General features: G+C 36.2%; 7 protein-coding genes across 16 annotated transcripts; 2 read left to right on the top strand and 5 right to left on the bottom strand.

The window, feature by feature from the left end:
* The first annotated feature begins 32711 nt into the window (after positions 1-32711).
* Positions 32712-36863, top strand: Mtp (microsomal triacylglycerol transfer protein). Its single transcript, XM_064695308.1, has 6 exons — positions 32712-32958; positions 33303-34114; positions 34172-35108; positions 35848-36388; positions 36449-36616; positions 36683-36863. The coding sequence occupies exons 1-6, from the start codon at positions 32871-32873 to the stop codon at positions 36834-36836; spliced, it is 2700 nt and encodes an 899-aa protein (XP_064551378.1). The 5' UTR covers positions 32712-32870; the 3' UTR covers positions 36837-36863.
* Positions 36864-37463: 600 nt separating this feature from the next.
* sky (GTPase-activating protein skywalker) lies at positions 37464-107798 on the top strand. 9 transcript variants are annotated; one of them, XM_064695266.1, is made up of 12 exons: positions 37464-37608; positions 38810-39069; positions 64787-65303; positions 91734-91936; positions 92006-92210; positions 100089-100213; positions 100277-100605; positions 101449-101620; positions 103036-103122; positions 104675-104833; positions 104894-105114; positions 105669-107798. In XM_064695266.1, exons 3-12 carry the CDS (start codon positions 65156-65158, stop codon positions 105808-105810), a joined length of 1791 nt encoding a protein of 596 aa, XP_064551336.1. In that variant the 5' UTR covers positions 37464-37608; positions 38810-39069; positions 64787-65155; the 3' UTR covers positions 105811-107798. The 9 variants fall into 9 exon arrangements, with proteins under 9 accessions (XP_064551336.1, XP_064551343.1, XP_064551340.1 ...); XM_064695273.1 differs by lacking the exon at positions 37464-37608 and adding an exon at positions 102022-102051 and having other exon boundaries at positions 38638-39069; XM_064695270.1 differs by lacking the exons at positions 37464-37608; positions 103036-103122 and adding an exon at positions 102022-102051 and having other exon boundaries at positions 38643-39069.
* A 582-nt stretch (positions 107799-108380) lies between these two features.
* LOC135437374 (UPAR/Ly6 domain-containing protein bero) lies at positions 108381-109493 on the bottom strand. Of its 2 annotated transcripts, none has more exons than XM_064695276.1 (3): positions 109254-109493; positions 108962-109144; positions 108381-108729 (listed from the first exon to the last, which is right to left on the bottom strand). In XM_064695276.1, the coding sequence occupies exons 1-3, from the start codon at positions 109303-109305 to the stop codon at positions 108518-108520; spliced, it is 447 nt and encodes a 148-aa protein (XP_064551346.1). In that variant the 5' UTR covers positions 109306-109493; the 3' UTR covers positions 108381-108517. The 2 variants fall into 2 exon arrangements, with proteins under 2 accessions (XP_064551346.1, XP_064551345.1); XM_064695275.1 differs by having other exon boundaries at positions 108384-108729; positions 108962-109138; positions 109248-109491.
* Positions 109494-109869: 376 nt separating this feature from the next.
* Positions 109870-112350, bottom strand: LOC135437373 (UPAR/Ly6 domain-containing protein CG9338). Its single transcript, XM_064695274.1, has 3 exons — positions 111721-112350; positions 111458-111631; positions 109870-110238 (listed from the first exon to the last, which is right to left on the bottom strand). The coding sequence occupies exons 1-3, from the start codon at positions 111767-111769 to the stop codon at positions 110000-110002; spliced, it is 462 nt and encodes a 153-aa protein (XP_064551344.1). The 5' UTR covers positions 111770-112350; the 3' UTR covers positions 109870-109999.
* Positions 112351-114303: 1953 nt separating this feature from the next.
* LOC135437410 (UPAR/Ly6 domain-containing protein bero-like) lies at positions 114304-116786 on the bottom strand. Its single transcript, XM_064695333.1, has 3 exons — positions 116621-116786; positions 116382-116558; positions 114304-114672 (listed from the first exon to the last, which is right to left on the bottom strand). The coding sequence occupies exons 1-3, from the start codon at positions 116679-116681 to the stop codon at positions 114464-114466; spliced, it is 447 nt and encodes a 148-aa protein (XP_064551403.1). The 5' UTR covers positions 116682-116786; the 3' UTR covers positions 114304-114463.
* A 4491-nt stretch (positions 116787-121277) lies between these two features.
* Positions 121278-123297, bottom strand: LOC135437409 (UPAR/Ly6 domain-containing protein bero). The gene is made up of 3 exons (XM_064695332.1): positions 123136-123297; positions 122863-123039; positions 121278-121654 (listed from the first exon to the last, which is right to left on the bottom strand). Exons 1-3 carry the CDS (start codon positions 123194-123196, stop codon positions 121446-121448), a joined length of 447 nt encoding a protein of 148 aa, XP_064551402.1. The 5' UTR covers positions 123197-123297; the 3' UTR covers positions 121278-121445.
* Positions 123298-126176: 2879 nt separating this feature from the next.
* On the bottom strand, positions 126177-132743 carry twit (target of wit). Its single transcript, XM_064695306.1, has 3 exons — positions 132450-132743; positions 126893-127093; positions 126177-126838 (listed from the first exon to the last, which is right to left on the bottom strand). The coding sequence occupies exons 1-3, from the start codon at positions 132514-132516 to the stop codon at positions 126624-126626; spliced, it is 483 nt and encodes a 160-aa protein (XP_064551376.1). The 5' UTR covers positions 132517-132743; the 3' UTR covers positions 126177-126623.
* Positions 132744-144179: the final 11436 nt, after the last annotated feature.

Genomic DNA, 144179 nt, shown 5'->3' with positions numbered 1-144179 from the left:
TTGCAATTTGCGACACACTTTGCTATATCAAATATTTATTAATCGTGTGACTAATGCCTTTTTATTGATTTGCCATTGGCTGTCGGCTGGCGGTCAATATATGAACTAATTTTGATATTCAAATGCGGTTAAGAAGAAGTTACCTATAACATTTTGAGCTTTAGTTAGTATGGCGCCCGACTTCGTTAGGTTCATACTATTGAGCATAGCCTAATTAGATCGATATTTTCCGAACTAAAATCTGATAAATGAGAGCAAACTTTTAAACCTTTTCATGCTAATGGTTTCTAAGTTATTTGCTGACATAAGCTTTTTCAGTCTTAAAGGTATATGTGCTTATAGAGGCGGGCATGACTTGATTGGATCATGTATAGCCGAATTTGTTTATAAAAAAGTTAAGCATTAAATTCTAAATCAATTTTGGCATGCATTTGGTAGCTGAGAGCCCATATACCGAATATTCTAGTTCGAGCTCTATAAATATATGCATGGACATATTAGATATAAATAGATAAATAGATAGATAAATAGATATATAAATAGATATAAATATATGTTACTTATACATTCACATCATTAACGTAGGCTCACATACATTTGATATGTGCAATCCCCAAGACTTAATATTCAGATCCTGGCTGATATAATCCTTGATATAAATGGGTTTAGTTAGACAGCGATATGTTTTTCAATCTGTTAAAAAGAGAAAAACGAACTCTTTTATAAAACACGTGTATATTTATCTGGTTTTATCTGCTATTATTAAGCTCTATGGATTCTTTCTATTATGGCCTTACCAAATTACACAGCTATTATTATACGAGGTTATTCGCATAGTTAGAAAGTGTAAACACCCTATGAGAATTTAGGTAGCATATAGGGTATACAAATTTTCGTTGTAATGAAACTGGCTCGCTGCGCTCATCGTCCATCGTACGTCGTCGCATGTATCTTTTAGATAATCTTCATTTCTCGTTTGCGGCTAATGGCCTGGCACTGGCTATGGCTATGGCCAGGGCACTGGAACTGGCCAGGGCACTCAAGGATATCGCCTGGCATTGCTGTTGCTGTTGCTGTTGCTTTATGACCATTGGGGTACGCAGCACTTCACTATCTTTTTACTTTTGGCTCTCTTAAATGGGACACGTTGCGGTTTCCCTCTGCGTTGATGACTAAGTGAGCCGTGAGGCCAGAGTCGAGTTTTGAAGCCAGTTTCAATGCATTCGCTACTTGCCTTTTTTGCGGTTTCACATGCTCACACTGGCGCACACACTCATGCATCTCTCACTCGTCCAAACACACACGTGCATATTTAGAGATACTCAAAATGAGATACAAAGATACATTTGGACTTCCTACCATTTTAGCTGTTTGGGCTTGATGGGCGGCACACACGACGAGCCAACGTTGCGCGCAACAGGACGGACAACCCTTCACACTGAGAACCTTCTCATACTCTCAGTCGCAAAACGCAGTCATGGCTCCAGTTCCAGACCGGGCAGCTTCCTGGGGCTGGGCTCAGCTCGACGACTATGCTGAAATGTGTGCCAGCAGGCCGGCCGAGATTTATTTTTTTTCTCCGCTTTTTTCTTTGCCTCGTTTTCATCTTCGCAAAATGTGCATTGAAATTTGAGATATTTGCCTTGGATATTACTACAAAAGGCCGGGCCTAAGGAGCGGCCGCATAACCCGACCCGACCATCATCTTACAGTTAAACGCATCTTTTCTCAACTCTTCTCGTCTTCGTCTGGGCCTTTCGTTTCGGGCCTTTGTCGCGTGGGCGTCAGTTAAGATTGGCTTTTATTTTGACTTGCCTGCAGATCTTTGGCGACGACAACGACAACGATAGCAACATTGGAATGTGGCTGAGATGCGGCTTTCATAATTCTCATAAATTTGCTTTTGTCTTTCAAGTGTGTGGCGACATTGCCCAACCGAGCCGCATGTAACACTAGAAGCTCCAACTTTTATGTGGGCTCAATGTGATATTATTGTGTTAATAAACCACGATTTTTTTCTTACATGGAAAAAACTGACAATACTCCATGCTGCAGCTGTCATTTACTGGGAAATCGGTCTATTTTCAGTAAGCATTGCACGGAAAACAGACTTGCTTTTCTTTCTTTCCACAAAAAACATCCGACATGACCAGAAAATAATAGCAAATATTTACTGACAATAAATTTAAATGATCTTACATAAACATTGCAATAGGTAATAATATAAATTAAATATTTTGTTATATATTTTAAATACATAACATCTTAGTATATTTAATATTAATGAAATTTTATATAAATATATAAAACTATATTTTTCGCGTTAGTTTATATTAATATTACATTTTATATACAACATACTTAATTTAATATATATTTTATTGCTTTTATTGTATGTTTAAATAAAAAGTGAAAGAAAAGTATTGCTTATTTTGAGGGCTGATATAAGGTCAATAATTTAATTGTACCAAATTAAAATCATGATTTTTTTTTCTTTTTATACCCTGAACCCGTTGAAAATGCGTAAAAGGGGTATGATGTTTTTGTGAAAATGTATGCAACAGGTAGAAGGAAGCATCTTCCACCCCATAAAGTATATATATTCTTGATCAGCATCAATAGCCGAGTCGATCTAGACATGCCCGTCTGTCCTTCAGGCCATCTGTCTGATTGCCCGTCCGTCTGTTCGTATCTATGAACGGGTCGATCTCAGATCCTCCTACTGCCCGCGCAGTATGAATTTGTTTCCGGGATTAATATACTTAGCGCACTTAGTCTGAGAACGAAGACACATATTGGGTTTTATACAGCAGTGCCTTGCTGCTCAGAGAGAGCTTATTGTTTTCATTTAGTTGTCCAGCCATCATGTAGGGCATACTGTGGTGCCGTGTTCGTTTCATGTGAGCCTGCGATCAAAATGGACTCCAAGGTAGCGATGTACGTCTTTATGCTTGAGGAGTTAGACTTGGCCTCTGCGGATGGCAAATGTTCAACATGTCGACTTTCGCCTGTCGATGGCAATTAGCCACTTGGATGTCCACGTCTCAAAATATTAAGGAAACGTAAGAGGCGTATTATTTCAACGATAAAAAAATTTAATTTAAAGCAGTATTGCATATGATATAAAAGAATTTTAATTTACTTAAATCACAGATACATTTTATTGACATTTTGCTCTTTGAGGCAGATGCAAAAAAAAAGAAAATTTAATTTTCATCTTCTAGATTAAAATTGCTCAATTAATTGAAATTCTTAAAATATATTTTATTTTTAAAAAAATTGTTCGAGGATTTGCTTTTAAAATTTGCTGGCTGGTTTATTGACTATTCTCAGCTTCACAGATATTGAAAACAGCTTAACTAAATAACTTTTGCAAAACATTTCTTTAAATATAAATAGAATTTCACTTCCATTTATATTCAGAAAATGTAAGTAAATAAACCGACTTTCTCAAACATCAATGAACAGCAAAATTCAAATAGAATTATTATTATTGAGGTCGTCCTGTGATTTTGATTTGGAAGCTGTGTTTAAAGTGAAGCCCCATCATTTGGTTTACTGCGCTATTAAAAACTCTCGAGAACTAAGTTGCCATTTCATAAAAAGCATATATAACCGTAAAGCAAACACGGCTATTCAATATAAAATTCCCTCTGCGATTGAGACATGTATTATTCAGGAAATCCACTTTGTAAATTCAATTGTATTCCATTTCATTGTCCGTTGCTCAGGCAGCGCATTAAAAAAATATATATATTTAATTAAAATTAAAAAGCACAACAGCCACGAATTAAATAAACAACTTTTAATTGAGCTCGACAAAAAGTTTAAGCAAACATCGCAAAAATGCAAACGTCATGTGTATTATATACAACATAAGTGCAATACATGGATGCAAATATATATCCACATATTAAAAATTGTTCAACTTTCATTGTGTGCCAATAAACCAATTACAACAACAGCAAGAAGTACACAAACAAAAATAAAAATTAAAAATAAAATAAAAGGAAACAACAATAATAACTGAGTGTGACACATGGCAAGGAAATGCAATTAAAAAATATGCCTTTTAATTGGCCAACTCCGTGTGGCCCCGGCTCCACCTTTCGCCCACCTGCCGTGACATTAATTTGAGTTAGCTTCACACAGACAATTGCAATGCCCACATGCTGAAATCCGAGAAGTGTTACGGCATTTCGTATACTCTTACAAGATATTATGAATTGGTGTTCAAATGTGTACAGGCCAGGATAAGGCCGAATGTGCCTTTGGCTTGGCAACAGAAAGTTCTTTCATGAACATGTTGCTAAATGAATACGTAATGAAATACTTTAATTCATTTAACACCAATCATCTTAACAACAAATTTGTTTACTATTCGTCAGTTTAATAAGTTTAATTGGATGGCATAATTATTTTAAATATATATTTATATAAATATCTTATATTTTAATTTTATTTTTATTTAAAAAATGTTTGTGCCCATTTGCTAAGTTCCGTAAGCCAAAATGATTAAAATACTTTGTTTTATTGACAAACATTTTACATTTATATTTAAATAAAATTGAATGTCCGTTCGCTTAGTTTCGACTTAATTTTTAAGGGTATTCAGCCTTCGAAAGACAACTTGTGTTGTTCAGTCATGAGCTTTAATTTTTTGTGGAGCGAAAGTTTTGCCAAAAGTAATTTGAGACACTTATTTATCATAAAATAATGGTAAGAGGGGGAGGGGGTTCAGCATCGAGAGATCTGTGTTATTGTCACATATTCCGCGTGTGTGTGGGGCGCCTCTTAAATCGAAAATCCGAAAGCTGCATGCGGCTCAGTAAATAAAATTGATGGTCTCTGCATTTGGCCGATTGGCTGAGTTTTGTTTTACCAAAGGGTTCGCCAATAATTTGTAACCATATGCAGCAGGAAATTACAAGTCGTTGAACTAGAGTTTCATCGGGCCAGAATTTCACCAGCAGGGGATAAATGCCTGAAATGGGGGAGCAAAGGAAATGAGTTCGTAATATTAAAATAGGAATTGTAGATTATAATCTATAATTTTGCTGCAAGTAGGCAATAGAAGAACGCCTCGACAAAATTTGGCTTCGGGTACGATCAGCAATACAAATTAAAATGAGTATATACAAATCCTTTAATTATTATCTCTTTAACATTGATGAACTAAAATAAACTTTATCGTTTATCTAGATATCTTGATCAAACTTGGCATTATTACTATTCTTCCAAATCGATTTTGTCCCCCAAAAAAATAATCCCCCCCAGCTGCAATACACTTATGCCAAAGTTCGAATAGTAGGATCTTATATGGCTAAATATTCTGTTCTCAAGGATATTTTCATCAATCTCTGCATTTTCGAGCTTCACTATCCTCAAATATCTGCAAAAGAAAAATGTCTACAAGTGTATTAAATCCTCGGAGAAGAAAATCTAATTTTTTTGTAAAGTATTTGGTATACTTCCATCTTTTAGAAAACTCTGCATATAGAACCAACCTCTTTCTATGATTATATAAAATAAAAATAAAATAAAATATTAAAATAAAAGAATATTTTTAATAATTAATTTGTAGTACAAAATCCACCACATCTTAATCATGAACTCTATCAAAAGCTCATTCAACAAATTAGAAATGATGTAACTGAAGCTCACAGAGCAGAGCATTTAGGCGTGCATATCTCCAGATTTTAGCCAGAGCAAAGTTCTGCTCTGCGTGCCACATGTGAGGAGAAATAAGAGCCCAAGCCAAGCCTATGAATATTGCCTTTGCTTCACTATCCACGCCGCACGCCCCGCTCCCCGGTTGGCCATCACATTTTTAGCATTTGACCCTTTTGGCCTCTTTCCCACATCCTCTGACCATATGCACAACCACTTTGAGCTGTGGCCAGGCTCCCATCATGGCCAGCAAAAGAAAAAATAGAAAAAAAAAAAGGAAAAAAGCATTTCCCAAACATTACATAGCCTACCCCCGATGCTGCGTACCCCCCCATTTAGGCTGTCCTTCATTTGGCATGCAAATGCGCAGATCGAACTGATAACATCAGGCCAAAATGTAAGAGGAGCGGGAGCGGGAGCGGGTGCGGACGACGGCGGGCGGGCTGCATAGTTTTTGTTTTTGGTGTGCAAATAACAATGCCGCCAACAAGCGAGAAAGCCTAGCCAGCGTATCAGACAACAGCGACGGCGACGGCAACGGCAATTGCAACAGCAACAAAGTGGCAGACAAACTTTGCAGAACGCAGATAGTTGCGCAAATTAAATTGCGCAGATGGGGCAGACGGAATTGGGTCATCATCATCATGAGGAGGAGGAGGAGGAGGACAGCAACGGCAAAAACCATACATATGTATAAAAGCCAATAGGCCAAAAAAGTGCCAACGCGAAGCCGTCAAAAACGGCAGCGGCAACAACAACATCAACAACTGCCATCAAGCCGTGATGTGGCAATTGCAACACTTTCGCTAACAAGCCGCCACAAACAGCCAAGTTGTTGCCACGTGGCGCTGTCTGTCCTGACAGCCACTAAATGTGGCCCGAGGTCGCCAACAGCGTTGCGGCTCTAACTGCAACTTTGACTTTAGCCCATGTGCAAGTTGCCACGTGCAACGTGCGCGGCCAGCAATGTGCAATGTTGTGCGTGCATAAAACATCAGCGGCGCGACCCACAAGCCCAGCCCAAAAAAAGAAGTCCTCGCAACCACATGGCGCAACGCATAAAGTTTGGTTATAAAAATGTTAACAACGCTGTCAACGACATGTCGACGAGAGCGACGTGCAGCAGCAACAACAACAACAGCAACAACAACAACGACGACACTGATCAGTGGGCTAAGTAATAAAGTCTCAAGTTAGTTGCTGCTGATGGCAACTCTGGCAGCGCTGCGCGAGAGTTGCCTGCATCAGCTATGCAGAGAAAAATACACACATGTGTGTGCATACACACACACACACACATACACAGTCACTGGCGCACACACATAAAACTCGCATTTTTATGGCAAGTTTTCGAAAATGAATTTTTGATCAACTGCAGCAAAGTTCAAACGCACACACACACCCATCCAGCTGCTCACAGTTATGTGTGTGTGTGTGTGTGTGTGGGTGTGTACGAGCATTTCTTTGAAACGTGCAGCTCAAAACGCGCCACATGCCACTTAAACTTGGACGCCGCCTCCTCTTAAATAGCCAAAGAGAAAAGTTCGCAATGAAAACTTAAGAGACTCCATTAAATTTCATGTGTTTGGGTTTCAATATAAAAGAAATGTTGCTTTGGCAACCATCAACCGACAACATACTAATCCAAACTAATAGAATGTTTTTTTTTAACTGAAAGGTTTGAAGAGAATAATACTATATAAATATTTAGATCGGAGCTGCCAGACAAAAAGAATTATCGGTTCAAACCGAGTCCCTGGACTTCTTCTTTTATTTTTCTTAGAGGCTAGGCTTCGGTTCAAAACTTGCTTTTTTATTTATTTGATTAACTTTTATTAAACAATTCAATTAAAATTTTTTAATTGCACGTTGTTTTTTAAATATTACAAATCGTACATATATATATATATATATACATATACATATATATTTTTATAGAAGAGGCGGACTGAACTTGATCTTAATCCAGAATTGGCATCGGTTAGGTAAATGCAATGATTGGGGACAATGTTCTTTATACTTTAAAGCTATGTCTCTTTCAAAAAGTTGTGTCTTAAGCCAAACCACTTTTTAGTAAGTTTGGCTAAATTTGTATAATTTTTAAGCCATAAATTTGAATCCGGGCCTGAACTTTTTTTCTTAAATCTGATTCGCAGTCTTAATTAAAAGTTTTAAATTATATTAACCATAATCCAATTTATTATTAGCTTAAATAAAACATTTTCATAAATTGTTATAAAAAATTAATCAAGTATATTTGACTTTAATCATTAAACTTGACGATGAATAAATGAGAAATAAATATTAATAAATTAATAACTAAATAAAATATAAAGTAAAAGTTTTTTAAAATGAATCATTCTCCAATTTGTACATAAAAGTTTAAAAAAAATAAATTGTATATCATTGAGTTTATTTATGTTTTATAATTATCTCTTTAAAAGCTTTAAATCGATTTTATTTATTTATTATTTTATTTAATTCTTGGTATTCTTTTACATTATATTTATGCTTTGCTGATATTTCTGATATAATATTGCATTAAATAGAATATTCAACATATGTAGACTTCTTTTTTTTCTCTTTCCTAATTTACCTTAACATTTTTCTATTTCTTGACTTTTTTACATCTCCATTAATTAATTTGCTGCACGCTGCTCAGTTTTCATTAAATTTATAAAACATTTACACTCCATAAGCTACACATTGCCACACAATACCAGTACAAACTCCATTGTCACGTTAATTTGCACATTTGGTTGTCAAAAGAAAGAAAGAAAGAAAAAGTGACTGACTAGCTCATATTTTTGATTTCATATCAATCAATTTGCAAATATTCGATATATGATTGCCACGAATATTTTGCTCATTGGCTTGCTGGCTCAATTTGAGCACACACCCAAGCACTTATACACACACTGGCACATACGCACACACACACACGCACACACACATTTACTGAAAAGCCACTGACAGCTAGACCCCAAACCAATGGCCCATTATCAAAGCAAAAGGCGTTTGCCCAAGCTACTCTCACACCTCGAAACTCATTTGGTTGGTCGGTGGTTACTTTTACCATTTGCCTTACGGCTGCTGCTGCTGCCTGCCTGCTGTGGTTTTGTAGCAGCTTCCTTTGTGCCCCACCAGACGAGAGCGAAGGCTGCAGTCGGGCAGAGTGAGTGGCAAACCATCAGCTTTGCTTTCTATTACACTTACATGACACATACGCACACACACACAGGCAGACAATTGTCGCCCCGCATTGACCCCGAAAAAAAAAAAAAAAATGTATTACATAGCTAAAAGGAGGGATGCGGGGGATTTTGGGGTGGCAAAAACCGAAACGTTGTAAATTCATAAAATTTGCTGTTTGATGCGTTTTCAAGTAAATTGAGTTCCAACCCTCAACGAAGTGAAATGAAATAAAAACCACACCATACAGCGACCCCAAAGGCGCATCCCCTCAAGCAAAAGGAGCAAAACCGGGCACAGCAGAGAGAAGCGTGCAGAGAGAGAGAGAGAAGCGAGACATTTGGAGAGATGAGTCGAGACGCGTTGGCGACGCACGCCGCATGTTAAATGTCATTTTTATAGCGCTTTGATTATATTTTCTATTATCGAAGATATTTCGGCAACACACACACACACACGCACACACACACAACCCTCAAAATGTTTGGTGTGGCAAATAACACCCCCCCAACCACCACTTGGTGGAGCCACTTCGCAGAGCTTAGCACGTAAGCCACTGCGATATATATATAGAATATAAAAAAAAAACAGACGAGCGAGAGAGAGGGTGCGGGCATTGAAATGTGAAATCAAATTAAATTAAATAACATAAGCATAATAATATGTAATAATAAATGATAAATTATGTGAGTGGGTCCAACGCGGCGTATGCATAATTTTACCAATATATAAACCAAATGTAATCGCATTGAGTGAGGCGCCGCACACACACACACACACAAACACACATCACATTTTTGCATAACAAATCAATGCTGAAATATTAAAATGCATTTGCCGCAAACGAGACAAGCAGCCACAACAACAACAACAGCCACAACAACAACAACAACAGCAACCAAACAATAAATAACTAAAATTCATGTTTAAATTTCATAGAACTGGCAGAGAACGGAAAATATTTGCATTTCCTAACAGATATTGAGACATTGAGCACTTGCAGCAAATGCAAATTGTTGCTGGGCATAATCAAGCCAGCCATGCCACATGCATGCTATATAGTATCCATATCTATATACACACACACACACACAGACACACACACATGTGCACTATCTATAGGCAGAGCGCTGTTTTAATTATGAGTGAAAGAGATGGCGATTGTGTGTGTGTGCGTGTGCGTGTGTGTGTGACAGAAACAAAGGCTTATCAATTTTGCAGCTTCATTTGGTAAATTCTTAAAGCCGAGCTCTGTGTCTGTGATTTTTGTGTCACCTCCCCCGGGGCCATCTTTGACGGACAGTGGCCCTGGCTCGGGCTCAACTTAATCTGGATTCATAATATAATGTCCAAGTGCTTGGCAAAGTTCATGCTCTATATAAAAGAGAAAAGCATGAATTGCAAAATTAATCTAAAATTCGTTTGAATCACACTTGGCAACTTCAATGGCAAACTTTAAATTTAAGGCTCATAATAGATATATACTCTTTTTGCATACGATTATTTATGCCTATTTTGTTGTCAATTCTGGGAAAATGAATTTGTGTATTACATTCAGTTCATTCAGTTTAACATTGTTCATATTATTATATTCATAGTTGGTATTATCCATAATTTTGACGTATTTTGCCTAGTCTCTGGAGCCTCACTGTTCTCTGTTTGGATTCTGATCAAATCTTGTCGTAAACAAAACTATTGATATAGGGAATCTATTGGAATATTAATTGGGCCTTGTTCTAGATTTCAATTTCTGTCAAACTTCTCGGAATTGCAATGGATTGCTGTTCTTTACTTCGATTCCAATCAAATCCTACGAGCGATTTTCTTTTGAGTTGGCAAGATATTTTCATTTATCATTAACTTGGAAAGTATTGCTTTTTCAACAGATATAATTTCTACATAATTTTAATGAATAATAACCTTTTGAAAACTATCGGATCAGTTCCATATGTCGATTTCGATCAAACGGTTCGGATTTGGATGTTCCTTATTTCGATTGTCGTTCTCAAAAGTTATGCCTTCGACTTCTATTTTACTTAATAAATAAAATAAATATATATTTAATATATTTTATATTTTCTTCGTAATATTCGCCAACCCTCCATGTCACATTTCGCATGACAAATTCCATTTCTACTCAAACAAAAGTGTATTTATAAGTGAAAAATCATAAGGCCACCATGCGAATTCGATAGTGATTTTCTGAACACTTGAACCTTTCGGAACACTTGAACCATAAATATCAAATAAACACAAAAACTAAGAGTTTGATATTCTCTTGTATTTTCTTTTTGTATTTTATGCCTGACTGAGAGGCCGGCCACAATGCGTCCTAATGCAGATTTAAGGGGTGACTGGCTTTCAATATATGCCATACTTTTAATTTATACATCAATTACTCTAGTCTATTTTCCGTTTGCTGAACAACAACAATTTCTTGCAGCCGCAAAGAAATGTGTTTTGCTTATGTCTCCGTGTTTGTGTGTGTGTTTTTCTGGGGTTTTTTTGGGTTTCATATTGAGCAGAGCTCAACATAATCCGCTTGGCGCTTGCCGCTTAAATGCAAACAAGTGTAGTTTTATGTAAATACTAATAGATGATTATGTAGTTGAGCAAACACCAACAACAACAGCAACAGTAACAACAATAACAATCGGTCACACATAGTTACATGTAGACAAAGTGCACTCAACCAAGAGGCAAAGCTCGTTTGTAGCCGAGCATTTGCATTGTATTTGTTGTTGCCTCGAGGTCATTATATATCGAGAACAGCAGTTGCCAAAATGTTCCCAAAAGCTTTTGTGTGACAAGTTCAGAGGGATCGGCGTGAAGGAGGGGCTGCATACAAGCTAGTAGGGACTAGGTGCAGGTCAAGGGGACGGGCCCGCTTGCATTACATGCTTCAATTACAACAGCTAGAACAACAACAGAAACAAAAGTAACGACAATGGACAGCAGCATTGGGTATTGTCGCATTGTGGAAACAAAACATGGAAAAACGAGAAAAATAACCAACATATATCATGCATAGTTAAGCAGGCAAATGCCGGACTATGGATACCCCGTAGAAAAGTATGCCATAAAAATGTTTAAAAAATGCTTAATAATTATAAAATTAGCAAACGAAGAAGAAACGCGATACTTTAATATTACAAAATTTATTTAATTAGATAAAAAACATTTGCACATAATATAAAAATATTGCATATAAGAATCGTATTTGTATTTGAAAGCGCCAACACAATAAATTTAAGTTTTGGTTTACATTGCAATTCAACTTAATTTATTCAAATTCGAATTAAACGAGTTATATAAATATTAAATTAAATATTATATATATGGTTTATATAGCTCAACTTTTACATCAGTTCCAGGGAACGTTGTGTCTGTCGCTAGAATTTGATAGATAATTTTATATGAAGATGCCATTCTAATGCCCCAGAGTAGAGGTTGGTCGTTATTGAATGAAGTAGCTGTTAAATTTAAATTTATAAATATAAATTTGAATTCAATTTTCAAACAATAATATAAATATGAAATATACAAAGTTATAAAGATTTTTGCTCTGCTATCTGACGCTATTCGAATAATTACAAATATTTATGTATATCTATTTTAGACATGTAAATAACGAAACTCCTGTATTTATTCAACACACAGGGTATTTAAAAAAAGAAGTAATAAAAAACCTAGCAAGAGGGACATGAAAATAAATGTCATTGACTAAATGACAAATATCTTGACAATTTTTTTGTTATTGTTGTTGGCTGCATAAAGTACAAACACATATAAATACAATTTATAGATATGCATATCTATAACTGTGTGCAAGTGTGTGTGTGTGTGTGTGTGCATGTGTGTGGGAGAGAACAAACAAGCATGTAAAACAATCCATAAAGCCAAATAAAAAAGCGTCAGGGACAAAGGCAAAAATGTTTCAATATTTTGCAAATGTTTGCAAGCGTGTTTGCTCATCAGTGTGTGTGTGCTTAGATGGCGTGTGTGTCTGTGTGTGTGTGTCTAAGCTCTAGTGTAGTTGTCAAATTAGTGAGAAACACAAAAAGTTGGGTGCTTGTGCGCGGGGTCAGGGCTCGAGTTGAATGCAGTACCAAAATATACACACAAAAGCTTTTTCAGCTGTCAAAGACAAAATTACAAATGCGGCCAAAAACCAAAGTCGAAACACACTGAAAACCAGACGAAAGGCTGTTGACTAAATGGCAACAGCAATGACAACAACAACAGCAACAACAACAAACGACAACAATGGCCAAAAAGGGTTCCTGTCTGGTGATTGACCTGTTCACTGAAAAACGACTAAACCAAAAAAAAGAGAACCTTTGTGCGACGCTCAAAAGTAGGCAACGTTTTTTGCATGCGAGCATATAAATTCATTTTACGTAGATAATTGAAATTGATACTGAAATCCTTAAGGAATATTGTGGCTTTAATATGCAAATCGCCTGGTTTCTTAAGTAGACCGTAATTGGGTCGGATCTGTTAAGCAGCAATTGCTTTGCGAGCACTTCGTCGATTTAGTTAAATTTCAGATTTACAAAATCTCAGCTAGAGATAGCATATTTGGTGGGAAGGCTCTTCAATATTTAACTGCTAAGCACAGCTGAGTTCTAGCTGCACAGCAGCTGACATCTCGCTTTATATATTTGGAAATTTATACAATAAATTAATGTCAAACATTTTATAAGCTACAAAACACACTGACAGATGTCGATGCTTTAAATATATATGTTTATAAGCTAGTGAGAAACTCAATTGAAACTATTTCCCGTCCCTTTTTAAATCACACAGTTAAATGTAAATCATGGATTTAGATTCTATACAAAATGATTGTCAATATATATCACAAAACAAGAAGATTACAAATGTTAACGAGTTGTATTGGGAATCAAAATAAACCTTGGCATTGGTAAATTTGTATATGTGTGTGTCAGTATATCTGTATGCTTTTATATCAGTTTACTTCCACCTCCGCCTCATAAAAAATACAAAGTATTTCTTAATACAGCCTTTCTATGAGATTCTCATAAAATCAATTAAGGCCTTCAGCTTTTCATGCTTTGATTTTAAAGTTGGATATTAAAAAGCTGTGTTCGGAATCCAATAAATTTTATTTTTGGTTGTATGCATGTATTTGTTTCTGTGTGCCGATTGATGAATGTTTGAGTGTGTGTGTATATGTTTGTATGTATGCATATATGAATATATATGCTTATCTATGTATGCATAAAGTAAATGTATATTTATGTGGGTTTGTTTTCTTATACCAAACGCAGACCAAGCTTAACACCCACGGAGCTGTGCATTTAAAAGTAAAAGTATAACTAAATATGGCCCTTCTATGCGATTCGCATGAATTCAAGCCGACTTACAGAGTTTCATGCTTTTTTTATAAGTGATGTGCTGGCAACCTAATATTATTGCTGCTTATATTCACACTCTTATTGACCTTTTCTCTCGCTCTTTATGTCTCTCGCTGTCACTTAGCCTTCTTTTCCTGCTAATTTTGTAATCCACCCCCTACTTCTTATTTCTTTTAGTGATGAGTATCTCCTGCTAACACATGCCCATAAAGGAATCGTTCGTGTGTATATGAATACTTGGGTAAGTAAACGTTTATATATATACATACTTATACATAAATAGTGAGAATATATGCTAATGCAATTCTGACCTGGGCAAGGACTAAAAATACAATATCCTTGACCTCATGTGCTTGATCAGAACTAATGCCAAAATTAATTTATTGAGTAAGAAGCTATTTAAATACAATTATTTATATGAAATCAAAAGAAAATTACAGACAGCTCTCTCTATTTACTATACAATCCTATTTGTAGACACTGTGCGGTTTTTATAAGTTATGCGAATAATTAATGCATACTTACGTGCACGCAGCCAGGCCAATAACATTAACCAAAATTACACGAAATGGTTCTGGCCTTCAAGCCGATTATACAGACCAGGTTCGCTTAACTATATGGTGGATTAGCATGTAAAATATCATTTACTCAACCAAAGGGGCGTTATAAGTTATTGTTAGAATATGGCGGGCGAACTGAGCGGCTGTGGGGCTGGGTGCTGGAGTTGGCGTTGGCGTTGGGTTCAGAGTTCAGCAGCAGCAGTAAAATGCTTCACGCCCCTCAGTCGAATCAGTGATAAACACAAAGGCAAACAAATGCGACTACTTAATGCGATAAGGATGGGTAAAAATATATATTTATTTTTTTACGAGACGCAACGAACAGCAGCTAAAGGTCAAAGTGCAGCTACGTTTACGATTACCAGGCGCATTTATTATTCATTAGATGTATACGAAAACATGCAAACTACACTTCACACTCATCACACACACACACACACACACTCATCACACACACACTCACTTACAGACTGAACAATAATAAATATTGTAATGGCTCGTCGAACAAATATAAATTGACACATAGATAAAGTTTCTGGGCGTCGGCTGTTGCCGCCCAGGCAGACATTGTTCATCATGATGATGATGATGATGTGGCCGATGATGTTGATGCTATTGTTATCAGCCAAAGAAATGATATTTCAATATCATATGTGTATTCGTGTGCTCGTGTGTGCTGTGGCTATTGCCGTGCATTCGAGCTGAGGTCAGTTGCCTGCCCTTGTTGCGGCTCAATTTAATTTCTTCATTTTGACCTCTTTATGGCCTTTAAATGTCTATTTCGAAAATTTTGTTGTCAACTTTGTCATGCCGCTCATTATTTTTGACAGTTTTACATCCCGTTTTCTATTTAAAGCACTCTTGTTTCTCTTTAAGCTTTTAAATTAATCTAGACTTGAAAATAATTAAGCTGTGCAAGCATAACCTTTATTTTACTTTTTTTATACATTTCTTGTTCCCAACTTTCTATGTATGTAAGATGTAAATATAAAGAACGCTTCTATACACGTTCCAAGGATAATAACACAAAATGTGGGCTTTAGTTTTGCTCGCTTAACTTTTTTACATTGGCTATATAATTCTCAAAGAGCTTATAATTCTCAAAGAGTTATTGGGGCGAAAAACTGACAAGGAATTGATAGATAGTTGATAGTTGTAGTATAATTTAGATTTAAGGCAATTTTTCGCTTTATTTCTTGCAATCGATTTTGGTATTAATGCTATTTGCGATCTGAAAATACCCTTAAAAAATTAGAAGAAGTTAATAAAGCCGAGAGCTACGCTTTAGCTTCTCTTCTTACTTTGCAATAATTCCCAGTCGTCTATCAAACCCCTTGTTATTGATGACTTTAATAATTGTGAAAAATATCTTTGCAATCAAATTTCAAAAAATGCATAATCTTTAGCCCAGTTGAATATTTATTCAACCTCGACTACTCATTATTCTCGCCCTGATTGAGTGCTCCAAGTTTGTCAGCTTAACTTAACTGAGTTAACTTTAAGCACTTTTATGCTCTGCAACCATTGAAAATAGCTCAGAAGGGTATATTGCTTTTGAGGAAGTGTATGTAACAGGCAGAAAGAGACTAACTTGATCAGGGTGACGAGCTGAGTCGATTCTTCTAGCTCCGCCTGTCTGTCCGTCTGTTTAAAGACTTTACATTTTAAATATGTTTATAATATAAATATAAATATAAATATAATATAAATATAAATATAATATAATAAATATAATATTATATATAACCTGTCTGCCGTGACTTTCAAAATGTCGATAAATATCGATTTGGAGACATTATTTTTCAAGCACAGCTCGATAACTACAAAAACCAGATACCCCAAGCTAGGTGTGATATACACAGAATAAAAGTAATTCCCTTTTTGAATATCTCTCCACCTTCTCCCAAAATTGAGAAAACACACTCATTCTTAAAGGTAGACCCTTGCGCTTTGGTATATACAGACTTTTGTGTGTCATATTGAAGCGCTAAAAATTTCATAAAGATTGAACTATCAACAACAAAGTTAATCAAGACTACAATTGTCATATATAGTGTACGGCAAAGGAAAGAAGAAGCACAGCTTGCTGCTTTTGTTCGTCTGTATATATGTATAGAAGGAGGCTATTATGTTTTCTGGGCTCTAGTTTGAGGGTATCTCTAAGTCGAGCACTTCCGACTAAAGCACTCTTGATTTTGTTCTCTATTTCTTGTTACTTTTACTGCTGCCATTTGAAGGCATAGAAAATGACCCAAAATGGTCTTCAATTGCCGGCTAGATTTCACTCCATCAGCTTCTAGCGGGCAACCTCCGATTCATTTCATACCTGACCACGACCTCAAGCACAAACAATGCCACGTTTCTGACACCCGTCTCCTAGTCCAAGTCCAATTCCGATTACCAACTTTGCCATTGCAGTTGGCCAATGCCAGCGGCAACAGGAACAGCAGCAGCAACTGCAGCAGCAATAGCTCCATAGACAATATTAATGATGCACAATTGTCAAGAACTTTCACTTGGGCCTAGGCCACTTGAAATGTGGCCGGGGCAGGTCTGTTGCTGCAGCCCCCCTCTCGGTGGCAGCTGCATTGACCCACTGTGCGCCGTAACCGCAATGACACGCGTCGTTTGTGTTTTTGTTGCTGTGGAAACTCTCTTTCAGCTCAATTGAGACGCACTCTAATGGCAATAATTATGCGGCTGACGACGACCCCCAACAAAATGGCTGAAAGAGCGAGCGAGACAGCGCTATCCCCATTAAAAAGACAAAAACGATGATTGAGTGTGCGTATTTTGGGTCTCAATGCGGCCACTAAGAGGGCGCGGGCACAATGCCACTGCTGAGAGAGGGTGGGGGAAGGGGGGCAGGTAGCGGGGAGTTGGGGCGAAGGCGGCTTTCACCACAAAAGATGCTGCCCGAGAACGTCAAGAACGACGATAATGCACTTCAAGAGGCTGCGGCAACGGCTCATTGTGTCTGCCACAAAACTCCCCCAACCAAACCAACCCACCCCACCCCACTTTGCTGCCGCTGCCCTGATTGCTTGCCCCCTTTAACTAGACTAAGTTCCAATTATTTGTGCGGTCGATGCTCAGTGGGCGGACAGGAAGTGGGCGGCGGGCGGCGGGTAGGTGAGCGGGCGTTAGCTTTAAAGCGCTGTTAAAAAGCTGCTGGCACGGGTTGGGCGGCACCGTTGATGGGCGTGGCTGTCGACGGCAGTTGTTTGCAGGAAATGGCTTTTTTGCTACTATGTGCGACTAGCATTTGCCACCGCCCCGGTCCCTCATTATACCCTGTACTCATTAAATGACCAACAAGCTGGGCAACTGGCAGCGATTTTTTTATGTATTGCATTATTGGATCTATATATGCAGAAAGGCTGAAATGCCCGAAATTATTTACTTAACGTGAATTGAAACTTAAGCTAGATTAGATGACCAAAAAGTAGCCGAGCCTAAACGTGAATCGAAGAATACGATTTTTTAACTGATTCCAATATATAAATACATATATAAAAATATGTGTACATTTAACTAATATAAACTATAAAAACTTCAATTGCTCTATTGAAAGTTGTAAAAAGTTGTGTAAACCAAGGTTCGAACCCCAACCTGGGTTCAAAAATAGAACTCTGGTGCAAACATTTATGTTGGGCTTGCAGCTTTGTTTAGTACCCCAATCCTGGGTACTATAGGAGCTGGAACTTGAGCATTTGGTACAAAGTTTTTCAAAGTCATTTCAGGCCTTGACTTCTATAAATAATAATTTCAATCCTGCTGAATAACAGATTCTCTAGTCAGATTCTAGTCTCTTATCGTCGGAAAGATGGCTGAGCGATAACTTGGAAAAAAGTATAAATAAAATACACTGATATCGCTTTTATATCTCTCTGCGTTAACTTGGCGATAGCAAGGCATTCATTCAACCAGCACAAGCAACAGAACCCGTTGCAAAATATTGTTGCGTTTTATATGCTAAGTATCGTAGACGTATCTTCCAGCCGATACTTATGCTTATCTCGCTTTTATCATCCTCCATTTGCTATTCACTTTAATTTGGTTGTCAAGCGACGCTCTCTTTTAACTGTGAGACGAAACGCTATTCTATCTATTGGCCTCTGTAAGAAAAAACAAAGAGAGAGACAAAGAGAATAAGAGAATAAGAAGAAGAAACTACAGTTAATCATACAAAGGATTATATTGAAGCTTTATGTTTTAAAAAATGTTCAAATTAAAGGTTCGTGCTTTTTACAGAGTATCTCCATGTCAAGCTGGCCTTACAATTTTTTTTTCTTAATTCTTTTCCACTTTGTGTGTGCTCCATTTTGTTGTGCGCATTGTTGTAATTGTTGTTGTTGCGGTTTTGACTTATGTGCGCGCTTAATTGTTGCTAAGAAGTGAAAATCAACGGCAGCAGCAGCAGCAGCAGCAACAACAACAACAGCAGCAGCAGCAACAAAAGGGAAAATAAATCCAGCAAAAGCCGCTGCTCTCAAGTGGTGGGCGGCATTCAGAGGAAATGGGAGAGCGGGAAATGGCTAGAGTGCACGGAGGAAGGGGGGCAAGGCGAGCTGGGGAGGGCACTGGCACGGCTGTGCGGTCGATTAATGTGACTACCGTCTTGACTTAATTTCATTTTCGTTGCATGCATGCCCGGATTCAGGACTGTGGAACCAGAGCCGAACTGACGACCTACACATAAAGAGAGAAAAGCTATGGTTATGGGCCAGGGGTGGAGTGGAAGATAGAGGGGGGATAGGCGCGGGGAAGTTTGCTTTGGGAACGGCTTATGCAGCGCGCGCAACTGAGCCGCAATCATTTGGCCGTTTTGCATATTTTCGTGCAGTTTTGCAGTTTGATGGTTTCTTGCTGGCAGCGACAACGTCTGCAGTGCGCACAGTGGGCTAAACTTGATTTGTATTGGTGACAATTTTATAAGGGCCAAGATTAAAACCTTATTCCTTAATAATGATATAATCAACAATTCATTTATGTTGTAAATATTATGGGATCATATTGTCTTCGCTGGGTTTATTCTTAAGACATAGGTAAAAACTTAATAAGGTCGAAGAAAGTAATTAAGTTAATTGCAGATAATAAGGTAAGTCCCCGGAGAAGTAAAGACCCAAATTACCAATTGATTTTAAAATATTTTGTAGCTTTTGTAATTTTGCAGCTTACAAAGTCATTCTTACTTTTACAATATATGCAAATTGTGTAGCTTTAAATTTAGCTTATGTTTCAGCGCTGTTGTCCCACTGTGCATACTTTGCCTGCGCCTTGCTGCATGTTGTTGTTGTTGGTATCATCAACGCCTACGAACATGCCAAAAAAAGAGTGAAAAATGCATAGTCGAAAAAAAAAAACAAAAACAAAATGCTAGCACCGCGTGGCGAAAGCGAAGAGAAGGCAATGCGCGTATATATGGGGCTATGATGAAAGAAAGAGAGAGAGAGAGAGAGAAAACAAGTGGAAGCAGCAGCTTACCCGTAGTTCACAGTTGGTAGTTATGCGCCGCTTAGTCACAGCTGTGGCGCTGACAAGCAAAGCGCCCGCAGTTGCGCTGCTCTCTGCTCCTCTCGCTCTCACACTTTGCATATGCATGCTCATGCACATGGATCCAGCGAACAGCAGCTACAACAACAACAATGCGGCGCCCCATAGAAAACTGACGCGCATATTTCTTAATCTTTTTTCTTGCGCCGTCTTGCTTGCTTCTCCGCATTCGCTTGTGTGCATATCCATCATGCCTGGCAAGCGACCTATGCTCTCACCCCCGCACTCTGCTCTCTGCACTCGGCCTCTGCTACTGCATTCATGTGCATGCCACGCGCCGCTGCGTCGACGTCGTCGTCGTCGTCGTCAACATCGTCGTTTCTACCCGCAGCACAACTCTATTTGGAATCTTTGTTGTTTCTGCTGCTGCTGCTACTGCTGCTGCTGCTTCAGCTGCTGCTGCTGCTGCCGTCGACGCTGAGCTCCACTTGATCTTTGACCCAATTTGTATTGCATTGTTTGAATGGGAATGCAAAATCTCCTACTCCGCGCTGCTTGCAGTTTAATTTTCTGCTTTGTCGTCGCCATTCGCCCGTTCGTCGTTTCAATTTGATTTGATTTAATCCCGCGCACAAAAAAAAACACATGCGAACATAAAAAAAATCAACGCTTGCAATTTTTTTCGCCTGCCATTTTGTTTATGTGATGGCCGCAAGGGAGCCGAGCGGAGTGTCACCTCTTCACTGTGGGGCCATGCAAATTGCGTATGTGCCTCCCGCTCTCTGTTGCTGTTATTGGCGCAGTCGCTGTAGTTTTTGTTGTTGTTGACATTCGCGCGCTGCTTTAATTAAGCGCATTAATGTCAGAAACTTATGAGTAAAAGAAGCTCTGCCAGTCGACTGGAGGGGGCGAGCCAAGGGAATACCATAAAGCGCAGACGAAGCAAACAGTGGGAACATCGGGAACAGACCATAACTTTAAACGCTTTGTTGATCTTTAGTTTTAAGCGCATGCTGCTGATTTTTATCTGTACACTCTTCACGCGGGTCACATGAGTTTCAAAACAATTTTGGCATTTGTCGATAAATGCCTTAAAATTAAAAAAAATCAATTTATTTGCAAGACATTTTTGACATAAATAGACATGGAGCAAATAGACTATTGCAATACAGTTATTCGTTCTTGTTATTTACAGTTCTTTAGAAGTTACAGCCACACATTTACATTTCAGTGTATTCGCTCTTCGGTTCGCTTTGATTCTCACACTGCGCTTTTGATTGCCAATGCAAATTTACGCCAATTGGACGCTGCCGTTGACAACTCTCTGCAGATCAGCCGCTCTCGCGCTGCCATTGCCCCCTTTGTATTTGTATTGACAGTGTTGTCAGCTCTCGTAAGCTGCCTTTATTATTATTGTTGGGCCTGGCTGGAAAGCACACAAAAACAAGCTGTTGTAAGAAGATGAAATCAAAAGCGGTTGCTTATATGAAGTTATTCCCGCTTTAAATACACAAAAGTACGCACTCACACACGCACAAACACGAATGCAGATAAATGCACAAGCACGCAGGCATATTTGTCAATACATGTGTGCGTGCGTGTGCATGTACGTTTGTATGTGTGCACAAATGCAGCCGTTAACATTTCTATGCGACGCTGGTTTCAAACACCTTCATTGTCGTCGTTTTGGCGTCGGCTTCGCGTTCTACCTCTCTCCCTCTCCCTCTCTCTCTCTCTGTCTGACTCTTGCTCGCCAGCTCGTCAGGTGCGTTGCGGGCCGCCGAGCTTGTGAAATTTATGTTATTTGCGGTGGCCGTTTGCATAATTTGCGTGTTTGTATAAATGCATGCTATAGTGTATATACATATATATATATACATGTGTGCGTGTGTGTGGGAGCCCACCTCTCTGGCTGCGAGCTGTTGGTATTTCATTTTCATTTGCACCAAAATTTAAAACTTTGTTTGCACTACATGAGAAAAACGATACGAAACAACCCGAAACACAAAACAAATTCGTTGCGGCCGGGTAGGGGGTCAAGAGGTCATTTGATAGAAACATTTTCAGCAGGCTATTGTCGAAGCAGGCACTGAGCTGCACTCAAGCTGCCTAACTTATAGCGAGAATTACTTTTTGAAGGTGTAAAGGGGTTCAACTGTTAATAGAACCGCAGAAAAGGGAGAAAAATACATTCTCTACTATTGCAGAGATACCCTCGCGATGTACAAAATAAATTTACTTTAAGTTGGAAATCGCGAAACTTTCAGATATATTTGAAAGATCTTTTCTATATTAAGATTCATACGATATGTTTTCGACTTAAGCGAAAGATACATTCAATATTATTATAAATGACACAAAACTATCATATTATATATTGTGGCTACTGAAGATCTTTTCCCGACTAAGATTCAGAATATATTTTGCCGACTTTAGCGAAAAATACATTCAATATTGTTGCAAATAATTCTTTCGCGATAGTATGTGTAGTATAGACCTGGCGAGAATTGCAGATTGTAGACGATATATAGAAATATCGTTGGCCAATGCGGAATATATTTTCGCGACAAACTTAGAAGATACTTTTGCCGTGCTTTTAAAGACGTATATTGTATAGAAGAACATATTATACAAAAGCTACTCTCTCGACTTTCAAAAAATTATTTCCCGACCACACAGAAGATACTTACAATATTATACTTACAAAGCTAAGGCAAAACTGTTCAATACAGATTCGTTATGTAATGATTATCATTGCGGAAAATCAGTGAAAATACTTTCACGACGTTTGGCGAAAATGTGATAATTTATAGTTAAGTATCGGAAAATTGTCACATAACAGTCGCATATGAAACTTTGTCGTGAATAGATAAAGATACTTAACATATAAAATACTTAACCTCGTGCAGGTGACTGAAAGAGTCGCAAAATCCGAAAAATTATACAAAACGTACTGTTTAATAAATCATCTTGACTCCAAAAATAGTAAATAAAGCCGAATAAACTTTTTAGCATATTATTTTTAATATTATTAAAAATTGTTGGGCATTAATATGCAAAATCAGCTTGTTGAAAACTTAATGCAGACTAAATAAAATAAAGTTGAAAAACGCTTGGCGCATAATTTAAGCACCGCCGGGATTAAAGTTGCCGAAATGTTGAACAAAAACCAAAAATTGTTTTCATTTCGGGGAGTTGACCAAACTTTTGTTGACCTGTAAACGTTTTATCTATGCATAATTTGACCTGTGCCCGAATTTAAACAAATGCTGCAAAAGGCAAAAAACTGAAATGTGTTTCGGGTGAGGTATAAAATATACTTATTTTTCTAATTGGGCCAACAGTTGCATTGTTGCCGGTATATGTTGCACGATTGGTCCATTTTGTTGCTCATGTTGTTGGTATTGGCGCTTTGTCATATTGGTTAATTAAATTATTTACGTTGATATTTTTGTTTTGGCCTTTTAGTTATTCGAGCTGGGCGGCGAAAAAAGCGACTAATAGTATGTTGCATATATTTTAATTAGCATTTTCTGCGGCTGCCATTTGCATAATGCAACAATTCCAATTAGTGTTTGTGCGCCTAAAATTTCAATTACATTTTCCACAGCAAATCGAGCTAGACGGCAAAAAAACAAAAATAATACACACACGCGTGTTATCCAACACTGGCTGATGGGAAATTCTCTGAAATTATTAAAATATATAAAATGTAGCACACTTTTCAGCGCCGCGCTTGGCTGTGTGCGTGCGCGTGTGCGTTTGTGTGTGTGTGTGTGTGTGTGTGCAAAGCTTCGAATTTCTATCATATCATTTGTTGCTCATTTAAATACCGTAATTAAGTGATAGCATGGTATCTATTTATATGCTGATTGTTGTTGTTGCTGTTGCTGGCTGTTGTTCTTGTTGTTGTTGTTGTTGTTGTTGGGCCTAAAAGCCCTCGCGTGCACACACGCCTCGCTTGGTGCGGCCCGGGCTGCCGGATTTAAGCGCAAACAGTTGCTTATTTTGAAATTTTATTTAGAGCTAATTGTTTCCTGCTGCGCCAGCTACCCGGCTACCCCGCACCCTCCTCCCTCCCGCAGTATACCTCCTGCTGCCAGAGAGGTCAACAGCAACAACAACAAACCACAGTTTGCACACACACACACGCACGCAACAAGCAACCCTCGCACACGTTCGTTCTCTTTCTATCTTTAGCACACACACACACACTCATACACACACACATATGGCAACCTTTTGAAAAAGCTTGACCGAAAGCTGCACACACACACACTGGCAACGGTGAGCCCGACGCGTCGTCCGCACTTCGATTGTTTGTTTATTTGCTTGTTTGCCTTTGCCTGTTCACACTTCGCGTCGCAGCGACGTCGACGTTCGCTGCTGGGAAGCTGAGCGGCGCAAAGGGGTAAGGGGTAAGGGGTGTGAGGGGCAAAAGCAGCTTGCCGTAAAGATGTTGCAAATCGATGGCAAAATATAAAACTGTATTTTTTAAATGCCGCATATTTCAGTTATGTATCTGACACAGTTATTCAGCAATGTATTTGGATTGGCACATTGGGACAATTTCCGCAGTACGTCTGCTAATTAAAGAAAATCGACAAGGTTTTTCATTTCTGGTTTCTTAGTTTGATTTCCGATAGCCCAATTTTCAGCGTAATAATTGAAACTATTTTGGATAACTCCCTACCATGCGCTGCAAATAAATAAAAGTGAAGAATATTTAAATAAAGCCCTACTATGCGATTCTCATGAATTCAAATGAGACACAAAGAATTTCTTTCCTTGACTTTTGTATGTGTGTGTATGTATGTCAATGTGTATGTATTAATTCATGTTTGGATGACTCCCTTCATTGCGCTGCAAATTAAGAAAAGAGAAGCATATTTAAAGAGCCCTACTATGCGATTCTCATGAATTAAAGAATTCAAGAATTCAAATTTAATACTTATATACAGGTTTTCGTTCCTTGACTTTTGTATGTGTGTATTTATGTAACTGTGTGCGTATTTATTCATTCTCGGATAACTCCCTTGCAAATTAAAAATGTTAAGTATATTTAAATAAATCCCTACTATGCGATGCTCATGAATTCAAGGGACATATAGGTTTTCATTCCTTTGCTTGTGTTTGTGTAATTGTGTATAATTTTATTCATGATTGCGTTTGTGCTAATTATAAAGAAAAGTTCCTAAGTTCTCAGTTTAATACTGATTGGCTCACAGATATTTATTTTGTCCCAATTTATTTTATGATAACAATATTGGATTACGAAAAATATGTTTAGCTTCAATCATATTTAAATTTACAATGGGTTAACTAATGCAAATTCACATAATTACTTAATTATATAATTTTGATTTGAATTATATATATTTGCTTATTCCAATTTTTTTAAAAGTTACTGTTATTCTTTATGATTGTAGAAAAAGTTGGCTGTGAATTGATTTTATTATCTTTTAGTCCATCTTGTGCAGTTTCTTATTTCTAATGAATACTTTTCTATAACTTATAAATTGTGTAAGTAATTGATGAGTATTCATTTTATTTTCGTGTTCATTCCTTTATATTGCTACTTTTATTTCGAAATAAGGCATTTCAGTTAAAGGGTTTATTATTCATGTTTAATTGAATATTGGATACTGACAAGTCTAATAATTCTGTACATTTTTTGGACTTTGTTTTTGTTTTCCTCACTATTCTGATTAAAATTTCTGGTTTTTACGTTCTCATTGATTATTCAAGGCATTTAATATAATTTATAATCTAATAATTCTGAAAACTTTAATGTTAACTTGTGCCTGTGATTATTGTTATCAATGAACGATAATTTCTCGAATGAATGAACTATATCCTGAGTTTACGGCCATCCCTTCTCATATTTTATGTTTGATTGACCAGTGCTGATAAGTAGAATTTTTTCCAGCGGAACCAAGAATTTGAAATGGATTTAAAAAAACACGAGGTCAAGGATCTGACCAAAACCAAATCAAGTAATATCATCTACAAAACGTGAACCGAAAATAAAGCCTTAAATTTCAATTTTGTGCATCTGGTTTCAAAAATCGAATAAATACATACTTGAATGTGAATGCGTTGGAAAGTTTATTGATTCCTGTGAAGCAGGAGGCTCGTTGCATCGACTTATGGAAAATATATTGGAGATACACACCTCATACAAGGTTAATTTTGAGCTATTCAAAGAGTATAACACCTTGATCAAATAGTTCCCGAAATAACCACGGTGTGCCGCTCCCAATATTTATGATCAAAAAATATATACAAACATTATTAGTTAAAACTAAAAAATAATTTTGAAAAAGATTTTTTCAATTTGTTAAAAAATGATGTGTATGGTAAAACTAAGGAGAATGTTGAAAAAAGAAAGAATATTCGATTGGTAACTATATGGGAGACAACACATCGCAAGGAATTGCCATAAATAAATAAATTAAATAAAGTTTATATTTTAAAAGAGTTTTAAACAAATAATATAAATGTATATTCGATTTGCGAAAATAAATAAAAAATTATCAACATCGTCTTGGATATGATATCCTTAGAGCCTGGCGAGCTACAACCAAATATGGTAATACAATTGCCTTAACGCTACATGACCAAAAGGACAAAGGACACCACTCAAAGAAGGATTCTCTTCTCGGGATTAAATAAAAGAAGAGAAATGAGAAGAGAATAAATGAAAATGAAGTTGTATACAATTATATATACATATCTTCGATATTCAAATAATAAATGAGAAAAATCATTTAAATCAAAGTTCGAATAATTAATAAGAAAAATTCATTTCAACGTATAACGTTGAGAAATAGTGAGAATTAAAAATATACCTAAATAATACTATAATCATTGAAGCGTTCTCTTCAAAAGCAGAGTATTTTCTTTTGGTTTGGAAGGATTACGACTTTTTAATTGACATCTTGGATGAATTTATGAAAATAAGTGTTGATACAAACATAAAAATATTTCCAATATATATTTCATCCACTATTAAAGAAGAATCAAGAACATGTGGGAATCAATAAGGAACACTTAAATAAAGTCTGACAAGATATCAATCTTGTAGATTTACTTTAATCCTAGAGCTTCAGGTCCGCCAAGAACTTTCAAAAATAAGTGTTTCCTTTTTTTATTATTTCTTTTTAAATGTTCATTTAAAGCAATTATTTTTAATCATTCTAGAGGAAAATCTCCTCAGCCAGAACAGAAAACTTGGGCGAAGATGAGTCTGAACTCTTGTTATACAACTTCTCGGCATGAACATTCCCCATCTACAGCTATTAAAGGGAAGCCTATTGAAGGGTATGTCTATATTCATTGCAGTTTTTAGACCGTTTTTTCGATAAATTCTCGTATCGTAATATATAATATTAAATATCGATATGAGTTTCTTTTCTGCACTATGGCTTTTTGATTTCTGACAAATTTAAACACGCTTTAATTAGTTTTAAGCTAGACCCTGGTATTATAAATTAATTAACTAACATATATTACCCTGGAACTTGTTTAATATAGTATAAGAATGTATTATTAATAGCTTGGCATACATTTTTATATTGATATAAATATTTCTTTTTGACTTTTCAATTGAGTAAAGCTAGTTTTTGTGGATATAAAATATCACATCTTTCTTGAATAATTTTCTAGAAATCTTTGCTTAATCTAATTCTTCAATTTTTTTTATCTTCAAACTTAGCTTACTTAAGTAAGTTAGTTCTACACAGAACTTACTTTGGTACTTGAACCAAGTTATAAAGTTCATGGTTTCGAGTCCATCCGAAGTCCATTGTTGAATTCTTCAAATCATAAAAAATAGCCGAATTCATATATAAATTTGTTGCATAGTGTAATTACTTACGTATTCTTGCAATAAAAAGCAATATTTTGCAGTCATAGCTCTTCTTCAGATGTTTTGATCTCGTACTCGTTGTTAAAGATTTCCTCCTTTTCTCCTTGGATGAATGCCTCAATGGATCCATTCCTGATGCTAATTCAGTTCCTCATCAATAAGATAGTTGGTCCTTAAAATTGTAGGCTTGTTTTATTTGAAGGCGCAGTTGTTCCCAAAAATGAATCAGCTAAGCTTTAAAATTCTCGTTGCTGTGCTTTTTTTAGCTTTGTTTGATGATTTTAAATTAAACATTTAAGCCGCACAAATCTGAATTATTGATTATTCAGAATTTTGTATTTTGTTTTTTTATTTTGTTTAAAGAAAATAATTTTTTTTTAACACACAGTTTGTATTTTACTTTGATAAACTAGCTGAGTCTTTTTTCATTTAATCAAACAACGGCGTATTTATTTGATTTCTTTGAGCTTCGAGCTCTCAAGCAACGAGTTTTCGAAGCGGCAGTCGATTTGGAACTAAACTAAGTAATGCTTGTGACTTTTCTTTCAAGGAGGGGATCTCTACAACTTGGCATTTCTGATTTTTACCAAGAAACAAAAGATTATGTTATATTTGAATGTGGGATCGTTTTATTGGTGCCTTAGAATTTTTGTGCTGATATCAATATACCCTTCCGGTCGGGCATAACATGAGGTATATCCGTATGTATTTTTGTGTGAGTATAGTTACGCCTATTTGTGTGTGGGTACGTATGTATGTTCTTTGCTCTTATACCAAACGCAGGACCAGTTTACTTTCCGCTAAATGCATATAAAAAAGTACTTTTACTATTGCCCTTCTATGCGCTTCTCACGTAATCGAGGAAGACTTACGGATGTTCATGCTCTGATAAAAAGTGATGTATTAACAATTTGTGTTGCGATCACATTTTTCTATCTTTATAAGACTTTGTCTCTCTCTCTCTCTCTCTTACTCTATCTCACTCTCTTTCCCTCTTGCTCTCATTTTAGTCCCTTTTTTTCCTGCTCTTACACTTATTCGCTCTCTGTTTTCTCAGTTCACTTAGTGCTGTATTTGCGTCACTCCTACCAATTACAGGAAAAAAAATGTCGATAAGATCTGTAACATTCAATTTCCGAGTTCTCCGTGCAAGCCGTTCGCAAATAATAGGAATTTAGAGAGAAGGATTGAAATAGATATTAAACTAGAAAAATATTATGTATTCGAAACAGAGTCCCAAATACATAACTATTCTTTTAGGCGAAAAACTTAAAACTTCTATATTCTCGATCGAGTAAGTATATTTAACTCAATTTGAACCCAGTTTCAGTTTATCTCTCCGTGTATATTTGTATTAAATGTAAATTTATATTGCGTAAATATATATCTATGAGCAGGCCTTTTGAGTGCATCGCTTTATTACATAACATTTGCATGTACTCTCGTTCCACTGTGCAAGCTGCGCATTCTTTAAGAATAGAAATAATCCGCAGTGCACAGGTCAGCGTTTGCTTTGGTCCGAGCTGCCCATCATCTGGTCACACTCTGCTGCCCCCCCCCTCTCTTCTAGTGCACCCTATGCCAATTGCAGCTTGCGTTACCCGTCCCCAGCATACGCACCGTTAACCTTGCCAAACGACCCCAGTCAGCAGCTCTGCAGCTGCAGCTAATGAAACGCGCGCTCTTCCATTCTCTCTCTCTCTCTCGCTCTCTCTGTCTCTCTTGCTGCCACTCTGCTTAACGCTATCTCGTTCGCAACCGCAGCAAGACGTGTTTAAATTTAGTTTTTGTTAATTTTCGTTTGTTGTCCGTTTGCCTGCCTGCAAGTTTGCATTGTTGTAGCTGCTCTTGTTGTTGTAGTTGTTGTTGTTGTTGCTATCTGCTGCAGCCACTGATAAGCAAAATTTAAAGTTGTTGCGGTCGCTCGTTCAATTTGAGACGAAACATATGTTTGCCCTAAGTGGCAGAGGCACTCACGCTGCGTTGTCGCCGTTGTCGTTATTTCCTTCTGCTGATAAACGCTGCCGTTCGGCATTGACTCAGCCGCTGCTCGGCCTCTGCTCATCCGCTGCTCGGCCGCTGCTCGGCCGCTGCTCAGCCGCGACATTTGCAACGGGCCATGTCCGTTCGAACTGCCCCACTTATCGCCTTACAGCTAGCTATGCTTATAAGTACAAATACACTCAGAAACGAGAAAGTAAGGATATTTTCGGCACTCCGAATATTTAATAGCCTTGCAGATATTTGGATTACGACTTCGCAGATAAAGTTTGTAGCTGAATTCGATGAAAATACCTTGGAATTTTTTGTCTGCGTTATACAACTTTTCGATCGATTTCCTATAGACCTATATGATATGGTAGTGTGATATGATATAGTAGTCCGATCCGGCCGGTTCTAAAGCATAAACTTACTATTTTAAGGATTTCCCTGCTCATAACAACCATCAGTACAGAAAAGTACAGTACAGGGTATAGTATTTGAGTACAGTATTTAAGCTATTTTGGGGCTTAAAATAAGTTCTTCTCTATATATAAAACTGTTTGTCCTGACTGACTGACTGACTGACTGACTGACTGACTGACTGACTGACTGACTAAGAGCTAGGAAGCTGAAATTTTCACTGTAGCTACCTTATGTGATGTAGGTGCACGTTAAGACGGGGTTTCGGGAAATTCCACCCGCAAGTGTGGAAAAATCGCGAAAAACGTTTGTATGTAACTTTTTTGTTTACCATCGGATTGGCCTCAAACTTATTTTCAAAGATCTTTGTTCAAATTCATTTGAGGGGTGTTTCACACTTTTAGGAAAATCCATTCCTCCTTGGTGGAAATGGAGGTCAAAGATTAGGTGGGTGACGTTTCGCGCTCAAATTCATTTCCAGTGATCTATATGAATTCAAACTTCTTCGGGGGGAATGCGATTTAAAGATTTTTTGGGCGGCGTTTTAAGTTGTGTCCGATTTGCTTCAAACTTATTTCTAAAGCTCTTTATAAGAACTTAATAAGTACGTATTTCAGCGATTTTGAAAATTCCACCCGCAACAGTGGTAAATTGGCGGAAAACGGTTGTATGAAAGTTTTTTGTTTACCATCCGATCGGCCCCAAATTCATATTTAAAGATCTATTTTGAAATTCATTAAAGGGGTGTTTCACACTTTTTGAAAAATGCATTCCTCCTTGGTGGAAATAGAGGTCAAAGATTTGGTGGGTGACGTTTCGCACTCAAATTCATTTCCAGAGATCTATATGAAAAATCATTTGATACGTGTTTCACACTTTTCGCAGATTTCAAACTTCTTCGGGGGGAATGCGATTTAAAGATTTTTTGGGCGAAGTTTTAAGTTGTGTCCGATTTGCTTCAAACTTATTTTCAAAGCTCTACATAAGAACTTAATAAATACGTATTTCAGCGATTTGGGAAATTCCACCCGCAACAGTGGTAAATTGGCGGAAAACGGTTGTATGAAAGTTTTTTGTTTACCATCCGATCGGCCCCAAACTTATTTTCAAAGATCTTTGTTCAAATTCATTTAAGGGGTGTTTCACACTTTTCGAAAAATCCGGTCCTCTTTGGTGCAAATGGGGGTCGAAGATTTGGTGGATGACGTTTTGTGTTCAAATTTATTTCCAAAGATCTATACGAAAAATCATTTGAGACGTGTTTCACACTTTTTGCAAAATCTAAACTCCTTCGGTGGAAAATGCATTTCAAAGATTTTTTTGGTGAGTTTTAAGAGTTTTCCGATTTGCATAAAAGTTATTTGATTCCCGTCCGATCAGTTTTAAAATCATTTTCAAAGCTTTTTTGATTTTATAACATACGTGCCACGGGCAAGGCCGGGTTATACCCGCTAGTGATATATAAATCTCGTTCCTCGGCTGAGAAAGTTTCAACTTGTAAATATTTGACATTTGTCGTTGATTTGACCTTAAAATACTTGATGACATTCTCTAAGTGTACGCATGCATTGGTATATGCATGTGTGTGCGTGTGTGTTTGCACATATTTCCCTTAGGATACATATTTAATTTTTTTCTGATATTTACCAATTGCATTAACCCATTTTCACATTGTTTAACGCAACAGTTTTTGTGGTTAATTAAACATTGCGGTCGCTTATATTTGTGTAAACAAAAGATAAAAACAAAACAAATTTTGTGACAAAATGCAAATGTGCTTGTCTGAGGTCCCGTTAATCAATAAATTTATGTTTCATGCATTTATTTGGATATTGATAAAAAACGAACTCAGGCGCGTTTTATCTTTGCGCAACAGTACAAATGTGTAAATATTTGTTGCTCAGCTTATTTAAAGTGCACTTTTATTGGTTTTACTTAGGATATTCTGTATTTGAACAAGAAGCAATTGATAAGAATTTAAAAATACTTCTCAACAGTTTTATTTCGAATTTAACAACTTTTTTTACAGATGTGGCAGCACTCTCACATTAGTTTAGGCTTTAACATCCGCGTTGCTGTTAAGGGAAAGCAAGCTGTTAGTTAACATGCGCCAAAAATACGCCGCTGTTAGTTCACAGGCAGCAATCAAACGCGTCGCAAGACTAATGCGAGATTAAAGTACAATTCGAGCTGTTGCGAGCAACAAGTGCAGCCAAAACGATCAATCAATGTATTAACATTATCAGTACTCTATATACTCTATCATTTGTGTGGAAAAGCCGCAGAACAAAAGCTAAAATGCAGCAACGCCGGCAAACGAACAGCAGCAAAATGATTTCTCGGCTGCCGCTGTTGTTGCCGCTGCTGATGCTAGTCACCTGCTGTGGTGAGTAATTTGCAAAGAATTTGTTGTTTAATTTCTTCTCAGGCGAAGCACGTAGCAAGCTGGAGTTGAATGAACTTGTTGCTATAATGCACGCACACGCACGCACGCACGCATGGAATAACAGCAACAATAACATTCACACACACACACACACACACACACGTGCATAGCAGTAGAGCGGGAGCGGGAGCTGACAGCTGATTCGGCAGCAACAGCGACTTGTTGATAACCTCTTGAGCCCAGCTCACACACATTGCAAGCTATGTGAAATTTCTGCCAAGTTGCTAATGACGTGTTCTTACTCTCTCTCTCTCTCTTCCTCTCTCCCTCTTTCTCTTGAGCAGCCGCTGCGGGCGCCTCTTTAATACCCGCCGGCTCGCAGCAGCTTTTCGAGCTGTCGAGTAAGGTGAGCCTGGAACCGCTCGCAGGCAGCCAATCAGAGGATGTCAGCTACAGCTTTGAGACGCAGCTCAAGATAAGCTCAGTGTGGAGCAGAGATGAGGAGCAGCTGCTGGAAATCGAGCTGAGCAAAAGCCGCGTCAGCGCAACAGCGCAGCAAAAGGAGCGCGAGATCAACAGCCTGCCGGACAGACCCTTCTACGTGGCCCTCAGGCAGGGTCAGCCGCAACAGGTGATCGCGCACACGTCCCGCGATCAGTCGCTGCTCAACCTGGAGCGCGGCATCGCCTCGCTGCTGCAGCTGCGCCTCGCCAGCAGCGACAGCGGCGAGAACGAGCTGGACGTCTCCGGGCATTGCCGGGTGCGCTACCATGTGAAATCTTCGACGCGCGTGGAGAAGACCAAAACGGACTGTGCGCTGTGGGATTTGCGGGTCAGCTATCATCCGGAGCAGGCGCTGGGCGTGTCGCAGCAGTCGCATGAGCAGGTGGACTACGAGCTGAGCGCGGATGGCGCACTGCTGCGCGCCGAGTCCATGGAGACGCATCGCCTGACGCTGGCGGCCAAGCCGGATGTGGGCAGTGTGGTGCGCGGCCGCCTGCGACTGCAGCATGTGGCGCTGGGCGCGGAGGAGCAGGTGCCACAGCTGCAGCAGACCACGTTGGATGCGGCCATTGACAGCCTGTTGGAATGGTATCGCGTGTTCGAGCTGGATGCGGATGTGGACGGCGTCATCAGCGAGCTGCAGGAGCAAACGGTAGGCATATCCTTCGGTGGCGTTCACTTCACCTAATCCATTCTCGCCCACCGACAGCTCCAGGCGCAATTCGAGCTTAGCGTCAAGGATTTGCAAGCGGCGCACGTGGGCAAATCCTCGCTAGCGCTGGCCTTTGCCCAGCTGCTGCCCTTGGCGCGCATCGCCAAGCAGCCGCAGTTCGAGGCGCTGCTGCAGTCGCATCCCAGGCTGGCCGGCCAGCTGGTGGATCTGCTGGGCGCCGTGCAGACCTACGATGCGCACAATGCCAGCTTTGCGCACTTCTATAAGGGATCAGACACCAAGGCGGAGTCGCTGGAGCTGCTGGAGAGGTATCTGCAAGCGCTGGCCGTCGGCACGCACCCGGAGCGCCGTATTCTGGAGCAGCTCTTCGACTTTTTGCAACAGCCGCCGGCGCACAAGTCGCACGCCAAGCTGCGGGACAGCGTGCTCCAAACGCTCGCCACGCTCACGCGCCAGAGCGGCCTCGATGTCAACGATCAGCTGCTGCAGCAGATACGCGTCCATCTGCTGGAGGGGCTCGCCTCCTCGCCGGATCCCATCATGTACACACGCGCCCTGCAGAATCTGCGCGATCCGCAGACCATTGATGCACTGCTTCAGCAGGCGACGCAGTCGACCCAGCCCAAGCTCTCGGTGGCCGCCTTGCAGGCACTCAAAGCCTTCCCAGCTCTCAGCTATGCGGAGCCGCATCGCCTCCAGTTCGAGAGCATTTTCTATCAGCGCCAGCGTCGCTTTGACAGCTCCGCCCGCACCCTGGCCCTGGACATGCTGCTGGCCATGCGTCCCAGTGCCGAGCAGCTGGGCCAGCTGCTCGACTACTTGGCCTCCAACGATCGCCAGTTTGAGATTAAAACTTATGTGCTGCAAAAGCTGCGCATGCTCGCCGAGATTTGTCCACGTTTCCGCGCCATGTTCCAGTCGGCACTCAGCCAGCGAGCGCACGTCAACAACTACAACGTGCTGGGACAGCGGGGTAATTATTCAGATTTATTTTATTGATCCTCTTTTGGATGGATACACCTGCTATTAACCTAAATAGACATAGATCCAAACTTTCCTCATCCATAACGCGGTCAAATCTCAACCGATTTTCACTAGGTTTGGCTCTTTGTTTATTTATTTTATACGTACCACGGGCAAGACCGGGGTATACCCGCTAGTCATCTATAAACTTGTTTTTCATTGAATCAGTGAGTCAATCAATCATTCAGTCATTCAAATAATCAGTCATTCAGTCAGTTAGTCAATCAAACAACAAGTCTATCGGATAATCTATCGTTGAACCAATTAGTCTGTAAATTATGCAGTACATCAATTAACTTTTCAGTTAGTGGGTCAAACAAGTCTGTCAGTCAATCAAACAGATAATCATCCGTCAATTAGACTCAGTCTATCAATCTGTTAATTTATTAAACATTTAATTAATCAGTCCGTCGGTCAAGCAAACTTTATCTAATTATAAATTCAATTCCGTTAGTCAATCAGAGAGTTATTCAATCAATCAGTCAATCAATTAATCAGCTTATCAATCAAACAGTCATCACAAAGAATTTTGTGTACATCTAAGCAGTATTTCAGTCAGAAAGTCTATCACTTAGTCAGTAAATTATTAGGTCAAGTCAATCAATCAATCCCTTAATCAATCAGCAGAGCTATATAAATGCCAATGTATACATATTTTAATTAGATCCCCAACTCCCTTTGCTTTTCAGGTCTCACCACCGTGTTGACCCGTCAGCTCTCCCAGTCGCCCGCTTTCAATGAGACCCTGCTGAGCACCCAGGAGGTGTACCAGGGCATATTGAAACGTGGCTCCGTGGAGTTCATGCTGCACGCGGGACGCGCAGAGGCGAGCAGCTTTAAGCTGGGCATCTACACCGCAGGCCTGAGCTCCCTTGTCGGCGATGGCGATGCGGATGAGGGCAATGGCCAAATACCCGCGGACGATGACCTGGAGCAGGAGGAGACGGTCACCGCGGGCATGGAGATCAGTGTGCAGGGCGCACAGCTGCGTCCGCTGATCTTCTTCAACGGCCAAACGGAGCTCATGGGTCATGTGTGGGGCGGCAGCGCCTCGGAGACAACGCCGGCATATCAGGCGACCACGCTGGCGCAGGATCATGAGCAGTACATTGTCCTGGCATCGGGTGCGACGCTGCACTGGCGTGTGCTGGGCGCCCGAAGCGTGGATCTGAATGGCAAAGTTACCTTCAGCCTGTGGAATCGCAATGCCCAAACGGAGATCCAGCAAAAGTGAGTTTTGACAAATTTGTGAATTTCGATTTGAAATACATTTTAATCCATCCCTTGCAGCACGGGCAGCGCTGTGGTCTCCCACCTGGCTGTGGGCTTCACCTATGCCAAGCTGCTGCAGGATGTGACGCTGCGCCACGAGCCCAAGCTCAGCCTGCAGGCGGATCTGGACTTTTATGACAACATGAAACTCTGCATGCAGCTGCAGAGTCCCGAACAGTTGCTCACGTTAGTCTACACACATTTCAATTATATAATTCCTCTTTCTCATATATATATCTCCCATATATCTAGACAATCCAATAAGCGCTCCGTTTATCTGCAGTCGGTGGAGCAGCCGTATGCCAAACATTTGCGTTCGACGCAGACCCACAAATCGGCGGGCCGCACTTTTGCCTTGAATCAAAAGAATAACGAGATGTGCAACATTATATTTGCGTATTCCTGAGATTAAAATTGCATTTATCTATACTTTTCATAATTAATTTGGATATGTAAAAAGCACAGAGAATAAGACTCAAAGTAGTTGTAAACTGGCAAAGAATTTGTTAAATTTAGTAATGCATTTGCTTAAAGCTGAATTCAAATGCGCGCCTTGTCAGTGTTGTAAAAGTACGAACTGAATGTTGCAATTTAAATTGTTTTGGGGCCTAACAATGCTTTAACAGAGCATGTATTTATTTATTTCTAATTGTACTTTAAGTACTTAAAAACATATTAAACCTGCTGTAAGGCGATTTTTCCGTAATCTGCAAGCTGTTTTAAAATGCGCGCTTGCCTTGTGCAGTGTTTAACAGTTTTGCGCTGACTTAAATTGTCATTCCGATAGTCCGAAAGGTTAAGTTATCGGATTAACATAATTTTAACAGCAGATGTCGGCAAGTGATACTGTCAGTATAACAAAATTTTCTACTTTACATCTTTACATTTTGCATATTTAAATTTAAATTTTATGTTAACTTAAACTGTGTTCAATTCACCAAACTTTCACTCGTAAATCGTTAATTGATGCTGCGCATTTAACAACAGCTGTAAACATATTTGTTATCAGTCTGTAAAGCTGTAAACAAACAGCTGCGTTCTCGGAGAGTCTGTTAACTTAACAGTTGGCTTATATTTGCGTGTGTCGCGGGAAACATTTATTTGTTAGAAATAATTAAAAATAATTAACGAAAATAGCAACAAAAGTTGAGTTGCATGTGACGGAAAAGTGCTAAAAGGTAAAAATAATTCGCCTGAATGCCATTTCGGATGTTGCTGTAAAAATTAGGCCAAATTGTAATTGTGTTACTTTTCCAATGTGCGTACTTATATGTATGTGTGTTTGTGGAGGCCTGGCCGCACACACACTTGTAAACGCTGGACAGTCCCTACGGGCCTAGTTTTGTTGTTGTATAGAAAAAAAAAGAGAGCAAAAATTTTGCGAAATAGAAAACCCGCTTGTTTGTGATTGTTGTTTATTTTAACTATTGTCAGCTATAAAAAGCGTTAAAAATATGAATTCACGTCTTGTGTGGCAGTTGCTTTGGCGATGATTTATAATGCGAGGTGCTAACTAAATGCTAACAATAATAAAAATATACCAATCTTTATAGTACAAAAATTCTTTTCGCTTGGCCAGCAACAACGCACATGGATTGAGCGAGAGAGAGAGAGAGCGAGTGAGAGAGCCAGAGCTGTGTTATGCTGAGAGCGAGTCGTAGCTGTTGTTGTTGTTATTATTTTCGACGTGTTACGTTTTGGTGTGCGTTTGGGTATTTTCGTGCTTGTGTGTGGGAATTTACGTTGCGTGAAGTTGCAATAAAAAACCACGTGTAAAGAGCGTGCGTTGCATTTGTGCAGCGCGCAGAGTACCGCGAATATTTGGCATTTGTTTGGTATTTAATACGGTAATGAGCGCTGCTCAAATAGAATGGTCGTTGGCCACAATAAGCACGTTATAACCTAATCAGCCGGTAAAAAGTTACACATACATACGTATTAACAAAAAATTAAATCACCCACACATATGTGAAGAGTGCTTCAGGCTGGTAGTGTTTGTGTGTGAGAGAGTGAGAGAGGACAGTCTTTGGGTCGGCTGCTCCCCACATGCATGTACGCACACTTTGGCAACTATGGCGCTCTTGCCTTTACTCTCTTGATGTTGCCCGTAACGGTATTAAACGCGCGCTCACGCCTCAGTGGCGGCCTGGCCATAACGTCACATTCAGTTGATTTTTAACGCTCGCAGCGCAAGGTAGTCGCCACAGTTGCGGTAATTGTTCGATTAGTGTAAAAAAGTTGCCAATGTGCATTCTATAGAGCGCCAAGAAAAGAATTAAAAAAAGTAAATAAAAAATCGCAAGCAGCCAAACAACAGCAAAAAAGTTTGTGCGGGCAGCCAATGAAATTCTCTCTTTTAACCCTTTTCCCCTGACGTAGCATTTACCTGTGAAAGTGAAAACGCAAACGAACGAGGCAAGCAAAACAAAACGCGTGTGTGCAAGCAGCAGCAAAAAAAAGGAAACCAAATCAGAATTAACAAGCAGTGAGCGACAGAGAGAGAGGGCAGCATAAGAACCCAAAACATAACGAAAATAAATATCGACAACTGCAGCATCGCAGCAGACAAAAAAAAAACAACCAAAATAGAAGGAAGAACAAGAAGAACAACAAGAGTAACTAAACACAGCCAACGACTGGTAAGTGCATCATCTGCTCTCTCGCTTTCTCTTACAGCTACTCCTTATCCAAATTTTATGACTCAATTCGCAAAGTTGTTTTTGTTTTTTTCCATCCACTTTTTTTTTGTAATTTTATAATCTGCAATAAGAATAAGGTTCCCGATGAATCAGTCGAGCGAATTTTAACCATAAATTTTTATGTTTATAGTTGGCAACTTTTTTTTTTTTCTAAACTTAGACTTATTTTCATCTTGATAGAGGTCCCGCCGCTTTTGGGTGTCGAAATTATTCTGATTAGATAGACATTTCCAACCTTGCACAATTTACGGGTTTCTTTTTTTTTTGCTTGTGATCTTTGACGTGGTATTTGGTTTATGATAATATAGGGGCTGTTATTTGTGAAATAAAAGAGTCTTACAAATGGAAATAAACGGGTTACATAATACGGAGTGAAGACTGAACTGTTTTTATTTTCATTTTCATTGAATTTGACGCCTTGTATTCAAATTCTTCTTCGTGAAGAATTCATTTCTTCTTTTTTCTTATTCTTCATTTTTTCATTATTTGCACAACTAGAACTTTCTGTTCTGATTGGAACATATAGGAAACTCGTATAAGTAGCGTAACTGAAGCGATCGTGGGATATTAGAATCTTATACCTTATATAATATTATATCTTATATCTTATATCGTATCTTATATACAAAATCTAATATCTTATATTTAACGTCTAATGTCTAAAGTCTTATGTCTTCCGTATTCTATATTATATCGTATCTTTATATATTCTTTTGTTAGATAATTAGAAATTTTGGAATTCTTTTTTGAGCAATCTTTTGTATCGAAGTTTAATTTATCTGAATATGTATAAATATATATACATATATTCTTTAAAAGATATATTTCTTATATCTGTTCCCTTTTTAATTTATGCAGCTACACACGCTATGTTATCTTTGCCTAAGAAACTACCTGTCTCTAATTAGAAAAAAAAACCATATGATACATGCTAGGTTTTTTTTTTTATTTTTATTGCTTTTGTGAGTCATAATTCAGCGTTATTTATCTATGTGACTTTTTTATAGTGCACAATTCACGCTATGATTAATTAACCTCATTAGAAGAAAAGATTGTAAAAACTTGAACTCCACCCAAAGGCTCGACTTCAGCCGAAGCACTTATGAATAAGTTTGCTACACCTTTAAAATACAAAAATTCCATACATTTTGTATATTCACCTGCTTCGCATGCCGCTTAATAAACAATGAAAATTGCTTCATTTACAGTTCGCTTTTAAGCTTGCCCCCCTTCAACATGGAAAGAAATAAAAAAAGTAAAGCAAAAGTTAAAAAATTTGCTGAAAATCAATTTCTACGGCAAACAGTTGTTATCTTATCTGCGGCGACGACCCAATTAGGCGTTTTAGCCGGTTGCTGAAAAGTTGTGTGCCTGAGGGAGGCGGGAGGGGAATAACAAGTATCTTAGCCAAATAAAAATAACAAGCAAGTGTTTCCCACATTCTCGCAGGCTGCCCAAAATGTTGATCTCTCCTTAAGCATTTGACTGGCGCATAGACAAATTGTGTGTTTGCGTAGCTGTCACAAATGACCATCGAATCATTCGCTCAACTGCCAAAAAATCAAAACGAAGCACAAAAATAAGACTCAAATCTTAACTCGAAACCTGGCCCGTCGCTCACGTGAGCCGCAAAACGACTTTTCAAATTTGTTGTGCCCGCGTCTCGTTAAATACACATGAGGCTGCAGGCAATAAGCTGCAAAAATATAGCAATTACCGATCCGATCCGATCCGAATCCATTCAAGCGCATAAATAACGCTTAAGACTGAGCCAGAGCTGAGAGCGTGTGTTTGACTATGCGATACTCTAACTAAAGCAGATACAGTATGTCCTCGCTCAAAGCAACCCATTTGTCAATTGCGAGGCAAAAAGAAATTAGTGAAAATCGAATGAATTTATATTTGGATAGATTTGCTTAGTTAAACTAACTAATTAATTGCTTACATTTATTTTCTAAAAAATTCTAAAAAATTTGGAAATTTAAGTAAAAGAAATTAATTTTTGCTGTCTACAATTTTAAAGATTTTTGAGCTCTATTAATCGCGGGATTGATTGTATCGAGAGTTTCCTTTAGCGAAGGCGTACTGTACAGATAATTTAATCAGCTAATATGCATGATAATTTATATATTCTACCCTAATATGCAATCTATATATATATATAACACTTTTGTCGTGATTGATTCACAAATCGTAAAATATATAGTCTATTATGTTTGTCTTGACTGACTAATAGGTGATTAGTTCTCAAACCGTGAGCATTTTTACGGTACCTTAATTTATGGTATTGGGTAATTCCAACCGAAAGTGTTAAAGAATCGTGGAAACCAGTTGCATGACATTTTGTTGTTGCTTACCAACCGATTGGCTCAAGTCAAACATCATTGCAAAAGTGTAGTTGAGTCGTTTCATAGTTTTCGCCAAATCCACCAGCCGAAGTGGAAAATGGGCGATGTATGAGCGACAGTTTCTTATGCGGATTCAATTACTCACCGCAGGACTAAAATGTGCGAAAAACGTTGATTCTGAGTTTTGGTTCAAGGCATTTTCAAATATCTAAGTAAAATGTAACTTGAGACGTGCAGTTTCACTTTCACGGTCGGAAAATAAGTGAAATATAAATAAAATCTAAAATCTGAAGTGAAAGCGACGCCCAGGCAAATATATAATTTATGCCTCGAAAGATGCCTTCTGACCTACCTTTCAAATTTGATGCGAAGTTGATGCTACCCCTTTCTTGAAAGGGTATTGCAAAGTGTGGGGCAACTGGAAACGCCTCCGTGTGGCAGAATCGAATCAATCGATTTCAATAACTCGTGAATCGCCTATCGCGAATGTCGCTGGCGATTTGTTGTACGTGCTTAGGCGACGACAAACTTGCGTCGATCGATTTGATTTATGCCATGGGAAAGATGATTCACGGCAAATGATGGAAATTCAGCTCTAAAATCACGCAATGAGTTGATTTGTCAGTCTCGTATTGCTGCCGCCTCGTTCGAGTATCGTGTTTATTTCTATTTATTTTGCTTTTCGCCTAAGCTCAGCTGGTTCATTCAACTTTAGTCGTTTGGCTTTATCTATTTGTAGATTTGTGTCGAAACGACCAACTAACCCAATGAAAAACTTACCCCACCAAGGTACTCGATGCGTGTGTGAGTGTGTGACAGGTAAATGGTTTTTCCTTCAAAAAATCGATTACTTTGATGTTGTTTCTGTTTCTTTTTGTTTTTGTTTCTGTTTCTGTTTCGGGTTGTCCAAAATTGCTGAGCTGTGCGCGTTATTTATAGGTGACAGCCCCGTGCAGCATGCCGCTTGACCTGTCACGGCATTTGCTTGTTGTGCTTGCACCACGCGAATGCCACCAATTCGATTTACAAGTGTATATTTATATACACATACTCCTCCCATGCTTATATTTGGTCATAAATTTAGTTCATTTTGCTAGCGATTTTGGTATCAGTTTTGGTTTAAATACCCTTCCATGGGGAGTCACATTTAAATACCGTAACAATTTCGCTTTATAAAGTAGACTTGGGTTGTTTTCCTTGACTTTCTACTCTACTTCTCTGTAACCCAGATCCTAATCTCGTAGTTAATTGTAGACTTGCAAAGTTAGTGTTGCTAAAGACACTCAGTTCGTGTTTTCCAACACTATTTTATTGTTTAGACGGCATTTTTTTTAAGGTAAAACCAGGAAAACGCTGAAACTTGCGCAAGCGACTCGATTTGTGTCAAATTTGTACAATTTACAATGTAAATAAAGGCAAAAAAGAAGAAGAGAATACTAAACTCGAATTGTGTACTGAGAAAAGGTTGTTCACACTGGAAACTGTGTTGAATCTATAAAAATTTAATTTATGCAGCCAAGGAACTTTGAATACCCTTATTACGAAACAGAATTGAGTTTATAATTTAAGCTGCGTATATATTATTGATCGGTGATTGTCTACGGATAGGATACGGATAGTTTCAATGGGCCGGATAGTTTTTATCGGTCAGCGCGGTTCACAATATTAAAGCTATCTTTTGAAAAATTAGCTAAAAACTTCTGTTTTTGAATAAATATTAAGCAAGCAGATGGAATTACTTTCAATATTTGAATATCAGCATTAATATTATTATTACAAGGCTCTGCCAAAGGTTTTATCGTTTTAAGGATACCCTATCTTTCACAAACTTCCACTTTATTCAAGTTCTCTATACCTAAACTTATTTCATAAACTTTTTCTAGAAAAAAATTACTATATATTATGGATAAAATATTATGTCTTTCATTATAATATTAGTAAAAAGCTTCTACTGTATAGCCGCAAGAGTATTTGGTCTTCGGTCAGCCTGAAATTGAGAGTTCTTTCCTGTTTGGGTTTTTTTGTGGGGGGTTACCAAGCGCAAAACATGAAAGTCGTCGGTGCTTTACACCTGCCCATAAACTGGATAATAATTCATTTGCCGTTGTGCAACGATATAAATCTGCGTGTAGATTACATTTAATTGGCAACATAATTTATTAAATATTTTCATTATTCAACGAATGTGATTCTAGATTGCGTCTCATTCATTCAAAACGGATAACCGTTTTAATCTCTTTTAATTGAAATGTACAGATTTCATATTTTCCCACATTGATTGAGTTTAATTATGTGTATTTAAGCGTATTAAATGAAATTCCCACAATGCTCACACTCCGCCAATTTGATTCAATCAGATGGCCTAGAATAATCTCACACTTGATTTAAAGCACGCTTTAAATGATATCAGTTACAAAATGGCGTCAAATTTAATATGCGCTTATCCGCTCGGGTACTTAAATGTAAATGTAAATGTGGTTCGCCTAAATTGCCGCTGATTATAGTCGACTAAAAATATGATTTTAATGATGTCACTTAATTAAAATGTGTATAAATAAATAAATACACTTATCCGTTGAAAAATAAGCAAAAATTAATGCATTATTATCTAAAATATGAGTTTAAATATAATTTTTAGGGATGCAAATTTAATATATATTGTAAAAATTTTTAAGTATTATCCAAGCGGATAAATTCCGGATTGTAAATAGAAGTTTATTTAATTGAAATGCGTTTGACTGTTGCCAGGAATAAATAGTTTATTCACATGTTCAAAAGTAACTAAGCATTATCCCGAGTACTATATATTTGTCAATCTAACCTTTAAAACTTATCCATACTTATTCGTTATAATGTAAATTTGTTAATCGAACTCTGTTATCCATTCTTATCCGTTATTAAGTATTTTAAAACCTATCCATTCTTATCTATTCTTATGTAAATAAATCTTACTCTTTTGACTTATCCTTATCCGTGATAGTGTACATTTGGTAAGCAAACTGTTTAAACTTATCCACGCTTAGTCGTTATAAAGTGCATTTGTGAATTTAAATCTTCATTTGTTTGAATGTACATAAGTCTGAAGACTTATCCATCCGTACCATCATTAGGTACATTTGAACTCTGCACTTGTGAATCTAAATCTTCCAACTTATCCGTCCTTATCCGTTATAATATTTAAAATATACATTTTGACTACTATTTTCAAAATACTCACGTGTTATCCGAGCTTATCCGCAGTGTAAGGAGCCACCGTAATTTGATTACAGAAGTATCTCTATTTTATTCATTTTAATGTTATCATTTTATTGGGTGAATGAACATTATCAATTCAGAAAAATGTTCTTCAAAATATGAGCGCCATATTTGTAACTGAGATGTACTGATTTGTCTAGTTTGCTTAGTTATCTGCATTTATCTGGATAAAAACTGGCCTGATATAACATTCTCTTCATTTTCATGCGTCTTATGGATCATGTGATCGAACTACTTAGCTTTGAAACCGAGCTATCAACATTATAAAAATCGTGAATATGCAGGCTTTGGGTCTAAAATTAAAAACCCACACGCTCATAAATCCTAATCAAATTTATTAAATCAAGTACAACTCATGATTGTTTATGTGTGTGTGTGTGTGCGTGTATGTGTGTGCGTGCGGCTCAAATGTGTTAATAACAACGCGACAAAACAACAAAAAATACGCCCACAAATTCCTACAGCGCGAAAGCCGAAAGTAAATATAACAACGAAAAAAAAAAGTGCATATATATATGTATATATAGAGATATATTTATGGGGCACAACATCGCCGACATATGCGCGGAGATATCAGACAATCAATTGTCTGGCTCTGTCCGGCTCTGATGTGGGTAATTGTGCGGCATTAATTTGTGCAAGTAATTTCATTGAGGGGTCTCCGACGATCCGACGGCAACTGCAAAAAATAAGCTTTATGCGTCTATATACAAATATATGTGTAAATATAGATATATCTACATATATGTTTATATTAATAGGCACTCGTATCATATTTTGTCTGCCCAGTTAATGAATAAAAGTTAATAACTGCGCGACATACGTACGTCTGGTTGTAAATATTTTTACATTTTCCTTGATTCAATAACCTTGATTTCGGCGTGTTTGTGTGTGGCTATAAAGGTTATCGGGACTTGTATTCGATAGTCGCGGATAAGTTGTTAAGTTTATGATGTTTATTATGATTAGGCCAATGCAAAAGCGACCTTGCCAATCCAATAAAATATTATATTATATATATATATATATATTTATTATCTGGATTTAATTAGTTCCCTGAATGTTGTTAAGCTCTGGGTTCCAGAAGCGGATAACATGATATTTCAGAATTAACTTCTGATAAGCTCAAATATATCAAAGTATTTATCAAGTTCGGTTAAGTTCATTATCCGTGTTGATATGTGGTTATTTGCCTTTATCCGCATCAGCAAAAAGTTGTCAGTATAACTCATTCTTGATTGATGATTTTTAACCTATCTGTCTCCAAACTATAATATGCCTATAACAAGCAGAGGATATGTTGTGTTATCTTGTCTCTTATCCGCAGGCATATCCGATATTGTTCCTTACTGTTACCTAAACTATATTGAATTCGTTTATCCGTGCACAGTTAAGCAGTGAATAAATAACTTATCAGACAATTTTTATAATTTTTTCTAGTACACTTTTTTTGTATTCCTATGCATTATGGTCCCCTATTCCATAATGAGCACATTTATCCGTTCGCAGTACAGTAGATAAATATCTTATTGTCCAAATTTTCTCGACTTAAACGTCTACAATTCGTTATCTGTTGCTATGCAATGTTGCATAAGTGTTTAAAGTCTCAAGTATTTACCTTTGAACCGCCATTATCAGTTAAGCTTTTTTATGATCTATTATTTTTCCGGATGGGCTCAAAACTGCCTTGTTGTAGTCTGAACTATAATATATAGCTTTATCCATCATGCCTTAATATAGCCGGATAAACAGTAGTCTACCATATATTATCTCTTACTAAGCAGTGTTGGACAGTTCGTCATTCGTTTGAATGATTGCGACGAAAGTGTCAAGAACTTTTGTTTGTCTCCCGCTTGTGTCTGTGATGACATGCTATGTCGGATAAGCTGACATCTACACGACATTTTATTTTTTCTGTAAGTCTCCGCATAAAATAACAATTTTATTATAATATTTGATATATAACTATCCGTTAACCTAGATAACTGGCAAGTTTCATGGATAAATGCTTTGTTGTTTTTAACACAAATTTTCTACGGCTCAAATTACGATTTATTATTATTATTTTTTCATTGTATTTTGTTGATATAAACTGTTTTGTTGCCCTGCTTACATAACTATCGGCACTTCTTTCTCTCTCTCTCTTTGTCCCTCTCTCTCTGGCTCACGTTCTCTCTCATAAGCTCTATATTTGCACGTGCAGCAAAAAATGCCGCAAAATATTTGTTGCTCAATTGCTGTCAGTTATTTTTGTGTTTGCGTTCAGCTAATTAAAGAAATCAGAACTAATTAATTAGCTATAGCGCTGCGATAGGTCGTTGGGCAGGGGTGGGGAGGGGGGGCATGTGTGCGATCAGTGGCCGCGCAGCTGTGGACGTGACATTTACAACGGCCGCCAGCCGAAGGCAGAGAGCGGCACGGCAAACAAATTTAAGATCTTTAAGAGGCGTGCGAAAAAGAGAAGAAAAGGAAGACCAAAAAAAAGAGACACCCACGCAGAGCTGCAAATGGATGTGGAAAGTGCGGGGGGAGCGGTGCAGTACAAATTGAATTACGCGCAGCGCAGAACTTCGAGGGGGGGGGGGGGCATATTGAAAAGGCTTCAAATTTACAAAGATAATAAACAGGCAGACGCTGTGCCCGGGCAAGGGTTGATGCAAAGGGGTCAGCAGGGAGTGAGGGGGTGGGGGTTTGGGTATAAAATATGCCTGTGAGAAAACCAAGCAAAGCACAAGAATTTTGTGCCAAAACGTACAAAATTCTTGCACTCTTTGTTCTGGCTCTCAGTTCGTCTTCGCTTTATGCTTTGCTTCGTTGCCGAACTCAATTAAGCATTCGGCGTAGGGAGTTGAGTTCAGTGCTAACAACTGAACCTGGCGATGGGCGTTGGGCGAGGGGTGCGAGGGGACTTCTTTTGTACGTAATTCACTTTATTCAAATAATGTATAATATAATAAATGCCTATATGCAAAATACAATGGGCAAAAAACAACTGAACTACGCGCCATTGTCGAACGGCTCGAGTTGTAAAGCCGTTTGCCTCGACAAAGAGCGAAAGACAGAGAGTGAGAGAGAGAGAGAGAGAGAGAGCGAGACAGAGATAGTGAGCGAGATAGACCTCGGGGCCTGCAGCTGTGTTTTTGTTGGGCCGGATGTTTTTCTGACACTGAATTGAGCATCTCCTCCGCCGCGCTGCGAACCGAACTTATCTCAATGAAGAGTGACAATGGCAAATGAGCGAATGTCGCGTTGATTTCATCTTATTGCGGAAAATGTCGCATCGGGCACTGGATAAATGGGCAATGGCCAATGAGCCGCAATGTGCTTTAAAGCCCAACCACTTGTCAACAGCAATAAAAAACTGTTATCCAGGCGCATTAAGCCGTGCGGATAATGCCGGACGACTGAGCAGAGGTCATGACATTTATGTCACAATCATTTAAGTCAATTACAACATGACATAGCAACAGTTGAATAAATGTAGATTTGACTGATAATGTGGATAACAGCTTATCCGGCTACAATAGGGCAGTCTTTAGCCTATACGGAGGGTTAATAGCTTACACAACAAATGTAAGTGAGTAGAACTCAGACTAATAGTAAAGTGGGTCAGTCTTTAGTTAAGCCAATGTTTATCCGTTGCCATTTGATTATACGGATGAGCATTATCCGTTGTCATTTGATTATACAGATAAACAGTATTTTAATGCTGTACGCGTAAGTAATTATCCGTGCCGGATAGCCGGATAATGCCGGATAACTGAGGAGAGGTCATGACTTTTATGCCAATTACAACATTATATAGCAACCATAGTAAAGTGGATCAGTATTTAGTCAATCCGTTTAGTTATCCTAAAAAGTAATAGTTTATCCGTTGCCACTTGATAATACGGAATCTCATTATATTGGTGCTGGAGGCGTCAGTAATTATCCGTGCTTGAACATATGAACATATATGTAGAATCCCATACGCATTACCTTTGTTTTTCCATTATTATCCACTATTGTTTAACTGTTTCGTATATACGTTCAATGCTATCCGGATGGGTATTATATTTAACTGTTATATTTATATGTTTTTTGACTACTTTGTTTGCATTTTGTATTATATTCTGCATTTATTTTCGTTCAAACTGCAGCATTCAATGCGCTAATTAGGCAAATCGAGCAACAATTTTTTCTACGGTTTTTGCATGTCTCAGAAATTAACAGCTTTAAACATACGCATCTGGAGAACGTGATCGTACAATATAGAGGCGATATTAGCCAGTTGGCCGTACAATAGACATAAAAAACAGCGAAACCCCGTACACACACACACACGCACACACACACAGATACAAAACTCATTTTCTTCTTTCTCAGACTTATTGATTATTTTTATTTAAACTAATGAACTCATTTTTTGGCTGAAGCAAACTCGTGCCTAACCTCAAATGGTATTGTATAATAGGCGACACCATAAATATTTAGAAACAAACCAGCCCATTGTTTACAAAAAAATAAAAATAAAATAAAAAGAAGGCGACTCGCAGTTAAACTGGGCGATAAGTCCGACTATATTCGTATACTTGAAAGCACGTGATGTGGCAGCCAGTTTCAGTTTGCGGCAAGTCTCGCGCTCAGCTGCAGCTCTCCAATATCATTGAAGTTCGCTGGAATGCCAAACAACAAGTGTAGAACAATTGTCGAACCGCTCGGGCAAATAGCTGAGTCACGCCTTCGCGGTGCTGCCAATTTCGCATTAAAACTGGCTTGAAAAAGGTCAAAAAGAGCTGACAGATTACATAAATATTTTCTTTGATCTATAGAGAAATAGAAAAATGTAAAACATAATTATAATATAATTTAGATATTATCGATTATTTATTATCTATTATCTATGATCATTAGGAGAGAAATATTCGTTATATTATATTATGGATTGAATTGAAATTTTCAAAAATATGTAATGCTTATGTTAACTACCATGAGCATGGGTTAGAATATGTTAAATGTTATGATAATAACATGTTAATATAACATTTTTAATGCACTGTAAGCTAATTATATGATGTATATAATGTTAAAAATTACATAAATTTAGATTTTTAAACTAATTAAGAATTTACGAATTCAAATATCTAATACAAGAGCGCTTCTTAAATTTGCCCTATGTTGGATATTGAGAGGTTTATTTCCCATAACCATATTAAAAAATTATGTTTTTCTATAAAGCACGGAAAATGGGTGAGAAGTATAATTTTTAAAACGATCGGTTCCACTTCTGTCAAATTCAGTCAAGACTTGTTTTCGTTAATCCACCTTCCTGTGTGAAAGGAAGAAATGGGCGGAAAAGCATTGGTATCTAAGAAAAAATACGTATCCAGGGCTAATTGGTATGTATAATAAGTTGGATTAAATCTAATAAATACATAAAACCCCTTTTCTATATTCAAAATGAATCAAAAAGATAAAAAAAACCTCAACGATTCCCATTTCATCTAGTCCAGCTTTTTTTCCATCCAAAACTAGCTGTTTTTTTTTTCTTCTCTAAAGTTGGCAACACTGAGCCTCTGTTTGTTGTTGTCGTTTGCTGTTGTCGTTTGAAACATTTTGGCAACACAGACAGCAACAATATAAATATGGCATAAGTACGAATAAAATATAATCATGATGACATCGAACCGGTTTCCCTTCGCGAAATTTCACAGTCAATCGGCTGCAGATAAAAAATTCCAATTGAATGCGATAGAATCCGCAGACTCTGATGATAAAGTTATGGGCTGCTGTCATCGAAATGCCCGTCAAATAGCTCACACAGTTAGGCTGCCTCTCCCTCTCCATCTCCCTCGCTCCCTCTCACTCTCGGCGGCGGTTGCTGCGATGACGTTGCCAGCCCCTTTTCAGTGTGCCCGCCTCCTTCACATTGAGCGCTGCCATTGCCAAGATTTACAGCCAATGTCAGCAACTGTGTCGGCTACTAAAAATACTAAAAATAGTCACCCGCTCAGCTGGCTTATGCGGCAGATAGCGACAACGACAACGACTCGTGACAAAGCCGTTTCCAATGCTCCTCGCAACATGTTATTTAATATGGCTTATCAATGCGGGCCAAAACTGAAAGAACACAGCCAACTTTGGTTTGCTGCAGTTTAAATACCCTCGCAAATGAATTAAATGCTTATCTGATCATGTCAAACAGTTGAAAGAGCATGCGATAACTGTTAAGATTTAATCCGTATAAAGGCGTATGAGAGTTAATGTTACATTTGAGCAGATAGTGACGTCACACTTGTCAGTTTGCGAGCATGTGCAGACGTTTAGCTTGTCACTCTAACAGAGCATCCATGTTAAGCAGTCTGTTGTAGTCTCTTACATTACTAGTATGTAATGACGTCACACTTGTCATATGCTTGAAGGTACAGAATATAAGAGGGTCACCGTAACAGATCATCCATGTTAAGCATTATGTTAAGCAGTCTGTTGTAGTCTGTTACATTACTAGTACATAACGACGTCACAGTTGTCATTTGCTTGCAGGTACAAAAGTTTATGGGGGTGATCCATGTTAAAAATTATGTTAAGCAGTCTGTCTGTTATAGGCAATGAATGTGTGCAGCGCAGTCAGAGACTGTAAAATGGAGATATTCTGTAATATATAAAATTTCTTAAAATAAACATATAATAGACTTATTTTATATATTTATATTTACACACAAAACTTATTTGTGTTGTAAGGATCAGGAATAATTGTTCTTCTCATATGCGTTACACATTGCCTTTAAGAATTATAACACCTTCTGCTAGAATTGTACAAAAAAAGGTTTACTACGAGAGTTACCGACAGTCTCACCCAGAGTCTAGAATTGAGCTTATCAGCAGAATTTATTTTTTTTGTTGTGTTTCGTATTTTTGGGTGCAAACCAACGCCGTCGACTTTACCCACTGCCCCAACTCTTACGCATGGTGCGAGTACTTGCTCCAAGGTACTAAACGTCTATCTTATCAATCTAAATTCTCGTATATTCTGCATAATATTTGATGCCCTCGACGCGCGTCTTAGCTCCATAGTTTATGACGCATGCCTCAAAAGTAGTTGACTTTTGATTTGTTTGAGTGTCTGCCAATAGATGCAGTAAATGTCCGGATAAGTTTTACACTTGTTCAATATCTGTCAGCAATTTGTCACGCTCTGTTTCCGAGTTTAATAGGTGTTATATATTTCATTGACTGGGAAAAACCAAACAAGTTGTCACGACTTAACAGTAATATAGCCTGTTAAAATGTAAAACGTTGCTATCTAAAAGCCGGATAATAATGAAATTACTTTATTTGCCATGCGGAAGGAACTTTTTTTTTTTTGCTAAATGTTTGACTGGGGAAAGCGTGTTTGATTTTTTTTTGACTCAACTTACTGGATAAAGTTGTAAGATTGAAATTGATTATCCGTTTTAAACTGAACTAAGATACTTGGTTTACCATTCGGATAAGCTTTTAAAAGAAACTAAGATACTTGGTTTACCATTCGAATAAGCTATTTAAGTTTACAATCGGATAAGCTATTGAAGTTAAGATACTTGGCGTTGCAAGCGATTTTTATGTAAGGTTGGAATATCCGAAATTTGTTATCCGAAATTTGTTATCCGAAATTAGAAAATACATTTAAATATTTGATTTCTATATATGTATTCTTCCAAAAACCTCTTCTTGCTCAATTTGAATTGTATAAAAACATACAAATATTCGTTTTCTTTCTTGTAAATTTCTGCGCAATAATTTGATGATTATCCGTTCTTATCCGTGTGACACAGGAACGTTAAATAAGTTTTGAGCTAGTAAAATATTCAAGACAATTGATTTAAGTACTCAAATTTCCTTATCCATCAGCTTAGTTCTTAACCACATTAATGACAGCAGGTTGTGCTTTTAAATCTCTTTAAATCGGACAATTATTGTACATTATGCCTGCAAATGGGGCTGTTATAGATTTATGTTTTTGTTTATGCTAACACAGATTATCTTTGAATTATTACATCATCTTTATACAATCGGATGTAGCTCATGTTAATTTTAGCTATTGCCATAATTTCGATTGCACAACACAAGATAATATGGATATATATTACAGATAGACATTTTAGGCAGCAGCTTTTGCGTTGTTCTGCAATTGCAAAATATTCGAATGTGCATTTTTATAGAACTTGCGAGTAAATTATAAGTCGGCTGCAACACACAAATGGATATATATATCTATATACGATTATGGGCGGCACATTTATTTAAACATTTTCTGTCTGCTGTTGCAATGCCAGAGTGTAAACAATTTGCAACAGGCTGCCCTGCTGTTTGTCTGGCCTTGAGATGCTCCCCTCAACCAATCTCTGTGCCCCCTTCTCGGATCGCTTAACTTTACAACCCATTTTGTTGCTATGCTGTACTAAGCACTCTCCCGTGGTCGTCTAGTCTGCAACAATAGCGCCCAATAGAGGCAGTTTTAGTTTGCCATCATTTTTGGGGCCATTAGCTTTTCTATGGCGTGGCGACATATGGGGCCACTCCGATGGGGCGTCCATTTAAGTGGCATAAGAGCGTATAATTAGCTGCAATTTGAGTGCGGCATGATGAGATGTCTCGTCTCCATCGGCATTTCATTGACCGTAGCCAAATGGCCTCAAATTGTGCACTTAACATATTTTTATTTGATTACCAAGTGCTCAGCACTCCAGTAGCATGCAATTATGGCCAATTACTTTGCCTGCTTTTCTATTAATAATTGTGTTACCAACATATGGAGACAATTGCTGCAAGCCATTTCAGCACCATTTGCAAGGCGTGTAATATAGATATTATCGATTTCAGCTTATATACGGCAAAGCTAAACTATAAAGCTTCGACAAATGCAGGAAAATATATATTTTTGGCTTCTTTTTGTTACTTTAAAACATTTAAAAGCAAATAAGTTTGTATAAATAACAATTGGCTTTGCAGCTTATAAGCTTTAAGCTCATAAATCTAAAAAATAGGGACAATGGAAGGGTTTAGGGAGATTTAATGAAAATAAGCAGTGTATTAACATACATTTTATTGATAAAAAGAAAAGGTCCTCAGCTATTTATGTCACTTTGTACAACATGAAAACAAGAGGCATACTAAAAAAAAACTTACATTGTAGAACAAGGCAGTAGGAGAAATTCTAAAGTATAGTCAAGATTAAACTTTAAAGCGGAAACTAAAATTTACATATATTTCAACATTGCCCTTAAGTATCATATTAATAAGAAGGAAATCCCTCTTAAAGCGGCTACCTAAAATGTAGGTAAATATTAGTACATTTTGAAGCGCAGAGGAGAATCTTGTCGAATATAAAAATAGATAATATATTTTATAGGTCCTACCAGAAGAAATTACCTGGCTACATATTTATCCATGTATGTTTTTTATTTAAATTAATTTGTATTGCATATTTACTTTGTTAATAATAACAAATTACATATTATAACTCTTGAAAACTCCGACGTTTACGCTTGCAAATCACAATTATGTTTTTTTTTGTATTTGTTGTTGTTGATTTTGATGTTTTTCAATTTAAGTGTTAATTAGTAACATATTTTGACAAAAATTGTTGACAAATAGTTAAATTTCAAGGAAATCTAAATGTTTGTTGCGTCCTTGTCAAAATGTTATTATTTTTTTTGCATTAGTTGCAATTATTTACGCTACATTTGAAAAGCAAGTCAATTTATTAAAATTAAATTTATATTCAGTTTAACAACATGTTAAAGTAGATGTTAAAAAAAAGAGCAACAGTCCGCAAGTGCTTATGGCTATAACATTAAAGACTTGCACACAAGTAAATGTGCTTGTTAACATAAGCAAGAAAATGAAAAGCATGCCCGAGCAGTCATGTATAACTTTTTATATAATGCGCCATGGATATGCTCCAGCTAATCTGCGGACAGACCAAAAAGAAACCTAACTAAAGTATTGGCCAACTCTTGCTGTTGCAAGCTTTGCAACGATTAAGCATCTGAAGGCTCAACCTGCATTACGTGTTCTATGGAAAAATGCTGTGTCAACATGACGTATGCGTAACGATAATTGACACTCGGCTCGCATACGCCACGTTGGCCGCGCCACAAAAAACAGAAGAGAGACGTTAGCATGCACATTTTTCTTCGCAATTGCGATGATTCATGCTTCTATATAGAATCGAGATAAAATATATATATATAGCTGGCGCTGCATTTTGCCCACAATTGCCGAACTTTTGCCTAGCCAAACAAAAGAAAAGTGGGCACAAAAAAAAAGTCGAAAAAAAACGAGAAAAATTCGAGAAAATTGTGCACTTACATAACATTCGCGTGCAGCCAGCGCCAAAAACTGAAGCGAGTCGACTTCAATGCTGCAACTGCAACTGCTGCTGCTGGCTTTGTTTGGCTAACTGGTCGCTTCATTTCTCACATGCAACATTGTAAGAGCATGTGTGTGTGCTGCATACCCTGTGTCCATAAAATGTTTAAAACTGGGTCTAATAAAAAACACTCGTGCTAATGACCATTAGAGGAATATTTACGTTCTTCAAATGCGCATAAGCAACATAAATAAAATAAAATAAAGATGAATCAAATAATATACCCCTTTTTGCCATTTGCATTAACTACAGGGTATAATTGCACCTCTAATAGGTATATATATATTTGTTATGAGCATAATGAAGTCTTTGACCATATAAAGGAATATACAAGCACAGCTCTCATAAGCGGACACCCACCGTATTGTGATGTCATGGACGACATCCGCCTATGGGAATTTTTACTAGTTATAATAGAGCATTTTTATCTTAAGAAATTGATTTGATCTATATAATCTTAATGATTATAAGAACAGATGTAAAACGAAAAATTAATTTAAAAATTAAGTTTATTTTAAATTATTTAAATTTTGGCTTATATATTTGTATATAACTTTTTTCCCAAACCTATCGCCTTTTTTAATTTTAAATAAGCTATCTCCTTATATATCTCCTATTCGTATCCGTGGTATGTTTGCATATGAGATGAGAAGTTCTTTGACGTTAGCCAACACTTTTCTAACCCAGAAAAGGGGCTATTCGCAATGATGAAACGCGTTGCAACTGAAATTGTAGTATTGCCACTTCTGACGTAGTTACAGGGTATCTCTAGTCATAGCTCACTCCAATAGAGCATTCTAATATGCTTTTTGTTTCTCTCTCAATTTTTTTGTGTTATTTTTTTTTCTGATTTTCTTACTAGAAATTGCCTTTTACACACGCCATGTTAGTTTTCTCGTTTTTTGCCTCTCGTAACGCGCAGCGGGAGGGTGAAGTGTGCATGTGTGTGTGCGTATGTGTGTGTGTGAAAAGAAAGAAGGAAAAAAGGCGGAGCAGAAGAAGAGATGAGGCCCGCAAATAACTGTGTCTGTGTCTGAATGCACGTGATTTTCTAGCCACAATGCGCTTACAATGCGCTTATGCGCCGCATATGTAATTATTATGAAATACACAAAAACCAAAAAAAAAAACAGCTGAAGAAAAATAAAATGTTGCTGCAATTGCAGTTTTTTATTTGGTGCCACGGTTCAATGAACCGCAATGTTATTGTTGCAGCACTTGTTGTTTTTGCTTTTGTTGTTGTGGCAAGTGCATTATACAGGTTTTCCTTTGTGTTGCCAAAAAAGAAAATGAAACAAACTATTGAAAGAAAATGCAACAAACCAAAAAAAAAAATGCCTTGCGTGTTGGCATTTTCAGCGTCGCTGCGTCTGCCACAAAACTTGGCCAACTTGGCAGCTGGGCCAGTTGCTGGCAAGGAGGGGAAGGAGCGGTGTGGGGTTTGAGACAGGTAGCTCTGTAAATCAGGTCAAGCCTGATGGCACGTTTTGGCCTTTGGCCTGCTTTTTTAATCGTCCGCACTTGGCTGCCACACAACATTTTTGGCGCCTGTCCTTGCCACAAGCAGTTGACAAGTTGATTTCCTTGGCGCCGTCTCGTGTGTGTCCTCTGATTGCCCTTTGCCTCTCACCAGGCGACGGCGCATAAATTGATTCAGTTACTTGTCGCCCTTTGCAGCTCCGTTTCGCTCGCACATGCGTGCGTTTGTGAGTGCGTGCGTTTTTGCCTGTTTCATTCATTGATTTACCCAACCTTAGCTTGCGCTCTCTCCACACTCTACACAACTCGCTCTCACACACATACAGCTACTCTTTTCGCTCGCCTCTTGCTCAGTCTCCAACTCTGTCGCTCCCACCCACTCTCTCTCTCTCTTATTATTCATGTCTCCACGCAATTCTATTTACTCTGCTGCTGACGTAAAGCGTCCTTTCCAGCTGTTGCCACCCACACAGCCGTCCTCCGCTCATTCTTCTCCCTTCCTTTCTTATGGAGCGACACTCTCAATGTGCTCGCTGTTGGCCCACATCGTGAAATTCGTTGTTTTCACGTACTTTACGGGCTTACTGCGGCATATGACGGCATAATTTATATTTCTTGTTATACTCTTTCAAGGGTTAGTTTAGTTATGTCATGAAATGTGTAACTTTTTTAGTTAGATTACTATCAAAATATCAAGTAAATGTATTTACTCTTGCGATTAATAGTATTATCTAATATTTAAACAAAAACTAGTATAAAATATACCTCTCACAGATATGATCCAGTTTTTTCATATGTATACCTATATATTTGCTGGGATATTGAGTCTTCTGTGCTATTAAACTAAGAGCTTTTTCCTAACTTGATTTTATTTTCATTTTTCATGTATATACATTTTTTTTTGCAAAAAAAGTAAAATTGACACAATTTTATTATTATGTTGGCCCTGGGGGGTACGTGGGCCGGCTGCTAAGTCATTGCACTCTCGGGACAAGGGTTGTGAAAATTGACAGCTGCCAGCTGCTTAGCCCAGTTAAGTCGTCGAAGCGCCACTCTAAAACGCTTTTCATTTTTCTTTTTGCCTAGGCACACCCTCAATACACACAAATATACCTCATATCGTATGCAAATTTGGCTCAATTGTGTCTAAAACTCATAAAAAACGTTGACGGTTTAGTTCAGTTTAGTGACCTAGTTGCCAACTTGTACTTGTACTCAACTGTAATTAAGTTTGGTATTTGAAACCTGAAAACTGAAAAATGAAATGTGTTCATGTGGGAAAAACATTTTCACTTCAAACTAACTGAGCAAAAACGAATTAGACTAGAGCTAAAAAACCTTTATAGATATATACTTCAGTTTAGTTTAGTTTTCGGTTTCAATAGATAATCTTAAGTTATATAAAACTTTTTTAAAAATAACTAAGGTAAATAGAATTCGATTAGAACCAAGGATAACATTTATAGAAAAGTCTTACAAATTAGTTTTTAGTTACTTTTGAGTTTCCGGTTCCAATAGGTCCAATATTCAATTTACTTTTTAGGTTTCGGTTGTTTTTCAACAAAATGTACTTAGTTGAAACATTTTATCTGCATTACATTACATTCAAATTAAATTAAATTATCATATTTAAGTATTTATTTAATGTATATCAGAACAACGTAAGTCACTTCACAACGTTTACCAATAAGAACTAGTTCCGTTAACTCTGTTGCATCCCATGCCCTAATGTGCATCTTTCATAACATGAACTAGTTCAGTTCATTCATACTATATATTTGCACTTGAAGAGGAATATTTTTCAAGGTCAGTAAATTCTTGACTTGCCGCGCTTCTCAGATTTAGTTGGGGTGTGTCCAGTCGCAACACAGTAATGCACTTTGACATTATCCAACACCGTCATCAGGCATCATCAGACCAATAACATTCATAAATTTGTAATGCAATGGGGTAAGCAATGGAAAGTTTTGCTCTTGCAGCGCAATTCACAAACTGACATTAAAATTGTCTAAACAATTTCAAGTCGAGCGTTAAGTTTCCCCGTCCTGAGTCTGAGTGCGGCACGTTGCACGTTGCGTCATTCGCGTGGGCGCGAGCCTCGTAGCAGCCAGCTTGTGCCTGCGAGCGCATAATGTGGGTTAAGTGCTGCCCATTTGACTGCTGAATTGCTCGGAATGAGCTCTCGATTAACACAAACGCTTTGCCACATGCCCATAAATTGAAACAACATTTTTTGTTGTTGTCTTTTTGGCTCAGACAACGATCTAGTTGTGTGTGTGTCTAGCAACTCGCTCCCGCGCAATGCAAATGAAAACTAATTGACTTGTTTATGCTGCGGCTACTGAAAAACTCAATAGGTGCTGACACTTTGCCGGTGGCAGCCGCCATGTTTAATCGCTGCAACTGTCTTTAAACGGAGATACTAATATTTTAATGTGGAAACGTATCGTGTTTACGCACGGTGCAATATACAAAAATTTATTGTTAAACTCTACAAAATTGAAAAAATATATATAAATTTACATATTTAATCGTCTTCAGAGTATTCAGTTTCATTTTTTCGGTAGTTACTTCGGTTTTTTTACATTTAATTTTTTATATTGGTAGGTTTTTCTTGTTTTATATATTTCTGTATTTATTTTTTTTTTAAAACTAGTTTGTTTCTATTGGAAGGTTTTTTTATCTAGAAAATTTAAATATCGCTGTATTTTACTTCGTTTTAAAATTAAATTTATTTGTTTTTAAAGAATTGTAATATATTTATGTAACATATTTTCCTTCTTTTCATTAAGATTCTAATTTAGTCTTTTTGTATTGGAAATAACACTAATTCATTGACATAATTAATTATTATATTATTTATTAGTTCTTTCAGTCATTTTAATTACTTGCAAAAAAATGTATGTTGTTTTTAATTCTCTCTATTTTATAATTTGTTTCCTTTTTGTAATACTTTTAGCTGTTTCTTGGCGACGCGACCGCCAAATATTGTTGTGTGACCACAAACAATTTTATGACGTCATAAATGTAGCGTCATATATCTTAAAATAATTCTGTTTCTCTTTGCCTGCTTGAGTAATGTTGTAAAATGTTTCAGTCAGTGTGGTAAACGTTTTAAATATCTTTTTCATGACAAATATAACTTCAAATATGTTTTCTTTTGTGATTTGCAATAATGCATTTTTAAAATTGTAGTTTACTAAAAAAATGTTTGCCTAGTGGATCGTTTTGCAACACTGTGAAGTTACTTAATAGTTCACAATTTCAAGATGCAACTCTGAGTTACTTTTTGAGTACTTTCCAATATCTGCAAATCTCAGAACAAGTTGGCCTCAGTCTTCTGTGCATAGGATAAATTCATAAAGTTTAAAGCTAATTTTTTAATGAATATGTTAATTCCCTGAGCATTATTTCCATCACACAAGTTCGTGCATATCGAGTCGTGTTGTTCAAATTTTCATTGTCCATATCTATTTGGAGTGGGGCAGAGGTAGGCGTGGCAGAGGCAGACTGACCTCCGATGCGACTGGACAATCCGTCTCTGTTCATTTGCATATACTAAACGTTTTAATTAGCTGCGTTTTGCTGTGCTCCGTATTGTGGGTTCTCTTGAGGGCGGACTAATCAAATAATGTAAAAGCAATTTTTATCTCGTTATGTTTTTCGTTTCTTTCCTTTTTGTCATTTGTGTTTGTCCAATTGAATTCAATTGACTTGCGGCATTCGTTTAAAGTTTTTAAACCTGCCTGAGCGCTGATTCGATTTGATTTGATTGCATTTGCTTAAATTAACTGCAACATTTGCGACTTGATAACGAATTATTTGCCAATTGCAAGCGTCGAGTCAACAAATGTCTCGCGAAACAAAGTCAACAGAACTTAAATGTAAACATTTGTTAATAACTCTATATACAATTCCTTTTATATATGCACTTATATACCTTCCCCCTCTCTCTCCCTCGTAATTGCTGAGAGTTGAATTGCGAAACTAGCATAATATTGACATACATATGAATTTTGCACATGGATTCAAATTGAATTATAAACTAAGCACAAAATGCGCCTATTGCCAACTAATGAGGCTTTACTGTACGTCAATTAAACTTGTTTGTTCGCGATCTTCAGTTGGTTTTATCAGTTTGATAGTTGAGGCTCTGTGCGACCCCTTTGATAAGCTGCCCAAGGCAAAAAAACCGAATAATTACGTGATTATGTCATTAGCGAATTTATTATTAGTATTAGAAATTCTTAAAATAATTTGTATCTATATAATTAACTTATCTTCAAGCGTGTGCAGCAAAATATTATCGCTGATAAGCTGCAATAAATTCTAATAACAAGTTCGGTTTGTTTGAGTTTTTCGTATACACTTTGAGGGGTTGCAACAAGTTATTATCAAACTTCTTCAACTTTGTCCAAGCAAATAAGGAAATATTAAAAAATACTTATTGCATTTAAACAATAAGTAATAATCAAATGATGTTAAATTTATTTATGCTTCGCTCTTAGACAAATGAAACGTTGCAAATTTGTTTTTTTTATGAGAGAATTCATTTTCTAATCTATTGCGATTATCATGTAGCTATAACTAGTACATAAATCACTTAACTAGCGCTACTTTCCCGCTACTGCCAGTTACTAAATTAAATGCCGTCCAAATTTAACAAATATCTATTGTTTATTTTACTCATGTCCACCCCCGCCCCCTGGCTCCTCCACCGCCTTATCAGCCTTATCAATCCGATAAGTGTTTGTTCGATTGGCAGGCAGCTGTCTCTCACATTCGGTGTGTGTTTAACACCTCTTGTCAAGTCAGTCGGAACGCAACGATCTATCAGGCCCGTCTGTCTAGTCCGTCAATGTGCCCCCCCCCCCCCTTTCCTCACCAAACCCCTCCCACACTTCGCATAAAACCGCCACCCCAACTCTGCGACCCGCCCACTGTGAACCAACTGAATGTTGTTGACAAGCGAAATCATTAAAAGTGTCAAATGAAACTGAAAGAAGTATTTGTTGTTGAACTCGCATTGTTGTTGTTGATTGTTGCTAAGTTGTTGTTGTTATTTCAGTGTTTGTTGCTGCCCGCTTCGGTCTTTTGAAACGTGCGCAGAATTTCAATTGAAATTTGCAATTCAATTTTCGCATTTAGCTTTTGTTTTTACCCACACTAGCCGTGAGAGTGGGGCGTGTGGGTTGGGGGAGGGTTGTTCGGGCACCCTCCACTCAGCTATTTAGCATGCGAATTGCGGCACAGGCGATGAAATGAAAGCATTCGACAAAATTTTAACGCGACGAGAAGAAACAAACTAACAAACGAAAATACAAATATTTTAAAAACTATATCGTTTTAATACCCTGAAAATGGGTAAAAAGGGTATGATACTTTTGTGCAAATGCATGTAACAGGCAAAAGGAAACATCTCCGATCCCATAGAGTATATATATTCTTGATCAGCCCCAATAGCCGAGTCGAGCTAGGCATGTTCGTCTGTCTGTCCGTCTTTCCGTCCGTAGGTATTATCGCGTCGATCTCTGACTCCATTAGAGCTATAGACATGAACGACCTGAACCTAGATCCTCCTAGTACCTACGTGATACGAGGTTGTTTCCGATAATCGATAACTTACCCCGTTTCCAAGCAATCGATGAAAATCGATATCGAAATCCTGCTTTGGTTTTAAGAGCTAGAGCCACCTAATTTGACAAATTCTTCCATAAAAGTATACGCTTATCAATTATCTCTCATTTTCTACCTATTAACCTAGGGCAAGATGCATTTGGTGTTGGTAGAAGAACGTACAGGGTATCCTCTTCGCGGACACTCCCGACGCGAGCACTTTTACATGTTTTTTTTCTGATTTTTAATCAGGCGGCAAACTTTTAGTTGTTATTTCGTTTTGTATTATTCGCTTGGTTTGAGCTTAAATGAAGCGTGTGTTGTAAAATATATTTATTAAGTATACGCAGCGTGTTTTGAAAATAGTGTTTAGCATTTTGTAATTGACTTTTGGAATTTGTATGGAACATTTATTGAATTACTTTCATTTATATTCAAATTAAATATATCTTAATGAATCTAGCCCATAAATATTGCATACGTGTAGCCTAATTAAAGCAAATGATATTGCAAATTAATATTATTTGAACTATTTATGCAGTGCGCATAGTCAAAATATTTGTTTTTTTTATATTAGAAACATTTTGTCACTGTCTGATCGGAAATTAAAGAGCTCTGCAGCTTTATCTGTCACAAGAGTTTCTGTTTTTTTTGGCGTGTTTGAAATGTTTGCTGATTCGACAAACAAAGTAAATTGTGAAAACTAGCTAAGTAACTAAATTTATTTAAATTTCTTAAACCAAAAAATATTTATAAAAAGCTTTGAGTCAAATATTATTGAATACGTGAATAAAAATCTAACAATTACAAAAGCAATTCTTGAATGTAGTTTATTTATTTATACTTTTTGCAATATAATAATTTCCCATATTGACTTTCTAATGCAAAATTGATTTCTACAACTTTTTCTCTTTTCGGCAAGTTCATTTAAACAAATATTGGCTGACATTTATTTTAAACGTACTTCTAAGTGATTTGTATCTGTATTTGCGGCAACGTATATTATATATTTTAGGTATTTTTTATGAGCAATCGAGATATATCTGTGCCGGTTTGCTGCGGGCTTGCCAAATATTAATTAGACATCGAAATTGTGAACCGAAATCAGAACCGGCTGCTGGCCGTGTCCACCCTCAGCGTGACTTGACTAAGACGCGACATTTGGGAGCCTCATAAGTACTTTCGGGCCGTATATTTATATGGCGCACATTTAACTCTCCGGCCAGTTGAGATTTTTATTGCTGCTGGCATTTAATGCCGTTTCATGTATTTTATGGCCCAGAGGCGCCCGACGCCTTGTCTACAATTGGAATTTTGTTGTGTTGGCCCAAATGAATTGAAATGTTCTCAGTTGTTTTTCATGCGTGTCATTGAACCAATCGCCCAATTGTGTGTGTGACTGGCAAGGACTATATGTATACACATATAGAAATATTTATATATGTATACGTACACACGTAAAATGTATATGGATTCATTGCCACCCGCTCGTTTGTCCGACTGATGTATGTTGATTGGGTTACACAGATTTTTGTTTATTTGCCGTAACTTGGAATGCCAAACATTTAAATGATAATAAACAATAAATAAGCTGATAAGATTTCCCTTTAACCCACTAGCCGGCATTCCGTTTGTCTTAACTGAAAATCCGCTGAGACAGCAAACTTCAATCCCCCAAAAAAACTCGCCAAATTTTAGCTGCATTTGCCCAAAAGCTTTGGCTACAAATCAGCTTAAATTATAGCTTAGCTTACTTTGCTTGCTTTCTATTTATTTGCAACTGTTTTATTTTTATTATTATTGCTTTTTTTATTATTATATAATAACAAATAAAGGGCATGTATTGAGAACTGCTGCTGAATTTGAACCGGCGGCTGCTTGCTTGTTGGCCCGACGCTCAGACGCCAGGTCAACGTGTTTTTTTTATCAAGGTATCTTGATCAAACCCTGCATTTACTGGCTTATCTATGCTATATATACTATGCTATTCTATATACGAGCAAATTCTTATTTAGATCGCACTACTTTATTATATTGCTCAATAGAATAGTTTTAGTATGGCGAATTTATCTGATGTATATAGCATTCTCACATGTCTGCAAAATCCATAGGGCAATTGTCTGCAAGGGTATTAAATCTTCTTCGTTCCGAAGGTATCTGTACTTTTGTTTCATACTAATAGGAGGACAAATTTATTTTCTAATCTAGATTCTGCAAATCAATAAGAAATTTTGATCGGATCAATCTTCAAAGTACAGCTTATGACAACATTAACCTCACTTTTTATCTTGAATCCGTTTTTGAAGCTTCTTTTACATCAAAAGTTGACCGAAGATTGGATTTTGATTAATTTCCACACCTTTTTGATTTGTGTTAAGTGTTGTCGTATACGATTCCAGTTCGCAATATATGAATAGAAACTTTGACAAACTTATTTTGAACCAATATTCTTTTGTACCTATAAAAAAGTCAGTTAGAAAACGCCACCTCGCAATGCTTAAACATAGTTTGTGAGAAATTTAAACTTTATTTTACTTATAAACCTTTCTCTTCTTATCTTTTGCAGACCCTGAAGCGCCGCTCATTTATTATGTACAACAATATGCTCGCGCAGTATTTGTTTTAAATCTTTCATTATAATGAATTCCGCGCGGCATCATCGTATTGGAGTGTTTCTGTCTCCATAAATGCCACATAAACAACAACAACAAAAACAATAACAACAACAAAAACACAACCAACTGCAAATAAAGTTGATCTAGTCAAAAAATTAACAAATATTGAATAAACCGATAGAAATTGCGCCTAAACCAAACGCAAGCTCTTAAACAAGAAGAAGAAAACCAACTGCACACACACACATATTTACTAAGGAGCCACAGGCATACACTGCTCAAAAACGGAGACAGTTAAGAAGAAAACACTGGCTAAGAAGATGCCCTATCATCGTGCCGATACATCGGCTCAGGCCGATAAGCTGAGCGGCATTGTGGAGGAAAGCGATTTATACGAGGGATTCGCGCCGCATGTGGAAACATCCGAAATCAAAACACTCGATTTTTACTCTCTACCAAAGCAAACTGGTGAGTCGAATGAATATTTTTAAATAGTTGTTAAGTTGATTAAGCCTAATATAATTTATAATAAGATCTATGAACAACATTAATAGCATGGTTGTAGAAACATAAAAGCTTAAAGCTACTTTTGTATTTTAGACTGGATTAGAGAAAACTTTAAGCTAAAAGCTCGAGAACAATATTCATATATATATACTTATTATAGGCAAGAAAGGAAAATTAAAGTTTATATTTCTAATAATTGTTACTTAATGCTTGTCTGAAAAGCTTCTTGGCTTCCCTAAACTGTTTTATGGCTTGTATAAAACATATTAAAGAGTTTCGGTTTTGGAAACTCCAATTTATATACAAAGCTATCTAAAGACATGCAAATTAGAAGCTTTTCAAATGGGCTACATTTTCCGGTCATCCATTTGAGCCTTTAAAATAAACAAATATATTTGAGAGCTGCTCAGAAAACAAACAACAACAAAGATGATTTATGCATATATACATTATAAAACTGAACAACAGGCGCAATAATTCTGGCCAAAAACAATATGCGAGTTCGCTTTTTAATGAGCTCTTTTTGCAATAAATATCAAAATTAAAACAACGAAAGGTCGAAACTTTAATGACTACCACGCACCCACGCAAAATGTGAATTGATCTTCTATAGATATGGCCAGTATCTGGACATATATACGATATATATATATATATATATGCAGATATTCTTTTTCTTGTGTTTATATAGCGCCGAGCACACACGTGTTTTTTTAATGCTGCAGAAAATGTTTTCTGAGTGAAATATTAGTTTATGCATTGCATGAAAGATTATTTGTTTGTGTACTTTGCCGCCGACTAAAATACATTTATCAATAAACGGCAACAGAAACAAAAACGGAAAAACACAAACAAAAAACGCACAAATTAAATTTTGTACAAGCAAAATAAATTGAATATAGGCATTTGTAATAATTACGGGCTAATATGGTTTCTACCGCCTGGCCAGGCCGCGCCAGGCCGACTTGCCAAAAAAAAAGTTAAATAAATAAATAAAAGACTAGAAAAAAGCATACGGCATATCGAAGATTAAATACTCTTTTAGACTGTTTAGCAGATATGTGAGAAGAATAGCGAAGCCCGCAAATGCTAACTTTGATGAAAATAGAATATATATGCACTTCATGGAGTCGGAGATACATTTCATGACAATCTTATAATACACTCTACCAGGGTATAAAAAGAAAGGACAAACTTCCTCGGCATACATTTGGACATAATATTTTGTATTACCAGAAAAGTATTCCACAAAATCACATTTTCTGTCGCAATCTTTCAAGAGATCTTAACAAGATAGCAAAAGGATATTGATAGAAATTTATATGAGAAGTCTAGGGAAACTAGTAAATCTGGAGTTTTGTCAAGATATGTTTAAGACAAATAAGTTTATTATACAAGAGCTTAACTTTCAACAGATCTTTCCTATGACAACTATATATATGATATATTGTCTCGATCCTCCGACTAAGACATGCTTTATATCTGCCTCAAAGTTTCTAAAGTTTGCTTAAGACTAAGAGACCTGTTTGCACATAAACTCTAGTATTTCTGCTGTTCAAGAGTATATATAAATACCTTATATATATGTTATATACCTTACGCATATATATACCTTAAGCAGTCGCAGCCTTCTGCTCTACACATTTCATGACAAAATCATAGTACCCTTCTCTGCAAGGGTATATAAGACGACTGACCGAACCGGCCAAACGTTTCAACTGGATTCCACGTACGCAACATTGGACTCCACACTGGTTTTTGCTTATTTTTTATGTTTTATATATTTTCCTCAATCGAGCCGTTAAAATTATGTGTATTTGTGAACTATTAAGGCACGCAAGTGGAAAACAAAATTAGAGAAAAATAGCCCGAATGCAGCATGTCAAATTATGCTAACAGCTTTTGCGTAAACATAAACATTGAAACATTATTTAATCGAAATTCAGCAGCGAGAACCTTTAACGAGTCGAAAACTAGCTGAACTAGAAGACACCCTGTAAATATGGAAGAATCAATGCGGTGATAAACAATTAGATTCAAAGTAATTCCAGAAATGAAGACAGTTGCAGTCTCATTCTACTGACTACTCGATACTCTGTTCCTAGTGTAAAAGCTGCACAATAAAATTAAACAAATTTGATGGCTTTAGCGGAAAAACTGTGGAAGATATTTGGGATGATTGTGGAAAAAAAATACTTAACAATATATTTGCCAAGCTAATGCATAATTACATTTTATGAATTATAATACTTGTTGTAAGTCTTGTTTAATACTTTTTTATTCGACTTTTCTTCTAGAGACTCCAACATTTGTTTTTATAGTTGCATAAACCAACATCAGGGAACGCTTTTCTTCAAGATTTTCTTCAGTTCTAAAGTCTCACGCTAGTTAAAAAAAAGGGAAAAATACTTCAATTTTATTTTCCTAAGTCTGAAAGTAGAGCATTGCGCAGTCGCTTGAGTTGGCTTAAATTTAAAAAAATTCCTAAAGAATTTATAATTCTTTTTTACTGCAACATACTTCAAGTGGAATACACAAATCTTCAAATTCTGGCTCTTACATAATTTAAGCCTTTTTTTGTTTAGTTACAAAATATGAAAAACAATTTTTAAATTTTGTTTGCGCTACGCTCAGTTGATTTGTTGTTTACTCAATAGGATTTTAAAATCGACGCTCCGTGAAATTCGTTTGTTTAGATTGCAAAATGCAAATTGCAATTAACATAAACTTTTAACCGAAATTAATTTTGCACTTTGCACGCATTTTACAGCTGCTTTTGGCGTTATGGAAAAGGGCCGCGAAAATTGTACAAACATTTGAAAGTTGGCCAAGTAATCAACAATCAGAGCTTATCAATGGAAATACGAAATGTGCTGATAATGAAGGTTATACAACCCATTGACCCACATTGGTAATAACCACAGCAGTAACAATTGCGTAAAAATTCATATTTGGCTAAATATTTGTTTAAAAGGAAATCAAATTGCGTGGCAAAAGTTGACTAAATGGCAAAAGCAAAAATCAATTCAATTTCTATGGCACAGCAAATACAATTAAAGTTTACATTTACATTTTACTTTAAGGATGCAATTATACGCTATCTAAACACCCTGTATTTGTAGAAAATGCAAATGGGTTGATAGCTTACAGCCTTAGGTAGGAGTTTATAGAAGCTACTGCCAACAATTCCGAGTCCATATTTTCTGTGCCCTTTTGTGAGGCATCGTAGTGGGTACTATAAACTGGCTTACTAAGAAACAAGTGTGCTCAAGTCGGGAGTGCCCGACTAGAGGATACCCTGAACCTTTTTCTGCCAACAAAAACAATGCAGCTCACGCTAAGCGCTCGATTCCTTTATGTCAGTTATAAAATGAAAGATGCTTGATCTCTCTATTTTATTTTAAAAGCTACATGCCAAGTTTAGAGCTCAAAAAATAGCATTCCGATATCGATTTTTATCGATTGTTTGGAGACGGAGGCAAGATATCTATTATCGAGATATACTTCTTTATACGTTCCCTTATAGCTTCTGTGATCATACGGACGGACGAACTCGCCTATTGATGCTGATCAAGAATATATATGGTATATGGGGTCGTTACATACATTTGCACAAATACATTAAATCCCTTTTTACACATTTTCAATGGATGCAGGGTATAAGAAATGGTTGTTGGTTCCGTTCACGGTTCGATTCGGCTGCCTGCTCTTAAGTTCCTTTCGTGAACCTCTTTTTCCACAACCATAAATCAAGTTTTTGGCCCAAGCGCAGAATTTATCACAGATTTTAAAAAAATTTAGTGAAACGATTCACATCCAGAGAATTTTGCCAGCTAACTGTGCACAGGGTATTGCGCAAGTGGTGAATGCTTGTTTATGATATTCCTCTTTTATTTATTGTTTTATCGAATCTTGCACTTGGTCATATTTTGTCAAACTGCCAGCATGCATTAATGCCATTTGCGATTGGAATTGCAATCGGGCCAATCGGCCAATCCAATCCATTAGTGGAAGCTACTTTGAGCCGTTGACGGCATTGGCCTTGATTTTGATTTTGATTTTGATTTTGAATTTGGTTATTTATTTTCTTTCTGAACGTAAACAGGTCTTGCACATTCGCTTATAATCTGCCATCTATTTTTGATTCCTTCTAAGAATTATAATTGGCACACTAATTATTTCGGCATTTCAACGTGGGAAATTCCAATTTGCAATATCTCTCTCGCTCTCTGACATATGCATATGTATATGAAGTATCTATACATATTTTTGTTTGACATAATGCTAAAGAATTTGTTCATTGTATTTGTTGTTATTGTCGCTCGCATTGTGCACAGTTAGCGAAACACAAACGTTTTTATGGCAGTTGGCGAGCGGCCAATTAATTTGTTTAAAAATAAATGCAATTCTCTTTTCATTTCCCCACAATCCCCTGCCATTTTTTTTTCTTGCCTCGTTTTTCCGTTTTGCTTAATGATTTTTCTTCATTTTTTTTTTGTTCGTTTCATTTTTCTGCGTCGTGATAAAATTTCATATTGAATTCAGCAGCTAAACATGTGATGTGAAATTATCATCTAAAAGTATTAAATAAAAAAGTTGAATTTCGATTTTTAGAAACAATTGAAAAATAAATTAATTACTAGTCAGAAAATTTGTAAAATGCTTTTATAAATTTTGAGCTGTTGGAACATTTTCCAAATATATATTTAATTTATTCGAGATATTTCTGCTTGCGTGAGTAATATTATTTATAAGAGCTGTTAACAATTTATCTTGGCCACATTTTTAGCACACGTCACAGCCAGACATAACTTTCAAATGATCTTTGCTCAAATATATTATACCAGCGGGTATTCCCCGGCCTTGCCCGCAGATTGTTTTGCGCTCAAAAATGTAGATATAACTTTTCAGTCAGCCAATGTCTAAAGTTAAACCTTACATAGATATTTGAAAATATATTCAAAGTCCATTCGAATTAGGAACCTAAAAGTTAGAATCAACGTTTTTTGCCCTTGTTACTCTTGTGGTGAGAATGCGAAAAATAAACATTCGTCCATTAAACCTTTAAGCCGCAATTTCCATCTAAGAGCAATTTCATATCAAATAAATTTTGACAAAGATTTTTGAAAATGAGTTTGAAGCCGGATGGTAAGAGATTCATACAACTTTTCATACATGCTTTCGCGATTTGTTAGGTCAGGACAAACAGATTTATATATAGAGATTAATCATGAGACCTTTTGTAAACTGGCGGTATAAAGTTTCGTATATCTTACGATATATCCTTCAATTTAATTATGCATATTAGTTTCCTAATAGGTAATATAATATTTTTTTAAGATCTCAATTTAATTATAATTTGTTTAAGGGGCACACAACAGAAATTATGGTCAATAGATTTGATTAGCTTAAAAATATATTATATCATATTCTGATATCTTTTTTAAAGGAAATCTCCACATCTTCAAGCATAACCTTAGCTATCTATTAGCAACAAAAACTATCCAACATCTAAAACATATCCAAACATATTGAAATTCTCGTATAACTTATCTTCTTGTTATAGCCAAAAACAAACTATATTATATATATATTTTAAAGAGCCTGCTGTCACAGGCCGCGTGCCATCTCTATGGCATCGATTATAGAGTATATGTATGAATATGGTACTCGAAATTAAGTTTATGGGTTTAAGATTTAATATTTATTTGCTTTTGCCAAGCTAAATTTTTGCTTACGCAAAACAGAGCGCAATGTTTTCGTTCACTCGTGACGCGAAACGACGAGAGATTTGTTGAAATTATGTTCGCTAAAATATACACTATATACTACATATGATACACACATATGATATATATATATATATATATATATGTATTTATATTTGTTTTCAATTCAAAAAGCAAAAAGAAAACATCGTAAAATTCAGGAATTTTGTTTCTCGTCTTATGCTCGAGCCTCTTGATAAAAAGTGTTCCACATTATTATTTTTTTCTTTTTCGAATGAAACTTTCCGCAGATCAGGCCATGGCATATATATATGTATATATGTATGGCGATATATATAGAAATATGTCCGGATATATCATAAGTGCCACACGCGTTCGCTTTTCTCGATAAATCTGGTACAGCAGCACGAGCGGAGCGTAGCATAATATTTAATCAATTTCCCTCTCCCCCCCCCCCCCCCTCCCTACCCCTTTTACCCATTTGCCCCCACATCAATGGGAGCACGTGCCCCCAGCTATAAATATGAGAAAAGTGTGCGAATCCGTCGAGGAATCCGTTTCTGTAACTGGCCCAAACCAGTTTTAAAGAATTTTTGTGAATTGTCTTTTCGCCTTTTGATTCTTTGTTGTGGTGTTTTCTACTCTTGTAGAGAGTATTATAATTTTGTCGTGAAATGTGCAACGCACAGAAGGAAGCAATTCCGATCCCATAAAGTATATATATATATATATTCTTGATCAGCATCAATTGCCGAATTCATATAGTCAGGTCCGTCTGTCGTTTTCTATACTAACTAGTCTGTCAGCTTTATCTATAAGTTTCATTATGCTTCCTACATATATGGAGAATCCTGTAAACATCGATCCACTATATGATATAGGAAAGATCGGTAAAATATTTGGTTTTCTAAGATATTTTCATCGAACTCAACATTTACGAGCTTCGCCTTTCTCCCTTATCCTGCACAAGGGTATTAAATCTTCGGTGCGCCAAAAATATGCCTACTTTCTCGTTATATTTCGTTTTGATTTATTTTTTTGCCTTTTTGGGTGGGCGATGGCAGTTTTTTTTTTTTTATTTAAATTATATAATAGATATCTGAAAATATTTATAAATGTCTCGGACATATATTCTTTGCCAGAATAATTTTTTTCTTTAGTATTATTCTCAATAAATGTATTTCTTGAAATCAAAATTTGACCGTTATGACCGCTGCTAAAAGAACAGAGAGAGGGAGAGGGAGAGGGTGAGAGAGGAAGGGTGTGAGTAAGAGAGGGGGCAGAAACTGAAATCAAAATTGAAAGAATCATCCACTTGAACAACAATTTTAATTTTATAACTTTAAACGGATTAAAGATTATAAACAGAATATGCCTCTTTGTATGAATTGTTTTTCTTATTTCTATTTTTGTTTTCTTTTCGCTGTTCCTCATGATTAGATTAGTCCAATTAAAATGATTAAGCCAATTTTGATATGCAAACATGTGATATGATATATGTATATGTACTATATGTGCTTTGTTATTTTCGGTTGTCACTTTTTTCTTTACTTTATTTTTGGCAAGTGCAGAGTTCAAATCCGTTAAAGTGACAGGGCACGCCCACTTGTTGTCATTTGCCTCACACCCCTTCCCTCCCTTCAACCCCTTCCCCAATGCTGAACGCGCTTTTTGTGGCTTTGATCCGCACTCACATAAAACAATCAACGCCTACGTTTGATACCCCTATTGGGGGGTGGGCGAGGGGCTTGGTGTAGCCGGCGGCGCGGTAGATTTATTAATAATGACAGCCAAAAGGCAGCTGCTCTGTCCAAGTGTGTGTGTGTGTGTGTGTGGATTCGTGCGCCAAGTCACGACAGTTTGCGTGTGAGAAGATCTCGCGAATTCTTGCCCGGGTTCTCATTGCTCTTTCCCAAAAGAAATTTGTCTTGGTTGTTCATCATTTTATGACCAGACTAGAGAATATTTAACTGAATAGTTGAAATTCGCACTAATAATTGTCTTTTCTATAAATCAAAACAAGTTTTGAAACTTTTTCTAGTTGGTCTACATTTAGATTGAGTTTTGAAAAATTATTTCTAAAAGGAGATTTTTAAAAACGGTTTTATAACGATTTCTAATTGGACTGCATTTAGGTTGAATTTTCGGAAACTTCTTTCTAAAATTAAATTTTTCAAATAGTTGTACAATCGTATCATATTTAAGATTTTGTCTGTCTATATGATAATAGCTTGATTTTTGAGTACCTCTCTTTTTTAAACAATTTTCTGTTGGTATATACTAGTCGCACGTGCTGTAATTCCCAAACAGTTCTAGCACTGCTTGCGTTGTAAAGCTTCTAGTATTGAGGCCTTAAAATGTTTACTTAATTTTAGATTTATTGTTAGTTTTTCTCACTGTTGGCAGGTAAATGAAATTATAATTGTATATACAATTAATTAATTAAATAATTAATAAAATTAAATGAAATTTACAGAATTAATTAAAATTAATATTAAATATTTTCAAATAATTATAAGCCACTTTTTAAATGGATCTAAATTCATCTCAAACTCAAAAATTTTAAAAAACTCACGCCCAAACATGGACTAGTTCAATTGACTAATTATCATCCCCCAGGCCGCATTATTTATATAGCCTTTCACTAGACATGGGAATCAAAATCAAATACACGTCTAATTGAAAGCCATAAATATTTGTAGTGCTTGTCTGTGTGGACGAACAGCTGTTGAAATGCGCCAGCTGCCGTCACTGATTGATGGCAACGTGGAGGCGATTCCCAATTCCATTTTCCATTTTCATTGCCGCACCGCAAGAGCTGGCCCCAATTAAAGCGGACTAATCCATCACAGGCAATCGATAAATGTTGGCCATTAACATTTAGCCGTTCGGCAGCAGTGGGGAAAATGTTAAACAATTTCATTTGTTCACATTTTTTTGTTTTTGGCCCCACTGTCAACAGCCGCGCTGCTAATTACACGTTTGTTTCAATACAAAGGCGCATACATGTGTGTGTGTGGCTGTGTGTGTGTTTCTACGCTGAGGTCAAGCAGTAAGTGTCGTCACACGTACTCAGCCAAAGCGCTCTCTCATCTGCTTTTTGTTTACGTGCTCTTTTCATTTTCAAATGCCTCACGAAAAAAAAGCAATTGCAGCAACAACGTAAACAACAACAACCGCAACTTGGTTTTAATTTTAGTTACAAAAGCTGCCAGCCGGCAAATTGTATGCGGCCAGCTCTTCTGCCCCTCGCTCGCTATCTCTTTATATTTGTAGTTTTTATGTGCGCTCTCTTCTGCACTAGATAACATTGTTTGAGCTCTGCCAAGATAAATAGAAGCCATGATGCAAATGCGGTGTGTGGTGGAAGGGGAGTGGAAGTGGAAGTGGATAGCAAACAGCAGCCGCCGCTTTTATTGCAGCTGTCCCTTTTTGGCATATTAAAAGCAATTTACGGACTGTTTGTATACTTTTCGCACTTAGGTTTAAGTTGAATGCCTATTTTAATTAATACATTTGCAGCTGTTGGCAATATAAAATACTAGTGCCTAGCCTTTAATTCATTATTTAACAGCACGCTAGTATATCTGAATCGATTTTTGTTGCTCTTAAAAGTATGCAACATTTTAAGAGAATAATGGTTGCTGACAAATCGGTTTGGTGTTGCCGCCCGAAAGTATGCTTTGCAATTTTGTTGGGGCAATTTAGTTAATGCCTGCCGTGCAAATATGGACGCCACTGTAGGAGCACAAAAATATAAAAATAATTGTAATGAAATTTAAATTTAAGCATATTGATTAAATCAGGAAACATATATGTTTTCTTTATTTGTCAATTTAAGGGCCAATGTTAAATATTAAATTATTTTATTTCAAATTAAAAGCTATCATCAGTCTCTAAAATGATCTTAAAGATGTCATATCTTAATTTTATCTTGAATACAGCACTTAGTTTCCTTTCAGGGTACCATTTTCACATGTATTTGGACCAAAAAAAATGTTGCCAGATTTAGATGCCAAATTGATCTAGAGGCCAAATAATGTACAGAGATTCGAGCCTCGTTAAAATCGGATGAGATTTGACTGAGTTATGGGGGTGGGAAATTTTGACCATTGTGTTTATAGGGTATTTTAGGGTACCATTTTCACATGCATTTCGACGAAAATAATGTTCCCAGATTTAAATGCCATATTGATCTAGAGGTCAAACCGTGAACAATAAGCCAAACCTTATGAAAATCGGATGAGTTTAGGCCCGAGTTATGGAGGTGGGAAATTTTGTCCTATGTCTATATGGGATATTTGAGGGCACCCTTTTCACAAGAATTTTGACCAAAATTTAGATGCCAAATTGATCTAGAGACCATGAAGCCATGAATAAAGACCCAAACCAAAAGACAAGAAACTTTTTACACATCTGTTTTCAAAATATTTTCTTTATTTCTTAAGTCCGTATTTAATATTTACTTAGTCGGCGCTTTGCTATTGTTTATTTCATTTGCCAAGCGTTTTCGCATTATTCCATTATCTGCGCCGTTGAATGTTTGTTAACTGTCACCTGAATATATTTTTTATAGTCGCATGCGACAGCTTTGATTCACACCTTGTTGCGCCTTGCATAACGGCGACAACAACAAGCTGGGGTAAAAGTATCCGAATAGCGGTTACCCTGTAACCATCGTAACCTTCATATGGCAAATAATTGTTAAGTTAACTTTACCTTAACTTCTGGGGAAATGTAAAAAGGAACCCATAAAGTTAACTATTATGAATTTTGGTATATTATTCGAGAGCCTACATGCTAAATTTGTAGTCTATGGGGTATATTGACTTCGAAATAAGGTCTGAAAAGCCAAGCTAAACATCGATACTTATCGATTTAGTGGAAACGAAGTGTCCTATCGATAATTTGAACTATGCTTGATCGGTGCGTGCTTTGCTATTAGGAATTATTACATTCCAAATACGAATAAAAAGGCTTATCGATTTAGTGGAAACGAAGTGTGTTATCGATAACTCATCGAAAGTTTGATATGCTTTCAGATAGAATGGGTAGTTTGACTTTATGAAAGATGTTGATCAAGAATGTGACATACATATGTACACAAGCATCCACTTTCAATGGGTACAGGGTATAAAACGAGTCACATTCAAAGCCGCCAATTAGAGTTAAGATCGCCTGATGCGGCATTAGGCTGACTTAACCATGGCTAAAGCACACTTGACTCATTTCCATATCAATTAAACGGCAATTGTGACTGCATTATAAATTGAAATAGCAATATTTTGCGCAGCGAATGCATTTGTGGCCCATTGAACTGTTGTCAGCCGCTAAGAAGCGAAGAGGAAGAAGAAGCTAATTGCTCAAGAATCAACAATAAACAGTTCCGGCAGGAACGTAAGAGAATTATGCACATTATTGACACACTCTTAACTGACAGCACCTGAAGTTGAACGAACTGCGCCGAGAGAGAGAGCGAGAGAGCGGCAAAAAAAAACTAAAACTTCAATTGAAATTAGCAAAGCTTTTGGCTAATTTAGTGTTTTTGCTTGTTTGCCTTTTTCTAATTAAAAGCTTTGGCCGTGAGCTTTTTGCGACCGCCCCAATGTTTGGCTAAACAACTAGCTGCGCTCTGTGCGGCCGCACTGCACCTGTCCGCATGCTCGTGAGCGCAACTTGTGCTGCGCTCTCTTCAACTCTTGCTTGGCTGATGCTGCTGCTGAGCGGCGTGCGGCGATCGAACGTGTTGCGCTCAGTTTTAGTTCAACCCTCGGGCGTTGCGGTCTACTTACAAACGTTACGCGCGCGCCTTTGCCCAAAAGTTGTCAACTGTCCAACAACAACAACAACAACAAAGAAAACAACGAAACATTTAACGAAACGAGTCGCGTGTCTCTGTCGACTGCTGTAGAAAATTGCTTTATGTTTGTATTGCATACGCACTGAGCGCATATGTGTGTGTGTGAGTGTGCGTGCGTGTGTGTGTTTGTTATGTAAATAGATGCGCTTGTGCGTGTGTGCGTGCAGCAGCCTTCAAACTGCAATCGCAATGCACATTAAACCAAAATTGGCTTTAAAATGACAACTAGTTAATTATCGCACCTCGCGACATAAGTCGCGTGCGTTCAATATCTCAGTCAGTTGGTCAAGCAACCAGTCAGTCAGTCAGTCAGTCAGTCAGTCAATCAGTCGAATCAATCGCATCATTAAGGCTCATTATATTACGCATACGCCGCGTATGCAGGCAGCTGTTGTTGGGTCTATTGAGAAACTTGAATACATTTTTGAAAAGTAGAACGAAGCAGATATTAAAAAAACACGAGCCAGCGTTATCTATGCAATGTTGATAGACTAAACAATACGCTGTAAATTAAAAAAATATTTAAATTTAATATTTATGAATGCACTTAGTTTATTATTATCTGCACGCTTTAACTATGCAAGCTTGCAATACGCTGTAAATTTAAAAGTTTAAAATCTTTTATAAATTTAAAAGAAAATCAAAAGCAAATGTTGTATTTTGATTTTATTAAATTTAATTTGCGAATTTTCGATGCAAAACAAATCGCAAAAACCTGCTGCGAGCTGCTAAAAAACAAAAACAAGCCCCTATTCTCACCATTCTCACAAGCTGCTGATCTTTGATCCACATTTGCATCTATATACATATACATATATCTATATTTTGCTGCCCTGTACCAGGCTCAAAGATTTGCCAATAGGAGGTTAGCTAATAGATATACGCATATCTCGGCGCTATAAACTAATCAATTGCTTAATTAGTTCATTTCGCACGACTAAATAAATTAGATCGTTTTTTTTTTTGCTTTATTTCATTTATTGTTATTTTTATAAAGCACTAAACAATTTGGACACGGCGCCCGCTCGTGCCCGCTCGGCTCCAACAGCTGCCGCCCACTTAGATCGCAAATTTAATTAATATGCAACTGCAAATCGAACAAAGAATCTGCCAATTTTTTTTTATTTATTTGCTCGCATTTTCACGCGGAAAACTACCAGCATTTGAGCCACGTTCTTGGCCCGGGCTACGCCCCAAAAATATTTCGTAAATCCACTTGAAGTTGGTTTAATTCTGGACTCTTGTCATGTGCTCTTTGTTTTGGTTTATGGCCCAAAAACGTGCTAATTTCTGCTGCTCGGTGGGTGCCGGTGGGGGGGGGGGGGGGGGTAGTTCTCTTCTCCGTGCGTATTTTATTTATAGCAAATGCTGAAAGAAGAAGCAGCAACAGCAGCCTTGTTGAGGCCCGTAAATAATTTAATTGATTAACAATTCAAAATCGTGCCGTTGTCAAAGCGTGTGGCTGACGTTCAAGTTGCCCAAAAGCGCAGGCATCATTTGATTTTATCTCTCTCTCTCTCTCTCTCTCTCTCTCTCTCTCTCTCTCTCTCTCTGTAACGCTCGACAGATCAAATACCCGTAGATTATAAGATATGCATAATTTAAAGTTCTTTTACAAGATAATCTCTATTATAAACTATTATATGTGCCATGTTATATATCTTACTATCTTGAATCGTCTCTATTATGATCATTTTATTAATTTAACATACATTAATATAAAGCTGACAAACACAGCTATATCCATTTCATATAATTTACTTCCCATACATTTTCCAATCCAAATTAAGCTTTTTAATGCTATTTAGCTTAAGATAATATTTATGATTACGATAATATACTTTTGCTATGTAAGTTGTTGGGGTTGTTATAGATATGATCATATCAGAAAAAAGTTCAAAACTAGGGAGAACGCCGATCGTCCGGCAATTGAAATACCTTCGTTCTGATTTCTAAGTTCTCTGATATTCCAAATTGTCAAAAATAACTAAATTTAAACTATGTTTAATGAACCTTTTATGCTATATGTAAAACTTAAACTGCGTTCATTTATTTTAACGAACAGACCCTGCAAAATAATTCTCTAATATCTAAATTTTACATTTTGCATAAATGCAACTTCCACTTCTGGATTATATGATTCTTTTTCTTTTTATATGATTATTACAAGATTTTCATATGATTTATCGCTAGTCCAACATCATCGATAACATCGATAGTTTTACATAGTTTTCAATATTTTATAATAAATATCTGCGCCCTTCTTTAAAGTTATTTGTTTCTTTTCTTTGTTAAGTCCGCAGTCTGATCTTATTTCTTCTATATCTTTATTTCACAACTCTACATTCGCTCCGATCGACCTCATTCAAGACCTTAGTATCGATTTTGTCTTCCTTCCAATCATTCCATTACATACATCGCTTTGATCTAAAACTGAAGTACTTATTGCGAACTTTACACCTTCATAGATTTAAACTCAACAGTAAAACGACTTTTAGGTGCGCAGTTTCATGTATTTTAGGGAGTTGTAATGCAGATCAATTTAAACTATCGAAAGTTACACACATAAGCTAATGTTGCGTTATCGATAACTATCGAAGTTTGTAGCCCTATTTATTGTATCTTTTTATATTAAATAGATAGTATAATAAAAATATGGAACAATTCCATTCCGAATATTCAAGATCTGCAGCTTCCATCGTTAAGGCTATAGTTTATGTTTAATTTCGAGGATTAGCTGCGTCTAAATACAATTTAAAAATGTTTTGTTTCTTTATATACCCTTGTATTATAGGGGCATTATAATTTTGTCATTGAAATGTGTAACGCATATAAGAAGATATCTTCAAGAAAGTATATATATTCTTGATCAGCCAGGTCGGCCCGTTCGTCTGTTTGTTTCTATGCGAACTCGTCTCGCAGTTTAAAAACGCTTTGCCAACATATTCTATTTTCCGAGATATTTTCATTAAACTCAGCACTTACGAGCTTCACTGTTCAAACATATCTGTGGAAAGAGAAATGTCTACAAGGGTATTAAAGCTTCGGCTTGGCGAATGTCCTCACTTTCTGGCTTTGTTTATCTTTTCGACTGCCTTGATATTGGGTGTGTAACGAAGTCCAAAGATCAACTATAGGCGGAGGCCTGCAACTAAATTTAGACTTTGTTAATTTTAAGCTGAATTCAAAATTGAAAAACGCGTTGTTCCAATTAGCAAACTTTGACAATTTGGAAATCAACACAACACAACAACAACAAAAAACAACAACACGAATTTTCTGCCAAAAAAATAAAAATCAGAAGAAAAAAAATGGTTGAACGTGTTTTGGGTTGCGGTTTCTTTATTTTGTTAAAATTTAAATTTAGATGCGGTCAGTTGTAGTTGTATTATTGTTGCAATTGTTGTTGTTGTTGTAATTCTTGTTGTTGTTGTAATTGTTGTTGTTGTTGGCAACACATGCGGCCCCCGACAATGTCGTCAACCGATAAACGTCAACAAACAACGGGGCAACCCAAAGATAGGGTCTAATAAATTGCATTTGCAATTTGCATGCTAGCAATCCCCCCACCTCCTCCCCCTCCCTGCCTTGGCAGCCACCCTTTTACATGCCCCCCCCCCCCCCTCCCCCCACAATTGTTGTTCTTAAGGTTTTCCTTTGGCGTCTGGCTTTGCTCTCTTTTCTCTTGTCAATTTTCTTTGCGCATTGTTTCCGCTTTTCTTCTAAAAATTGCACATTAGATCATGTCACAATAATTTTATTTGTTTGTTGTAATTTATTGTTGTTGAATTTCAATTGAAAATTGTCTGCATTTTGCTTTCGACTTGATTCTTTCTATATATATATATATATGTTTGTACATTGAATGGACAGATACCGGGAAATGCAATTCGCTGAAAAAGTTTAAAGGTTTTTAGCGTGTGTTCTTCTGGGTAAAACGCTTGAGTTTATGAATTCGATGGACTTTTAGTGGAAAATATGATAATATGACGAAAACGCAGTTTAAGCATAAATTGAAATCGGTTTAGGAATAATTTATAGGAATATAATAGAATAATTAATGCGAAAGTGTAAATAAATCGAAAGACTTTCTGAGTAAAAAATTAACGTTGATTAAAATTTAAAATAATTGAACATCGATTTTTAAATATTTCTTTCTTTTAGATGTGATGAAAGGTTTTTTTAGTTCAATAGAAGAAATGTTCTTTAGATGCAGATGATTTATCATAATGCACAAATGTTGTACAAATTTGAGAATATCTGGAATTTTTCATATGTTCAAATATATTAGAATATTTTAAGAGTTATAAACAAAATGAATTCAATATAATCATATAGACTTTGCATAAGTAAACGGATTGTATCTTAAACTCCCCAAAAACAACATAATTTTCCTTATACAATTTTAATAGTCAATAAATGTATTTTTAAAATACACATTCATTCAGATTTTCTTCTGAAAACAGAACTTTATACTCATAAAAGTACTACAGGACTTTAAACTCGAACCCTCAACAAATACAACAACAAAAATCCGCCTGAATAATAATAACATTCCGTAATTTTGTTTACAAGCAAATGTCTAAGATATTAATAGTAAAAATATAATATTTTCAAAATAAATATTTCTTCAATAAAAGGACTTTGGGCTCAACATGACGCACGGCTCATTTGAGGTAGATTTTCGGTTGGCATTTTTGCATTTAACACTGAGAAATTGTGGAGCTCGTCGAATCATGTGCGTCGGTCAATTAACAAAGCTTGCATTTGATAGTGAATAAATCGTGAGTGGTTATTTAGAATCTGCTCATGAATTGCTCAATAAACTACGTCAATTCGAATTAGTGCTCATAATTTTCGACTGCCCGCCCCCTGCGCCACGCCCCCAAATTTTGTATTATTGTGCATATTTGTGGCACAGTCGTCTTAAGCGGTTTGTTGTTCCATAAAGATATCTGGCATTATAAAGAGCAATCATTTATAGTTACTTAATTAAATGCTCGTTAGGTTTATGACTGCATCGATTAGTCTCAAAAGTGACTGCAATTTGTTTAATGGGCTTTTTTTTTTCACTGATAAACACAGTGCTCCAACAAAGGGGAATATTAAAAGAAAGTTTGAAGAATAGGAAATAACCTACGTTTTATATATAATATACATATGTATATCTTAGCATAGATATAGAACTTTTAAAAGTCAATCCACTGGCAAATATATATATATTTTTCGATATTTTATGATTTTTAGAGTCATAACTAGTTTAAACAAATTAATACATTTTTCTTTTATTTTTTAATATTTTGTAATTGAATATTTTCTTAGTATTAAATTTTTAATCACGTGCAAAGGACTCAATTGTTGCTTTATCTTTTGACTTGTCATTAATGTTCAGCTTTTTGAAATAGGTTGAGAAAGTTATAAGAAAATTCCTTGCCTAGGAAACATTTATCAATATTTCAAATATTTCAACAACAAAAACTATTTGTAACACATTTTCCAGCTCGCCCAACTCTCGCAATCATTTCCCTTTCCAATTTTCCCCCTATTCCTAACGTCACTTTGCCACAAAATTGCACCTATCCGTTGGCATTAAAATGTTCCACAAATATTTCAGTAATTTTCCCACTTGCCTGCGCTGCTGCCGCGCAGCTGGACTCATAAATCTAATTTGTTTTCCGCCTAAGGAAAATTTGTTAACAATATTTCGGTTATTGCGGCAACCAATCTTTTAAGAAATATCTTTTTTATCAAATGTTGTTTTGTTGCATAGTGTAATGTGTGTGTTTCGGTGGAATTTACATTTCCGATTGGCCCTTAGAAAGATTTTAAGATTTTAATTTGTTTAATTAAGTCATATATGGTGATAAAATTAGAATGTGTTTCAAGTTAATGACTAAATTTGTATGCATTTTAAGTAATAAGAGATCCTTTTCTAAGATTGTTTCTATAAATCTATAAATGTATTAATTCTGCCTATCAAAAATCGATTAAAATATATCGATAGTTTTTACATCCTCTGTATGAAGATTATAAACATTTAAGAACAGCTTTGATTTTGTTATTTATCATTCAAAGAAACTTGAGCTCATTTCAAGGTTCTACAAATAATATCGTTTGGAAATAGCTTATATTAAAAAACATAAATTTTCACTGGTTTTTCCAACTATTCCGTTCTTCCATTAGCATAACATAAATATTATTCTATTTGTTCTCAAACAATCTCAGAGGCAGCTTTAAATAGATTCAGCTGATAAAAACACTTGGAACTTTATTACATTATCTGTAAAACAACAAATTATCGTTTTTCCAAGCACTTATCTATCTGTGCTTTATCTAAATGTCAATCTAAACTTGGCACACGTCATTTGATATGCATTATGAGCAGTTGGCCCCAACCAAATGTCGGCGAAACGTGACGAAAGTTTTGTTGTTTACGAGACATTTAAACACGGAGGTCTTATCCACAGATCGACTCATCATATACATACTAGCTGGGCCACATCTAATGTATAAAGCATATAAATTTTGAGCTGTTGGGCAAGAATTAATTTTGGTTTTTTTGACAGTCGGGCGCTACAAATTGGTTTGACTCAGCGCAGCAAAAATTTCAAAGGTAGCCGATAGAGCTAGTTCTAGAAAATTGCCAACGATTTTTCATGTTTTCCCCATATATTTTCCTCACACATATACATATATGTACAAGTATTTGAGCAGCTCGTCTAATTAATCATTTGACTTTTGACGGCTATGAAAAACCCAACGTGAAAATTCTCACACTGGCCACGCGTTGCTTATTTTCAATTTTCACATATAAAGCTACATTTCTCTATATACGATATATATATAATTATATATTCATATACATATTTATTTATATGTATTCATACATCTCGAGTATGTAAACAAGAGATTTCACGTTCCTTGACTGACGAAACATGGGAAAAAAAATTGAATTTAAATTCGAAACTAATGCAAAAAGGTGTCAAAAGAAAAACAGGCGAACGGAAAGCGGCGAATAAAATCGTTTTAATTGTTGTTTTTCCCATTGAAATGCGTTTCGTAGCACAGGAAATAGAGAAACATCACGTGAGGTTAAAGAAAACATTTCAAATATTTTGGGTTTAACGTATGCGTGAATTCTGAATGAAACAAAGAACAACAGAAATATAGATGAAGCAGGGAAATATGGAAAATGTATCTATGAAATGAATTAATATACCGGAAGAGCTTTCGTTTATGTGAAATGATAATGGGATTTCCACCTAGTGGAAAATTTCTCGTAAACTTTTAATTTACGAAATCTTACTTTAGAGTAAATTTTAAATAATATTAATTATATCTCTCAAAAATAATGCTGTAAAAAGAAAGATTTTGTTTCTTTGGCTTAATTCATATTTAAATTTGGTTTGAAATAGCGTATATTAGAGAACTTGATTGATATTTGCAAATAAAGCTACCCAAATTTAAGCAAATATTTCAACAACAAAAATTATTTTTAATAAATTTTCTATTCAACCCAACCGACTGCATTTTCGCTACCCCCCTACTGTAACTGTGTCACAAAAATGCACCTATCCGTTAGCATTCAAATGTTCCACAAATATTTCCACATTTTTCCCACTTGCCTGCGCTGCTGCCACGCAGCTGGGATCATAAATCTAATTTGTTTTCCCAAATAAAATTTGGCCGTAAACAAATTTCAAAAGGGCATTCCTCAACCTGAGCTCGTTACGGTTACGTTCAAGTTTGCAGGAAAATGTTGGTACCAAAATTCTTGTGGTACATTTCGTTGCATTGCCAAATCGCAAGCTTACGAAATTTCCCACACTTTGCATGGGGCGGGCTATTTATAAAAGCATTTTACACTGGGATTTGGGTCGCACGCTCTCCCGTTCTCTCGCTATCGCTGTCTCGCCTGCTCGCACACACACACATATTAAGAGTTGTAGCTGTCAACAGGCGAGCAACAGGCAGGCAGAACGAAAACAGAAAACAGCTGTTGACGCTGTCGACGTCGCTGTCAGCGTTGTCGGCGCCAAAATAAAATAAAGCAACAAAAAATGAAATAATCAAGAAAAACCGAAAAGCGAGCGCATCCCAAAGAAGAAAATAAAAATACACTCAAACACACACAGAACAGCTAGAAAGCTTTAACGAAGCTTGCACGCGCCAGGTTGTGATCGCCCACCGCTCTGCCGCTCGCCCACACACAAACAAACTCACACACACACACACACACACACACATATGATACGACTGCACGCTCTCGCGCTGCTTGGCTGGCCGGCTGTGCTCTCCCTCTCTCTTTCTCTGGCCACCCCATTTGGCTGAGCTTTCGGTTTCATTCACACAAGAAACCGGCCCGCCGATGAGAACATTGAACGCATTCGAACGCGTCGCACGTAGGCCTACGGAATTTCAGAGTTTCTCGATTTAAATTCGATTTGACTTCGATTCACGATCAACCCCACCGCCGCAGACCCTTGTTTAATGTTGTTTTTCAACCCGTGCGCAGGCCAAGGAATATAAAAAGCCACCAACAATAAAAACAACATTTAATGCAAAATTATTGAAATTAACAAAGACAACACCGCATATAAAAAATAATATAAAATGTGAATTGATAAATTTGAATGTGCTGCTAATTAAATTCAAGTGCTGCGCCGCTCGCTCGCTCGCACGACGAATAAACGAAGCAGGCAAATTGCAGAGCGCAATAAATTAAAAAAAAACATATAAAAAAAAAACAATAAAAACAAGCGGCGAAATATACAATATATTCAAATAACAGAAGAAACAACAAAATAATCTACATAAATGTATTTGTTGTGGCTGTGACGAAAAAGAAAAACGCACACACTTACACAAACTAAAATACTCGGTGCCAAAAAAAGCAAATTAAACCAAAAAAAAAAAAAAAAAAGAAAAAAGAAGAAAACAAAGCAAAAACAACAACAAGATGGTTGGCAAAGTTTTGGGCATACGGGACTTGGACCAGTTCAGCAGTCGCCGGAGCAGCGTCTACGTTGATCCCGAGTGCGAAAAGTTCTTCGAGCTGCCCCTCTTTATAGCGGCCAGCTCGAATGATATAACAACGAAATGCCAGTGCTGGCAGTTCAGTCCAGGTAATAAACTCTCCTCACAGAACCCCAAAGCATTAGCAACATTAGCAAGGCAAACAATGCCAAACACGGCAACAACAATAAGAACGACAACCAGAAAAACAAATGCTAATAAACCAAACTAATTTCGAGTGTAAACACCATAAATTGTTTAAACTTTAAATGCCTTTATTTTATTTTTAGCTTTCACTCAAGTCGGGGGCAAAACTTGTCAGTTTTTATAGATTTTTCAACAGCTTTGTCAAATCTCATTCATTAACCTGATGAGCCGAGTCTAAACAAATGTTAACAACTAACATTAGACTTATTTAAATGACAGTAACTTGTTTTGGCGCCTAAAGTTATGATAAAAAGCCTGAAAGCTTATTAGAGGAGGTTTAGTTGAAGAGGAATATAAGGAATATAGATTATATATTTTTAAGGAGGGTTAACAAGGAATATAGATTATAATTATTAAATGGAAAGAACATGATTATATGTTTTTTTATATACCGCCAAATAAATAGGTAATTTTTATAATTTAATCTCTTTAAATAATTACAATTAATTTGTATTTTTTATTTTTAGTTAATTTCTCCTGTTGCTTTAAATACTAATTAAAGTATTCTTGAATTTTAAAAGGAAAGCCTAAATATGGGCTATACATATAAATATATATTGGTTTTAATTAATTTATTTGTATTTTTTTTATAATTTAATTAAATATTTTACTTTGGGGGAATTCAAAGATTTGAATTAACTGTAGAAATATGCCCGCATAATGAATTTTATTTAGACTGTTTATAATTAAACAAAACTATTTTGTTTGGGGTCTCAAAAAGTGGAATTAGTTGTTGAAATACCTCCTAATAAGAATAAGGATCTTTTATTTTTTGAACCTTTTATAATTATTACAAGTCCAGCGACTCTTTGAATTGAGTTAATAATTTTAGTATATATGTCAGCCACCCTCTTGCTAAATCCCAATTCCGCACTTCACATTTAATTGCTTTAAACCTTAATTCACGTTTAATTTCTTTTTATTGTTCAACTGTTTATTGTCAATAAAACTGATTGCGTTTTGTATTATAATTTAACATGGCAATTTGAGAATTTATGCAACATTTTAAAAGCGTTTAATAAATTAGTTATTGCCAGCCAGCTGATTATGAAGTGCTTTGCGTATATTTCACTGATTTTCAATGGATTAAATTGAAAAAAAAAAAATGATTTAATTTCCAGTTGAATGAAGTTGATGTCGTCGATAGGAAAATAACCGCAGCAAAAGTCGTATTGAATCAAAAGATACATATATGCATATATAGTTTGATAGAAATGTGTCTGTGTGTCTGTGTGTCTGTGTGTGTGTGTGTGTGTGTGTTGTGTGTCGTCTATGCATTAATGTGCTTGTGGTTGAGTTCACTTTTTCTCTAAACATTGTCATATCGCGAATCGTCCAAATGCAAATGAACGGAGATTAATTACACACGCTTAACACATACACACACACACACACACACACACACACACACATGCGCCGCAAATGCAAACGAGTCTCATTCGTTGATACCAGTTTTTATTGTTATTGCATTTACAACACTCGGCACCCCCAACGGCCCCCTGCCCCGGACCCGGCCCCGACCATCCCATGCGCTTTCTCAAAGCCATAACTATATCATTCTCGCGTCACTTGATATTGGCAGCGGAGACTCACAACACAATTTTGGTTAAATTATAATTTAATGAAAAAAATATTGTTTTCAAGGCGCAGTATGAAAAACAATAGTCTTCTTGTGGAGAGTAGCCGGCCAGCAGATACCCTGTAATAGTTGTGCTTCTCACGCGCTTAGCCCAACATTCTTGAATAACTTGGTTGTTAACAGTCCGATCTTTATGACATTTTCAGGGAACAAATATGGCATTGCAATGTGTGTACATACCAAGGCCCAAGGACTTAACTCTAAAAATTAGATTATTTGTACAAATTTGAAAGTAACTGTACACTATAAAAGAGCCCGCATACTAAATTAGGAGACTCTAGTTCATATAAACTCCGAAATATGCATAAATTAAAATAATATGCCAGCTGATTATCGATATTTATCGATATCTTTCAAACGAAGTAAACTTTCGATAATTTAAAATAAACTTTAACCGCAGTAAAAGTAGCTACATACCAAGCTTGTATTCTCTGGCTGATTATCGATACTTATCGGCAACTATCAAACCAAGTGAACTTTCGATAAATTGAAATAAATTTTACCTGCACTTAAAATGTAGCTAACATTCCAAACTCTTATAGCCTCACAGCTCCCTGCTGACTGTTACATACATATGCACAAGACCAGAATACCCTTTCTAGAGTAATTACAGGTTATGATATCTATAAGCAACAGAGCTGATTGTAATTTGTTGTATCTGTTGTGATTCGTTAAAATGAACAAGTTAGCCCAATGAATGGCGCTGGGTTGGTCGCTTATCTGTGCGCCAATAATAACAGCGAATAGCAAATAAATCGAACGCTTGCGATAAGCAGACGAGCGACTGGCATGCAAAAATCGATCAGCTGTCGGCTGGCCAGGTAATGGGCCATGTACCCGATGCACAATCAATTACCCGCCGCCCCGATACCTAATCAATATGGCAGCTAACTTTCGAATAACTCCAACGCCTCGACCCCTCTCACCAAGCATTCGAGTGTACTTCGACAATGTCGTCAATGGGGTGTCTACGAGGGGGGTCACAAGGGGCTTCTCCTTGAAGAAGCAGCTGACCAGCGATAAGTTTGTTTCTATTACGTAGCCAAGCACAAAATACTCCAAAATGCCGACCAACAATCGATCTACAACTGTCAGTTTGTCATAGTTGTGTCCGCCTGTGGGGTGCGTAATTCTAATTTAATGTTCTTTAAAATTAAAATATTTATCATAGTGAAACAACGCACGATCTACGATAAACTTTATTATGTTTACCCTTAAATTAACATTTTGTCATTCTGTTAACAGGCATTATGTTAACAAATGATTATGTAAAACGTTTAAACTATGTTAAACACTGTTCTTATGCTAATCTCAATTACTACCATTGCTCATGCTTAATACCTTATCCCTTTGTATTACTTCAATAGTTTGTTTATATTTCTACAAGTATTTTTTACGAAGGCATATAAGTATTATATATGTGTGTGGGCGTGTGTGTTTTAGTGTATGCATGCATGTATGTATGCATTTATGTATATATATACGCATGCATGTTTGTTTTCTAATACCAAACGCAGGCCAAGCTTATTCGTCGCTATGCTGCAAATTTAAATAAAACGAATTTCTACCAAGTGCTGTCCTCCTCGATTCTCAAGAATTCAAGTAGGCTCTTCAGATTTCCATGCTAAGCTAGTAGTGTAGTGTTTTTTTGTTTGTTTTTCGGTATGTATGTATGTATGTATGTATGTATGTATGTATGTATGTATGTATGTATGTATGTATGTATGTATGTATGTAGGTATGTATGTATGCATGTATGCATGCATGTATGTGTTTATGTATGTAGGTATGTAATACATGTCCATGCATACATGTTTTTTATACATGCAAAACAAACATGCATACATGTAAGTACAAGCAGGCATACATATATTGCAAACCTAAAACTTCAGGCAAAAAAGCTTTGAACTGCATTGATGCAATTGATGGTTAGCAAAAAAGTTTCATACGAATGGAATTTTCCGAGCCCCCATCTTAATGTGCACCTTCACGTAGGGTAACTACAGTGAACATTTTAGTATTTACTAAATACTTTAATAAACCCCCCCCCCACCGTGCATTTTGAGTCTCCACTTTCTTTCACCAAGCTGTAGAAAAAGTTGAATAGAAAAGTCGAACTGTCAATCAAATCGAAATTGAATTATACTTGAAATTGAAATGTAACAATAAAACATGATAAGGGCATGTTTAAACTGACAGATAAAGTAATTCAACTTTCAATAATAATCAATACCAAGAAAAGACAATTCCAGTTTCATATCAATTTAAATGAATATTTACCCTCAAATTTATTTACCTTTAAATTTTTATTACATCCTATCTGCAAAAGCTTTATGAAAGAGCGATATAATATATGTAAAATATATAATATATGTATATATATTTACCTTTTATACTTAACTCTCAAGCGATATCTATCAATGTTGCATTTCTGTTATCATTGCAATTCAATTTTAATTACATGCCCCAGCCCCAACGGCCATTTAAAATCAACTATCTATGTATATGTAGAACAAGCATCTATCAGTAAAGCTTATCGCGTACTGCAATAAACACACACTCAAGCACACTCGCGCACACTCACATTAATTGCAAAACTCAAGTATTTTATTTGCCACTCTGACGTATGAGTAATATTTGCGTTCTTGCTGACAAATTTACGTACTTATCTGAAGCTCAAGTCGACTTATTTCTATAACAAAATTCACTCGGCTTCAGTTTCTGCGGCCTCCAGCTGCAAGTTCAATCGGTTTGCGTCGACTTCAGGGCAACTGTTTGGGGCAAGCATTTGAGCATTTATTTCTTATCAATCATAATGTCATACAGGGTCTTAAGTGGGCCTGCCAAATGGCGGCTGCAACTGGCCAACTTATCGGACGCCCACTTCAACTGACCAACAAGCGTTTACTGTATCATAAACTTTATAATATACTATAAATAGATGCTTATACTTATAAAACTGCGCTGTTGCATGATTTACAATGCGCACGTTCGTGCAGCACGTTAGTCTTCCACTCGCCTACCCTATACGCTTAAAATTGGGCATTCAGGGTATAGTCAAATCGTGGATATGCATGTAACAGAAGGGAAAGAGTGCATATAACTTATTTTCTAAATTCATTTAACAATTCTTTGTTGTCTGCAGAACTGTGCCCCTTATAACTAGGGATATATGCATGTTTATCTATACACAATTATGCCCAAAGTATATATATGTCTATATATCATTAATTATACATATCACGCTTATAGCGTATACAAATTTCATTACCATTTCTCGATAAACTAGGATAGATCAGTTCTAGTTTGTTAAGTAATATCTGACTAAGGAACCTAGAACTGATCTTTCCTGGGAAGACCGTAAAACTGTTCCATCTTTGTAAATCAATTTTAAGGATAAGTCAGAAAAGATAAGAGATTTTTGAGCTATTTATTATAAATTTCAATGCTACGAGTTCAAATACTTTCTACTTCTACTTTAAAGATAAAGCAGCAAAAATTTTTTGGTTGAATATAATTTGGGTAATAATAGCTTATCATCTATAATTGTGATTCAAATATTTTTATTATTATTAAATTTAATATTTAATTTTAAAAAATATATATAATATATATGTTTACAAAAAGATCCGTAAGTGCATTGCAGGGCTTGGTCTTTAAAGTAAGGCATTTAACCTACTTCTTATTATTATACTTACGTATCAGAAATATATATAAGTATATATACGCTACAGGGTATCGACTAGTCGATAGTATTAGTTGGAATAGGTATCAGAAATACGTATATGTAGGTTACAGTTGCCATTAAAAATATTGTTTTTAGCTTAATTTATTGTTTATTGTTAGACAAATGGGCCTCATGACCTATCCTAAGCCACATTCACTTGACTTGAGACTAAATAATTATTTTGTTTGCCTTCGCATGTTGTTTGCTCTTCCAGGCAAAGAGCCGGCGCTGCGCTCGTTCACCGAAATCCAACAGCTGCTGCAGCAGGGCAAGAAGCGCGATGTCAAGAGTATACTCAGGGAGAACTCGTGGCCAATTAACTCGCCGATACGCTCCCAATTGTGGCCGGCACTGTGCGCCCAGCATTTGACCAAGCAGAACATGCTCGATGGCTTCTACTGGGAGATGGTGCATCAGGTGAGCGTCTAAAGTTGACCGAATCGTATAGCCAAGTACTAATAATATATATATATAATTATTTTACAGGTCTTTGGCACCACGGAACTGTCGGATAAGCCCATCATGCTGCCCGCCTTTGTGGATGCCACACATTGTTTGCCGTATCATTTGACCAGCACGGGACGCGCCGTTGCCGATCGCATCGTGAATGTATTGGGCTATGATTGTCCCGACATTACCTACAGTCCAGTATTGTATCCGATTACATCGTTACTTTTGCATTTCATGTCGGGTAAGTGCTAAAACTTCCTATTAAAGTAAAAACAAGAGAGAGCAGTAGTATTTGGGCATGGCAAATATTGAATGCCCATCAAATGGAATTGCATTATTGCCGATCGATTGTTCCGATATGTGAGATCGTATTGGCCGACCTTGGGCAAAATATCTTCAAGCATAGAAAAGTGTTCGTTTGCACGGATGCTAATAACATATGTATATAAGATGTTCATAAGTAAGCAGCATGTTAATAATCGTAAATCTCTTAAACATTTAGAGACAAAAACTTAATCTTTGACCGAATATTTCTATGGCAGCTATGTAATATAGTAATCCATCCGGAAATGTTTCTGGTCAAGCCTAGTTACACATTTCGTGACAAAATTGTAATACCCTCTATAAAAGTTGAATAAGAAACTCACGTGACACACACCCTCAACGATTTATGACTTGGAGGCAGAAATACTCGATGGTGATTCGTTTTCTACATATATATTAACATAAATTACGCGCTTTACGCACTTCGAATCGCAGCACTCGCTCAGTTTCAGTTTGTTCAATATTTGTTTTTTTCATTACTTCTGTATATATTTATATATATATTTTTTTTGTCGCCTAAACAAACAAAATGTACCTGAGTAATTGGCACAATTGTAAATCGCTGCCCGAAGTAAATCACAACTGGGCGCAAATTGATGTATCGTGATTTTTCAAGCTAATTGCTTTGGCCAACAGGCAATGAGCCAACAATTTAAACCATTTCAAATACACTCAATTCAATAAGACACTCGGCTCGGCCCTACGAGCATGTGAAATGTGTGTACATATATTTATATTTACTTGTGTATTGTTAAAGGTAAGCATGCGTGACCTTTTGGGCCCATTTTCTACTGGGCCTTGAGCTCTTCTTTAATCACTATTTCCTGAGTTGAGGCGCGTTTGAGAATTTCAATATTTAGTGTTAGGAGAGTAAATTTAAAGCTGGCCCGCTCGAGCTCAATGCTGGTCATAACGACCAAAAATAAGAGCAATTTGTCTTTATAACTATTTCAAGAATCTTTCGGTTCAATCATCAGCGGACTTTGCTATCGACTCTAGATTTGCAGGGCCTTGTCCTCAGTTCAAAACCTTAAACCACTTGAGAATTATAAGCTCAAATTTTATGGTAATTTTTCGTAATATTCCTCAAAAGTTTTTTCCTACAAGTTTTAACAAAAGCATTTTTTAATTACTGGAAATTTTCTATAATTTACATACATATATGTAAGTCTTAATTGCAATAATTTTCAATGTTGCCTTTGAAAGCTAACCCAGCTTTCATTCCAGCTAGCTCATGAGTGTTATTCCCCAGCTCTTTGCTGGTTACGAAAACATTCATTAAACAATGTTAATTATTTTACTTAAGTGTTCTAGTTTATATCGCACTTCTCTACAGTTTATAGAAAGAATATACACACATACACATATGTATCTACATATTTAGTTGTAAACTAGTTTCCGCCCTTGTTACCAGAAATGTGTGTCTGGCATCGGATCTCTTAACTCAATTGTTGTTCTTGCGTCTGCTGTGACTCGACGCCAATTAATTTGCTACAATTTGTATCTTTAAGCGGTTTAAAATTGGATTAATCTGGCTACATGTGGGCAGAGATTGTTAGAGCTGCCTATTGCCAGCCTAAACAAACGATTTGAAGAGAAACATTTAAATTTTCAATCGTTTGCCATAAATAAATAAACATTTTGTAGTGACATATTTTAATGTGAATTTGTTTACAGATTTGACCATGTATCTTTATTAATAAATTGATTATTAATTTTACTGCATGACAGCTTAACCTATTTAAATGTGGGAATTAGTTTTTACCTAAACTTTATATATTTTTCAAAGTGTTTAATATAAACTGTAAAAGTTGAAAGATTTAACATTCTAATGAGGGATTCGAAGTTGCGTGTCTCTGCCAAATTAAAGTTAAGTGTCAATTAGAATTGAGAGATGCAATTGACTGTAGATGGGAGATACTTTATCATATTAATTTGCAGGAACAGTAAACCGATTTCTTCCACCTTTAAGTAGTTTTTGTGTTAATCAAGTCTAAGTTAGTTTCCGGCGCCCATCATCATGCCCCCGGCTCCCTTTCCGTTGCGTCTCTGGATAAACTTGCCAATAATGATTTTAGATGAAAGATTGTTTTAGCACTCAATCCATTACTTCTATAAAAAGTTTCACACAATATAAAAATATATGAATTGTAGAGAGGAAAAGAAGAAGCATATTTGAAAGCGGAAAAGTTCTCCCATTTAATTTCATTGTCAGCTCGATTTAGATTTCCGCAGCTCTCATGTGGCCATCACCTGGCTTAGATTAAAAATGACAGCTGCATGGCCTCCATACTGTAACCCCAAAATGTGGTTCATGCGCCGCAATATCAGGACACATGGAGTGTAGGGGCTTATAATCAGTTAATCTCAAAGGCTGAACTCTGAACACCCCCATTTGTGAAATTACTATATGGTTCTTCAGATTAAGAAACTGTGAAACAACAAGACAATTAATCGATTTGCATCTGGGTTCAAGTGTGTGGCGCACACAATTTAGAATATGTATTATCTGGGAAAATATACCTATAGCTGTTCGTAGAAAGTCCGCTAAATGCAACCAATAGATGGGTGACGCTTGCGATTAATATGCGACGTTGCTTGAGAGGCACATGACAGCTCTGCTCTGCTTCCCCTCCTCCGCCTTCCGCCTGCCCACCGCCCGCCTGCAGCTGATAAAGCTGCGCCTGATAAGCCACCGTCCAAGCGGCACGGAAAGAGGTCGACTTTTAAAGTCGACAACATTTTATTCTCCATTTGTTTTCTGTCTACTTGTCTCGTTCTTCCAGATTTGGAGGTTTGTTTACACGGCGCAAAAATTACTGTAGCGTCTGGAGATTGCGATTCCGGGCCAGTTTCAGTTTCAAGGTAGTCGCCACATTGGCTATAAATAGTTCTCACCCTCCCCCCCCCCCCCCTGGCATAGGGTACAAAGGTCCATTGTTTACGCGAAACAAATGAAATTGAAAAATGAAATTACGAATGTGTAAACTCTGTGCACACAAACGGCGAAGGTCGCAGAAAGCATCCTATAAAAAAAAAAAAAACATTACAAATCAACAATTCAGTAACGAAAATATATGAATTATAAAAACATTAAATAAAGAATGAAAAAATTATTTTTGAGCTGCATTTTCAATCAGCATTTCGTGCATTTCAAGTTCAAAAGTCGCACATAAACAATGTATAAAAAATGTACGCGATGTTTACATACATTCGTGTACACACACATGTATGTACAATAAAATACATACATATATACCAAGTCCATATTGACACTTTGTACTGCTTGTCGACATCTTGTTGACGTCATTGACTTGTCGTTGGTTGTTGTCTGCGTTGAATGCGTTGAATTTTACGCAAATTCTTTTTATTTATTTCTTCTTTTTTTTGCCACTTGTATAAAAGTAACAGATCCACGGCACAAGACTACAAATTTTGCAGTACAGTGGTTGCTCAATAAGTGTTACACTTGTCATTTGAAACTTTATAGAAATCATGATAAGCAGTTTCTTGAGTTCACAAAATACTTTGCTCTCTATTTATACACTGAACCCATTGGAAATGGGTAAAAAGATTAAAATAATAAGTAAACCAATTCGAATTACCTACCAATTTAAGCCATAATTTAAATGCTGTTGTTTTTTTGAGAATGGACGAATATTTAATTTATTGTTTTCCAGAATTCAGAATCTCCTTATATTTTCTTTTGTTTTTCTTTGCTTATTAACATTTAGTTAACAGAATCAATTAGCTTCACGAAAAAGAACCTTTTTCTATTGTTTAACAACACTGAAATATTTATTTTTGCTTAGAAAAATCCTAGAAATATGATATTTGGCTTAGTTTTATTTAAATAGAAAATCAAATGACTTTCACAAATTACAATTCATAGAAAACAAGACTTAACCCACGAACTGTTAAGTTTATTTTACCGTATGACCACTGTAGTTGCGGCATGTGACATACATTTGTAGATCTACATCCACATTGCTTTAGATCTAGAATTATAATTGTAGTTTATTTTTAGTAAACGTCGTATTTCAGCAATTGTTGCTTATGACGCCAACACGTGAGCATAAAATTGACATAAAATACAATTGGGCAAAGCCATTCGCATTCGCATTAGCAGTCGCATGTAGATAGCCACACTCCCCAGCCCGTATCCGAGTCCCGAACGCAGCGAAGCCAAACAAATGCGCACTTTTTATATATCATCTTTGGGTTTGCTTTTATTTTATGGCTGTTTGTTATTCTGTTTTTCTGTTTATGCCCTACCCAAACATTGTCGAGCTTTGCCTATTTGTTTTTGCACGGCTTTTATATGGACGCACTCAAACCCACCCCCAACTTACCTAGCCCCCGCTCTATAAATAAGCACTTAAGTCTTACGTGCTCTGCGATATAAAATACAGAAAGAGAATCATTCGACTTGACGCACCAAGAACTTGCCCAGTGCTCGGCTTGAATGGTGATACTTTTTTCATCATTTGCATATTCATGAATGTCGAGCATAGAAGCCAAAGCTCACCAATACAAGCACGTGCTCGCCTTTACGCTTGTATGTGCGCGCAAAAGCTCTTTCTAATGCAGCTAAGCGGCGAGTGCTTCTTGTGCTTTCCTCTATTTATATCCATGTTTACTGTGCGTGACTGAATTTGCAGAAAGGTAAATGTCAACCTGACATCAAATAGTTACATTTCTAAGCAGTTCCACTGTTTCCTACTGATGCGACTGGTATATATATACTTGGTACATATTCAGTTTATTTGAAGCGCAACTTTTGTGCAAACACTTTGACTTGTAAGGCTCTCGAGTGCGTGCCTTGAAGTTCCTATACTTCCAAGTGCATGGCTAGCCAAGACGGAGCCAAACCAAATGTCATTTGAGTCCCAGTTTATGCCTAGCTATGTTTTAAAATAACTAAACCTTATTTCACAATCTTTCGTATGGTGGAAATCAGCAAGTACGGATTGATTCCATTGCAAAAAAATTTAAATGAAATTAAAAATACATTAAACCATATTTTACCAAAAATATTTCAAATTAGTCAATAATATCATCTTTCAGTAAAATCAGGATAAGCGTTTAATTAAAAAAGTCTATAAAATCTTATTTTTAGGGTCTGTTGAATGTCTTTAAATGACTTGAATTCGCTGGTAAATAGTTATTTATTCAAAACTTTTTCGTTCTTCCCGTCTAAATTTTAAATACATTTTGTTCCTAATTTTCTCAAACTTTTAACCCATACATATTTTATGTATTATATTAAACGGTATTAGCTTTAATAATTTCAAAATTGTAAAAATTAGTATAAAACGCGACTTTGAGCTATTTCACGCGTTTCAAGTTCGGCTGCCGTTTTGTTTATTTTTTAAAGGGCATTGCAATTTCCACATGGCGCTGCCGCAGCTCAATTAGCGTTTGCGAGAGAAAAAAATTTGTTAGAAAAATATTTCTATGGTTTTCATTTAACACGCATCGCGTCTATTTTGGTATTTAAAACATTGTTTATGTTTTTTTGTTATTTTTTGTTGCTTGTGGCCTGCTGTTTTGTGTCCAAAGCATGATGAATTTAGACCAGATATGTTGAAAGGCAGCTCAGCTGCAGTACATCAAAGTTGTCTATACAAATGATTGAATGAGGGAAAAGCTGTCCAACAACAACTACATAGGCGACGGCACGTGAACCGGGCAGCGATTTCTTAAGCCAGTTTTATTAAATATTTTATTATTGTTGCTGCTGCTGTTGGTTATCGGTTTAATTGGTGTCATAAAATTAAAGTTCCCCTTACCCCACACACTTTAGCAGCAGGCCAGCCAATTGTCGTATTGCAGCTGTCAACTATTTATAGACAAGCAGAGCAATTAGTGCTCGATTAAATATTATTAATAATTTACTTATTTTTGGCTATTTGTGAAGCAAACTCAGAGAAATTCGCAGAAGACAAGCTGAAACAAATGCCGTGCCTTAAATAGAACTCAAGTCAAATAATGAATGATAAAAATACGCTAAGCAAATAGTGCAGCGGGATGTCGCTTATCAGAAGTTGTAGGTTTCCGCAAGCGATAAGCCGCAACATGTAGATACACCCACATATGCAAAGATACAGATACATTTCAGAGATACGAGCTGCGTCCTACGCCTGTGTGCTGCGTATCTTTGAACTTTTGCAGTCTGTCAAAACAATTGATAACATTTGAAACAATTAAATAACTATTAAGGGCAATCATAAACTAAGTCAAACCGCCTTAGGCCGCAATGAACCGCAACGAACCGTACTTAAAAGCTGATAAGCCCGTTGCTGATAACAGCTGAAAGCTAAAAGCTAAAAGCGGGCTGCTGCACACATCAGCGACAGGCTCTTTGTTTATGTGCAAATCAATGCAACTGGCATTTACTTATGTAAGCCACTGTAAACGATAAAACCATATCTAAATGGCATTTAAAGTCCTCGATCGCTAATTGGGCGAGTCAACAAAAAATATATATATATAAGCATTCGGAAATATATTAAAAAAGCCGCCCCCACCCAATGGCAATTGCATTTTAAATGCTACACAAAATGTTTATTAAGTATTTTGTTGTTATTATTTGTAATCAGTTTTGTAAACAGTTAACGCTGCTAATGAGCCACACACGAAACCTAACTGCGACACGCAAAAATAAAAATTCCGAACAGAACCGAGTAAATAAAATACATATCTGTGGTATTATTTTTAGCAGCAGAGTCTGTTCTCGTCTCCAGCACCTTTTGCATAATTTGAGCTAATTTATAAATCAAATACTCGATATATGTGCACAGCAATGACTAATTTAATAAACAAATTGTGCGGCAGTTAATTGTGGCGAAAAGCTGCTATAAAAACACAATTGCCGGTTGGATCCCAATAAAACCTGACCCGGAGCTTAGCTCTGCAAACTTAAGGCGGTCAAAGTGCAGGCACATGCACAACTGGCTGCTTATATAAGCGTAACCTGTTGTCTTTAAAGTAATAAAAGGTATTTCTATTCTCAAAACAAACCTCAGCATTGAGTCCATATAAGTATTATCCAAATATGTGTACATATTTCTTTTTAATTCTAGATGTTTTTGCTCTTTGTCTTAAACCTATTATTGCTTATCTGTTGCATCTAACAAAAATGGCTTACACAAGTGCATTTTCGATTATGCATGTATTGGTAAGCTTTGTCCCATAAAGCTCTTCGTACATTTAAAGTCCTGTATAGAGTGTGCACAGAGCTTTAAGCGCACGAATCGTCGGCATATGTGAGCTGTGTACGTGAGTTGTGAGCTCTGCATGATTTATTATGGATTAAATATGTACTACATATAGGGTATTTTCAAGGTCAAGCACATTCCTTCCTCTCTGTGCATTTCCAACGTTCGCTCTATTGAATGCGATTTGTGCTGCGTCATTGCGGTAACGCCCTCGAGGCTCTGCACCACACCGAAACCGCAAAGCACACAAAGCTCATCAGCCGCAAGCGACGATGCGCTGAACGCGGATTGTGGAACGAGCTCAGGAAGCTGCAGTGCAAATTGCAATTTGAAATTGTGCAATTAAATTAGAGACAAGCCGCACATATGAGGCAGAACGCTGGGCCGAGCGGTGGGTGAGTGGGTTGCGGTTGTGTCGCTAAGGTTAGGCCTCTCATTAAGCTCGAGATGATTTTCCAAGCAAAATGCAATTCAATACCGTTGTAGATTAGAAAAAAAAAATACTGCCATGCAACAAGATCAAGTTATAAAATATAAAATGTGCTAACAACAATTTCTACTACTTTGCTTTGCAGAGGAGGAAGCCTATTTGTGCCTGGCCGGACTTGTGGGCAGCAAGGAGAAGACATTCATTAATCAAACCAAACTGCAGAATGAGGTCACCTGGAAGACGGTCATGCAGATAGCCAAAAAGCACACAGTATGTATTCTCAAACAAATAGATCAGTTAGATCAAATAAATAAATGTATTTGTTAATTTTAGAAAAGTGCCATTGCGTATTTCCAACGCATCTGTCCCAGCCAGAAGCTGGAGCGCGTCTTCATGGACTGGTGCTGGTGGATATTAGCTGGTCTGCCCTTTCAGCATTTGGTGCGAATTATGGACTGCTATTTCCATGAGGGCATCAAGGTGCTATATCGCGTCGCCCTGGTCATACTCAATCTCTTTCACAAGGAATGCCAGTCGAACAACGAATGGAGTCCGGACAATATTAAAAACGACATTGGCAATGCGCTCATCAAGTTCTGCAAAAAGATACCAGTATCTCCGGCTAAGCTGCTCCATGCCGCTTTTAGTATTAGGGGACTCAGGTAAGGCCACTTTCACAGTATGCTCTACATGATAATGATAATGTAATACGAGAAAAAAGAATTAACATGAAAATAATTATTAAATGCGACATGATTTATCATATATTGAATCAATACAAATATTTATAATCTATATTCAGCGTGTATCCTAATAAAGATTCGTTGTAACTTTCAAATCAATATGCAGGATCACAGGTTGATAATGCGCTAATGTTATATTAGCAGATCTTGTTACTATTGTCAATCTTGGATATATAATAGATAAAGCTAGCAAATTGAGCAAGCAAATATGCATTTACCCTGTTCTTATATTATTATGCAATTTTGACTATATGCCTGCAAATACCCTGCATATTTATAAAGACAAATGTATTGATACCAGCTTTGGTCTAGAAAGTTTTTCACTTATCCTTTTTTACTTATTCTTAACTAAACTTCCCAACAATCCAATTTTAAACCTTTTGGAATATGAATATGAATATGAATATGAATATGAATATGAATATGAATATGAATTTGAATTTGAATATGAATATGAATATGAATTTGAATATGAATATGAATATGAATATGAATATGAATATGAATATTAATATGCAATTAAAAATAACATGCACTAATCATATCTATCATTATCATCATTAGTTAAGCTATTCAGATTGTTTTTTCAAAATCTAATTAAATTATTTCCTATTCTCGATTAATATATCGTATGTATTAACTATGCCTTGATTAAATGTAGATATATCTATTACAAATGAGAAGCTATTGAATTGGCATTCACTTTGTGTGAACATTTGAAATATTACTAATCAAATATTTTTCTCTTTTTTCATTTTCCAGTACCCAGTATATTTCTAGAATATTTATCAAGACTGAAATGCTACTAAAAAGCCGATCCGCATTCAATAGCGGCTCGAAGCAATTAATCAAATCGCGTTCAAGTGATAATCTGCCCACTAGTCAGTCGCAGGTCAACATCCAAATGATGTCACATACATTGACCATACGTGAGGTAAGTAAACGACAGACACTGGCCTCGGTTAGAAGCCCATAAAACCCCCAACTACCCACAACCACTCAGAACCACACAAACAGCCAGGCAAAACCTACCACCTATCTATACTAGCTATGCATAACTCAATTTAACAGTTTTCAAGGGTCTTTGGAACTGCACCCAAACCAAGTTTGGTTTTTTTTAGACTTCAGTTCAACTTAGGTTTAGGTTTTGCTCCAAATATAACGGTTATTCTTTATCCACACAGCACCGCACACACTTATATAACTTAACTAATTATGGTAAACAACTGTAAAACTCTATTGATTTATTGTTTTTGTGTTCTTTCAAAACTCACACAACAACAACAACTCAACTCAACTCACTTGAAAAAATATCCAATTGAAAAACAAAACCAGAAGCTGCACTCCGAGAGCTGTCGCAATTTGGTATGGGGCTATAAAATACGTATATATATATATATATATAGATCATATATTACTATATACTATAGGATGATAATGCTGACTGATGTTCAAACTCTGCTTGTTTTGTTTTTCATAAATAATTAACTAAAAACACTTTTGAGTTCTGAGTTAAAAAGCGCCTCCTACGCATGTTTTCAGCTTTTTCTAGCTAGCAAAAATCATGCGCAGGATATGGCATTATGTTCTTTATGTTTTATCCTTCGATTGGCTACGCTATGGATTAAATTGTTATCCACGCTGATAATTCAAAATTCTAGCGGATTTACAGCTTATGATATAGCGGTTTTACAGCCAACAGTTCTTTTTGTTGTGTTTTTTGAATGTGTTTCTTTTTCTTTTCGTTGCAAAAATATACTTAACAAAACTCAATTTTAAAAACTTATCTTGAGTTTCCTTGCTCTAACTTTTAATCAATGCATAACAACAACACAAACAACAACAACTACAATATATATAAAAGCTACTTATCCATTTCCGTTGCTAAACAAAAAGTTGCATTTAAGTTCAGTTTTTATTAAACATTTTATGTTATCGCACTTCTTTTGCACTCCAAGGCCAAAAAAAAAAGAAATATATAAAAAACAAAACACAATCAAAAACAAAAACAACCACAGCCACAATTGAGACCCAATTTAATGCCAAAAATTGTTCTATATATCAATATTAACTTTTTCAATATATCATATATAAAATGTTATTTCTATTTTTCTTGTATTTTGCGCTGCCTTGGCAAACTTTGAATGACAAAAAAAAAAACTGAAAATAATAAAAATCGAAAACCAAAATTCTTATAAATATAAAAATACTTATTAATATAACAAATATAACATGCGTGCGCTTTATCAACATGAAATTTCACATCTTTCGAAACTGACATTATATATCATGTGCATAAAACTAAATAATTATATGTGTATGTGTATGTGTATGGCATTGTGTATACAGGGCGAAAAGTCGCCCGGTCATAGAGCCATCGCCATGGGTGTCTATCCCATACACAATCTCAAAAGTCAAGTCTGTAAGAACGAAGATGTAAGTCCAGAAGAGAGCAGTCGAAACGCCGAACCGCCACTTTGCTAACTTTTTGCTAGTTATCCCTACTCGATATATATATATACATACATATGTTTTCTTTTAAAGTATTATTGTAAAGCAAGTATTCTATAATACATACAGCACACACACCCAAGAAAACGGAATGTAACGCTTATCAAACTGCACCTCAAATCAAAGTCTTTCTCTTTTGCTCACCCAAAAAAAAAACACTGCTCTTAGCGAGGTGCTTCACCTCCCCCCGCCACAGTCCACATTGCATGCTCTGATGTGTGCAAGAATCGAGTTTCCAATTTTGTTGGCATTACATAATATAGCATAATTAAGTATTAAATATTATTTTACAACTTGTTTTTTTTTTTTTATAGTTAGTTTTTCTGTTTCTGTTTTTATTTAATTTAGCCTTTGAAAGTTTTAAGCAGCAGAAGGGCCCACCACCCCCTCCCCTCGCCGAGTTTTATTCCCTTCCCCAGCCCACCCCACCCCCGAAATCTGTATCCTATGTCAAACTTTCAATCGATCATTCAAATCGAGTCGCATCTAATCTTGACATTGCTATATATCATCTTTTTTCATAGCATTTTGGTTTACCGGGCACAACGAATTTCATTAAAACCTGGACGGATAGACAATTTGTAAGCACATATCTCTATTACGAGCCAACATTTTACAACAAATCGTGAATGATCCATCCAAAGAAATTCCCATTCCAATAATAAAACAGTTACATCTTGTGCCGTTTTATTAGACAATTTAACAAAATAAAAAAACAAAAAAAAAGTTTCCCAATTAGCGCTAAATCTTTATCCCAATATTTCTCTCTCTCTCTCCCCCCCTTTCACTTTCTCACCCACTTTCTCTCTCTCTCACTCTCTCTTTAATTGTGTGTTTGTGTGTGTGTGTGTGAGCGTCCCTTGTATTGGTAAACTAAACCTTCATATATAGAGCCTACACAAATCGCAATCACCATTCATTAATCGAGCCATTCCAATTTACAGTTTGGCAGGCCGACAGTTTGGCAGTCATAGCAAACAGTTTAACATGCACTGCGCCGCTGCAATAAATGCGCTGCTGCTGCTGCTGTGCATCAAAGCAAGAAAAAAATCTCAATAAAATCGAATTGTATTTTTTTTTCGTTTATGTATTTGTAGATTTTGATTTTTCAGTTTTAAATAAATATATAATTAATATTCTTTATGTATGATTCATGTATTAACTTGGCTTTTAGTTTTTTTTGGCCTTTTAGTTCATGTTCTAGTTAATATGTCCTTACCATTTGTCTCTCTTTCTGTCTCCCTGTTTATCGCTCTGTATCTACCACCCCGCCCAAAATGCCTAATATTGTTTTTTGTGTGTGTTTATTTAGAGTAAATATCTATATATATATATAATTATTTTAACTGTTTTAAACATTGGCTAACGCTACCCTTTTTCTAGTTAATCGTAGTTAATTTTGCCTAATAATATATCTCAGCTAGTCTTACAGAGCTTTATTAACTTGTTTTCACATAATCCCTACTCCCTCTCACAGCTGTTCACGCTGTGGTCCTGGCTGCCCGTGCGAATCACCATGTACCAGCCGGTGCTGCTCTACACCACCGAGGAGCACGGCTGCTCCCTGACGACCTTCTACGTGCGCGTCGAGCAGCACGAGCCCACGCTGCTCATGATCAAAACGTGCAACAATGAGGTAGGTGTGGGAGACTTTATCATTAGAATGCGCTTCTAATTCCATTCTATTTTCACTCAGGTATTTGGCGCCTATTGCTCGTCGCGCTGGTTTGAGCGCAATGTCAAGGATGACAAGGGCCAGAGACAGGCCTACTTTGGCACCGGCGAAACCTTCTTGTTCTCGCTGTATCCCGAGCGGGCCAAGTATCCCTGGGTGGGCATCGAAGGCGATCGCGATCTGGGCCACAGCTCCGAGCTCTTTATGGCAGCTGACTCCAAAATGATAACAATTGGCGGCGGGTAAGTCGAAATCAACTAAACCAATCAACGAAGCTGAAAATGAAACTGAAACATTATAAACCTTCTGTAAACGCTATGTTAAGTTGTGGCAATAACATTGTGCTGTTAACGCTATGGAGTGGTTGATCTATATCACAGTTATATCTGCTTTAGATTTGTTATAAATTGGTTTCAGTAAAGCAATCGATGACAAGATCGCTTAGCACCATTTTTCCATTCACTTAATTAAATGTATAATTTTCTATAGATTCCTTTATAAATTGTTTGACACTTCTATAAATTTAAATCATTTTGTTAATGAGTTGATTTATTAACAGTTGACTATGCTAAACAGCGCACTGTTATTTAACATAGCACAGATATGTCAGTGAAAGTATTTTGTTATGTTAACTAAACAGAATTTAAGAATTTCCATATGACATGCAATGTGCAATTTTCAACATATTCTTTATTTATATTCAGTTAAAGTTTTTATTGTTTTTACCAAATATATGTTTAATTAATATATATCTTCACATTTGTAACCTGATTAACTTCTTTGTTGTACTTTACAGTGAGGGCCAAGCTATTTGGATGGATGAGAACATACGATTTGGCAAGACGGACAGCTGTAAGACCTTCAACAATCCGCCGCTATGTCCGTCGGGTGACTTTGAGATACGCGTACTGGAGGTCTACGGCTTCGTGGGCATCTAAAGCCATATAGGCCCGATTGGCCCATAGAAACTCAAAACGAAACCAAATTGCCCGCCGATGTTCAAGTGCTCAGCTGAAACCCGCACCTATGCTCCTCTCAGACCTACTCATACACACACACACACACACACACACACAGTCTATGCCTACACACATATACATATATACAGACAAACACAATGCGTACGCTTGCGTTTCCGGCTCCAGCGGAAACACTAGGCAGAAGCGAAAGATGATGATGAAGAAGAAGAAGATTAATATTTGTGTAAACATTTATAAAAACTTATTTATAAATATGTATCTAAAGAGTAAAAACAAAAAAAAAGGCAGCAGTCGTTGTCGTCATTGCTGTTGTAATGTTAAATGTTTAAAACCCAAGCAAAAACAAATTATATATTGTATAATGGAAATACTCTGTGAGTTAATGTTTCAAAACGCAAAAGCTTTGAAATTATATACATACAATAGTTGTTATTCATAAAAAAAAAACTATTTATATATATATACATATATATCAAATATGTGTACATCTAAATGTAAATCGTAAAACGTAACCCTATTTCTATATAACGACTTTAAACGGCAGACAACAAACAAAATATATTCCTTAAATGAAAAGAAAAGCAAGCAAAAATATCAAAAAAATATTGTCATGTTAACTTTGTCTGCACATTTTGATAAATATTATTATTATTATTATTATTATGATTATGCCTAAAGTAATTTGTATGTTTACTTTTATTATTATTTTTCTGCTTTCTGTAAACCAAATTTACTGACTTGACTGAATTCGTTATAAATGTTATTAATATTATTATTACATATGTGTATAAATTATATACTTTGTAAATTGCATTGGAAACTTTTTTATTTTCTTACTATTGCTAGTTTCTATATATATATAAACTACCTATATATATATATATAAATATCCATATACAACTGAAATTTGCAGCATGAATTCAAAGCTAAAACAAAACACTAAACTTGCAGTGCAGTGTAATAGTTATATAAACGTATGCTATAGCTACGGTTAGAAGCCACAATAAAGCTATTTGGGCGTGCAGGGTGCGAGGTCGATAAAGTGGGGATTTAAGGGTCGGGGGGTGTGCACACATGTCACATATTGATCTCATTTATGATCCGTATCCAAAGCTTACAACAAATTCAATGTTTATTTAAGACTCATTCCATTTGTGCATTGCTCAAACTACACTCTTTTTTTTTATTTTTATAAACTTACTCACCGACAAAAATTTTGAACTATTTTGTTTCTATACAAAAACCTATTTTTCTTTTCATTTTTCTAGTCAAGAGAAAACAAGAAAAATTTCAAACATGTTGTGCACAAAGTTTCTTTATTTTTGGTAGGCGCTTGCGCACGCCCACTTTAGCGACTGCTCTTTGCACTACTCAAGCGAATTGTTACAATCACAACGAATACAAAACTTATATAGAAAATATTACAACAATTAACAATACATAAATCATAAATGTAAACTATGCCAAAAAAGAATGCGATTTGCTGTTGCTGCTGCGCCGACTCAAAGTTCTATGCGCCACTCAATTTTAGTTTAGATGAAACGCATAGATCAATACTCTATGAACAAATGAATCAACACATTTCGGAGCTGGACTCCAAAATAAAAAAAAGAACACACACACACCTCACTCATTTGCAACACACACACACACACATGTGGCAAGGCATGACAGCAAATTTGTAAAATGTTTGTGGCTGGTTAAAAGAAAACATATATATATATAATAAATTATGTGTATATTATAAATTTAGTTTTTAATTAATTAAACTCTCTGTGTTGTTGAAAGAATTGTGTATGTAAACAGCATTAAATATGGCATATGCTATAGCTCATACCCATAATAGCCTAGCTGAAAAGTTTGATTAATTCAAAAGTGAAAAAATATGAAGTTAAAAAAATTATGTATAAATATATTTGTTACTTGTTTCTGCGCTGTTGATAAAAGTTTTTAATTTACTTGGTTGACTATTGATACAAATTCTCAGATGATTGTTGGGCTAGGCTGAGGGGAGAGGTTGCGGGTGCGCTCATATTAATCTGAACAGTATTTGACAAAGGGCAGCAAAGAGTCAACTAATTCATTATCTTCTGTACATATACAATTGTTTACACTGTTTTCTATATAATTATAAGAATTGTTCTCTATGTGTAGTCGTTGTTAGGTTTCGATCATTTAATTTGTACAATAACCGACCATTATGTAGAAGACACATCTAAGTGTGTTATACATATATATATATATATAAACGATGATAAGCTCCAACTGAAGTTATATATTATGCAAACTGAAATATTACAATGAATAATATATATATAGATATATACGAACATATTTTAACTATGCGTTGTTCGCTATTTGAATTATAGAGCGTGTTGTTTATTTATTTTGTATTATTATTATTATTTTATTTTATGAATTACAAATACACACACATACGGTAATAAACGAATACAATTGAAAGATATACCCGATTATATATTATGTATTTCAAACGAAATAATGCATTATTATTATAAATATATATATATAATTATGTATGTTAAATCATTTTAGTGGATGTATAAAAACAAAACGAAGCTAAATCAAATAAAATGTAAAATGTTGCAAAAATATCAAACATGTTGCTTTCAGTTAAGACCTTTCTATTCGATTCTCAACATATTCAATTGCTGAATAAGTAAACTAAAATTAGCATTACGCTCAAAACCGTGCTGTGGACGTGTGCGAGGCGCGTGCTCCGATTACAGAAATCCTTGTGGCAGAAAACACAGCCCAGGAAGCTGAGCTGCGGCATCACCGGATCCGGCTGTTCATCGCACACAGACAAATCACCGAAAGCGCAGGAACGTCGCACAAACAACGCTTCATCAAGTGCTGCAAAAAAGAAGAGAAGATACACATATAAGTACACTAGCTTATACTACCCGGGTGAAATTTTGTAAAATTAATTTTCACATATATTAAAAATTAATTTTAAGCAGATTCAACTATAAATGAAGAAGAGAAATTTCCACGCATTTACCACATTTGCAGGTGGAAACTTCTAATCAATTTGTTAGTTAGTCGGTTATATTTAGATAAACTAACTAAAGCTTGGCATACTTACAGCCCCTGTAGTACTTGGTCAGGCACGCAGTGTCGGGTCGCTGCAAATAGTAAGCACGCAAATGTTCTGGCAGCTCCATGGAATCGCAGTCCGTTTTGGCAATGTCATCGGGCTGAAAATCATCGCCGCAATTCGAATCGTTGACGGAATCGCATTCATAGCAGCTAACGGCCAGAGCTGTGTGTCGATGACGATATGTGAGTGCGTGTGTGTGTGTGTGTGTGTGTGTTAAATGTGTGTGTTTAATATGTGTGTCAACAATGTATGACACGTTCGATGCGCTCACCTGTAGCGGCCAGCGAAACGAGCAGCAGCCCCAACGTCAACACCCAGCGCCCCAACATGCCCAACTGTTGTCTATCCGTGTGTGTGTGTGTGTGTGTGTGCGAGTGTGTGTGTAGTGCCCAGGTAGGAATACAGATGACGGATAGCTTGTATATTATGAGTGCACAGATTGGCCAGTTGATCGCGCCCAGAGCGTCACATGGCCGAACCAGCCGGACGAGCTGCACACGCGAGACTGAGCCAAAGCCAATCGCATTCTGAATGATGAGTTTTGTATTCAGTTTTTATTTTATTTTTTGCGCTATTTTCTTCTTTTTGTTATTTTCCATATAACACATTTGGTTTTCATTTGGCTGACCGCGTCTAGTACAGGCCACACATATACGATATGGAAATGAAAATGGAAATGGTATGAGCGGCATTTTGATAGCCGAAAATAAATGTCCGTTGACATGAAACATGGATTGGTGCAAAATACACGGCGCTATTGGGTGTGCCTGCATGAGTGTGTGTACGCTGTGTGTGTGTGTCTGTTTGTGTGTGTGTGGGCGGCGCGCCCTTGTTCATGCCGCAGACGCCTCTGCCCCGAGAGTTCATTGCGCGCACAAATAAACAATTTTCGCTTTATTCTATAATAATTTAGATTTTATTAGCTGGCCTTTGGCGCTTTCTCGGCTTTCTTGGCCATGGCCATATACATATAACAACAAACTAAGAACAACAACAACTTATGCCTAATGCCTTAAACATGCCTCATACGTCCCGTTGGCCGCCCTGCAGCCATCGAGCTGCCAGCAGATACAACGCCAATGCGGGCAGTTGCCACAGATGCACCTGCGGATGATCCGCTCCATTGCAGTAGTTCTCGTTGTCGCACACGTGGCAGCTGGCGTTCTGCACGGCGATCAGCGTGGGGTCCAGCTTGCAGCCAATCTCCGTCTCGTTCACCTCGCCAAAGTAGCAGCCACGCACGAATTTGTTGACGCCATTTTCTGTTTGCGGTTCAAAAATCAATTCAAACAATTAATTTTAACAATCTTGCGGCATACTTTTAGGCGGCGGGACATAAAAAAACACAGCTTTGGTGGCCGAAAAGCGGAATTCATTGGTGACTATTACAATATTATAATATCACAATCATTTCAGATTCAAGCTCAAAGCATTTTGTCTTTTGTATATAAGGTATACGAATATGTTGTATACTGATTGATCAATCAAATTTAAACTTATTTGAGTGTGCGTATTTAAAAGTCCGTGCTTTGATAATGACTGCAGACCCAACTGCAAATTCTAGCACAATTCTATTAATTGAATTTTCATTACTTGTCTAGATAAAGTCCGATCGTGTAACCCCATACCGTTTTAGGAAATTTGTGCTAATTTAAGATTGGACATTTTTGATTGCCGATCGTTAGTCCAAGACCCTACATTTCTTTAAAGCTCTAAATGACTATAGCTCTGGTAAATAAATTCTAATTTTGAAAATATATGGCTCTTGGTTCTTCATAGGTAGATTTATTGACAATAGAACAGATCCGACTTTATGATCAAATTGAACAATAGTCTCGATACTATCGAGTCCTAAATGGTATATTTTATAGAAGAAGGGATATCTCATAATTAGTTGAAGGTAGAATTTGTGAGATTGACTTGCTTCAAAAAGAACGCTGTCGGAACCAATTTAGAATTGAGCCGGGTAAGAAAAAGTGCATGTACATTTTTAATTATTAAATTAATACTTATACGTAACATTAAGATCTAATTTTTATCTCGCATTGTCCACTTGAAAATGCCAGATACATCAGCATTTACAAAGATAGACTCGTGTAGCACGGAGATTAACTTAACTTAACTCAAACATACTTTTGACTTTTGAACTTATACAAAAAAGACACTAACAATACGAATTCATTTTTTAAAGCATGATTTATTTATACAAAGTCTGTATCTTATCCCGAAATCTGTGACCTAAAGATACACATGTTGATCTTACAGATACATTTTTTATTCCACTGAGACGCTCTCTCTCTCTCTCTCTCTCTCTTCAACTCTCCCGCCTTGTTATATCCTAATTGGCCGTTAAGGGACGCGTAAGAAATTTATTTGATTTTCATGTATTAAGGTCATCTTATAAAAGACCGCATACTTTTCCGTCCGAATCATTTTCATTCATGAATATATTTGTGAGTTGGTTGGGTGGAAAATACTTACCGCGAAAAACTCGCTTCAGGCACGCTGTCGCATTCTTGTTGGTTAGCTCGTTTTCCAAAAAACGGGGCGGGGCAATAAAGGCGCAATCGTACTTGAAATGATTCTCGATTTCGAAATTTTCGCCGCAGCTCGTCTCGTAAACGGACTCACATGAGTAGCATCTGATGGCGTAAGCTGTTGGCATTGAATATACATATAGATATATATGTATATATATATATTGTTGAGTTTAATGGCTAAAGACAAAATGGTCAAAAGCGAACCTGTGGCCAGCAGCGTGAGGAGGGCGCCAAAGCAAAGTAAATACTGCATTTAACTGATGTTTTCGTATTAAAGAAAAACAAAGGAAAATCCAAGCTTTTTCCACAACCGGCTGTATAGAATTTAGAGCATTTATAGAACTTGTTTGGATTTATTTGGATTTTGTTGTTATATATGGAAAATCTTTATCACTTATTTTAATTGCCGCATTGGCATTTGGTTCTTTATGGAAATTTCTTATGTTGCTTTCCTTAATTGTATTTTCTCTTTTATTTTTAACTTTTTCACTCGACTCGCGGAAAGCAATTGAAACGAAACAATTTGGTTTGAAAGTGTTTGCTTGCGTCTTAGTCGGGGCATTTACAAATATATTTCTATAAATTACTCGTTTCTTTGCATATTTCTTATATTTGTATTATTTTGATGTTTTCGGCACTGTAAACTCGCGTCTTTCTTGCGTTCTATGGCTATATTTTGCTTAGATTTCCGCACCGATGTCTAACAACATTCGCCCGCTCTGTCTATAGAGATTTGTATCTTTTCTTGTTGTTGTTGTTGTTATTTTCCGGTGTGTTCTGTTTATAAAGCAGAAAACGCCTCAGCCGTCAGTCAGTCGACGGCCGCGTTCGAAATTATACTGAAAAATGCCAAAGCGTTTCCAAATTCCACTTCTGGGCTCTCACTCTCCCTCGCTCTCTCTTTCTATATATGTATGTACCTCTGTCTCACTCCTATCCTCCTCACTCTTTCGCTCGCCCGCTTGTTCCTGTCTTCGGGTCTGGGAAACTTGCTGGCCAGCGCTCGCGGGACACCTATTGAAATTGTCTAATTTTAATGAATTTCCCTCAGACACACACCGTCAAATGAATAAAATATATATGTATATTCTAGGTAGAATTTATAGCACACATATGGAGGAAGACGCCATGCGATTTCAGTTGGCTCTTAGCCCCTTTTTAATAACAGCAAAGAGAGCTAACAAAGCTGCCAAAGAGCACAAACAACTTGACAGTGTGGGTGAGTGTGTGCGTGTAGGTAGCTGCGTGTGCTAGTGTTATGTGTGGCGGGGGAGTGTGAGCAGGAGCTTTAATTACGGCCTTGGATGCAAGGACAGCTTTCACTGTGGACACATTTTCAATACATTTCCCTAAATGATGACTTCGTCGCTGTCAAAGGACGAGCTTAATAGTTAAATGATTTTACAGTTAAACGATAATAATTTAAAATAATTGTGCGGAAAAACTTATGTGTATTGCAAAATGCTTCATAACTTAATTTTAAGTTTAATTGTTTTTGTAGCACTTCGAACAATTCGATTACCTTAGGTAATGATTTTATAGAGAAATATATATTTGACTCTGTGGGATATGTGGGCTCGTTTATATATATTCTTATTAGATTTATTGAATGCAGTTCTTCCTAATGCCCGCAAGATTATGTTACAAATGAATTCCATTAAGTCGATTTTTCATTATATTTCGTGGCTCATAAGAGCTATATACAACAAATTTTGTACGGTTTCACATTTAGAATATTTAATTTTTTGAATACATCCATACTATGCCCTCAAAATTTTATTGAAATCGGACAAAAACACCGAAGCAAAAAACACTTAAGCATTTCCCATAGTATGTGGCAAAGGGCAAAAGCAGCGCAGCCGCACACCATAAGTGCGACAAGGAGAAGAAGCTTGCAAATTGTGTGTATATGTGTGAGTGTATATGTCAAGATCATATAACCTTATACGACTTTTTCCGTCTTTTGAAATATTTGGAATATTTAGAAAAATTATTTATCGGAATTTTGCGAGTGAGCCTTCGAATTCTTACAGTTTTCCCTATAAATTAGGCCAATATGAGTTCAAACAATGGAGCGAATCGCACGTATATTTGATTATTTGGCTAAATCTGTAATTGTCCAGAAGAATGTTAGATATTTCGAATGAATAAATAATATATTCGATTTCAATAATGTAGTAATAAGTAAAATAAATATAGTAAAAAGTAAATAACACATGTGTGAAGCATGTGTCATGGAAGTGCATTAATACAAAAACTTTTTCTCCGATCGATTGCTGCTATAAAAGCTATACAAAAATTTTTGTCGAAAAAATATCACACTCTCAAATATTGTGAAATCTTAAGTGTTGTGCAAAAAAGTTATAACACAAAAACTTACTCATTGTAGCTGTAATTATATTGATCTGTTGATACAGTAGTTCTATATGGTAAGATTTTGCTTTTAGTTGGTTTGATAAACAAAATTAGTAATTGGCTGCGCTATAGAAAAAGGCTATTTAATTGTCAGATTAATCGCTTAAACATGTTTATTTTAACATGTACAATTTTAACAAATGAGAACACGCAAATAATAGTATATTATATGACTTACAAGAATAATCAATCTAGAGGATTTTTAAATATGGGTAAAACTTTATAACATTTATAATTCGGCCTGAAAACTCGGATTCCCGCTGAAACAATATATATAAATATCTGTAAATTGATATATGTTTAAGAACTTTCGTTTGTTAACAAAACTAATTAAAAAAAAAATATAAAACCAAAAGAACTAAACAAATGTAATTCGGTTTAAAAGCTGTTTTAATCCACTTAAAAAAACGTTTCTTTTTTGATTTTACTTAAAATTTCAATAATGATGTACAAAATTTTGGTAATACATAAGACACATGTTGAATTTTCCAATTTGCGATTTAGGATTGGAAGCTGAAGACTCCAGTTAAATTTAGGCCAACAAGCGGGCAACGCCGAAGAACAGCAGAATAGCTCCGGCAATGGGGGCGAGGGAGGCGGAGCCGTTGCACTCGTCCTTGTTGCACACTTCGCAGCTGAGCTGCTTGAGGAAGGGCATGGAGGGATCCCCCTGGCAGCCGACCTGTGTGTTGCTGATGTCACCGAAGTAGCAGCTGCGCACGACCTGCGGATGGCCGGGCACTGAAACGGCGGCGAAATTCGTATTGTTAATTAGTTGGGTGCAATATTTGAAGAAATTCTCATTGTCAGGTAATTGCTAATTTTGGATGCACTGCGTCGTCATTTGTTGCATATTTTTCATACTGAAGCTAACAATTGCTAATCAGAGGCGTTGACATTGCCAGGTTGAGGGGCCCTGTGAGTTTTGCGGCTTTGTTGCTGATTGTTTTCAAGGTCTGTCATTGTTTCCACGTCGATTAACTGTTATTCGAATTCTATTTACATTTTTTTCTGGTAGCTTTCCACAGGCAGAACTAATTTTCTCAATTGGCGAATCTGCCTACATAATGCGCAGTTTCCATAGAACTCTAATGACTGTAAACCTACTCACATACGATACTAAAAAACAGCTACATTCAAAATAGCTGTGACTAATTCGTGGATGACTACCTGACAGCCAGCTTGATTGCCGGCGAGGCACGCTCCGCGCCTCTCAAATGTTGATGGATGCTTTGCTGTTTTCTACACTCATAAAAAAGTTAAAAGTTTAGATTATTAACAGTTACAATTGAATACGAAAACAAATTTCATATAAATTATTTACTTAGACTTAGTATTCGATACGACATCAAGGCTGGCTAAAAATACTTTCCTGTAATAATTAAAATTTTTACATATATGTACACTCTAGCTGCTGAAATTTACATTGGGCTTTGTACTTTTGTACGAAAATAGTTTTGTTCAATTCAAGCATTTTTTCTATTGATGAATTTTCTAGAGAAAATGTTCTAGGTGCGCAAAAGTTGTATGGTTTCTAAAAGTTGTATGACACAGATATATATTGAGAACAAATTAGTTTGATTATGGATCTTTGTTTATTAATTTCAAGTATTCATCTTTGTGCTTACAAAAAAAGCAGAAAAAAACGCGAAAATTAAAAAATGTTTCCCATTAGTAATAATAATTCTGATGTCATTTTCAGCAACACTTCCTAGCCTTCAACTAATACATCTACGATGACTCCAATTACACTCACTGCAGATCAACAATGAATTGTATATGAGAAAATGTAATTTTAAAATAAATTGCAAATGAAATTAGATCAACACTTAAAGGCTTCTGTCAACTAAATCCATTAAATGAATAATGAATAATAAAACTCAATATATGTACTTTTCGCTGGAGAACAGCCCAGAGCTCGTCAAATAACATCTAACAGCTTTACAAGCCAAGCACGAATGCGGTAATTGCCTTAAAATGCAAAACAATAAGCTCAGTTCAACGGTTCGAATAACACGATCCCCACATCTGTTCCCATATTTAAAAAAAAGTGATTTGGCATAATTAAATAAATATACATATATGCATACTAATTAACAGAAACCTTATGGAATGCTGTCTTATAAGACATTAGATCACTTTTATAAAAATATGAAACAAATATCTTTTTTAATGGAAAGCAATGCGAAATTTTTGCTGCTCGTTTTTAAAAAATACGAAATTCGTTGTCTGATATATAATTAAAGTATTTTCTCATTGCGCATACGCCTAGTTGGTTAATTGTACGCCCAAATGACGGACGCCGACGTCGACGCCGACGCCTACGCCCAGCTCAAGCAGTACGATTAAAACTAATCAAGCTAATTGAATGTACAACAACTTGACGCTTATGACATCATGTTAGATGCGTGCGGCGGAGTAGCTAGTTGGGCATTTAGCAGAAAACTTACCGCCATCGATGGTCTTCTTCATGCAGCCGGTGGCATTGCGGACGGGTAAGAAGGTCTGCAGGAAACGCGGCGGGGCAATGCGGGCACAGTCCAAGAGCAGGCTGTCATCAGCCTCAAACTTCTCGCCACACTTGGGACTGCTGACAGATTCGCACTGATAGCACTTGATGGCATAGCCTGCAAAGGGAATTTACTGTGCTGGGTGCTGCTTTACTCTTCACACAGACTCTTAGACATACCCGTGCAGGCCAGGGCGGCCAGAATGGCCACGGCCAGAACGCGCCCCACTTTGGAAACCATTTTGTAGCACTTTGTAGCGAAATGAAATAAATAAGCTGTAAGGAAACGAACTGAATTATATAGATCTGAACGGCGCGGCGACAGTTGAGCGTCTGATTTGTACAAATTTCAAAACTTAGCCAAACAGACGCGCACTCACACTCAAACTGGCACTCAAACTGACACTCAGTACTCCCAGTACTCATACTGACACTCACGCTCATACACATTTTCGAGTGAGTCTTGTTTCATTTGCGTGTTTTTCTTTGCACTTGGGCAATTTTGTATTCAATTTTGAGTTTAGAATTTTTGGCTTGACACACAAACATCTAAGCATATGACCGCAATTTGTTTATGTCTGTATATATGCACGATATATAAGTATATTACGATTTAGAGAACTTGTTTTCGGTGATGTCAGACGTATTTTGTCTTATTTATTTACTTTTTCCTTTGGACACGATAAAAAGACAAGCAGACACGCAATATCATTGCTTTTTTATTTTTTTGAGCATAAGTATTAAGTCTGATTTATGTCATGTTGCCTATGCATCATTATGCGGCATCTCATTTGTATGCAACCCATTCAGCATTTCACGCCCATAGTACAAACGGGTTTTGTTTTCATTTTCTAAACTTTTGTTGAGGGCATTATCACTGTAACTCAATGGAGCGAGAGCATTACCTAACCCAATCTATCGATACATACATATAAATGCTTAACATAATTCTAAGCTTACTTTATTAAATTGAAGACAATTGAATAAAGTCAGCAACTGAAAATTATGTTCTCTATTTAAGGGGGAGATAATTCAGTTTTATTTAACTATGCACGACTGGGTAGGTAATTTAATTTAAGAAAATAGGGAATTGGTATTCTTTTTTTTTTTTTAATTACCTGGCTGGAATATAGATGGTTGGCTTGGTAGAATTTGTTCCGGCTTGGAATGCGATATGTATGTTATATTTTGTATGGAGAATCTCATTTTTGTAATTCCTTTAAGGGTATTTCAACTTCGGCGCACAGTTTGAGTATTTTTTTCCGATATTTGACTGGTGCTTTTATTTGATACTGCGTAGTTAACAGGAGAAAACTGACTATAAGCTATTTGTTGTTTTCTGCAGGATTCGTAGCTCGTCAGCATTAATATTGGTAAACATTCAAATCCACTTGGAGTGCGTAAACATAGTTTATCAAGAGAGCTGTTTGTTGTAAACAAGGTGGGCAAGCCTCTCTTGCAATTGTCGCAGCTGATATAAAATGCTTGTTGTTGATCTAGCGAAAGAATTTGTTTAAAGCCACAGCTAAAAAACCTGTATAAATCAAATAAAAAAGCAAAATTATTCATAATGCTTGGCAATTCAACATAACTCAAGGAACAAAAACAATTTAATTTTGTATTGCCGTCATTATTTTTGTATGACTAAACGTGAATGAAATTCTAAATGAAATGCTTTAAGAAATACACTTTTGATCCCAGATATAAAATAATGTCGTTGTTATGGGAAAGCTTCGTTAGATAAATCGTCAAATAAGAAATATAGCATGTCTGCAAATGTATCAAGCCTTCGGCTTCACAAAGATCGCCCTGTTTTTATACTCTGAACCCTTTGGAAAACAGGCAGAAGGAAGCATCCGACTCCATAGAGTATACATATTTTTGATCATGAAATAATGAAATAAATAAATAAATCAAATCAGGAAATATTTGTAAAAGTCTATGTAGCTGCTCAAATGCCACACCACATTTATGAAAAACCATTTAAAAATCTCTTAATATTTAATGAACATATTTTAGGTCATCAAAATCCGTTGCATTTGTTATTGGTGCAAACTTCACTACTCAATTCCTCGACGATGGGAAACGAGACGTTCTTGTCGCAGCCAATCTGAGTGTCAGTGCATTGCCAGCAACTAAAAGTGAAAATGGAGGTATGATATCTGAAAGAAACCTAAACGTTTTTTTTAAAAAAAAAAGATACTTGCAATCAATTCTAAAATAATTATAATATATAAAAAAAAAACGTTGTGATAAGTTTGTTTATTTTTGTGGGATTTTTCTGTTGTTTTGTTATGTTATGAATCTCCATATGTTATTTTATTAAGTGAAAGTGCCATTTCAAATTAAATCTCAATTTAATTGAATTGAATTAATGAAACGAATATTTCCAATAACAATCACAACATTATTCCCTAATAGATGCCACTGATTAATGATTATTTTAATATGTGCCTGATTTCAGAACTTACCGCTCTTGACTTTAATCTTCATACAGCCGGTTGGGCGGCACATTTGAAAGAATCACGTAAATATATATTTGCATTCAGTTAACAAAGACTCATCCTCCTCAATCTTCAGGGCGCATTTGGGTGTAGAAATCGAATCGCATTCGTAGCACTTGATGGCATAGCTTCAAATTATCACAAGAGTTTAATAGTTTCAACAGGTTTTTCTTTCTCGGATTCGTTTCGGAAAACATAAAATCATAAAATACACACCCGAATAGGCCAGACTAATCAGAACGGCCACGGCCAAACTGCATTTTACGGCGGACACCATTTTACTTGATGTTACTTGATTTGATATTTTTACCTGAGATACTCAAAACTCTCAATCTGTTCTGTGAAGTTCTGCTGCACGTCTAACAAGCTCACGATTTTGTTCCCGGCTCAGACCTTTTCAAAACAGCATTATCAGTAAGCTATGAAATGTGTAACGCGATAGGCAGGGAGCGTCACCTAAACCTATCATTCAATTCGCACTTAAAAATGTGTATCATAATTTCAAGCTAATTACATTAAATTAAATTCTATGGAATATTACTGTTGTCGATTAATAATTATCATGAAAATTGTAATCTATTTACAAAGCAAATGCTTAAGTTTTATTGAACTACTGGCAGTTATTTTCCGGCCTTGCCCGTTGCAAGTTTTAGGCTTAACATTTAAGATCTACTTTTTTCAGACAGTTCCCCCCGTTAGAAATTCAAATCTGCTCGGGACCACTTTATCATACATAGCTGTCATAGGGACGATCGGTCGGAAAGTAGGGTCTGGTATGGAAACCAAACTCAGGATGTATTAGTTTCACTTTGATTCACATATACATGCAAAACCTTATATACATCGGGCTACTATCGGACTAGATCGGTCAAAAAGAAGATATTTTCATCAAGCTCAGCATTCATGAGATGTCAATTCTCACATATCTGCAAAAGGGACATGTCTACAAGGGTATTAAATCTCTGGCGTGTCGAATATAACCGTATTATCACGTTTCTTGTTAATTTGAATACGCTAAAAGAGAAGTCCTACAATAATTATTCTCTATTTGTCTATTGTAATCACTTTATTAGTGTGTTTGTTCATTAACGCAAATTGTATTTTCACTTAGGACGCTCAGAATTTCTTTAAGTGGTTTTTCTCAAGCAGCTGCTTAATTTTGTCTTCATTACTTACATGATTTTCTACGCTTCCTCAATTGGTTAATTTTTTCAAATTATTCCAAATGAGTTTGGGTCAATTGAGAGGCAGCAGCTGCTGGGAGGAAGTTGCCTCGACTCACACGAGTCTCAGTTGCAGTTTATTGACATTTTCGATGCGCTGCGCATTGTAAACCGTGCTTAACACTTTTTCAAACTCGACTACGACTCGGCCTGCACATTGAAATTTAACTCAATTAAACATAATTAATAATGCAGACACACACACGCACGTTCACACATTTACATACCCAGACCCATACCCACACCCGCACGCATATGAGGGCGTTTGGGTTGGGGAGTTCAACGAATCGCATGACCTTTTCTCAGTTTAATTGTTCCACTTTTGGGCCACTTACGAACATTTGTTTTGTTGTTGCTCAGACTAATTTGAATTTCCAGGTGTTGGGCTTGGGCGTTATTTGCAATTGTAAATGAGTCATGAATGAATGAATGTACTTAGTTATTACACATACCCAAAAGTCGTCACATTCAATTGCAAAAGCCCAGTTTTTGTTTTTTTTTTCGTCCAATTGGGTTATTGTATTGGAAGTCTTCGACATCTTATCTTTAGATACATTTATTTATATTTAGTATAATAAGTTTAGTTCCGACGATCAACTCACGCATCTCGAAAATAGAAAATTATTAAAATTATAACTTATAGCAAGAGAATATAAGAGAATAGATATAGAAAGACAAAGATGGGAAGAACGGACAGACTGAATAATAGAAAATATTCTCTTAAAAGTTTAGAATATTTGTGTTTTCGTTTCTTTTAATACATACAAACCCTTCCTTTATATTGAGATCTCTCTTAATGTTATAAATAAATATATTATATATTTTTCTTTGTTTATTTTCATTTGGCTTTGTTAACACGTCTAAATATTTTCAATGATAATTGTATAGCAAATAAATATCTATATAATTTTTTGTTTGTTGAGCTAACTATTAGAAGCATACCTTTACCAAATTAGATTAAATTAATATTCTAAAATAATATTAAAGACGATTTTGAAATATTTCAGAAAACTATTCCCAATTCTAATCGTTATGCTACCTTATTTTGCATTCTTTTTTATTTTTTGATGAGAAATCACACTGAAAAGTTGAAGAAAACGTTCAATATAATTGTTTAAGTGATCCATAAATATTTTATTGCTTGCAATTGCAAATGGGATAGGCACAAATTTAAACGAGATTATTTTACAACTATGGGGCATAATCAAAATTGCAGTTGATACAGAAAAATACTTAAATACAACCAAAAGTTAAGAACTAATGCCAAATACTAGAGATCTAGGCCAACAAGCGGGCCACGCCGAAGAACAGCAGGATGCCTCCAGCAATGGGGGCGAGGGAGGCGGAGCCGTTGCACTCGTCCTTGGTGCACACATCACAGCCCAACTGCTTGACGAAGGGCAACGAGGGATCCGACTGGCACCCAGTCTGGATGTTGGATACGTCGCCAAAGTAACAACTACGCACGATCTGCGGGTGGCCGATAACTAAAAGTGACAATGAATATAAGAAATGTGAGAAATAACTTTCACGTTTTGTTTAAACATCAAAATTAACACACAAAAAAACAGTTGTTTATTTACAATGAATGCATTGTTTTCCAGCTGCTCGTAACAATGCAAGTTGTTTGTGCAATCTTCTACTCTGCCAATTAATATGAAAATTTACTACGCTCCCTGACGCATTTTTCAGTCAACCGACAATTACTTGAGTCAACAGATTTCTTATTTGCGTTTGGGCCCTTTGTGCCGGTCTGGATAATTTTTGCGGTTGAGTTGGTTAACAATACGCTTTGACGATATCAGCATGCCGCTTATTATGGTAATCAATTCTACAAACAATTATGAATCTTAAAGAAAAACAAACCTTTCGACATAAAATTTAAAATAATCGTTTGTTATTTCTATTAGCTTTTATCGCAGTTTAAAAAACATATACATTTTTTTAATAATTGGAAGCAAACGATATGTAAGATATGTATCTCATTATGTTGTTTTATTAAATAAAAGCAACAGAAAAATATTCATGTCTAACAACCTTTATACTTTCTCTCTATATTTAATACTGACTTTTATTTCCAAATGTTAATCCTATAAAAATTTAATATATATAATTAATTTAACTAATTTTGAAATGTCTAAAAGAATTCGTAAGCCATTATTTAAAAGAGGGACAATGAATAAATATGCTAATTTGCTTCATTCAGAAAAATCAACAAAGCTTTATGTAAATTTCATTGATATGTAGAATTCCCAAGTTTTCTCTTTTAAAGTAAATAAGAAAAACGAAAAATTCCTCCAAGAAAATATGGAAAATAGAAAAACTTTGGCAATTTGAATTCAATTGAAACGGAATATTACAATATTTTTAATATCCAAATTTCACGCTCATTCCCACCAACAATCACGTCATTATTAATTCTACACGCTCTCTGACACTAATCTCAAAATTATACGAAATTACACGAAACCAGAAAACGCGACAATGGCCAGAAATACGCACCAAATTCAACAACAGCGCAAAACACAGCCCGAACAAAACACGACAACACGACAACCAAAAAAAAAAAAAACTATTCATGTACATAAAATGACATCATAATCATCGTAGCATAATACGAGTCCCATTGCTCGCATGAGAGCCGCCTCTAATGGATGCCACAGATTGGCGAATCTGTTAATATGTTAGAACTTACCGCTCTCGAGGGTCTTCTTCATGCAGCCGGTCGCGTTGCGTAGTGGGAAGAAGTTCTGCAGATAGCGCGGTGGACCGATTCTGGCGCAATCCATTAACAGAGTCTCATCCTCCTCAAACTTGAGGCCGCATTTGGGTGTTGTAAGCGACTCGCATTGGTAGCACTTGATGGCATAGGCTGGAAGTTAGCATCAGAGTTTATTAGTTCAAACAGGTTTTTCTTTCTCAAATGCGTTTCGGAAATCACAAAATCATAAAATCATAAAATACACACCCGAACAGGCCAGACTAATCATAACGGCCACGGCCAAACTGCATTTCACGGCGGATACCATTTTACTTGTTGTTACTTGATTTGATATTTTTACCGGAGCTACTCTACAACTCTCAACCTATGCTGACAATGTCTGCTGCACGTCTGACAAGCTCACGATTCTGTTGCCCCGTTCAGACGTCTGGCCAACCCATCAGCCTCACTCGCAGTCACCATCCCCCATTCTCATATCACTCAGTTCTCTAAGCGCAACAGCGACTGCGCTGCTCACTCTGAGAGTTGAGACTTGAGTGGAAAACACTGTGAGGGCAAAATAATATGTCGAACCGGTTTTCAGACATTTGTTTTGCTTTTCGTCTATGTTTTGAATCAGTTTTGTAAAAAAAACTATACCAAACGTTATAGTCTTTTTATAAACTGATTATCTTATGCTTAGTTTTTTGAGCGTAACGGCGACTGAACTGTCCACTTTAAGTTTAGTTTTGAGTGAAAAATATCTAATGTGTCAGCAATAAACAAGTTAATGTCATAAAATGTTCTTCTGAGTAATTCTTGAACCAGTTCTACATCACTTGTTTACTTTTTGGTATGTGTTTTGAAATAACAATTTCGTAGTCAAGCTTTTCAATAGGTTGCTTATGCACTGAGAGAAAAACTTTAACAAATAATGAATACCAAGAAATAATAAACACTGTTAATATTTTTGTTTGTTTTGAAATGTATATATATATATATATTAGTGAGCTTCTCAGCCACATTAACACTAAGATCGCCAGAGTGTCATGCAGATATTTATTCACAGTATTTCAACAGTTTTTCTTACTTTTTATACCATTAGCATGCAGCTGTGCACTCAGAGATGTGTAACTTATGTTATTTAGAAAAACAACTGATCATTTAAATCGCATATCCGACTATAAAAGTATCTATTGTATTTTAAGCAGATGCTATAACGATTGTCTGTAGAATGAATCACTTTAGTTCTTGATTCGCTAGCACATAATTGTCAATTTATTATTTGTTTTTCATTTTTTAAGAGAGGCACAAAAGATCTTTTTATACCCTGATCCCAATCAAAATGGATAAAAAGGGTATAATAGTTTTGTTGAAATTTATGTAACTGGCAGAATAAAGTTTTCGTTCGATCTAGAAATGTTCGTCTGTTCTCAGAACCTACAATTTATATAGGTAACTTACCAAATTGCCAAGCAATTCATGAAATTGATATCAAAATTCAGCTTTTTGTGAAAGTCGATTAGGTTTAATTGTAACTTCTGGAATAGTATACATAGATCAAGGATCTTTCATTTGTTATTCATTACGTTTGAAGTAACAGGGTATATCCTAGTCGGGCACTCCCTAGAGAGACTACTTGTTTATTTGCAAGAGTTAAAATTGTCGATGAGTAGGTAAAACACTCAACAATTTTGTAATGCCACCCAAAAGTATGCATCATTATTTTTCGAAAACATTTTTCTTTCATGTTCCCTTATTACGCACGATCCGGAGCTGATAGGGCACAATCTCTTTTGCAAATGTTCTGCCAGTATAGATTTACACAGATTTAATTAGATTTAAGCAGCGGGACAGAGCCAAAGGCACAGTGGGTAGCAATGGCCTCATAGCTTCAGAACCGGAGGACAGAAAATGAGGCAAAGCCGCAGGATAAATGTGAAATGAGGTCAGCAAAGAACTCATAGAATATTCACTTATCGTCTAATTGGATTAGCCTTGCTCTTAGTGGCTTTACCAATCAATGCTCTGACATCGGATACGCTTGGCTTAGATTAAAGCCGGTTCCGGTTCCTATTCCGATATGCATTGTATATGTATGTTTACATTTTGAGTTTGATTGGTCGCTTCGGCTCTCCTCATATTGGGTGTGGCATGTGTGTAATGCGAATAAAAATTTAAATATATAAATATTTTAAATGGGTCGCAAGTTGCTCAGGAAGGAATAATTGATAATATACGGATTTCAGTTTCTTTCCATAAGTTCTTATTAATACACTTTGATAATTAAAGTCTAGTATAAAAACACAAGTGGAAACGAGTTTAAAAATCAACTTACAATATCGATCAAAATAAATATTTCTTTGGGTTTGATTAGAAAGGATATCTAAATTTCGATGTCTGACAATATTTTGTTGATAAATCCAAGTTCTTAACACATGAGCGCATTTTTCAACGAATCAGCAGTTCAAACCACGGGGTGCAATTTTCCATTTGCATAGATTCAATAAGATAATGTCAACACAGATTTATAGACTCCGATGGCAGGTGTCAAACAGGCTGCGATTGAGAACAGCGATTAAAAGGGCACAGAAATGACAGGCAGGACGAAGGATATGCGTGAAATGAGGTCGAAGTGAGTCACTTGTAAGTTATGTAGGTTGCCTAATTGGATTAATAGTGGCTTCGATTAAGTGAGCTAAGCTAAATTACTTTTAGATATATAGTAGAGCCCGAGTTAGTCAATTGAATCGCAAGTTCAGGCAGATTATTCTAAAAGAAAAACAAGAATATGCGATATTTTAACAGATAGTGTTTGCCCCAGTAACAAATCAGTCTTCGTAATCAAAAGAGCCTAGGATCAACTTTAAATACAGAGACGTGACCAATACTTAACTGGAATTTTATATAAAAACGAATTAATCAGAAATAGAAAAAGGTGCAATTAACAAAAAATTCGATCAACTTTAGTATAGATGTGATTCAAACGGGAGTCTATAATTTCTGCCTGCAACTGTGATTGGAATAACAAGGATTATCTGAAAGAGTCAAAAAGGGGAATATTAGGTAAGGGCAAAGATAAACTCCTGCCTGGTAAGCCTGTTCCATATATCTAACATAATTATTGACTTATGTATGCAGATTTTATAAGAGGCATCAAAATATGATATTGTTTTAAAAATCTGGCAGAGCACAGCATTTGGAGCCTGGCCATATGTTACATATAGAGTCTGCCCATAGGTACGCTCCATAAGATTTTGCCTATTTATGCTATAAGTTGTCCCATAATAAATATAACATCCAACAACTGTTACATAGATCATAAACTTTATTCGGGTTGTGTTTTTTTCTGTTTATCTAACTGTGATAAATACATTAGAGAATGCTTGCGGTGTTTGACTTGTACATTTAAAGTTTGTTTTATAATTTTATTATTATTATTTATGGGGTATATGTTTTGTAGAGCGTGGCTTGTTGTGGTTGTAGTTAATACTCCTGTGAAGCTAAGCTAGTATTTATTTGTTTATCCAGTTTTATTTAAAATTATTTAGGCAAATTATGAAATCCATTAGAAAATAGTTCTATAAATAATAAATTAAAATACAGGCTTAACATAAAAGGACTACAGAGGAATAATACACCTAAAACTAAACTAAGTAAATAATTAAAGTTAATCAGCAAACGGCTTAGCATTTGGGGCTAAACAAAATATCACGTTCCAACTAAAATAGAGATACGATTGAAGCAACTGCCGCTCAGTTGGCCAACTGATTTCCCAAGGCCAGAGCGGGCAGCAAAATGGCGGCCAAGATGGCGGCAAGGCGTGTGGAGCCATTGCAGCGATCTGAGAGGCAATCCTCACAGAATATTCGCCGCACATTCTTCTCCGGAGTGGTCACGTTGCACAGCTCCACGGGATCCGACTTGTTGGTGTAGTAGCAGAATCGTTTGGTTATGATCTTGCCATTATCTAAAGTAAACAAAACTGTAAGTAGGGGCTTGGTAGTCGGCTTGATTTACTTACACTCCTCCACAGTTTTGCGGCAAACGGGACGCTCGTGATCCGAGTTGATGCTGCTGTTGCAGCTGCGCAGCAGATTTATATTGCGCTCCTTGATCAGATCCGTCGGTATGTTATCCTCCTGAAAGGTCACATCGCAAAAGTCCTCCGCTCCAATGGTGTCCGAGCTGCAGTGCCAGCACTGCAAATGCTGATGTTCATGTGCTGTAAAGATGGCCAAATAAATGATTTGATTAGCTTGTTTACTACACGACCTTTACGGCCTGGCCTCAATTTGGCTGGGTCTCTAATAGCTGGCGTAAAACTATTCTTACATTTTGCCCATTCAAGAGCAAACCCGTATTGTGTATCCAACGCTTGTAGCTGTTGACATCATCAGTCTTTGTGCCAAAAACAAACCCAACTAACTTTATGTGTCGCCACCCCCAAATTCTGGTCCAACCCTCGTTGAATATCCGTTCGGCAGCCGCAGCAGACTGTGAATTGTGCGTAGCGAGTCGAAGCGGCGCCTTCATTGAATTTTTATTACGTATACACAACTAAATGCCATTTGAGAGTAAGTGAAATTTATTATTGCACCCGCAATATGAACGACTCTGTTTCGTGGCTGAGAGAGAGCCAAGATTTTTATGAGATTTTTATGCGTCCATGAAGCACTAAAAACTGTTGACTCGCAAAATTTGTTATCAACTTTTTAAATGTAGAGCTTGACCAAAAACGTGTTCGGGCTTTAGAGTATTGCATGATGAGTCAGAGGTGTGAGAGTATAAAGTACACTGTCGAGGAAATCACCCATTATATATAATTGATTACCACAATTCCATTTTCAACATGCTCTCAAGTAATCTAAAACGTGTGTTTATATAAAATGTCTGTTAAAAATTTGTTTAATATATATTAATAATATCTTTTAATGTCTTAAAAATTATTTAGTTTTTGGAGAAATAAAAAAGTTAATATTTTTGTTTCGATAACTTGTTTTTATTTTGTGTTTTTATGCAAAAAGAAAAAAACATAAACAGACAGTTGGATTGGAAGAGAATTCCATTTTTGTAATGAAAAAAGTAAACTTATTAAAGTAGATAAAACTATTAAAAATATAATATTGTTGAGAACACATTCAACTTTTTCTTTGAGTGTAAGTTTTCATGAGCACTACTCAATACTACTTTGCCTCTTTCTCTCATAATTCTCTCATCACTTTTTTCCCCACTCGCTGATTGATTTGCCTATCACACTGTGATTTTTTGTTGTTGTTTTATCAAGCGCTTTGTTTATTTATGTTTTCTATATAATTTGTTTTTAAATTAAATTCAATTTTTGGTAAACATTGACAGAGGAAGCATTGGCACAGCACAAGAAGAGTGAGCGTATTTTTGGAAGTGATTCGCATAAAATTAATATTTAATTAGATTGTTTGCCGTCTGGGGGTGGGGGTGAGCATGGAAAATGACGTGCCCTGGAACCACCTGCTGGTCAAAACAAACATGCAAATTCATTTTTCTCAACTTAGGTATGCGTGATTAGCTGTTGGCTCTGACAGACCCGAAGATCAAGATGGTTCGTTTGGCTTTTGTGTGCCTTCAAGGTTTTAGCATGTCCACAGCAAGGTGGTCAGCAAAAATGTTGCAGGCGGGCAGTTTGTAAGGACAAAACTTTCCTTACATGTTGGGTTATTTTCTTTTTTAAAAGTCAACTTGCCGTAAATCTAAATCAAACATGCAATGTTGTTGTTAGTTGTCCGCCAATGTTGGGACCTTGACACGCGTCATGGCAGCTACCGGACCCAGTTCTCGAGCTGGGTGTCAAATATTGACGCCGACAAAATTTGCATTTAATTTTGAAAATGTGAGTGTATTAAATTACATTATTATGAATTTGCTGGCACCTTAAACGTCAGTCGAGCGAGTCCTTCAGCTGTCAGCGCTCAAGACAACATTGACGCGTGCTGTATTGTAGTTATTAGTTGTTGTTCTTATTGTTGTTGTTGTTGTTGTTATTATTGTTCATTTATGCAGCCCCTAACGCCCACGTTCAAGTCAACGTCTGCATTTTAAAACCTTGTCGGTTCTAGTTCTCAGGCTTCCTCTAAACTGACGTGCAATTGCGGGTAATTTGCCAGCGCCCTAGTCGAAGAAGTCTCTAGATGGACTAACTAGTGCCGTTTTTATACTCGACGTAATTGATTGTTTGTACGGTACACATAGGGGCCAAGTCAAGGTCGCGTGCTAGCTACTTTCTTATCGAACTGACGCACAGCCTGTTATTTAAGCTGTGCCTATACCCTGTACCCAGCGAAGTGATGTAAGAAGCGTATCAAGAGGTTTTTTTAAGAAATAGAAACAGGATGGCAAAAAAAAGCCATTTAGAATCGTACATGTATTTGCGATAGCTGAAGTGATATGTGGCTGCTTTTAAATTAAAATTGATTGCAACCTCAAGTCTGGCTAGTATTACCCATTTTTACCAAAAATATTCATCAGCAGTTATCGAAGTCTAATTTTTCATGTAATGCATTGTAAGCGAGTGCAAAGTAGAAGGGACACGGGATTAGCATTTGGCTATACAACCCCATTTGTCACCAGCCAGGAGTGAGGGGAACCTGTTCAACCTTTTTTATCAAAGTAATAGGAAAATATAAACGCATTCAGTAAATATTCTAGTTCTAGAAATACCCAATGTAGATTTATTTGTTGGCGTGTGATAAATTCTATATATACCCGATATACATATTTTTTCTAAAGATAACTCGTTTAGACTAGAACTAAACCATTTAAAGCATCCACATCGTGAACGTGTTATAGGGTATTTCCGTGTCGGCCAATCTATTTCTTTGATCTGAGCTATTGAAAGTGGAAGCCTTGCAATTGAAGTCTACAGGAAGTTGCTTTCTCTCTATATGCAAATGTTGTATCTCGAGGGTGGGCATTTGCAACCCCTAAATCAAAAATTGCAACAATATACAGCAAAAGGCTTTCGCACATCCGCACTTAGCTCGCACCACCGAAAAATAAGAAAATAAACTCAAGCATAGTGAAAAACAACAAGCAAAGTGTATTCATGGCATAATTTGATACGCATCGGAAGTTTGTTGTCGCCTGCAATTAAGTGAACCCCCAGACCACATGTCAGCTGGTGAGGGGGGTTAGTTGATGGCGGGGGGTGGTCTAGTATCCTGTGAAGCGTGCTCAATCTGCGCATCCTGTTTGTCAGCTCATTTTGAACGAAAACAAGCCGAGCAACGCCTGTCGCATTATCAGTTATCTACAAATTACGCAATTTATGCCAAGCAATTCGAACCAAACTTGAACCCCCACCACACACAGATACACACACAAACACACACACACACAGTCGAGGTCTGTGACATAGTTTCCACGCATCCAGCTAGGTGGGGGTAGAAATCTGTGCTGGATACGCGAGTACAGTTGAGATGAGTTTTGGCTAGGCCGGCGCTGCTGGAAACTGGAGCAGACGCCGTTCTGGCGCCAGTTTGACATGCGCAGTGCTCCAAGCAGATGCGCAGTGGGGTCCTGATTGAATGCAAGCCAATTAGATAATTGCAGGACCCTCACAGACACAGCAGCCCATGCCATGACAATTGGGAAAGCAACAGGAATTAATTCCATATTCAATCTGACTGAATTATGAGTAATTATAATTAGTAGTTCACTTCAGCAGTCAATTAATGCATATTAAGAGCAAATTTAATTAAGTTGCATTGCTGCATTAATCAACGATTTTTATGGCCAAATGCAAATGCATTCTACGCTATGTGTGTGTGCGTGTGTCTGTGTGTGAAACAAAGCAAATAGCTTGCAAATATTTAAGATAAATAAACAACAAGCAATTCCAAAATACACAAATGCATTCAGATTTCCTTCCCATGCCAATCATTGAACAGCGTGAAAATCACAAAAATGCCGCCAAATTACGACACATACATATATTTATTTCTTATGAATATATATTTGTGTATGTATCTGTAGAAAAAGTGCGCAAATTTTCTGTACATTGACCCACAAAGTGTTTGCGTGTTGGCAAAAGATTGTAAAAACTCAGCTGTAAATTAGCCAAGCCCTTCAAGAAGCACGACTTGAACTGAGATTTTGTGCAGTCATAAAAGGATAATTAAATATAAAGGTTTCTTAATATCAGAAAAAATAATATATGTTTTTTTTAAGAAAGTTACAGGAAGTAAAGGAGGTTATCAATTATATATATAACATTTTTCTTTTGCCTCCTTGCAGAGGTAAGATCCTATACATCTAAACTTCTTACTCCGTACGCAATCGTAAGCTCTCATATAAATAAGTAATCTTTCACCTCTTTGTAGGGGTTCGATTCGTAAACTTCGTGTTCAGTACGCAAGCGTAAGCCTGAATAGCTTATAATTAACTAAATTTGTTACAATAAATATGTCGGCTTGCGTGTAGGTATATCGCCATACAAATATTCCAAAAAGCAATCGATCAATTTCTATTTGCTTAAACCATTAAATAATCGTAAAAAATAAATTCTATATAATTCGTTTCACTCACGAGTGCCATATCTGACAGTATATACCTCTCTACGCCATATATTTATCCAATCAAATTTGGAATAATTCGATTCATTCGTTTTAGTCTTAAGTATAATGCCAGAGATTTATTCTCCAGACTTTCTGTAATTAATAAACCTTAAAATTTGTGCACATGCGAGCAACTTGTACCACAAACAGCTCTTCAATCTATTCATGTATATATAAATATTCCAAAAAGCAATTTGTTTATGACATATAAAAGCCATAAAACAGAAATACATTTTGGTAATCATCAAGATATTTCCCTAAATGTTGTATACGCAGGTGTGAAAACATTTTTAACAGCTTTCCGCTGAGTTATGAACAATAATTGTTTAATTTTTAACTATATTACTGTATTGTAATAAAATTTCAATTTTCACACATGTAAAACTTTTGAACTGAAATATTTACTAAATTCATGGACATGAAATATTGAATATAAGTAATGAAAGGGCTATCAAAATAAATTTGTTTATGTCATATAGTAGACACCGGAAAAGAAAGAAATCTTAAATTTCGACAATAAATTAAACTGAATGTTTCATACTCAGGTGTTAAAAATTGTAGCATCACCTTTAATCGATTTATGAAAATAAATTGTTTAGTCTCTTACAGTATTCAGCTATGATTTTTATGGCTATTTTTAAGCATGGTACAACTTTTATAAACACCGCAAAAAAAAAACAGAGAAAATCGTAAAAATTTGCCGCAAAATAAAAAGAAACCAACAAATAAAAAATGTATGTAAACAAACTCAAAATCCAAGTGAAACGTTTCATTCATTCGAAAGTGATCGAAAAGCCACACCTGAGACCATTCTCTAGAGAGCGCATAATTTAAAGGCAACCTTGGTGCCCCAGATGTAATTACACGTAAGCACAGGCCCAATTGGAACTCGCACAAGATTAACAACAAATTTTTGTTTTAATGTGTTTATGAATGCACCCAAAAGCGAGCCACGTGCAACGCGCGACGATCGGAACGAGCGGAACTCACCTCTAATATTGTAGGCGCTGGCCAGCAGGCAAAAGCCAGCAATTATGAATTTCATGGGCGCTGACATAGTTAGGAATAGTATTGGATTACTTGGCGCTGGAATGCTAAGGCTACAAATCTCTACAAGGCACGTAGACCGCTGGGCGACACAATGGCGCCGTCTTTCCGGTGAACAAGACGCAGGCAGGACTATCAAATTCCTTGTGTGTGTATCCTTTGTGGGGCCAATGCCAGGAGCTGCCTTTGTTTGATTCGTATGTACTTTGAACTGCGCGCGATGCAAACGGCTGCTCGTCCGAGTAACGACTGTGCGGCCCAGCGAGCCGCAGGCTATGCTGCCACATTGCCACACACTAGACGTCAACGCCGGCGGCAACGCCGACTGCGGCCGCGACGTTGCTCTGGCTGTGTCTCAGACAATGACGACGTTGCTTGGGGATGCCCCATGCTGCTGTCAATCGCCCAGCCTAACAGTTAAGTTAGTTTTGCGCTTGCCGCAAAGAAAAGATTATCAGAGAAATTCAGACAATTATTCAATGTTGTCAATGTTGTTTTAAAACACATATCAGATATAAGCAAAATTATAAATTGAAAATACAAATTGTAAATTAATAAAGATTCTGTGAAATTATGTTCATTTGTTAAACATTTCCCTTACACAAATTAATTGGCAAACTTTTAAACTTTGCGTATTAAATTAGCTGTTACGTTTCCCGTTTTATGGTCACCCCACATGTGGTGTGAAACTTGGCTAAGCCTGAGACAAAAGCTTTTGGCATACATAAACTAGTTTTTTGACAGCTTTGAAACTTATATTTTTTATTTTAAAATGAAATGAATTATTGTAAATTCTTTTGTTGACTTTTTGGAATATCTCGGCCAAATAATGTCCGATTTTCGAATGATATATCATTTATGACTCGTAAGGATCAGTACTATCGATTGGCATCAAAAAAATGAAAATCTAAATTTTGACCCAAATCGACGAAAAGCAAGGGGTTACATCACGTTTTCTCTAAAAATCGGGGTCCGTTCGAAAATCAAAACTTTTTTGATGATTTTTTGGAATATCTCGGGTATATATTGTCAGATTTTGAAATGTTATACCTTTTTGAATTCGTACGGATCTCTACTATCAATTGGCATTCAACCATTTCAAAAATCGATGGGTCGATAAAAGTGGTTGACCAAAAACCGATTCGTTTGTAAAGTCAACCTTGTTTGATGATTTTTTGGAATATCTCGTCCAAATAATGTGCGATTTGGCAATTTTATACCATTTTGGACTCGTAAGGATCACTACTATCGATTGGCATCAAAAAAATGAAAATCTAAATTTTGACCAAAATCGGCAAAATGGCAAGGGGTTACATCACGTTTTTTCTAAAAATCGGGGTCCGTTCGAAAATCAAAACTTTTTTGATGATATTTTTTGAATATCTCGGGTATATATTGTCAGATTTTGAAATGTTATACCTTTTTGAATTCGTACGGATCCCTACTATCAATTGGCATTCAAACATTTCAAGAATCGATGGTTCAAAAAAAGTTGTTGACCAAAAACCGATTCGTTTGTAAAGTCAGCCTTTTTTGATGATTTTTTGGAATATCTCGTCCAAATAATGTGCGATTTGGGAATTTTATACCATTTTGGACTCGTAAGGATCACTACTATCGATTGGCATCAAAAAAATGAAAATCTAAATTTTGGCCAAAATTGGCAAAATGGCAAGGGGTTATATCACGTTTTTTCTAAAAATCGGGGTACGTTCGAAAATCAAAACTTTTTTGATGATGTTTTTTGAATATCTCGGGTACATATTGCCAGATTTTGAAATGTTATACCTTTTTGAATTCGTACGGATCCCTACTATCAACTGGCATTCAAACATTTCAAAAATCGATGGGTTAAAAAAAGTGGTTGACCAAACACCGATTCGTTTGTAAAGTCAGCCTTTTTTGATGATTTTTTGGAATATCTCGTCCAAATAATGTGCGATTTGGGAATTTTATACCATTTTGGAGTCGTAAGGATCACTACTATCGATTGGCATCAAAACAATGAAAATCTAAATTTTGGCCAAAATTGGCAAAATGGCAAGGGGTTATATCACGTTTTTTCTAAAAATCGGGGTACGTTCGAAAATCAAAACTTTTTTGATGATGTTTTTTGAATATCTCGGGTACATATTGCCAGATTTTGAAATGTTATACCTTTTTGAATTCGTACGGATCCCTACTATCAACTGGCATTCAAACATTTCAAGAATCGATTGTTCAAAAAAAGTTGTTGACCAAAAACCGATTCGTTTGTAAAGTCAGCCTTTTTTGATGATTTTTTGGAATATCTCGTCCAAATAATGTGCGATTAGGGAATTTTATACCATTTTGGACTCGTAAGGATCACTACTATCGATTGGCATCAAAAAAATGAAAATCTAATTTTTGACCAAAATCGGCAAAATGGCAAGGGGTTACATCACGTTTTTTCTAAAAATCGGGGTCCGTTCGAAAATCAAAACTTTTTTGATGATGTTTTTTGAATATCTCGGGTATATACTGTCAGATTTTGAAATGTTATACCTTTTTGAATTCGTACGGATCCCTACTATCAATTGGCATTCAAACATTTCAAGAATCGATGGTTCAAAAAAAGTTGTTGACCAAAAACCGATTCGTTTGTAAAGTCAGCCTTTTTTGATGATTTTTTGGAATATCTCGTCCAAATAATGTGCGATTTGGGAATTTTATACCATTTTGGAGTCGTAAGGATCACTACTATCGATTGGCATCAAAAAAATGAAAATCTAAATTTTGGCCAAAATTGGCAAAATGGCAAGGGGTTACATCACGTTTTTTCTAAAAATCGGGGTCCGTTCGAAAATCAAAACTTTTTTGATGATTTTTTGGAATATCTCGGGTATATATTGTCAGATTTTGAAATGTTATACCTTTTTGAATTCGTACGGATCCCTACTATCAATTGGCATTCAAACATTTCAAGAATCGATGGTTCAAAAAAAGTTGTTGACCAAAAACCGATTCGTTTGTAAAGTCAACCTTTTTTGATGATTTTTTGGAATATCTCGTCCAAATAATGTGCGATTTGGGAATTTTATACCATTTTGGAGTCGTAAGGATCACTACTATCGATTGGCATCAAAAAAATGAAAATCTAAATTTTGGCCAAAATTGGCAAAATGGCAAGGGGTTACATCACGTTTTTTCTAAAAATCGGGGTCCGTTCGAAAAGTCAAAACTTTTTTGATGATTTTTTGGAATATCTCGGCCATATAATGTGCAGATTTGGGAATGTTATACCTTTTTGGATTCGTACGGATCACTACTATCGATTGGCATTCAAACATTTCAAAATCGAAATGGTTCAAAATCAAGTTGTTGACCAAAAACTCGGGGTCCGTTCGAAAATCAAATATTTTTTGATGATTTTTGGAATATCTCGGGTATATATTGTCAGATTTTGAAATGTTATACCTTTTTGAATTCGTACGGATCCCTACTATCAATTGGCATTCAAAAAAAGAATCATTTCAAAATTGGCAATTTTTGAGTCAGGAATTTTTGAAAATCTGTCAAATTTGGTTGAAATCTGGCCAAATATGGCAAGGGCGCTGCATTCACGTTTTTTCTAAAAATCGGGGTCCGTTCGAAAATCAAAACTTTTTTGATGATTTTTTGGAATATCTCGGGTATATATTGTCAGATTTTGAAATGTTATACCTTTTTGAATTCGTACGGATCCCTACTATCAATTGGCATTCAAACATTTCAAGAATCGATGGTTCAAAAAAAGTTGTTGACCAAAAACCGATTCGTTTGTAAAGTCAGCCTTTTTTGATGATTTTTTGGAATATCTCGTCCAAATAATGTGCGATTAGGGAATTTTATACCATTTTGGAGTCGTAAGGATCACTACTATCGATTGGCATCAAAAAAATGAAAATCTAAATTTTGGCCAAAATTGGCAAAATGGCAAGGGGTTACATCACGTTTTTTCTAAAAATGGCGTTCGAATCAAACTTTTTGATGAGGATACTCTATCGATTGTCGTCGGTATCAATACGTTGATGCCACGCATACTATCAACTGGCATTCAAACATTTCAAGAATCGATGGTTCAAAAAAAGTTGTTGACCAAAAACCGATTCGTTTGTAAAGTCAGCCTTTTTTGATGATTTTTTGGAATATCTCGTCCAAATAATGTGCGATTAGGGAATTTTATACCATTTTGGAGTCGTAAGGATCACTACTATCGATTGGCATCAAAAAAATGAAAATCTAAATTTTGGCCAAAATTGGCAAAATGGCAAGGGGTTACATCACGTTTTTTCTAAAAATCGGGGTCCGTTCGAAAATCAAAACTTTTTTGATGATTTTTTGGAATATCTCGGGTATATATTGTCAGATTTTGAAATGTTATACCTTTTTGAATTCATACGGATCCCTACTATCAATTGGCATTCAAACATTTCAAGAATCGATGGTTCAAAAAAAGTTGTTGACCAAAAACCGATTCGTTTGTAAAGTCAACCTTTTTTGATGATTTTTTGGAATATCTCGTCCAAATAATGTGCGAATTGGGAATTTTATACCATTTTGGACTCGTAAGGATCACTACTATCGATTGGCATCAAAAAAATGAAAAGCTAAATTTTGGTCAAAATTGGCAAAATGGCAAGGGGTTACATCACGTTTTTTCTAAAAATCGGGGTCCGTTCGAAAATCAGAACTTTTTTTGATGATGTTTTTTGAATATCTCGGGTATATATTGTTAGATTTTGAAATGTTATACCTTTTTGAATTCGTACGGATCCCTACTATCAACTGGCATTCAAACAATTCAAAAATCGATGGGTTAAAAAAAGTTGTTGACCAAAAACCGATTCGTTTGTAAAGTCAACCTTTTTTGATGATTTTTTGGAATATCTCGTCCAAATAATGTGCGATTAGGGCATTTTATACCATTTTGGAGGCGTAAGGATCACTTCTATCGATTGGCATCAAAAAAATGAAAATCTTAATTTTGGCCAAAATTGGCAAAATGGCAAGGGGTTACATCACGTTTTTTCTAAAAATCGGGGTCCGTTCGAAAATCAAAACTTTTTTGATGATTTTTTGGAATATGTCGGGTATATTTTGTAAGATTTTGAAATGTTATACCTTTTTGAATTCGTACGGATCCCTACTATCAACTGGCATTCAACCATTTCAAAAAAATCGATGGGTTAAAAAAAGTGGTTGACCAAAAACCGATTCGTTTGTAAAGTCAGCCTTTTTTGATGATTTTTTGGAATATCTCGTCCAAATAATGTGCGATTAGGGAATTTTATACCATTTTGGCATCAAAAAAATGAAAATCTAAATTTTGGCCAAAATTGGCAAAATGGCAAGGGGTTACATCACGTTTTTTCTAAATATCGGGGTCCGTTCGAAAATCAAAACTTGTTTGATGATTTTTTGGAATATGTCGGGTATATATTGTCAAATTTTAAAATGTTATACCTTTTTGAATTCATACGGATCCCTACTATCAATTGACATTCAAACATTTCAAGAATCGATGGTTCAAAAAAAGTTGTTGACCAAAAACCGATTCGTTTGTAAAGTCAACCTATTTGATGATTTTTTGGAATATCTCGTCCAAATAATGTGCGAATTGGGAATTTTATACCATTTTGGACTCACTATCGATTGGCATCAAAAAAATGAAAATCTAAATTTTGGCGAAAATTGGCAGAATGGCAAGGGGTTACATCACGTTTTTTCTAAAAATCGGGGTCCGTTCGAAAATCAAAACTTTTTTGATGATTTTTTGGAATATCTCGGGTATATATTGTCAGATTTTGAAATGTTATACCTTTTTGAATTCTTCGGATCCCTACTATCAATTGGCATTCAAACATTTCAAAAATCGATGGGTTTAAAATAGTGGTTGACCAAAAACCGATTCGTTTGTAAAGTCAACCTTTTTTGATGATATTTTGGAATATCTCGTCCAAATAATGTGCGATTAGGGAATTTTATACCATTTTGGACTCGTAAGGATCACTACTATCGATTGGCATCAAAAAAATGAAAATCTAAATTTTGGCCAAAATTGGCAAAATGGCAAGGGGTTACATCACGTTTTTTCTAAAAATCGGGGTCCGTTCGAAAATCAAAACTTTTTTGTTGATTTTTTGGAATATCTCGGGTATATATTGTCAGATTTTGAAATGTTATACCTTTTTGAATTCATACGGATCCCTACTATCAATTGGCATTCAAACATTTCAAGAATCGATGGTTCAAAAAAAGTTGTTGACCAAAAACCGGTTCGTTTGTAAAGTCAACCTTTTTTGATCATATTTTGGAATATCTCGTCCAAATAATGTGCGATTAGGGAATTTTATACCATTTTGGACTCGTAAGGATCACTACTATCGATTGGCATCAAAAAAATGAAAATCTAAATTTTGGCCAAAATTGGCAAAATGGCAAGGGGTTACATCAAGTTTTTTCTAAAAATCGGGGTCCGTTCGAAAATCAAAACTTTTTTGATGATTTTTTGGAATATCTCGGGTATATATTGTCAGATTTTGAAATGTTATACCTTTTTGAATTCGTACGGATCCCTACTATCAACTGGCATTCAAACAATTCAAAAATCGATGGGTTAAAAAAAGTGGTTGACCAAAAACCGATTCGTTTTTGATGATTTTTTGGAATATGTCAGGTATATATTGTCAAATTTTAAAATGTTATACCTTTTTGAATTCATACGGATCCCTACTATCAATTGGCATTCAAACATTTCAAGAATCGATGGTTCAAAAAAAGTTGTTGACAAAAAAAATGATGATCTAAATTTTGGCCAAAATTGGCAAAATGGCAAGGGGTTACATCACGTTTTTTCTAAAAATCGGGGTCCGTTCGAAAATCAAAACTTTTTTGTTGATTTTTTGGAATATCTCGGGTATATATTGTGAGATTTTGAAATGTTATACCTTTTTGAATTCGTACGGATCCCTACTATCAACTGGCATTCAAACATTTCAAAAATCGATGGGTTAAAAAAAGTTGTTGAACAAAAACCGATTCGGTTTGTAAAGTCAACCTTTTTTGATGATTTTTTGGAATATCTCGTCCAAATAATGTGCGATTAGGGAATTTTATACCATTTTGGACTCGTAAGGATCACTACTATCGATTGGCATCAAAAAAATGAAAATCTAAATTTTGGCCAAAATTGGCAAAATGGCTAGGGGTTACATCACGTTTTTTCTAAAAATCGGGGTCCGTTCGAAAATCAAAACTTTTTTGATGATTTTTTGGAATATCTCGAGTATATATTGTCAGATTTTGAAATGTTATACCTTTTTGAATTCGTTCGGATCCCTACTATCAATTGGCATTCAAACATTTCAAAAATCGATGGGTTTAAAATAGTGGTTGAGCAAAAACCGATTCGTTTGTAAAGTCAACCTTTTTTGATGATATTTTGGAATATCTCGTCCAAATAATGTGCGATTAGGGAATTTTATACCATTTTGGACTCGTAAGGATCACTACTATCGATTGGCATCAAAAAAATGAAAATCTAAATTTGGCCAAAATTGGCAAAATGCAAGGGGTTACATCACGTTTTTTCTAAAACGGGGTCCGTTCGAAAATCAAAACTTTTTTGTTGATTTTTTGGAATATCTCGGGTATATATTGTCAGATTTTGAAATGTTATACCTTTTTGAATTCATACGGATCCCTACTATCAATTGGCATTCAAACATTTCAAGAATCGATGGTTCAAAAAAAGTTGTTGACCAAAAACCGGTTCGTTTGTAAAGTCAACCTTTTTTGATGATTTTTTGGAATATCTCGTCCAAATAATGTGCGATTTGGGAATTTTATACCATTTTGGAGTCGTAAGGATCACTACTATCGATTGGCATCAAAAAAATGAAAATCGAAATTTTGGCCAAAATTGGCAAAATGGCAAGGGGTTACATCACGTTTTTTCTAAAAATCGGGGTCTGTTCGAAAATCAAAACTTTTTTGATGATTTTTTGGAATATCTCGGATATATATTTTCAGATTTTGAAATGTTATACCTTTTTGAATTCATACGGATCCCTACTATCAATTGGCATTCAAACAATTCAAAAATCGATGGGTTAAAAAAAGTGGTTGACCAAAAACCGATTCGTTTGTAAATCAGCCTTTTTTGATGATTTTTTGGAATATCTCGCCCAAATAATGTGCGATTAGGGAATTTTATACCATTTTGGAGGCGTAAGGATCACTTCTATCGATTGGCATCAAAAAAATGAAAATCTTAATTTTGGCCAAAATTGGCAAAATGGCAAGGGGTTACATCACGTTTTTTCTAAAAATCGGGGTCCGTTCGAAAATCAAAACTTTTTTGATGATTTTTTGGAATATCTCGGGTATATAGTGTCAGATTTTGAAATGTTATACCTTTTTGAATTCATACGGATCCCTACTATCAATTGGCATTCAAACATTTTAAGAATCGATGGTTCAAAAAAAGTGGTTGACAAAAAACCGATTCGTTTGTAAAGTCAACCTTTTTTGATGATTTTTTGGAATATCTCGTCCAAATAATGTGCGAATTGGGAATTTTATACCATTTTGGACTCGTAAGGATCACTACTATCGATTGGCATCAAAAAAATGAAAATCTTAATTTTGGCCAAAATTGGCAAAATGGCAAGGGGTTACATCACGTTTTTTCTAAACATCGGGGTCCGTTCGAAAATCAAAACTTTTGATGATTTTTTGGAATATCTCGGGTATATAGTGTCAGATTTTGAAATGTTATACTTTTTTGAATTCGTACGGATCCCTACTATCAATTGGCATTCAAACATTTCAAAAATCGATGGGTTAAAAAAAGTGGTTGACCAAAAACCGATTCGTTTGTAAAGTCAGCCTTTTTTGATGATATTTTGGAATATCTCGTCCAAATAATGTGCGATTAGGGAATTTTATACCATTTTGGACTCGTAAGGATCACTACTATCGATTGGCATCAAAAAAATGAAAATCTAAATTTTGACCAAAATCGGCAAAATGGCAAGGGGTTACATCACGTTTTTTCTAAAAATCGGGGTCCGTTCGAAAATCAAAACTTTTTTGATGATGTTTTTTGAATATCTCGGGTATATATTGTTAGATTTTGAAATGTTATACCTTTTTGAATTCATACGGATCCCTACTATCAATTGACATTCAAACATTTTAAGAATCATGGTTCAAAAAAAGTTGTTGACAAAAAACCGATTCGTTTGTAAAGTCAACCTTTTTTGATGATTTTTTGGAATATCTCGTCCAAATAATGTGCGAATTGGGAATTTTATACCATTTTGGACTCGTAAGGATCACTAATATCGATTGGCATCAAAAAAATGAAAATTTAAATTTTGACAAAAATCGGCAAAATGGCAAGGGGTTACATCACGTTTTTTCTAAAAATCGGGGTCCGTTCGAAAATCAAAACTTTTTTGATGATGTTTTTTGAATATCTCGGGTATATATTGTTAGATTTTGAAATGTTATACCTTTTTGAATTCATACGGATCCCTACTATCAATTGACATTCAAACATTTTAAGAATCGATGGTTCAAAAAAAGTTGTTGACAAAAAACCGATTCGTTTGTAAAGTCAACCTTTTTTGATGATTTTTTGGAATATCTCGGTCCAAATAATGTGCGAATTGGGAATTTTATACCATTTTGGACTCGTAAGGAATCACTAATATCGATTGGCATCAAAAAAATGAAAATTTAAATTTTGACCAAAATCGGCAAAATGGCAAGGGGTTACATCACGTTTTTTCTAAAAATCGGGGTCCGTTCGAAAATCAAAACTTTTTTAATGATGTTTTTTGAATATCTCGGGTATTTATTGTTAGATTTTGAAATGTTATACCTTTTTGAATTCGTACGGATCCCTACTATCAATTGGCATCAAAAAAATGAAAATCTAAATTTTGGCCAAAATTGGCAAAATGGCAAGGGGTTACATCACGTTTTTTCTAAAAATCGGGGTCCGTTCGAAAATCAAAACTTTTTTGATGATTTTTTGGAATATCTCGGCTATATATTGTCAGATTTTGAAATGTTATACCTTTTTGAATTCATACGGATCCCTACTATCAATTGGCATTCAAACAATTCAAAAATCGATGGGTTAAAAAAAGTGGTTGACCAAAAACCGATTCGTTTGTAAAGTCAGCCTTTTTTGATGATTTTTTGGAATATCTCGTCCAAATAATGTGCGAATTGGGAATTTTATACCATTTTGGACTCGTAAGGATCACTACTATCGATTGGCATCAAAAAAATGAAAATCGAAATTTTGACCAAAATTGGCAAAATGGCAAGGGGTTACATCACGTTTTTTCTAAAAATCGGGGTCCGTTCGAAAATCAAAACTTTTTTGATGATTTTTTGGAATATCTCGGGTATATATTGTCAGATTTTGAAATGTTATACCTTTTTGAATTCGTACGGATCCCTACTATCAATTGGCATTCAAACAATTCAAAAATCGATGGGTTAAAAAAAGTGGTTGACCAAAAACCGATTCGTTTGTAAAGTCAGCCTTTTTTGATGATTTTTTGGAATATCTCGCCCAAATAATGTGCGATTAGGGAATTTTATACCATTTTGGAGGCGTAAGGATCACTTCTATCGATTGGCATCAAAAAAATGAAAATCTTAATTTTGGCCAAAATTGGCAAAATGGCAAGGGGTTACATCACGTTTTTTCTAAAAATCGGGGTCCGTTCGAAAATCAAAACTTTTTTGATGATTTTTTGGAATATCTCGGGTATATATTGTCAGATTTTGAAATGTTATACCTTTTTGAATTCGTACGGATCCCTACTATCAATTGGCATTCAAACAATTCAAAAATCGATGGGTTCAAAAAAAGTGGTTGACCAAAAACCGATTCGTTTGTAAAGTCAACCTTTTTTGATGATTTTTTGGAATATCTCGTCCAAATAATGTGCGATTAGGGAATTTTATACCATTTTGGACTCGTAAGGATCACTACTATCGATTGGCATCAAAAAAATGAAAATCTAAATTTTGGCCAAAATCGGCAAAATGGCAAGGGGTTACATCACGTTTTTTCTAAAAATCGGGGTCCGTTCGAAAATCAAAACTTTTTTGATGATTTTTTGGAATATCTCGGGTATATATTGTCAGATTTTGAAATGTTATACCTTTTTGAATTCGTACGGATCCCTACTATCAATTGGCATTCAAACAATTCAAAAATCGATGGGTTAAAAAAAGTGGTTGACCAAAAACCGATTCGTTTGTAAAGTCAGCCTTTTTTGATGATTTTTTGGAATATCTCGTCCAAATAATGTGCGATTAGGGAATTTTATACCATTTTGGACTCGTAAGGATCACTACTATCGATTGGCATCAAAAAAATGAAAATCTAAATTTTGACCAAAATTGGCAAAATGGCAAGGGGTTACATCACGTTTTTTCTAAAAATCGGGGTCCGTTCGAAAATCAAAACTTTTTTGATGATTTTTTGGAATATCTCGGGTATATATTGTCAGATTTTGAAATGTTATACCTTTTTGAATTCGTACGGATCCCTACTATCAATTGGCATTCAAACAATTCAAAAATCGATGGGTTAAAAAAAGTGGTTGACCAAAAACCGATTCGTTTGTAAAGTCAGCC

Source organism: Drosophila montana, unplaced genomic scaffold, assembly GCF_035044405.1.
Source record: "Drosophila montana isolate Dmon_TW-CO22-7 unplaced genomic scaffold, ASM3504440v1 contig_3734_1, whole genome shotgun sequence".
NCBI classification, from domain to species: Eukaryota; Metazoa; Arthropoda; class Insecta; order Diptera; family Drosophilidae; genus Drosophila; species Drosophila montana.
The sequence above is the reverse complement of the archived record's forward strand: the minus strand, read 5'-3'. Positions and strand labels throughout refer to the sequence as shown.

Coding starts and splice junctions, on each gene's coding strand:
- Mtp (XM_064695308.1), top strand. CDS start 32,871: ATGCAGCAACGCCGGCAAACGAACAGCAGCAAAATGATTTCTCGGCTG. Junction 34,115..34,171: donor GCGAGCTGCAGGAGCAAACG/GTAGGCATATCC, acceptor GCCCACCGACAG/CTCCAGGCGCAATTCGAGCT. Junction 35,109..35,847: donor CAACGTGCTGGGACAGCGGG/GTAATTATTCAG, acceptor TTTGCTTTTCAG/GTCTCACCACCGTGTTGACC.
- sky (XM_064695273.1), top strand. CDS start 65,156: ATGCCCTATCATCGTGCCGATACATCGGCTCAGGCCGATAAGCTGAGC. Junction 102,052..103,035: donor CCGAGAGCTGTCGCAATTTG/GTATGGGGCTAT, acceptor TTGTGTATACAG/GGCGAAAAGTCGCCCGGTCA. Junction 105,115..105,668: donor ATGATAACAATTGGCGGCGG/GTAAGTCGAAAT, acceptor TGTACTTTACAG/TGAGGGCCAAGCTATTTGGA.
- LOC135437374 (XM_064695276.1), bottom strand. CDS start 109,305: ATGTTGGGGCGCTGGGTGTTGACGTTGGGGCTGCTGCTCGTTTCGCTG. Junction 109,145..109,253: donor GCTGCTCGTTTCGCTGGCCG/CTACAGGTGAGC, acceptor ATCGTCATCGAC/ACACAGCTCTGGCCGTTAGC. Junction 108,730..108,961: donor GACCAAGTACTACAGGGGCT/GTAAGTATGCCA, acceptor TCTTTTTTGCAG/CACTTGATGAAGCGTTGTTT.
- LOC135437373 (XM_064695274.1), bottom strand. CDS start 111,769: ATGCAGTATTTACTTTGCTTTGGCGCCCTCCTCACGCTGCTGGCCACA. Junction 111,632..111,720: donor CCTCACGCTGCTGGCCACAG/GTTCGCTTTTGA, acceptor CAATGCCAACAG/CTTACGCCATCAGATGCTAC. Junction 110,239..111,457: donor CCTGAAGCGAGTTTTTCGCG/GTAAGTATTTTC, acceptor AACCGCAAACAG/AAAATGGCGTCAACAAATTC.
- LOC135437410 (XM_064695333.1), bottom strand. CDS start 116,681: ATGGTTTCCAAAGTGGGGCGCGTTCTGGCCGTGGCCATTCTGGCCGCC. Junction 116,559..116,620: donor GGCCGCCCTGGCCTGCACGG/GTATGTCTAAGA, acceptor TTCCCTTTGCAG/GCTATGCCATCAAGTGCTAT. Junction 114,673..116,381: donor GAAGAAGACCATCGATGGCG/GTAAGTTTTCTG, acceptor CCGCCGTTTCAG/TGCCCGGCCATCCGCAGGTC.
- LOC135437409 (XM_064695332.1), bottom strand. CDS start 123,196: ATGGTATCCGCCGTGAAATGCAGTTTGGCCGTGGCCGTTATGATTAGT. Junction 123,040..123,135: donor GATTAGTCTGGCCTGTTCGG/GTGTGTATTTTA, acceptor GCTAACTTCCAG/CCTATGCCATCAAGTGCTAC. Junction 121,655..122,862: donor GAAGAAGACCCTCGAGAGCG/GTAAGTTCTAAC, acceptor TGTCACTTTTAG/TTATCGGCCACCCGCAGATC.
- twit (XM_064695306.1), bottom strand. CDS start 132,516: ATGTCAGCGCCCATGAAATTCATAATTGCTGGCTTTTGCCTGCTGGCC. Junction 127,094..132,449: donor CAGCGCCTACAATATTAGAG/GTGAGTTCCGCT, acceptor CCATCTTTACAG/CACATGAACATCAGCATTTG. Junction 126,839..126,892: donor CCGCAAAACTGTGGAGGAGT/GTAAGTAAATCA, acceptor TGTTTACTTTAG/ATAATGGCAAGATCATAACC.